This window comes from Colius striatus, chromosome 1 (assembly GCF_028858725.1).
Source record: "Colius striatus isolate bColStr4 chromosome 1, bColStr4.1.hap1, whole genome shotgun sequence".
Lineage (NCBI taxonomy): Eukaryota > Metazoa > Chordata > Aves > Coliiformes > Coliidae > Colius > Colius striatus.
Window position 1 is genome coordinate 66,847,556 of NC_084759.1, and position 122,940 is coordinate 66,970,495.

General features: G+C 38.9%; 1 protein-coding gene across 1 annotated transcript; it reads right to left on the reverse strand.

Moving 5' to 3' along the window:
* Positions 1–3,711: 3,711 nt before the first annotated feature.
* On the reverse strand, positions 3,712–100,305 carry TMEM131 (transmembrane protein 131). Its single transcript, XM_061998021.1, has 40 exons — positions 100,059–100,305; positions 81,330–81,391; positions 68,913–68,953; positions 62,073–62,141; positions 51,972–52,095; positions 50,963–51,079; positions 49,999–50,121; positions 49,232–49,312; positions 45,872–46,022; positions 45,697–45,753; positions 44,822–44,883; positions 39,219–39,327; positions 37,601–37,709; positions 36,712–36,865; positions 36,443–36,613; positions 36,011–36,121; positions 35,789–35,923; positions 35,249–35,353; positions 33,853–33,939; positions 29,943–30,095; positions 29,761–29,836; positions 29,538–29,655; positions 27,460–27,598; positions 27,241–27,350; positions 26,797–26,863; positions 25,702–25,853; positions 24,731–24,873; positions 23,448–23,634; positions 22,187–22,372; positions 18,619–18,774; positions 17,419–18,020; positions 13,393–13,522; positions 12,970–13,094; positions 12,660–12,818; positions 11,757–11,931; positions 11,320–11,441; positions 11,102–11,195; positions 9,859–9,956; positions 8,408–8,571; positions 3,712–4,780 (listed from the first exon to the last, which is right to left on the reverse strand). Exons 1-40 carry the CDS (start codon positions 100,225–100,227, stop codon positions 4,490–4,492), a joined length of 5,484 nt encoding a protein of 1,827 aa, XP_061854005.1. The 5' UTR covers positions 100,228–100,305; the 3' UTR covers positions 3,712–4,489.
* Between the last annotated feature and the right edge of the window lie 22,635 nt (positions 100,306–122,940).

Here is a 122,940-nt window from a genome sequence, read left to right on the forward strand (position 1 = left end):
TCTACTTACAGAGTGCCCATGAAATCTGTCTTGACACTTCCACTTTCTGCATTTCTCTTGGTACAATGTAATTACTCTTTAAGGTCAACCGATCCAACTGATGTTTTTTGGATCTGAGCAGCTACATGTACACAGCTCTGCTCTAAAACCCCAGTTCTTTTGTTCACAGTGACCCTTATGTTCCAGCAAATATTGCAATATTAAGGTTTTAATTGCTTCTTGAGGCTCTCAAGTTTGATTATTCCCCCAGAGTTAGGATAGTGCTTCACTATATTTCCTCTCGCTCCTGCAGATACTTGTGGTTTTGCTCTCTGGTTGGTTTGGTTTCTTTTCTTTTTGCAAAGAAGAAAGTGAAGTCATGCTCCACTTGCTGCTGATCACACAGCATCTAAACAGCAAACTAGTAGCAATGAGCGTGGTTAGCAGGTGTGTTCAGAGGGCTGCTGAAGAAAGAGTGTGCTGATCCCGTCATCCTGAAAACTGCTGTAGTGTTTCTGTGGTGGAAGCACCTGTTGAACATAAAAGTCCATCCTTCACTGGTGTTAGGTGCAAACAGGCACTAGGCAAAAGACTGGGTTTTGAAGCAGAACCTGTTTAAAATGAAGTGACCGAACACTCCTGCAGTTGCAGCATCCATCCAGCGGCAGCTGGGTTATTGCCAATCCCAGCGCGTGGCTGGCTCTGACGAACTGACTCACCATGAGCTGAAGTCATCATTGCTGCAGGAGGCCAAAACACTGAAGCTCAGAAAACTTGCTCGTAATTACAGGTTGGGAAAACAGACGAAGCTATATTTAATGTAAAACATCAAGTGAAATGGTTTCATCGAAAGAAAGACAGCTTCTTACCCCACAGAGGTGAAACACTCTTCATTTCACCTCTCACTTGGGGTGGGTGGACAGTTTATGGCCAGGTGGAATGCAATGGACAACTTCATGATGCCCCATGGTTTAGAATCTGCTCTTTACTCACATTCTGTATCCCACAGTCTCCTAGAGTTTTCCCCAGCCTGTTGCTTGCTCTGCAGGGCAGTGGCCACGCTGTGGCACACGCCACTGCTGACAGAGCCACGGCCGGGGCCGGGCCCAGACCTCTTCCTTGGTATGCTGGTTCATTCCAAGTGTCTATGTCCATGAAATAAACACTAACTGGACTTTCACTGGAATCCTATATCCTGTTTAAGAAAATCTGTACTGCCTTTTAAGAGCTTTTTGAAATAGAGCTCGTGCTAATGAAACCAATTTCACATGTTAGGGCCGTCCTTGCCTACTTCAGGCTTTCTGATTCAGTATCGGGCCAGAAAATTGTCAGGCTTTTCAAGTCTATTTGTTTGAGTTGGCAGAAGAGAAGTGCCCTTTAGGAGTACCAAAATAATTACAAAAATTAACAGTAATTGTTTCTCTTCCTTGCTGGGAACTTGGTATTCCCAGTAGCTTCCAGGTCTGGAAGAGCTGACTCATGGTAGCTTGGCCATGATACTCTTCTGAAGAGTGTTTTAAATGATCAGAAGGGCTGTGAGCTCTCCTTTTTTCTGGGAAGACTGTCTTCTGAGCACTTTAAGCTGTTTCTTCCTCAGGTCTTTTTACTCAAGATGGAACTTCCCTTGTGGGCTGAACTTGTCTTGTTCATTCTGGTTTTGAAAACACACTCCCCCTTTGCTTCCAAGCTCTTCACCTTATTTCTCCCCCTGTTCTCTTAAGTTGTCCCTCCAGCAGGTTGCAACATTTTCAACCCCATCTAGAATTTCATATTAAGACTTTACATGTGCTTTGCCAAAACCTCATTTGCCTTGTATTTACCTCACCATAAGAGAGGCCATCTCCATTTTCTGTGATGGCTGTGGATGCTTCTGGCTCATTGCACCCTTTACCCCCTCCAAGTTCTCTGCAATTCTAAAAGCGTTCTCAAAGCCTGTGGAGAGTGACCATACCATACAAGCTGGCATGTAAACACCTTGGGGAGAAGGCAGCAAAACCTGTGGTGTACATGTACTTACCATACACAGAGGCTTCCTTAGAAATACCCGACTTTTGCCCAGGTTTTATTGCACCTAAATTCTGTCAATTACAAGTAGTAGTTCTTTTTTAAGGCAGCTCTTTTGCTTTCTTTAACTAGGCAGAACAGAGTAAAGGTGCTCTCCAAAATAACCTTTGAGTAGGGGGAAGGAAGATAGGACACTCAGAAGCAGGAAGGGTTTAGGCCTAGGACATTTTCCTTGCATACCTGGAGAGAAGGACATGCTTTTTCCTCTCTTAGGAAACTGAAAACTGTGTGTCAAAGATCTTGGTAGCTGAGGTTGTTTCACCCCTGCCAATTAAGTAATATTTAATTGGTGCTCAAAAGGAAACTCTTCAAAAGCAAGAACTGAGTATTCTAAAGGCAGCAGAGGTTATTTGCATTCACACAAGGGAATGGCTCAACATTTTTTATTGGTGGGGGGGGAGGAAGTCCAAATTGATTGTGTGCTGCCTCATCTTGTTCAAAGGGAAATGTTTTTATATCTGATTTTTTTTTCCGGTCCTCACAACTGCTTAAACTACCGAGGCCTTGTAGTATCTCAGAAATCATTTCTGTATCCTCCACGGAATCAATTCTAATATAAACACCTGCTGGGAGAAAAAAAGAGGTGGCACATTACCTTAAACAGCTCCTTTCACCTTGAAGTTTCTGCTCGTTATCTTCCCAAGTTCCATTTGCAGAGAAGCAGGCCCTGGCACGTCGGTAGCTTCACTACTTGATTCTTTATTTTCCATGCAGCAAGAGACTTGTTTGCCCAGTTACTGTGAAGGAAACTGCCTGCAAACCCAAGCTGAACATTTCACGACCTTGCACTGTTCTAGAAATACCCACATTCTAAGAACAAAGGAGTTCCATCCAGCAGGTTTCTATTTCAGAGATCTGTATCTTCAAGCTTCAGCTGGTGGCAAGAAGACAACAGCAACCCAGCAGTTGCAGAGATTCTGTTTACTTTAAGCGAGCTGGAAGAGTGGTCACCACTTAAGAGCCTGAGTTCTTTAACCCTCGTCTTTTGTGTCTGAGGAGTTATTTCTTTAACCCTCACCTTTTGTTGCAGACGCCATTCCTTGCAGCATGAAGGTTTTAACTAAGATACAGAGTTCTCACTCTGTGAGGATGGATTCTGACCCAAATCTGCTGCTGTTTGATTTAAGCCACGGAGGCGTAAGTAAATTGATGTCGTTAGTGTCCGTTAATGCTTTCGTGTAATGGAAAGGGTTCATTTTAACCAGGCTTTAGCTCAGATGAATGTATGTAATCACTGGGGCTCACTTCAGTGTTAATGAAGGGAAACAGGCACCATAAAAGGGACAGATAAATCGTATCTAAAAATAGCAGAGCTCTTGTTCAGACCTGTACAGGACCAGCCTTGCAAAGGTACGGGGCTTAGCAGAAACAGCAGCAGCTGCTGCTCTGCCCCATGCTTGGAAACTTGTGTTTCCAGCAGTTTGCTCTTCAGCACATTTGAGAGTGGGTGGCACTGTGCAACCCTGAAAACAATGTCTAATTCTCTGCTTCTGCACAACCCACGCCGCTGGCTGACGAGGTTTCAGCTGCAGTGAAGTTTCTGTACCTTCCACTTCAGGCAGCAGGATTTTGGCCCGAGGGTGATCGCTGCCCTGGGGGGTGTGGGAGGGTTGATGCAGACACAAGGTTGGGAGATAGCAGGAGAAGAGAATTGACAGAGGACAGGTCTTGAAAAAAGCAGTATTTATTTTAAAGTACAACCCAAAGTTGTATCCGTTAAGAAACGCACAACGTTACCTTGTTTCTTCCACAAGTCTTGGCTGTGTGCATTTCGGTTCAACTTAAAAATGCATTCAGGTTTTACAAATGTACAAACAGCACAGAAAGTGTATTACAGTCTCATCAGAATGCTCTTACATTCAGCCATTTTGCTCTTAAGGTTTCGTTGGATTTGTTGTTGTTGTTGTTGCTTTTTTTTTCTCCTTTTTTTTACATTCTTAGAACCTGTGTTACCAAAGACAGCCTTATTTTAAAAAAATACTCTGCATTTTAGCACAAAGTGCCTTTTGATTTTAAATTAGAACTTGGAGGATAATACTGGAAAACAAAATTTAAAAACCCAAACTGGTATTCTTCTCTTTTTTTTCCCCATAAAAGTATTGCATGCCGGGGCCACCTCGGAGTTCAGATTGTTTCCTAGAGAAAGATGGCAGGTGGTAAAATAGGAAACCAGCACAATCGGTCAGATTTAGAGCCTTTATCTGTAAGTTGGGAGATTTGTGATCATACCAGGACTTTTTCAAGCTTATCTGCAATCTCACACTACCATATTGCAGGACAGACCTTAAACAAAAGGAGCAAGTGGTGAACAAAAAAGCATGAGTGGCGGGGAGGGAGGAAGGGCGGGCAAGCAATGACCAGCAAGAGCCTGAAAATGTTGGTTCAAAAGCTTGTATTCGTAATGGTGTCGTGACCCGGACAAGAGTTCTTCCCTTTACGCTTCGTTTCAGTTTTCATGAGGATAGTGTGAATTCGACCAAGGATCTGAACTTCTCCTTCCAATTGTGGGGCTCCAAATTCTCCAAGGGTTGTAGGTCTGTCCCATGTCCTCGGCGGGGTTGGCGGCGGCGGGCGGCTGGGGAGCGGCGGCGGAGGAGCTCTCGCTGCCCATGAGATCGATGCCTGGCAGCGCGTTGGCTGGAGTGGTGAAGGGAAGGCCACTGTTGAGGTTACTCGACCAAATGGAATTGCTGAATGGAGTGGTGGACCACAGGCCGCTTGGGTTGCCCAGGATTGACTGCAGGAAAAAACAAGGCTGGGTGAGTACCAGTTTGTTAACCTCTGTTTTCACCTGCTTTACAGCCCCCTCTGAAAGAAAAGCAGCAGGCGCCCTGCGGAGCACCTTCTGTCTTTGCTGCACAAGGGAGCTTTGGACAAGCTCTGCCAGAGCCCACTCTGAGGAGACATGGCGCCCAACGCATCTGGCAACTCAGTAATGTCCAATGATAGGACAAGGGAGAATGGGTACAATCTGGAACATAAGAGCTTCCAAAGAAATACAAGGACTAATTTCTTCCCTGTGAGGGTGAGGGAGCGCTGGAACAGGCTGCCCAGATGGGTTGTGGAGTCTCCTTCTCTGGCGACATTCAAAACCCACTTGGATGAGTTCCTGTGTGACCTACTCTAGGTGGTCCTGATCTGACAAAGGGTTTGGACTAGATGATCTTTCCAGGTCCCTTGCAACCCTTGAGATTCTGTGAACTGAGAGCAGGCACCTCTCAGATGTCTTCATCTGAGCCTACACGTCCCCATACCATTACTGATTTAAGCACTACTGAACACACAAGAAGCCCAAAACCTCAAGCTTAAAGCAGTTAGAATGAGGGAGATTAACATTACTGCAATCTCAAAAAACCAAGAAAACTCAAGTTATAGTGGAGGCAGCAGCAAAGTCTGCTCCTCGATCTTTTTCTGGCTGTTTGAAACCTTATCTCCCTGTACTCAGACACATCTGCTATAAATGGTACATTCTGAATGAACCTACCTGTGTTCAGCCCCACTGTGCTTCCCCAGCAAATGCTTTTTCCCTCATCCCAAATGTCTCCATACGAAGGGAGAGTGGATTGGAGGGCCAACCATTTGTCAGAGAGTTCGAGTAAGCCTGTCCTTGGCACAAGACCTCTGGAATTCTCTGACAAATGGTCATGGTGTAGATGCAGGTGTGCCGCAAGACACCTCACAAATGCATATGGGATGCATAAGACAGGTACAACAAGCCTAGAGGACGTATGCAGAAATGAACAAGGCCCAGGTTTTGTCAACTCCTGCCCACTGAAGCCCAAAGAGTAGCACGGGACAAGCAGAGGTATCTAACCCACAGTGTGGTGCAAAGGGATAACCGGAAGCAGCCAAAGATGGAGATGAGAAAGGCTGGCACAACTTTCACTCTATTATTAGCCCAGAACCTGCTACGTGTAGGCTTAACCCACTGCACGCCTCAGTGCCAACAGATTTAATGCACACAGGCTGTAAATCCGATTTGCAAATATCTGGTAAACTCCATCAATCCAAAAGGCAGCGGCTTGCTGAGCACGTGCTGCAAGGTACAAACACCCTTATGTCTGGGTTTACTGGGCAGGGATAGGACATCCCTTGCCAAGATCTCAGCCCTCTGATAAGGCACACTAAAGGTTAACAACTATTATCAGTGTACTCTGCATCTGTAGATTAAAATAGAAATCCCTTTAGAAAAACAAATGAGCTGAACTCTGAAAATGTCTTCCTTGCAGGCTTTCCTTTTCTCCTCGGGAATGAAGAAGAAAGGCTCAGTCTGATCATACTTGAAATTGGCTGGACACTAAACACGTTACACCAAAGAGTCCTCTGAGAATTTGATCCTGAGTGCTGGAGAGGAGTTTTGAGCACCTTCAGAGGTTATCCAGTCCGAAGTCATTAAGGACTCTCCAACATCACCGAGGAGTTGAGCCAAACTATGGGCACAGTTTCTTACTGTTACATAACTAGATGGTTATCATTAGGCTATACAGGTATTAGATTACTAAGTCTACAGCAGGAAACACTCATTCTGCTGCTCAGACACTAACCTTTACACACTAAAAGCCCATTCTATTTCCTCCTGTGGGCAAGAACCAGGAACTATTCCTACAGGTCCCAAAAGTGTTTGGGCGAGCCTGATAAAGGCAATTACTCTTAAAAGTGGAAGCAAGAAGGAAAGGAGGGGCAGAGTACCTTACCCTGATACTCCCTTTCAAGGCTGGCAGAGGGAGGTACAAAGTGGGTGGCAGAGTGAACTACATGCAGGGAAATGGGAGGAAAGAGGAATAGGAAATGTGGTTAGAAAGGAACCTGGGAAGAAGTACCAGCAAGGAAGCAAGGCCTGAAGGGGAGACAAGACCCAGAAGACAAATGTTATTCAGTTCTGTACTAAATGCAGTTATGCCCAAAAAAGGAAAGCAAGAAGAATAAGGACAGAGGATCAAAGTCAAATCCTCAGAAACCTTCCTGGAAAAGAGAGTAACAGAGAAGCCACTATACAAGTACCGTTTGCCAAGAATGGCTTTGTCTCTTTTCCCAGAAAGAAAAGGACAAGGCCCCGGCCTGGTACCTGCTCTCTTGTCTAACACTGAAGAGCAAGGACCAAGTTCAGTGGTAGGAATAGCCAAGTTTTTCCTGTTCTTGCTCACCATGAGCACTTGGGAAAAAAAAAGTCACTATCATTAAAAGGCTTTGAACATTTCAGTCTGTTTGCTGCTTCTGGTTTATTAAGTGATGTCCTGAACTCCAAAAATACCTTCCCCCCTGCACCAAAAGCTAAGTATTTAAGGAGACAGACTGACAGTTCTTCTATAACATTTGACTGGCTTCTGTCTTGATGCTTCCTGAAGCACGCTTCCAAATATTTTTCAGAAGTGGCCAAGAAATAGGTTAGGAGCTAGAGAGACTGTTCTGGTTGTCCTCAATCCCTCCCTCTGTCAAATGCTGAGACACCTGCCCTCCGTGTGATCAGGAAAGCAAAAACCTCTCCTTACGTAGCGTGAGGTTACAGCTGCAGCTGTAACCGCATGACAAGGGCGAGATGAGTGAGTGCATGTCTATAAGAAGCTGCGTGACCTTCTTCAGCTTCCCCTGCCTTCCCCCACTCCATCTGAACTGCTACCAGGTGAAGTAAACACTGCCTCTTACTCACTACAAAAACATCTCCACAAGACGGGACGAAGAACGATTTCAGCTGGCACCGAAAACAGCTGTTGCGGCGTAAGTTTTATTCTGACAGACAGAGAGAGGCACAGGGATGACAGATCAGTGCTACAATCTCTGTAAAAGCTGGGGTTTTCTCCTTCTTTGGCTATACTCAAGATCTCCACCAAAACTAGTCATCAGTTTCAAGGCTTGTTTAGTCCTTTAAAGGGTTTTTTTTTTCCCCCTAAGCTCAAAAGAATACATTTGAGGTCTTTTAGGTGAGGGGGCTTTGTGCCTTTTGTTAATTAGCAAGTAGGTGCACCACTGGATTCAGGAGCAGAACCAAAGTCTGAAAATTACCATGCTGGCTATTTTGCAGCTGTCCACCAAACTGGAAGTGACAGAGGCAGTGTCCAGCCATGGCACAGGAGCAGAAAGGCTCTTGAATGAATGAAATGCACTTTCCTAAGTGCTGCAAGATGCTCTTGTGAGAAACAGTTTTATGTGAAGCAATTGATGTGGCTTCATCATCCTGCCAGTCAGCAGATTAATCACCTTTCACTACAGAGAATGATGAATAAATATGTAGAACTTCCTTCGTCCTTTACTCTTCAGTTGAATTTTGTCACCCCAATTTTACAATCCTCTAAATGCAATAAAGATGGCAGATAATGGAACAGGTTTGTAACAGAAATAAAATGCTACATTTAGACTGAATACTTACTGCAGTTGTATGAGTCGGGGAACTGGAGCTTGTTGGCCAGGAGGGTACAGAATCTATAGCTGAAGGATCCCAGATGGATGATGGAACATTATTGAACTCACTCCAGTTTCTCTGAACATCCTGCCCATAAGCAGATCGAGCTAAACCAAGTTTGCTGAAAACCTCTAAAAATAAACCAAAACAGAGTACATTACTCTTCTTCTTTTTCCAAGAACCACAGCAAGCTGAAACTCTTCACAGTGATTTCCCATATTTTTCTAGCAGGTCCTGCTGCAGTGCAAGAACTGAGAGCAGAAAAGGTCACACAGCAACAGACACCTCACCTCATGTGCCCTGTGTCAGACAGCAGCTACAAAGTTGGAATCATGGTTATAGTAGGGGGAAAAAACCACAAAGAGTGACACACATTGACTGTACAATTCGGTATCAACCTATGGGGTTTGTGGTTCCTGGCATTATTTGTCTGAAAGCAGCCAGGGAACTATGTAGAAGCAGAGCAATACTGAGGGCCCTGGCAGTTCCTCATGACAAGTGGCTGGGCTGCAGGGGCCTCTGGTACCCACAGCACTCCTCCTCTGCCTGCAGCACTCCCCTCCCAGGCTACTCCTGGATGTGGCCCTGGCTCTGCTCCAGCCCACATCCCACCTGGGCTATGAGGAGAGGGCAGCACCACTGCTCCTGGGTCGCTTGGTCCTCACACACAGAACCGCTCCCAGCAAAGCCGCCGATACCAAGCATTGGCTGCAGACCCCCAGCACTTTTCAGCTGACAGCCCATTTTGCAAATGCCACGTACCAAGTTTGCTGTGCTTATCACCTTCTGCAGAAACCTTGAAAAGCACCACACCCCCTCAAACACAGGATGCAAATCTACCTGAAGTACACAGAGCATCCGTGCCCTGCAGTATAGCCTGGCCTGCATCCAGGCCATTCTCAGTAGTCACTTATGGAAAGTTTACCTAGATATTTAAATACATGAATTAATTGCTGGGTTTAGTATGCATCAGTTCATCAGGTAGCACACAAAGGAAAATAGAAGAGGAAAGCAACTTGAGGCCACCGCTTCATTTATATAGCAACAGTCTTATGCAGGCATAAAGTGTTCAGGAAACCACAGACCCGGTGGAACAGTTTTGACACCTGCAGTAAAGCTTCAGGGGCAAGGATGGAGAGGAGGAAAAATAAGAAAAAACCCAAATAACAAGAAATTTTACTTAAACTGAGAAACTTTTGAGTATTTCCAGCCCAAACAACACTCTGAAGAGTTTCCACTAACTCTCTCTGGGCTGAAACACAGAGCACACTGCTGAATTTTAACAAGTTTTCCTATGTAGTGATCCTTTTTGGGGGCAGGGATGGGAACACTATATGTACTTAGACCAGTGGAACTGAGGCACACAATTTCTTTACCTATAACTGAATACAGAAAAACATTTGAAACCCAAAACTCACCTCCAGTTAAGTTAAAAGAATGTCCAAACGCAGAGAATGAGTTGAGAGGCGTGAAGTCGGGACTGCTGGGATTGCTGATAGGGCTCCACAAACCCGAACTAAACAGTGTAGAGTCGTGGGAAAGCAACACACAGCTCATTAACACAGCACTACCCATAATATTAACTTACTGATCAATACACAAATGTATACATACAAATGTGTGTACGTGTATTTAACTATATACATATTTAATCATAAAGGTCTTTTCCAAAGGGAACAATTCTAAGATAATCAAGTCCAACCACTGACCTCACACTGCCAAGCCCACCACTAAACCATGTCACTCATCAGCTTGTTTTTGATTTAACCAAACATTTCAGTGAAATACCATTTCCCTGGGTATACACCCAACCTGGAGCAGCACACTGCTACAGACATAACACTCTTTAAACTATAGGCTGAGCTCCAACACAAACTTGAGATTAGCACATCTGATCAGTTTTTCAGAAAACTAAAAAGGGTCCAAGTCATAGCATGGGGGTTTTTGTGACAAGCAGACAAAATTTAGAACCACTCAGAAGGAATACAAACACTCACACTCCAGCTTGTGAGCAAACGTTTTGAAAATACAGATGAGTTACCTGGAACCAGTGATAAACATTGACTAAAACACACCTCCCCCATCCAACCTTGCTCAGACAAGCAATTCCTTTGCATACTGAAACTTGGATTCAGTCTCTTTCCCGTTTCAGAAAGGTTACCAGACACTCACTGCTTTTTACAACTGAGACAGGTGGGCACTGCCAAAACCTGTCAGAAAAGCCAACGTGCCTTGGGGAACATGACTGAGCACAGCTCATCTGCCCCTACTCATAATGCAGAGCCCAGTGATCATTCTGATCTCAGTGTTACAATCAGGAGTGAAAGATATTGCTGTACAGCAAGACATTCCACCTGTAAATGATTTCAAGTGACCATGGCTCACACTCCTTCATACTTAATGGGTCAAGTTGATTTCTCATTGTTTGGACGCCTGGGGGACACAAGATTGTTGAGTTACTTGGAATCCTTCTCTCTACTTTTGAGTCACTCCTATTTCTGGGTTGGGTTTTTTTTTTTGCAAAGTGAGAGACACTGTGTTCAGACTTTAAAAGAAAAAAGAACCAGAATGAACTCTGTCACTGCCTTCAAAATGCCATCAGTAGCTTACAATCTTCTTTTCTAGGGTCCTACGCATTTGCCTGGAAAATGTAAAAATTACCTGTCAGAGCCATCACTGTCAACTGTGTGGGAAACGCTGATATTGCTGGAAACATCTGTCTTGCTCGGAGAAACCTTTGGTAAGCCACTGCCACCTGCAAGATTTTATATATATATATATATGTAAAAAAAGAAAGAGTAAAATACAAAAAATAAGAAAATAACAGAATATTCAGGAACTATTAAGAAATGTTTAGAACTCCAAATTGGTTCTAGTACCTGGGCTCTTGTCATAACCTGCAGCTACAGCAGCAAAAGTGGGGTTACCATTCCTGCCTGGAAGAGAAGCTGCCTTTGCCAGCTTATGTTTGGTACCACTGGGCTGCTTGCCTTTCGTTTCACTTAAAGAAGAAAGGAAAAAAAAAGCCAGAGTTAGTGTTTTCAACTTCAGCAGTTTGATGAAAAAAGCAGCAATTTAAACTATGAAAGTGTAAGAAGAACTCAACAGTTCATGTAATTGTACATTTTTTCCAATTTACCAAGTTGTAAGAAACCCCAGAAAAATATAAAGAGCACGGTAAGATATGCAAAAAAGCAGTTTCCATGGGAAGAGGAAACGGGTCGAAGAAAAGGGAGATGGAGCGCACGAAGCACATGGCTTCCACAAGCATCCTGTGCTTGGGAAGCCAGTAGGAGGGGTGCAGATTTGGACTCACCTGCTGCAGTTGCTGTTCACGATGCTGCTGTAAGTGCCTCCTCTTGGTCCAAAAGCAAACGTTGTAGGAGGGGGAGGAGGAGACGGAGAGGCGGGTGTCGGCGAGGGCTGTCGCTGTTTCAGGAAAGCATCTGCGTTCATAGTTTGTAAAGACAGTTTGTACAAGTTGTCTGTAGCTATAAAGAGAAACACAAAATATCTTCCTGTGGTATTTACATTACAACAAAGGCTTCTCAAGCTTCTGCCTGTTCCAACTGAGGAATTATGACGAAGGCTGTCCTCAGTGATCAAAGAAGTAGCCCCTTCTCTGTATTCACCTACAATATTCACGTTCACTGCTTATTTTCAGAGAGACTGTATTGCAATAAAAGCACCAAGACAAACTGCTTTGTACAGAGAAAGAACCTTTCTAAGGGAGCATTGTGGAGAGGGATGCAATCAAGAGGAAGGTGACCAGGTTCCTGCAGGGGACTTAGAACGAAATCAAAACGCTTTTAATAGTGCCCCACACTAACCACTGCACTAAGGCATTTTCACTGTTCCCTCTCAAGGCCAAACCATTTAATTACTTTCACCTTTGGCTGCAACAGACTTGATAATGCAAAACCCCATGTGCCCTAGAAAATACATATTGTCTTTGAGTATAATTCTCATTTCCTCAACTTTCTCAGCAGCTTCTGAATCCCGTTCATAGTTGAAGAACTGTGGAATGCCTCATGTTCTGCCCACATGGTTTTAAAACCTCCCGAATTGTAGCAGGTGCTATCACAGAGGCCTACAACAGAAAACTGGAGCACAACTATACAAGGAACAAAAAGACAGGAATATCTACAAAACAGTCTAAGTCTGCATATGGATATTCCCTGCAGAGTAATAATTTTGTCATCCTCTAGCAATTACTTACAGCTGCCAGATTTGTGAAGTGGCACAGAGTCCCACTCTGGTCGAGGAGAATCCTTTTCCCCTTCTGAGCTGCTGGTGTTTCCTAGCTCCTGTCCAGAACCACTGGGGAGAAATTTTGCTAATACTGATGGCCTGCTCTCCATTAATTTACTGTTTGGACCTATTAAAAGAACAAAAGCAAGTCCACAGATAGTAAACTGAAGAGCTTTCTCTGCACATCAGACTTCAAATTAAGCACTCAAGAGGGGTTACAAAAAAAAAAACCAGGAACAAAATTCCCATGGTGTTTATAAAAAACAGCCTCACACTACCTCTTGTTTTAGGGAGGTTTCTTGATTTAGATCCATTCGTCAAAAGGTGCTGTGTGGAGATCTTGGATGGAAAGGTCTTGCGTGGCTTGTTTTCCAGTGAAGGAGTATAAGACAATTCCAAGGAACTAAATAAAAAGAGATCCATTTATTTTTAAGCTCTCTGAATGGCTGAAGATTTTATATATGTGTGTTTGTATACATATATATCTATATATCTATCTATATCTATATGTATGTGCCATTCAGTCTTAGAAAAGCCTGGTCTCCTGTAGTTTTCTTATGTCAAATTTGTGTTCATTTTCAAAGCTATTCATATGCAGAGCTTTGTATTTCTCTCCCATATGCATCTCCACCCTTCCTGGCCTCAGCTCATTTTCTACCCGCACTGCTCCACACATTCACCTCCTGGAAGGGCTCACTCACCTTCCAAGAGCAGCTTTCATGCTGGAGGAATCCTTCAGTTCATCCTCTTGTTGCTTTCCTTTCCCTCTTCTGTCCTTTTCTTCTCGCTTCTTCTGAAGCTTAGCCTTGCGCTGAAGTGTTTTCCCTTTCCCTAGGGGGACAAGGATGCTTCAGATTCTCAGCAACAGCAGTCTGAGATGGACTATTCACTTCATTTTGGAGGCTAACCCACACGATTAAGCCTCTGAAGTTCATAGTCTCTTATGATACACCAACAATTTACAGCCACTTCACACCAAATGTGAGCAATAGCATCAAACCCGAAGAACTCCATTGTCTCCATTGTCACAGTAACACTTCTGAGCCCCACCTCCATTGCCTTGCTGTAGTCAGTGGGCACTCAGCTACCTATAGTTCTTCTCTGTTCTGTTCCTGGCATTCCTCTTCGACACCTTAAAATCCAACTTGACTGTCTCACCTTATAAGACTAGATTTAAACATGAACTTTAGAAGACGGTACAAACTTTAGCATCTGAACAAATGAAATGGATAGCATGCTTGTCACTTAAAAGAAACCTAAGCAAAAAACTTGCAGTTAAGACTGGAGTGGATGAGAAAAATCAGTAACAGTATTTCTCAGGCAGAGATGTAAAAAACCCAATCCCCAAAATCTGAAAAGCTCACTCCCAAGTACACTTTCTCCCCTTGACATATTTTATTCTACTCTAAGAGGAATGACTAAGCTGACTGTAAAATAGATTGGCTTGACACATTAAAGGTGTTACTGCATCTCCAAGTAGGGAAAACAATGCGTTAAACACTCCAGGAGATGTTTAATCCATTTTCTTGAAGTAATCCACATATAAATAAATAATGCTACTTGAACAATTGTTCACGTTTTTCCTGCAACTTCTGCAGGTTAACTGAAATGTGGCATAGTATAAGTTCAATATGTAGAGATTTAAGAACCTTCAAAATCATACCAGAAGTCCTGGCTTGCAAAACAGGCAAGATTTTTACTCCCCAAGAGCCTACATAAACAATAAATACCGAGGAACCTGCACCTGTGTGGAGTCATCGCTATTTTACTATCACTGCTTGTTACTATCTTGCAGAATAACAGCATTCATAATATTCTTGTCTTTCATTAGATGGAAAAGATGCCTTCACCAATAAGATTATTCTCAGATCCTGCCCTTCAGATTAGGCACTCACATTTATAAGCCACACAGTGCCTGTATACAACTTCCAAGGCAGATTCAATAGTTCACTCGAGTAAAGACTCAATTAACCTGTGCTGAATAAGTGGCTTCGGCACCTAGTGGGATTTGTAGCAGCTCAAGTCAGAATTGAGTCTGGAAGCAGGATGACAGCTGTCATATTTCATTTGGAAAAGTGTTCCTCAGGGAAAGTTTGTATCAAAAGCTAAATTTGTCTTCAGTATCTTTGCAAATACCACACATGTATCAAAGGTGCCTTCAAACATGTTTTTTTTCAGACTTCATTTCAAGGTTTTCAGTATTCAAAACGATAACAAATATTGGAGAGAGAATATTGGGTTTGGTATAAATGCCAATAGAAGTGTAAATAAAAGCAGACTTTTGCAGGGAAGTTTTCTAGAGGTCAGCTTATTGGGGGTATTGTGGTTTAACCTCAGAAGGCCCCATTCTAAGACTTGCTTCCAATTTAGTCTACATTCGGACTTGCTGAGCAGTTTCATGTTCACCATTAAAAAATCTATTCAAAATGTTATCATGGCATTAAAATGAAATGTAAAGCTGCTGTTTAACAGAAATCTGATGTAGCTTCTGAAGCAGTCTGCTAGGACCCAAGTATTAGGAAACTGAAATGGAAGACTGTAAAGGTGGAAATCCTGCACAGAACGTTATGCCAGACAGTTTTAGTTCAGAAGCTGCTGCTTTGTGACTAGTTCTAGCAATTTAATCTACAAACAACTATCACTGTGTGTATCCAGATTCAGGCAGATAATGGAACTTCTCCTCTGGCTCTACATTTTTCAAGAGGGCAAATGGAAATGGGCAAGTTTTATTTGCTGCGCTGAGTTTTTGTGAGTCAAGTTATGGTATGAAGACAACGTTGGGTTGTTTTTCTTTTTATAAATCTTGTTCAAAAAGAAGTCTATATGCACAAATCTGACTTATTGATGATAAAATGGTCAAGATAACTGGATTGCAAGGTGTAATGTTTGTAATCTATTTTGCAATAGATTATCTGTTTAAATGTTCAGTATATCACCATGCCAGTGCACAAATGATGCAAAGCCTCTAAAACAGGAGGAAAAACGTGAATTTATCCGACTCAATGTGTAATCAAAAAGAAAGTTAAAAAACAGGAAAGTAATGCCAAAAAGATGGAACCTCTGCTGGTGATTAAGAACTAAGTATTTTATCATTGTTTAAATAGCTTTTGAAGTTGATAGATAAACCAACAGAAGCACTCATCTCAAGAAAATGCACTTAAATATAGTTGAAAAAATGTAGTGAAAGGTTTATCAACACTTAGGAGAAGCTATTTGCCATAGCAAACTCCCTGTACATACACTTCTAGAAGTTGCTATAGGTACAGAAACGTTAATATGGGCACGCCACATTATCTGGATCAGCAGTATGCTTTTGAATCCCAACTCGGTGGTTCCCACATGCTGTGTAGCAGCTGTATCACACAGCAGTACTGAAGTGCGAGAGATGGCTTCTTTTTAGATTGAACTACAAATGGCAGAGGCACTTCAAAAGCACTCCCAGCCCTTTCAGGTATTCAGTACATGGACTGGATCAGTCCACCATAAATCCATTCAGGCACACCTCATGAGGATGCTGCATTATCACTACCAGGCTTTTCGCTTTTCAGAGCTCTAATACCACTCTGTTCGCTAACAGAGATGCTGCCCACAAAGCCTAACTACAATCATGTCCTTTGCTGGAGTACCATCAACCACATCCTCTTGTCTAAACTAAACCAAAACAGCCCAGAAATAACATGGCATACTTCAGCAGGACCACAAAACTTCTCATCACTTCAGTCTCCACTGTGAAAGTCCAAATGCACCATCACATCCACTCTGAACTAATTAAGAACTTTCTGCTCATTGCTGCTCAACAAAGTCAAGATCTTTTCTTTGGTGATACATGACCACGCTGATACTTCAGGATTTATACACCTTCCCATCATTCATTTTCTACATTTTATCTCTAATAAGCAACACAGGTTGTGTATAACATTGTTGCTAGAATGAAAGTGAAGAAATAATTTAAAAATAAACCAGATTAAATTTATAACCACAAAACTCTGGGACACATTTGAAACGGCTAACACAAAACCTCTAACAAAGCACATACAAGGAAAAAAATTGACAGTTTTTTGAAGTTTGAATGTATCTAATGTATGAAGTTTGACATATTATTTTAAGCAGTAGACAACTGAAAAGTTGCAGAAACAATTCAAACTCATGCAAAGATTAATTCAACTTATAAACACAAGTACCATATATTAATTTGCTGATCACCTGTCGTCAAGGACCTTCTACAACTGCAAGCTTGGGCATGAACAATTATATTCCCAAACAATACCACAAGGGTTTATCCATCTCTCTCTTCCCATTTCAGTTTTCATAATACACTAGGAAAACTTCCTTCTCCTTTCCTCAATCCCCAGCCCCAAATACAAATGATAGAAGTGGGAGGGATTTATGCTAACCCATAAAAGGAGTTGCTAAAGGAGTAGCAACCAAAAGCATTTTTCTTCTTCAGAGGGTTGGATGTCTAAATGCTCACACCCAAATGTGTTCACCCAAATATGTTCCAAATGTTTTGCAGCAAAAACCACAACGTAGCACTGCACAGAGAACTTCACTGCCACGAAATGAATAAAGGAAGTGTTAAGACAGTCACATACAGCAGGGTAGGGAACAGCTGAGAAGCGATCACTTTTCACACTATGAAAACATGACCTTTGCAGTTGATTAAATCTTTTTCTATGGCTTACATAATGAATCATCGTGATAAAAACAGCACAGCAGAACTGTATTACCTTTGTTTTTTGCTAGTGGAGATGGGGGCTGTTCTGTAAACACATCTGGGGAAGGGGATTCTGGGTGGTCAAAGTCTTTTTCCATAGTTTCTATGAGCCCGGTGAGATCTGAATCCTCTGAGCTGTGCCTTCTGCTGCTGGCACATTCGCCATGAGGTGGGCTGAGAAGCGGTAGCTGTGGCAAAGTACTTTCAGTCTGTTGCTCTTGCTGCTGGGGCCCAGATGCTGGGGGCTGCTGGAGGGGCTGCTCTGCCAAAGCTGGGGCCTGCTGCTGCTGCTGTGGCGGTTGCTGGTTCTGCCTCGTCCCCTTGGCTCTCTTGCCCACGGCATGAGTCTGAACTGTGGCACCTGAATCCAAGGTAAAGGGGCCCGTTCTGTTCATGGACTGCACGGAAGCTGCTTGTGCTGAAGTCCTATTAGGTATGCTTGAACTGGTTTTGGATTTGATGTTGTCAACATCAGGTGCGTTTCTATTGCTGTGAAGGTGTGTTGTTGCATTGCATTGTTTGTGATTCCCTGCACTGGATCGTGAAGACGAACTGCCTGCTCCATAGATCCCTCTGGATGAACTGTGACTGGAATCTGATCCAAGCGCATTCAAGCTGGAAGAACAACAAGTGCTCAAATATACTCTACAATGTTTCCATTCTTACACATGAGAAAAGAATCACTGTGTCCAAAAGAATCCTTGAACCACGCTGTTCTTGGCATATAATCATAAAAAATGCCTTAAACTTGTATGACAAGTCAGTATTCTTTATCATTTCCTTTTCACTCACTCACTATACATATGATTAAAAAGACAGTAAATGACAGTCAATATGTATATGTTGAAGAGAACACTGAAAAGGAGATCTTCTTCTGACTTAAGACACTGAAAACAGGATCTTCTGGCCTGCAATTTTTCTGCAGTCTATACCTTTCATCTTCCAGAATATTTACAGGAAACTTGACAGCGTTCGGTTCTGGTTGGGTTCTTTTCTTCCTTTCTTTTTTTCCAAAAGATGAATATTCCTCACAATCACAAAATCCATCTTATTATCCAAGCTATCTTTTAATAAGTAACTGAGAGGATCTTTATCCATTCACCTGTTCTACAGATTGGTACTACTTTCTTACTGGCCTTAAAACTAATCAAGGTGGCGAGAGGGGGAGAAGGGAAGAGAAAATATTCCTCAAAACCCCTAAACATACACTTACTTTCCATCAGATGAAATTCCAGATATTCTGAGATCAAGTGGTCTTCCCATATCAAATGCAGGGTTTGAGGTCTCAAACAACAGGTGTCTCCTAAATGGCTCCCAAATTCCTTGAGCTTCTAGATAGGCCGTTCCAATTACCAAGAGGAAGAGTACACTGCAGAGAAGTGAGCCAGTGGTTTAAGTATTTCTGAGCATTGTAAGGTTAAGGAATCTAATACAAGACAAAAAGTCTTTATCTTGTGCTGAAAAGCTGAAAATTACATCCAAACGGCTACTTTGATAGAAACATTAAATACACTAGTCTAGCATGATATAAACACCACTAACACTGAGAATGGAAGAGGCACAAGTCTGACACACAATTACCAAGAATTTTAATCCAAAAGAAAAAGATATACAATCAAAATATTAAAATGGCATCCAAATGGTCAGCAGCTTTCACAGCTCCTTGGTACAATTCCATTTCAAAACCACAGACCCACTGCATAGAATTGTATTGCTGCTCAGACAAGTAAATTTTAAGAGCATTATTTCAAGTTTTACAACTACCTGCTTCTGCTGTGATACTGTGTTTAGAAGTCCTCTGCTTACATAATGCACTGCAGTGAACTATATATTTGAATGAAGCAGGAAAACTACTGCAGAGACCTTCACCACACTGCTATTGATTTAATCTTCTAATAGGTGGGAGTTTTGGGAGGAGGAGACACAATAACCATGACTAAAGCTTTCCTTGCCTATGACCTTAGAAATTTTATGAAAGAACTTTAAATTAGCTATTGAATTAGTTTCTGTTCTTCCCCCTGTTCCGACTGCCAGTTTTTCTAAGACAAATGTATGAAAATCAGCACCAATTCACATAAAAAGATGAGATCCCCCTTGCTTAATTTTAGCTAAATGAATCTAGTCTAGGTATCATCTTCTAATTTTCAACTCTCCTGAAAAACACAAGCAACTCTGGAGACAAGTCGGCTGTTGGTAACTGGTTATCAGTGCTTTTTTCCCTGCCTCAGGGATTAAAAAGGATTCTAGATGCATAACCAGATATTAGAAAGTAGGAAAGACAATTTTCATCCAAGATGTTAACAAGAGACAGAAAAGTTGAAGAAATGGGGTAATTTTTCAGACAAGCTTACACAAGACAGATATTCAAATGAGTAATGCTTGCCTTGGGTGCTGTGCCATCAAAAATGGAATTACCTCTGGGTTGTAATCTCTTTCACTTGTTAATTGTAACCCATTATACTGCGGGAAAGCTTCAGAGACTGATACCAACAAGAGTATCACCACATCTCTATCATCATAGCACCACAAAAACTCGGGATGGAGTAACACAGTGTTTTGATGGGCTGAGTGCATTCTTCTCCTTCAGTCCCACAGCAATCCCCTCGCAGTATCAATGCTGGGCTGCAGAGAGGATGTACAGGGGAGGCTGGAACAAAGGTCACCTTGAGGACTTCTCCTCTGCCACTCTCTGGGTCAGGCCTCTACGTAAGCCAACTTTGGTAACACCACTTTTGAAATGAAAGTCAGAACAGATTTTGTTCTGTGGTCTTTTTAACTGCATTTTCTGGTTTGGTGTGGTGGTAGTGGCAGCAGTGGTGGTTTAAGTTTTTATATTTAAACAAAAGTTGTTATTGGAAAAAAAAGAAAACTATAACTAGCCTGAAGTGTTCATGTAATTTAAATTACAAAGCCCATTCCTGTGAGGAACACCGCATAGTGAGGGAGTTACACGATCTAGACATCTTGGTACATCCCTGTTTCCCCTCACTGTTTTATCCTGGAGCACACACATGCTTATCACAAAAAGGACTGGCTCTTTTGTTGTGTTTGCACATAGTCTATCAAGTTGAACTTTGAGCCAGAAGTATGGTAACAATCTAAACCAATAGTGATTTAAGGGATTTAGAGAATAAACACTACCTTATCAAATAAAAAAGATGAACTAGACAAACTCCTAGTTGCTCATGCCTAGAAATTACAGATATAGCTTTGCAACAACATAGAGGTATTGTTTTAGTGGCAAATAGCAAACCCCTACATGACAGCATACTAAAAGTTAGAGGCTGGCTGCCTCTAACAGGATCCTTGGAATATTATGAAATGGTTACATTAGGACTCTTCTCTAGTTTGCTGCTAAGAAGGGGTCTTTGTACTTGTAAGAAAAAAAGACAGAGGGGAAAAAATTAGTGTTCTGTATTTTTTTGTAAAGCCTAATTAACAAATACAGTACATGTAAAATTACCCACACAAACTACTCTTACAAGCTGACAAGCATTATTCACTCTGTCAAAGTAAAGAGAAACTCAGCTTATAAATGTCTAGCAAATATACAGAAAAAACCCACTTAAGTACTTATTCAGCACTTTCCTAAGTAATGCAGTGATAGTCAAGAGACAAAAGTCCTTAACTGACAGAAATTTTGCTGTTACTTCGGAAAATGCCATTTTCTAAGTAATACTGCATTACTTAGGAAAGTGAAGAGTCAAAAAAGAAAATGAAATAGACTAACTTTATCTTCTGCATTTCTTTTATCAATCCCTAGAAGAAAAGACAGCCTGGACGAACATTTATGCAATGAAGCACAGCAAACTGGAAGAGCCACTATCTTAAAATGAAAAAAAAAAAAAGCAGGAATATGACATATTTGTGATAATGCTTTGGATTTGCAGCACACAGAAACACCACTTATAGAGAGACATCTATAGCAGCAATCTATCTCATGCTAAGATTAGAAGCTTAACACTAATGAAAAAGGAAAACAGCATGTGTTGTTACTGATAAATAACAGCTTATACTTGTAGGCTTCTATGCTTTGGTTTTCTCAGTGTGGGAAAGTCTCACATCCAAGAGATGAGCAGGGACACATTGTTTATGAGCTTGGATTTCAAACAAACTAAGATAGACAAAGGTTAGGCTAAGAAAACACAGTGAAAATTTCAACTCATATTTCAACTAGCTGTAGCTAACACACATCCTTTTGCTGAGAAAAAAGTGCATTAATATGCTACTACGTAACCTCTGAGTGTGCAGCATTGCAAACAATGCCCTTCAGCTTCTCAGAAATCCCATTATTAGTATCACCAGCTGTCTGTCACATACAAGCGGCAGCACAGTGAAATTCATCCATGGCATCTGCTAAGCTCATTACAGTCACTGCCTCATATCTCTCTAAAGCAAAATACTTCAGAAGGATGCTTAAATTTCTATGGGAATTCATGGTTAACAGTGCTTTAATACCTAATATGATTCAAGTTTGGCTTCATTATTTATCCAAACCTACACATTACCAGGGTTAACAGGAGTCTGTATCTCAAGGAAATAGGCCAAAGAACTATATTATTTTGTTCTCAGTTTGAAATTCAGTATCCCTCAGCCTTAAACTGTTCACACTCAATCCCTAGCAGCATTTATTAATTTGTTCCCCTTTTCCACTTCATTTTACAGCAATCACAGCATGCACTGAATACATATAATACTTCTCTCCAAGCTGTATTCAAGCGATGGCAGCTCGTGTACACACACCCCCCCCTCCCCAGTAAGAACAAATATATACACACTACCTCATTATTCCTGAGATGATTATGTACAGTGCCAGTTCCCAGTTGGGCCTGGGTAGTGCTTCTGCGCATGTTGCTAACATGTGATACGGAAGGGATGTGTTCAAGATAAATATAAATTCAGAGCCTCCTGCAGTGATGAATTTTAATTCACGTATTACTCTGGAAGCAGTGAAATCAGGTGTAAACCTGGAAGTGAAGTGCATTAGAATGTTTCACTTGAACAACACAAAAGTTTGAGGTAAATTATTCACAAATTAAAAACCCAAACCAAACTCAAAAATCCTGACAAGCAAAAAAACCAACTCCACTATTTATAACAAATAGCCTTAGTAGTCCAACTAATAATCACTCATGCAAATAGCCTAAAAATACTTGTAAGTACCTTTCAAATACCTCAAAAGATGTCTTTGACTAAGTTCATAAACACCAATGCTTAATGTATCTGATACTAGATTACCTTTTATATACTATATGAAGATATATTATAACTGAAATTAAGTTTTGATGAAATTTGAAGAAAGTTATGAACGCTGAAAAAAACCCAACCCAACAGTTGTAAGCAATACAACCAACTATTATGTGAGCTAGGAAGTTTTAAATGCTTTAAGTCATCAATATCTTTTCATAAACATTCCCACTATGTTCCCATCACAAACACTTTTTGCTGCCTGTTGCCTGTAATCTCATACATCCTCCTACAGAACAAAAGCACCTTCTGAACTTTTTAGATACTATATTCTGAACAGTTGGATGTGAAGTCAACTGTGGTAAAAGATCAGTCTTTGACGCAGAGATCTTTTATAATAAAAACTGACAGAATTAAACAATCACTAGTATTAAGGCAGCAGACAAAACATTCAGAGCAAAAATGCTGTGCATTATTACGATAATCTTTGGTCTAAAGGCTCTTTTCTATATACTGCAATGCACCAAAAACATATACAAATCTACTTCTCATGTATTTTCAGAAATAAAATGAAGGAAATGTATTTAAAAAAAAATCATTTAGAAACACTATTCCAACTCAGTAAATTATACTTACTGGATAGTAATAAATGTAATACTACAGTCAGTCATAAAAACCTGAAGTAATTTAAAAATCAAATAGTGTTTGCAAGAAGAGAGAAAAATCTTTGTATTACAAAAACCCCAAACACTCAGAGCTTAAGTAAAAACCTCAGAATTTAACCAACAAGAGCTTTCCTCTAAAACAGAATTTCTAATGTTAAGACTCCATTTAGATGTAAGAAAAGTCACTTACAATATGACAATGTCTTTAGAGGCATTGGCACTTAGTGCAAACTCATGACAGTTAACTACTTTAAATCCATATCCTTCACATGTATAGCCACTGATTTCCATAGTTTTCACATTAATCTGGAGCTGCCCTGTATTTTCCACTTTAAATGTTCTTCTCAGTGTGAAATTTGGTTCTCTGTATTTCATTTCTAGAAACAAACAGTAGAGTGGTTAGTATTATGCTTGAACAAATACCCTTCACTATGTTTATATTCTAAGGTAGAAGAGACTTCTGTCAGTATTACAGCACAAAATGAGACTAGTGAAGCCCATAGAAATCTTTATGTAACCTACAAAACCAGATCTTTGACGCCAGATCCTCACCACTGTCAAGATAGGGCACTTGTATAATTCCAGAGAATTATACAAGAGAATTCCAGAAAAACCACAACCCCCTAAACCTCTGATAGTGCTGCTGCCTCACAAAAATTCACCTAAGCTGCAAAAGCTCTTTGATGTACTGCTTACTGTTGTGGTATTCTGTGAGAACTCCCAGTGTGACGAGAGCTTGTAAGCTTGTGTCTTAAAACATAAAATCCATGGCTGAGCTATACATCTTAATAGCCAAGAAAAAGTCCCTAAACCACACCATGTTAGAGGCAATGACTAAGCTTTACTTGCAGTTTCCTTACTCATCCCTCAGAAAAGGCAAAATAAACTCAGATAATTAACATGGGACCTCACAAATATGTCTGGAAATCTGCAAAAGTACCAAAGCAGATTTTAATATCAGATACAGTTAAACCTCTTTTACAAGTTCCTTTGGTAATACAGGTACTCTTAACTCTCCTCCCAGAAGCAAGCCTGGGGCCATACAGTAGAAAACCTCTGACCCCAGAGAAGGAGCTGGGCTGGGATTTAATTTTCACCGTGGAACAGACCCTACTTCTTTTCCCCTGTTGGCTATGTGCATATAGATTCTGAAGATGTGATCAAAAAAAACCAAAACAAAACAGAAAGTTTCACTTGTGATCCAACTTGACTTACAAATCTAGGAACTAGGTATTATCCTAGTAACTGTACTAGGACCTTGTAGTGGATGAAGGGCTTCTGTTCCCTCTTTCTTAATTTTCATGTTAAAATGAAAGAGGTAAAATATTTAATTCTCTGCCTAAATCAAAAAGCAATTTTAATGTATTTAAAGGAATTAAAACTTAGAACAGAGGAAAAAAATATTTCCACACATTTCTAGTTGTAACATGTAATTTCTTTTTTGTTCAGCACAGTAGCTCACATAGTACTCACTTTCTGAACAATCTTTTAATAATGCTTCTGTGATTTTAAAGCGTAAAGAACTTCCTGGACCAGGAGGTTTGCCTGCAACCTTCAAGCTCTCGGTCGTTCCTTGTCCTTGTACCATTATGGCATCTATTACAGTCAAATTATTTCTGTGCACAAAGAAAAAGGAGAAACATTCATGTAGTCTATTGCTCTTGCAAGCTTCTCTAGAGACTATAAAGTTACATCCCAGATTTAGAGGACAGCAATATAAGGTAGTTCTAGAGATAATTCCCCACACAGTAAAGAGTGGGGTATCGGGCGTAGTGTTTGCAAGACAAAAACCTCCAATGAGGTACTCTTTATATTTTATCATAGAATCACAAAATCATAGAATGGTAGGGGTTGGAAGGGACCTTTAGAGATCATCTAGTCCAATCCCCCTGCAGAAGCAGGTTCACCTAGATCAGGTCGCATACGAACACGTCCAGGCGGGCCTTAAAGACCTCCAAGGAAGGAGACTCCACAACCCCTCTGGGCAGCCTGTGCCAGGTCTCCCTCACCTGAACAGTGAAATAGTTTTTTCTTATATTTAAGTGGAACTTTTTGTGTTCCATCATATTAATGTCTCATGTCTGATACAAAAAATGAAATCGTTATTCAAACAGAGGTCTTTACTAGAAGGACTGAATTTGCATTGCAGCTTGATGTTGCAAATGGTACCTATAACCAGAGTCCTTACCTTCAAGATAGTGTAGTATCTATTGAAGAATTCAAGTCTCCAAGTATAAGAGTGGATTATATATTTATATTAGAAAGTATGTACTGAATACAATTTAACTACTGTAAAATATATGACAATTACATTTCAATTAAATCTTCCTCCAAACACATATGATTTGACAATTCCGCTTGGAAAAGCAACAGTTTCTTCTCGGCAACTGATCAGCTTAGATAGAAATAAAAAATTTCACACATTTCAGAAATATCTATCATACCTGATAACAATTAATGATGAAATGGTTTTATTGAGAAGTGGAGTGAACTTTACTTTGACGGACTTTCTCTCACCAGGCTTTAATACTAGGCTTAAAAATGAATGACGAGCCATGCCCTTTGTAAGTCCTACAGGGCTCTGTAGTGGCTGGACCTTACGAGAGTGGGGAGAAAGTAACACTTATAAAAACAAGAAATTTTCACACGTATTTGGTAGAAATTCTACTATTTTATCTAGAAAATTGGTCTTGTCATAAAGAAGCATGCTAGTCAATAACGTAGTTTTTAAGCAGAAGGTCTAACAGCACAAGAATTCCTGTACTTATTAGTAAACCATCTGTGTTTATTAAGAAGCAGAAGAACTGAGCAAGACCAAAATGAGATAAACTATACATATGTAGATTCATAAAGCCCTAGAAGACAGAGTTCATTTTTTTTAAATGTATATTTGAAACACCAAATTAGCATTAAACCATTATGTAACATTTTCTACCCTCAAAATGTTGAATTATTAAAACATTTTAGAACACTGGTTTTCCTAAGTGAAACAAAAAAAGGGAAAAGGCAAATTTAAAATGGACAGTCTACCGAAAAACAGTGTATTTTGCAAAGTTTGCCTTTAGATATATGCAAGCATCAAATTGCTAACCTAAATCTTACTTCAAATGAAGGAGAAAAGTGCATGTACTGGATAAGAAAATAAATTATTCAGGATGTGGCATGCTGTATGTGACAAACCACACACTTAAGAGCTGTCCATGTGACTAAAATAATTTAAAATAAAGAACAAAGCACTGGAAAGCTCAATATTTTGCTAATTTTAGAACTACAATAATCCTCTATCAGTAATAGAATGAATAAATGTAGTTTGCCTGTAACATCTGCAATCCTGTTATAATGTAAGCACACAGAAAAAGTGTCATTTTAATTGTTACATTTGAAGAAATACTTTTCCTGATTCCCTGAAAATATCCAGCATAAGCATCACATTTTTTACATATACTAAAAACAAAATTCAAAGACCTGTACAACACAACTCCTATTAAAACCTTAAAATACTCAAATTTAAAAATCAAAGAACGTATTGAAAAACTTACACAATTTCTGAAGACCTGGAACTCTAGAGTCCTCAGATTGAAATTAGCTGGCTTACTCAAATTAAACCTGAAACAGATACGCATTTTTTTTACGCCCCTGGATCAATGACACACTTGCACTTAAAGGTTTTAGCACAAATCAAAAACTTAAAGTAGGACTCAAACAATATACAGCTGAAAGGATGATTCAATTCTCCGTATCTTTTCCTTCTTATACTTATGGAAGACATAGAAACATCATTTTAGCTTGGCAAAAAATACAGATGCGCATTCGGTGGCAATCAGCCCAGATTCAGTTGTCAACTGGCCTGATGATTCAAATTCTGGAAGTGACCAAAAACTGTAACTACCAGCAACCCAGCTGCCAAACGCTGTGTGCATTCTTTGTAAAATACATTTTGTTGTAGAGGGAGAATGGGGTAATTATTCTAAAGTGATCCTTACCGTTCTAACATTTTATCCATGAAGGTGGATGGGTTTGAATAGAGAGCTACAGGAAGAAACTGAACATACACAGGAACGTCAGCTGGATTTTCTAGAAAAATTTCTTCTTCCTATTCAGAAACACAATTTTTGTGGAGTTTACATTGCGGTTAACGTAATTAGAAACAGCTATGAAAAATGCAGCCGTTACAAAACGATACTATCAACAAAATAACTTACTGATGAGCTGTTTGTGTTGGTAAGAGGGAAGCTTAAATGGCGTGGTGAACTAAGGATGGAAGGCCAGGCCATTTCTGCTGTAATTTTCAACCGGACATCCTTCTGAAGATCTGTGTCTACTTCAAATACAGCACTCAGTCTGGAGAAATGGTTATAAAAGTTACTTTACAGGAGTAAAATAGGAAAGGCTTGGAAAAAGCACAGTGTTTAAAAGCACACTGAAAACAATACTAGTTTGAGGAACACAGTGGTACATTACATTTATCTGCAAATGAAAAAACCCTTGAGCACTGTGCATATATACTATACACGCTACATGAGACCAATTCAAAGATTCTGAGGATATTCTCTATTTAAATATTGTTGTGAACATATACCCATTCCAAGTTCTGTTATGGCCTATTTATGGGTAAAGGTGAGCAGAAAAATGTGGAAGGACTTAGGCAATGCATCACAAATCTTTCAGTATCTGCATTTCTCTCTCTTTCCTTAGGAAGTGCCTAGCTCTTACCGTCGCAGAAACAAATTCTGAGAACATAACTAAGAGTCAGATAGGCAAGAAAAACAACCCAAAATACATCTGATGATTTGCAAAGGTAAAAACAGTGGATAGGAATAACATGAGTCCTGCTACAGGCTGTTTCCAATAAAACGTCCAGACAGCAACAGTCCACAAAACTTATTGTGCCTGCACATGTATAATGTAAAATAAATCTGTACATGTACTCCAGTTGCAAAGGATAGGTGGAGCATGTCCCTTCACTCCTGTTTAAAAAAAATCTACAGCAAACCTGAACTAGTCATAGTTAGGGTGAGATGTGAATGAAGTTCTTCGTTATTAACCAATCCCTGTAATAGACTTGATTCCTGTTCTTCTAGAAGCCCTCCATCATAAGCTGAAACAAGTCTAACAGTATTGAGTTCTCCAGTCAGGAAAGCAAACAAAACATTAGAAAATCCAGAAAAAGTATTTATATGAAATAAAATATATGAAAAATGTATTTATTATATTTTCCTATATACTTTATATATAAACTATTTCTATTATTCAAACCTAGAAAAGTACGTTGGGGAGTCCAAATGCCCACATCAGAACCCCTCTGTAACAAGAAAGAGCAGTTTCTCCTTTGCTGAAAGTTACCTTAGATTGCTGGTTAATTTAACTCACTTTAAAAGGCATTACATGTTATTTTATATGTATAAAAATATGGAATAATATTAAATAATTATATATTACAGCTGAACTGCTATTTATTCAGCAGTAGTTTTTAATAGAATTTTCCTCTACTGTCCCTCTTGCAGTAGGCTATAGGAAATCCTTGAAAGTTACTAGTTTGGCTAAACAGAAATTAAAAAATGCTTGGCATTATAGCAAGGAAAGTAATAAAGAAGGTATGCTTCTGTTACCCTATTTTTGGTACATACAGTCGTTTTACTTCTCCACAAATACTCATGCCTTTTTTGAAATGGTAATCTGGATGCTGTCCTCACAAAAGACACATGCACTTGGTGTTGATGCTAAGGTGTCTCTTGGAGATAAAACCACTTTATGTATGAGAAGGCAGATGTTTAAAAGGTACAGAGCAGCCTACAGAATTTGACTTGTACTAAACATTAAATAGCAGTCATTAATCACCTTATTTGGCAAATCTCAATAAAAGATACCAGATAATTTGATAATTCACTGAAATGCAATAACCTCTGAATAGTTGCAATAGAAAACCTTATGAAATCTTAGAGGGATATTGAGGTTACTGCTTTAAAACAGATTAAGCAGGAAGATGCACAAACAGTATGATCTATTTTCAGAAATTTCTGCCTTACTGTTGCCATTTTTTCAAGAGCTACAGTATACTCCAGTGACTATTAACTTTCAGTGTTGTGTTTGACTTGAACAAATTATGAATATATTGTAACTTTTAAAATGTTCTTGTTAAACATTTTGCAGAGGAGGCTAACTCCTTGTCCCCCTCTTAATATTGCAGTCCTCTTTGTGAAGACTTGTATTCTATAAGAATGAACATAACAATTATATAGTGATTTAAGGCCTGAGAAAATAATGGGGACAAAATACTTACCTATGGTTTGAGCTCTCTTTTATTTCTGTCCATTCTTTGAATAAGTTCTCATGCAAATCCCAGTCAGAATCCCATGCATCTTCTTGCATTGCTACATTGTGCTGAGCTTTAGACTCCGCTTGAAGAAAAAACGTGGTTTTTAAACTCTTCATGTAAAATCTTTGCTTAAGTAGAAAACTTTTTAAAAAAAAAACTATTTTCATTACAGTCAAATGTTACTTACATTTAGATAGGAAAGGCAATCCTATATAACAATGATCTCCACATTGTAAACCAGGATCAAAATAAATATTTGCTATCTGAAAAATAGATAAGAGCAGATAATCAAGAAAGAAGAAAGAATATTTCTGATGACCACAGAAACAGGAGAACTTGTAAACATGTAGAAATAAGGCAAAACCAAACCTTTGATTTTTTTCCTGGCTCTAGATCTTCTTTATTACTTCTTAGCCTCTTGTAATAAAACCTGACATCTTCTGACAGGGAACGTATATGCTGTATTTTCACTTTCTGAGAAAAGGAGTTCATTATGTTCAGGCTCTGGTGAACTACTTTCCCCTAAAGAAAAGATGAGATGAAAAAAAGTCTGCAGGATATTCATTTTCCCTAGAACAAGTTTTTATTTATGCACATTGGCAAAGATCACAGCACAGATGAAATGCTAAACGGAGATTAAACTATGCTATCTTAAAAAATATACCACGTGTAACACTAAGTTTCTGTGAAGTTGTATTTTCTCCTCCACCTGTTTCCAAACATGGTTCATCCCTCTTTCAAAATTAAGTACACCTTAAGTATCTTGAAGAGCTAGGATGACCACTCTGCTTATTATAATCACATTAGGAAGTACCAGAGAAGGAAAGGCAAGAGAAAAACTTCAATACTTTGAGCCTCCTATAACAAAAGAGAAACAAATCCCTTCTAAGAGATCTAGTACATAGTTGCTAGTAATTAGAAACAGTACAGTGAAGTTTCAGATTACAAACACCACAGGTGACAGAGGGCATTTAGAAACATAAGTACAATCCTATTTCTCAATCACAATGAAATTAAGACACCAGGCACTCAAATTATAAAAACACTTAAAAAGAGTGAAAGTATCCTTTCCCCACACCTTTACAGCCTGCCTCCTCCTTTGAGCCACATGTTATTTTACCTTTTGAATATGGAACATGCGATTTTTTGTCTCAATCAGAATCACTGCAATGTTCCAGCTCCTTCCTCACCCCTACCTGTAAATCAATGATTGTGTGGCCATGTTTTTTACCTTATCTCAAAACCCAACCCTGACAAGTATAGAGGAAAAGATAAATAAAACCCAAACTTACCAAACAAATAAACACAACTCAGGAGCAGTGACAAGATTTCATATTTATATAAAATAATTAAAACAAGTAAATTCAAATACCCAAGACTATCTTCTAATGAATATGATTAGTGTTTTACCATGTTCCCCTTAAGTCAGTACTTTCTACTTTTTAAAGATTTCTCCAAGCTAAGGGCTGAAAATGGAAGAGATACACTTTTCCAGGCTCAAAATTTGACAGCGGCCTCAGGAAATAGTCACATACTGTAACAGTCTCAATAGCAGCAACTGCAGAGGGAAAGAAATTACAGGGAAAACAAGTCTCTAAACAGTATAGTCCTGTTAAACTGAATAGGAAGTATTCTGAGCGTCATCTATGGAACTCTGAGTAAAAATCTGCCATCAGATGGAGAAGATAGACAAATGAACACTATTTTACCAAGACCCTTATGCAGCATTTAGACATGAAACAACAGATACGGGAAAAAAACTTTACCCATCAGTAATATGAAAGTTAGAACAATATTTAGCATACAGACCCTCAAAGATGAGCTTTGATCAGAAAAGAGTTGAGAGGTGGCACTGTGAGCTCAAAATGCCATTATGAAGCACAAGTCAACATAGCTAAGATCTGTTTAAATCAAGACACTGATGTTTACAAGGCCCTTATATGCTGTTATTGTAATGCCAACAAACTTTGATAGAATACCAGGAATCTGTCTTAGGTACAAACACACAAAAGTTATCAACAGAGACAGACAGCACTGGTAACCAGGCAATTGTAAGAGAATTACATCATAGCTATGAACTAAAACGCAAGTGTTACTGAAATTGTGATGCTTAATTAATCCTGGATGTTAGAGTTGCCAAGTTTCTTTACCAAACACTGAAATAAGAAGAATTAATTCTATTTTAGGCATATTTTTGGAACTAATGGAGGCATTAGAGAACAACTAGATTCAAGAGTATCATGAATTCAGTGTTCACAAGTTTATTTTGAAAGTAATCCAAGAAAAAAGGTAAAGTAAGTCTGCTGACAATACTCTCAAGTATCAAAAGACCAAAGTGATCAACTAACAGAAGTAAATCAAGCTGACTGTTCTGAAAAGCTTGGGGCTTAAACACAGAAAACAGTCTAAAATCTTGTCCAAGTTATAATTATATCTGAATCTCTACTCCCAAACAAAAGCAAGCACCCCAAAAGGTCCCCTAAATAAATAATTATGTGAAAACATTACTAGTAGAGTGCATGAAGCCAATAAAAACCTGAGCAGTCTGAGAATGAATGATGACAGTGAGGAAGGTAGGCCTTAGGGGCTGAGAAACACAGGTGCTACAACTATCCAACAAAACCAAAACAAACCAACAAAATGTCAAGATAACTAAGACCTTGGGCATACACTAAAATACACTGAGAAGCTCTTTAGCCATTTCAGATAGAACATGATAAAGGGAGATTAAAAATTTAATTCCTTAGGACCCAAAATGAACAAAATATTTTAATGTGGCATTCAAGAGGGTCAATGACCTTGCCAGAAATTAGGATATTTAAATTTGGATAAATAATAAAGAAATTGCTTTATCTTTGGTGAAAGAAAGGGAAATAGACATTTAAGTTACTTGAGTTTATCAAAAGCTTATGGAGCAGTTCACAGATGAATGTTACAGATACAGCACCAGTGTAACAAATATCCATGAAGCCATATAGTCAAATAGGAAACACTGATCCTGAAGACAAAAAATAGTAAGTGATCTTTGCAACTGTAGGTATGACCATTTGACCTCAAGAGCAGCAAAAGACTTCATAACAATTAGTACAGTTAAGAGATCAGAAGGGAGATGGAATGGATAACGGGGGAAATGTAGCAATGATTTAATGGAGTCCTGCTGACTGACCTGTCTTCCTCTATCATGTTACTTTTTAAAACTAAAAAAAAAAAGAAAAAAAATTATCTACTAGACACAAGGTAAAGCATTTGATAAAGTGCCAATAAAAATCACTATTCAGGAGTACACAAACTGTAAGAGAAGCAGAAGATACTAAGAAGCTATTAGAAGAGGTGGTGAGAACATGCAGTGGCCTATGACAGATTGAGACTATGCTGGACAAATAAGGAAACAAAAATCATTTCTAACATGCATGGAGTTAGTTTTATCTGTTTAGATAACTGCTTTTTCTACCTCCTTTTGTTCTTTTTCTTTTTTCCTTGCAGTTTTCAATATGTCTTTCTAAGACGTTCAAGCATATTACATTCCTCACTCAAAATCCCGTAAGTTCAGACTTCAATGAAATACCAGCTGAAAAATCCATATGCCTTGACTGCCTTTGCTTTTATGGTTATGCTGAACAATAAGTGAGAAGAAAGTATTCTCTGGTTAATAGCTTGCTGCTTGAGTAGTAGTCCTGAGCAAAGAAGCTGCTTTCAGCACTCACTGAATAAGCACTACTGCAGGGGTAGGGATGGAAACAGCATATGTTTGCAGAGAGCTGTAGACCTACACATCTTTAAAGTTTTTACGTACTCCACCCTGTACCCTTGAGAAGATCTACTTTCTGTGTGGAAACAATATAATAATGCTTCCACAGAGACCAAGGACAATTTACATTAAATTGTCAGTCTATTAGCTGCCTTTGTTGTCTGTGGTATTAGACTTGAAAAATGCACTTGTGCAATTTCATCTCTCTCTTACTCTTGGTGCTAACACACATGAAACAGTAACAAACCAAGTGACCACAGCTACATGAACGAAGCTACAAAGAATGAGGTTTGGAATCATATCAGTATTCCAAGACGCCATTAAAGGGGGCAGTAGAGGAGACGTAGGGATAACTCATGTTTGGGACATGTGGGGGGAAAAAAAAAGCACTCCAAAAATAGAAACATAACAGATCATAACAGTTCAGTAGCACAGTATCTCCAGCATTTTGACATAGAACAATTCAAGACAGTCATTTACTTTGAAAAGGACAGCAAGAAAGTATTTAATGCCACAACCCAACTCTCTTACCGGAAAAGAAGGTGGAAGAAAAACATGTTTTGGGGAGCAGGTCAGTGAGCCTACAGCAATCACTGCTTTCACTGGAATAGTTAAAATCTGGGGGAAAAAAAACAAAAAAACCAAGAACAGGAGTTTAGAAAAAAAATATATTTAATGCATTTCAACTTTTAAATGTCTCTCCCCCTTCTAAATTACACAGAACAACAAAACTCTGATATTCTACAGTTAATGTAGCCTAGGTTTATATAAACATTTTAAACATGGAGACATGAATTAATCTCTCAACACATCATCATATTCAGAACAGTCATTCCATATTGTCAGGAAACATACTTCTGCTTATTCACACTTAGGACTGTTTTACACTGAACATAAAAATAGTTAAAATATTAGCTCCCCCATGGAGTATTATTTAGGTTTCTCTGGAATGGGATTTGTCCTCCAGCTTTCCAACAAAGTAATGTCTTTAAGGTAAATAAGTATGAGGGAAGAGGACACACCAAACTTCTCAAAAAACATTACACAGTAAGATCTCGAGAAAGACTTAGGAAAAGGAGTGTTGCAGGGTTGTCAGTGAGATCCTTTTTGTGTATTATTAAAGCCACCAAGAGAATAACTTGTAAGAATAACTTGTAAGAACAAACACTATTATAAAACACTTCAGATTCTAAAACTGATGGGTCAATATACATGTGTGGACACATTAAAAAAGCTTTAACTCTCAGGTAATTTGCAGAATTTAGGGATTCTGCAGCTTTAGTAGAACCACAGAATAAGCTATACGTAATTTTTTGACTTCATAAGCAACGTGTGTCTGGGTTTTCTTCTACATATATCATCCAAAGACGTTAAATACATGTTCCATTATGTACTAAAATCTCCTGTCTGCAAAATAATTTATTAACAGGAAAGGCATATGAAATTGAGAATTAACTGGTCGCTCTTCTTTCCCTTATTTATCTTAGTGTAAGAACTCTGCTTCATCAGCTCTCAGAAAACTGCAATTTCTCCAAAACAACTTTTACATGGGGTTTTGAAAAAAAAAAACCACTCCAAAATCATAGCTCAATTTCAATAACTGATAGCATATCAAAAAATACATTGTCAGCCTATGTTATGTCAAAAGATCCATGCACCAATGCTTTGAGGATGTGCTGAGCCACTGAACCCATACCTTAAATCATTAGGTCAGATTTAAACTAGTATTTCTGAAAGCCAGATGAAAATGTTAATTATAGTAATTCTTCATTCCTTGATAGAAGACACAATTTAAGTAGCATTACTGTCATTTGATACAGAGTCCCTTCCAGAATGCAAGCTGTCCACTGATATTACTCTTAAAACTTCATGCTTAAAAATTAAACATATAATTTAGGCAACACCGGTGAGTACACAATAAGTATACCTCATAATCTGTTGTGATTTGTACAGCTCCGTCGTGAATTCCTTCAAGTTCTTTTGCTATTAGTTTTACTCGAAACACAGCATAATAACCCGATGCTAGTATCACCTGTAAACATAGAGAGAGAGAGTCATCTATCATATTGCATTACATAGAAAGAAATGTCACTAAAAACATACTCAACATTCTCTTACTTCCTTGAACTGAATTAAAATCCATTTGGAACAACTGTCAGCAGTAAGATGAAAAGTTCAAATACATAAGTTACTAACACAAAAATTACTCATAACTTGAGGTGATGAATTCTACTCTTCCCAGAAAAATGACAGCACAGAGGTTACTGTTTCTGAAGTCTCCCCTTTCAAAACCTAACCCATTTTAACATAAGACTGCTTCTTAGAATAAACTTTAAAAATTCTACATGCTTTATCCTCCCTCTCCCCTGCTAAAACGAAAATTTGGTAAGTTGCAAAGATTTGTCTCTTCCCCCTCACTCTCCCCTTAAATCTAGCTTTAAGCAATGGATTCAAAAGAGTTACTTACTGAAGACTGATCGGATGCAGTAGCATTTTGTAGTTCATAGTGGTTTGCAATTATCGTTGTTCTATTTCCCTTTTCATTTGTTAGAAGTTCTATGGCCAAACCATCCCCTATAATATGCCAACTTTTTATAGCCAGCTTGAAAAAACCAAAAGGTAGTGTTTTCAGTAACAACACGAACACAAATTTTCTAAAAGGCAAAACTAAAAATAAATCCATTTTTACCTCTATGGGATTGCTGTTGATGACTGCAAATAAAATGCTGGTAGCTTCTGTTGCGCTCAATATGCCAAAATCTATAAATCGTTCCTCAGTTTTTGGAGGCAGGACAAAGTACTAGAAAGATTGATAAAGGTATTTTAGCATAACTTAAATATAAAATGTGCTTAAACACTAAGCTCATTAACAAATGCATTAAGTTTAATGAAGTACTGTGAAAATCTCAAAATTCTGTTTACATTTTCTATGTAGAACTAAAGGGAAGAAAAAATAATTTTTCAGTGTTAACTGAAGCTATTTAAGGAAAGAACTAATAAATTAGTTTTTAAATTAAAAAAATCCATCCTCCCATACAAGTAGAATAACGACTTGAGCACAGTCCTATAAATTCTGCCTCTAATTAGACTAAAGTAGCTAAAAAAGGGGGAAAATACTTACATCCAAAAATCCTGTGTATGCTCGGACAGGTAGGTGAAATTTAGAAGCATTGGTGATAAGTAAAATATTATTATCTATATGAACCGATGATGTAGAAGGCATAAAATGAAGTGTAAAAATATATCTGGATTCATTAGGCAGAATTAAAACTGGTTTACTGAAGTTCTGGACCTAGATCAGTGAACAATAAAGATCAACGTTACAACTTAAAGTGCAGCACTCTTAAATATTTACCAGTAGGTAACAACGTTCATTGAAATGGAGCTTACTTTAAACATTGGTTTCGCTTCTTCTGGTAACACAACATCATGTATAAGCACTGCAAAACTGAACGTGTTTGTTAGATAGATCAGTCTTTCCACGGAATCAGTAGCACTGTCACGGATGTGAAAGAGTGTGGCAGCATGATCAAATCCTAAATATCTATTAAAAGAAAACAGTATGAGAAATACATTTTTTTCCTACAAAAAACAGCTAGAATACATTGAATCCAGCAGCATAAAAAGTAAATATCCCAATGTATGCTGAACCTGTATTTTCAGCACTATTGAGACATTGATAACTAAATCATTCAAATAAGAAAATTTGTCAGTCAGCGTATTAAGTGGACTAAAAGGAAGTGCTGAAGTATTAAGAAATTCTGATAGGTAAGGTTTAGTTTGTTTGCCTTTAAAAATACTCTTGTCAGTTCTGTTGCACCTCATTTCAATGAGAATTTCAAAGACAATTTAGTCATACTTTGTAAATAAATAACTGACAGTTCTTCCAATATTTTGCTTAAAATCAAGTATTTTTTCTCTACCCTTACTTTATATAGTGATAGAATGCCAAATGCAAAACCATAACATTTCCAAGACTGCATTTTTCAAATGTCTCATTTGCAGCCTTCAATTGCTAAGAAAAACAACTCACTAAGGTCACTTTGAAATGAAGCCTTGAAATCAACTTATGTATTACTAAGACTATCTCATCTACGAATTTCAAAACAGAAAAATTCAAACAAGTAATTGCAGTTCAAAATGAGCTCCAGAGTCCAAAAAAATATACATATCACCTCTTTATATTCCCTCTCCCCCTAATAAAAAGGCTAAATTCCCTGCCACATCAGCTAATTTACTGGGTTTAGTACTTGAACTATGTCAATTACTGCAAGCTTACCCATCCAACACTTCTGCTTGATAAGGTATTTCAAGTTTGGAGTAGCTCTTCTCTTTTGCTTTAACAGTTATTTTCCCAGAAGACTGTGATGCTTTTTTTGCTTTTGATGCTGTACACACAAGAATATAAGAAGTTTGTTAAATCAGACAAAAAGAAAAAGATCCAGCATTTTAGCCTAGTATGAGTGGAAGGATAAAAACCCAGAGCTAGCCCAGAAGGGAAGCAATACAGAAGAGAAAAACGGATCTTAAGGAAATCTCAACACATAACTGATATGGAGTAAGTCCAGGAAGTAATAGATGTGAGTTATTCACTCCTCCCTGTAGCAGTATTGCTAGAAGATTTAAGGGATTCAAATGTGTTAGGAGAAACCAGCAGCCCCTAAAGACTCTGTGTGTATCAGGACAACTGAAATGGTAAATATTTAGGGCTGATTGATTCACTGAAAATAATTAACCAAATCAATCCCTTAAATATATTAAGCAGCTTCACTTGGCACTTTTCCCCAACTACCATTTCTTCCAAGATCTACCCAATGTTAGTCAGTAGGTCCTCATATAACGATTCCCTGCAGTTCCAAAACTGAATATATTATCTCACACAGACAGAGTTGAGCTATTTCAGACTTTATTTATAGGCTAAAACACACTTCACTCATCCTGCAAATGGTAAGCTATTAAATATCTAAAGTGCTATTCAATAAATAACAATAATAAAAACTAATCCTCTTGTCTCTACCCATACAACTTCTAAAATTATGTCTACCTGAAATGACATTTTGCATCTATAAAGTTTCACTTTTAAGCAATCCAGGCAGAAAGACTTACAGTACCAACTAGGATCTTATAGCAGTAACACTTGAGTAGGTTAACAGCATTCTTGCAGTTGATTAAAATCTCTATAAAAATGGAGGTGCCTTTCTACAAAATGTCAGCGCAGTCTTTACAGTCACACCATGTAGGAGGAAAATGACCCAACACTTCTTTCATAACGATATAAATGAAAGTCAGTATTGGCACACATATCTTTGCAGAAAAGGTACCATTAAAAGGTTTTTTCCATCTTCACCTTCCTTTTTCTTTAATAGGAATTTAAGATAGCAAAAATAAAGTAACTACTTCTACAGCAAAGTTCTCAAAACCATAACAGAGCCCTATTTCCATGGGCATTCCAATAAATGTAATTTTTTTAGAAATAAGATTTTGGATTCTTTTCTAAACTTTGGAAGGATCAGAGGGCAATCTAAAGAATATACTCTAATATACATTACTATGAGGAACACACCCTAGTTTGTTAGGATCTCTCAAAACCAAATGCCTATTTAGACAATCCATTTTAAATAATCAGTCTTAACATAAGAATACTGCTTATGTTTAATAGAAGAATTAAGAATTCCTTTCCTTCTCATAACTATTTATGAGTGCAAGTTACTTGGAGATTATGATCAGACAATCCCTAAGGAAATATCTGAAGTTAGAAGAATGGCAAGCCTTTTTCAGATAGGGAAATTCCATTTCCTTCTCCTTAACATTTTCTTAAGAGTGAGAACAATTTGTGAAGTTTCAGCAAGTTTTAAGAAGCACTTGTTAAGTTCTAAGGAGAGAGGAATAGTACTTACCATCAAAGCTAATACTTGCAACTTTGGTATATTTACTTTCAGAGGCTTTTAACGTAACTGGCTTGAAATGTACTGTGATAGCTTCGTTCTGTGGTGTAGGTCTAACACTCTGCAAACAATGAAAACATGAAGCACCTGTAATTTTTATCACTGTTAACACACTGTGCAACCTACATATGTCCTTCAAAGGGATACAATGGCAACTAGTTTTGGCTGGGTTCTTACAGGTCTGTCTCTCCTGTAACAGTCACATCATAATAGGCTTTGGCATTTTTTTTCAGGTTCTGCAAATTAGTCTATCAGTATGGAGGAAGGTGGGCAATAGCGATTTCTCCTCTATGTTGGAAGAAAACTTATGGCCAGAAAACTTGTTAATAAAAGAGAAAACAAGCTTTATTTAAATTTAGACTCACTTTTTATTCTTAATGCTGCAGGGTTACAATACCTAGGCTGTTTGTTTCTGGTGCACTAATTAACAAAGCTGTTCACTAACTTGCATAATTACTGGTGATGACACAGACATCTACCTTGTCTCTGATCCCATGCTAAGTCTGTAGAGCTGCTACAGGGAAAAAAAACCCAAAAAATCGTATAGAGAATGGTTTTGTGAACCTGAGATGACAGTCTTTCTATTCCAACATTTTACAAACATCACCTTTTGAATCTGAGAGTTTTAAATTAAATGAGAAGGTAAATTGAGCATTAACAGAATAGCAATTGTGTCAGTTATTAGGCACAGCTGATTTGTACAGACACTTATTGCTGTGCAGTGGGATTATGGATTCCATGTTGACATTTGAAGACTCTGTAGAGACTAAATTCCATGCTTAAAATTAAGATGGCTGCCATGATTCCTCCTCCCCAGCTGTCTTCTGCTGGAGGAACAGCTCAGCTGCTCATGTAGCAGCTGTTAAGATACTGCAAATTATAGGATGATGTATTAAGGAAACTGAAATGAGTGCTGCTTTACCTTATGCTGGTCTACAGAGGTTTAGCACCTGCTTCATAAGCAGCTGAGTCTTTCTCGGTCAGAGAAGAGCAAAGCAGGCAGCTAGTGGTAGAAACCAGTTACAGCTCTTCCAAGCTAAGCTGTCCTTGATTGTAAATTAAAGCCATAAAAGCATGCATACTATGCATGATAGACTGCATGATCCTTAAGACGAAACAGCACTGCTCCTGCAGCTAATGAATAATCTGCATTAACTAGAGGTTGTGTTATTTGGATTTATAGTACTGACCTTTGTCCACCATCTGCATACATGTGGTGCATATATTTGCTATTTCTCTTCATGAGTCAATTCACAATTTTCACAATTTTTTTCTAATGAAATCCACACTACAAAACTGAGATCTTGATGTGGCTTAAAAACAAACCCTCTTAAAGAAGACAAAATCAAAGCTGTACTCAAGTTTACAACTCTTGCATGGCACAAAGGATAGCCATTTCTAGCAGCTCTTTCCACAGAATGGTAGGGTTGGAAGTGACCTCTAGAGATCTAGTCCAATCACCTGGATCAGGTCACACAAAAATATGTTCAGGTATGTTTTGCAAACCTCCAGAGAAGGAGACTTCACATCCTCCCTGGACAGCCTGTGCCAGGGCTCCCTCACCCTCACAGGAAAGAAGTTTTTCCTTGTGTTTAAGTGGAACTTCCTGTGTTCCAGCAAGTACCTGTTACCTCTTGCCCTGTCATTGGGCACTACAGACAAAAAACCTTGCTCCATCCTCGACACCCACCCTTTAGGTATTTGTAAGTGTTGATAAGGTCCCCTCTCAGTCTTCCCTTCTCCAGGCCAAATAGCTCCAAATCTCCTCCTAAGAAAGATGCTTCAGTCCCTGATCATCTTGGTGGCCCACCACTGGACTCTCCAGAAGTTCCCTGTACCTCTAGAGCTGGGGAGGCCAGAACTGGACACAGTACTCCAGATGTGGCCTTACCAGGGCAGAATAGAGCAGGAGGAGAAACTCTCTGGACCTGCTGACCATGCTTTTCTGGCTGCACCCTGGAATGCCATTGGCCTGCCATTGATAAGAGCACATCACCAGCTTATGTTTAGTTTGCCATCCACCAGAACTCCCAGGGCCCTATCTGTGGAGCTGCTCTCTAGTCTTTCATGCAAAAGGGTGGTTTGAAATTATTTCATTTAGTAAATCAAATCAGAAATATTCAAAAGGACAGCCTGTAGCCAGAAACTGGCAGGTTTCAGAGGCACATCTCTTAAATCAAAAGTGTAGCAAACCTAGATGTATTTACTCAAAATTTCTACAGATAATTAATTAAGGAATTTACACTGTTTTGTTGAAAATTCCTTAACTACATCATACACACTTTTTGTTTGTTTTCTGATTATGTTCTATAAAAGGCAATACAGAATTAAGAAAATTTAAAAAAAATCAAACATCCTTAAGAATCCTTTTAACTTCACTTTCCTCAGAGTCTAACCCACCTCAAGCAGACCTCAAGCAAAACTTGTTCTGAGATATGCCTTAAGCATCATCAAATCTGGATAGGCCATGAGAATAACGCTAGACAAGTTCTATCAACAAATCTCCTACCAGCAACTTCTGTGGGGAATGCTTTAGTAACACATGGCTCTCCCATGGAGTGTCCCAGTGACAGTTTCTAACCTTGCTGTATGAAGATACACTCAATATTTAGCATAAGCAGCAGAAAAGCAGAAAATGAGGCCATTAAATGTACCGCTCTAAAGGCTGAGCAAGCTGTAGGCTTTTGATTACAGATAAAGACATAGATACCCTGCTGCAAGAAGAAAAAGCCTCTGGCTATAGGCAGACTAAGATTGGTTCTGTTAGCGTTCAGAATTAACTCTGTACTGGTTTATTCACTTTTACAGAAGTAATTATTTTGTCAGTAGTAACTTGGCCTTCAGTTGAAAGAGATGCACCTAACTAGCTAAAGTTCATCTTCACCATAAAGCACCCCACCCAGAACAGTAACTGAATAAACTACTACTAGATTTTAATATTTAAAGTAACTTTCCCTTGGTAACTTTGAGATGTGTACACTCAAATGTGCAGATTGAACACAAAACACAAGTAAACTACTTCTCACAGGCTGATAAGAGAAAAAAACTCGACCCTAAAGTTTGTGAATGGTGATAGAAGTAAATAATGCTCTATACAAGCACTTCTATTTTCAAACTGGCAGAACTCAGCTTCAACATATGGCTGACCTGAAGCTCCTGGTTCATTTTGCACGAAACATGATCAGAAGCTCAAATTTTTGAAGTGTGACTTTGCTTTTAGCAATCAAACAGGTTTAAACTGCCTTAAGGAAACAAAACTTTCATTTTAGAGAAGAAATAAAAGTGTTCAACAATCTGCATTTACCAGATTTTTTGACAGTATGGTTTAATTATTGCAGCACAACAACAGTTCACCCAGTCATGAAACAAACATGCTTCTCCCTAATCATGGAGGAAACCCTAGAAAATGTAATCAAGGAAGTTTTTATAAAGAGTTTTAGAACTCAAAAAAGAAGTGACTTGCCATTATTCTCCTCCACCAATTCATTGGGTCACAGCATGACTAAGTACTTGAAGACAGAACAGCTACCACTCTGGCAACAGTATTAGTGGTCTCTCATACATAGATGACCTGAAGATATTTAGTTCCTCCAGCATCCAGTCTAAATATGTGCTAAATATAGCCTTGGCCTTTTCTTCTGACATTAAGATGAAATTTGTCACACAGCTCTACCTCACTGCTTTTAAACTCTAGCTCTAAAGGGTCGGAAGTCCATTTCTCAGACTTTCCTAAAAGTAAGTTATTCAACAGATTTCTTCAAAATTCCTTAATTCCTGCTCACCCCTTTGAAAGTCCTTGATTGGAATAACAGCAGAAATTCACATAGTGGTTCAAATGCTATAGAGGTTTTAACCCTTGCAACAAAGCTGTGCCCTTACAAGCAGAACAATTGACTTGATGTGCCATATGTGACACACTGAAAAATACATATCTGGACTTACGTGTTAACTTTATCATTGCAAGAGTGATTCCTAGAGGTTTTAAGATTGTCAAATTTACTGCTTTAATACACTGTAAAAGAGTAATTAATCTAGAAAAGTTCTGCTATGACATATGTAATGGTTATCAAATAATAGCCTTCTAAAAACCATAGCTTTAAGGAAAAAAAAAGGTTAGTGTTTGGTTTTTTTAAGAGGCATATGAATTTGGCATTATATTACCAGATATTAGAAGTGATACTGATGGTTTGAATATATGGTTATTTTAGTTATCCCAAGGATTATATTACACACTTTAAATAAAAAAGAAAAAAAAGCACAAACATCGACCAAAAAACCCACAAGCCCTGTCCCTATGCCAAAAACTTGGGAAGATGGATGTGATGTAAGACAGTAGACACAGTTGGAAAAATCCTTTAAATAAAATGACCAACTTTCTGATTGTAAAAATCATATACAGGTCTTTTTTTTAAAAAAACACACCCTCCATGGAAGCTACTCCATATCTTACAAGGTCACAAGAGATTTTATAGGAGTACCTGACCTCATTAATGCAACAAGCATTAGGACTTCTGTGAATTAAGTTCTGCCTGCACTATATTATGAGTTTCTATTGACTTCAAAGTAATTAGTGGACAACAACTTAGCAAGCATTGCAATGGACTAAAGTTATCCTCATTACTAAAAATGTGTCCCATTTCCAATTTAAATTTCTCTATCCTCAGTTTACAGTATCTTATTCTAAGTTTTTGTTAGGCCTCTTCTGTTGAAAAACTATTCCCTAGAGTTACAGCTATAAGCTTTCTAAACACAGAAATGCTTTCCAAGAGCTCTTTAAGAAGCCTTTGCCAATCCTTCTTCTGGTTCCTCTGGTTTCTTTTCAAAATTTCAACACTTCCTGAAGTGCATTGGCAAAAGGTATAGCTAGCTATACAATCAAATCTGGAAAACAAGGAAGACAGTAAGGGAAGGAGGAAGAAGTAAAAAAAACAGTGCAGAGTGAAAAAATTACAGGGGAAAAAAAGGTATGAATTAGAGACAGAGTACTAGATTAGAGCCAAAAATACTGTAATAAAAATAGAAAGTAGAAAATCCGAAACCTAGAATTCTGAAGCTGGCTGCACTTCATGTGCAGCTGCAGTGATCTCACTGGAAAGGGCTCTGAAGTGTTTGCAGGCTCTTTTCTCATTTCAAGCTACAAAGCAGATAAGCTCAAGAAAACAAGGGTAATTTTACAGCCTGTTCTTGAAAGCTACTCTTTGCTCATCTTAAAAGATTATGTTGGGCAACTACTTTATACACTCTCATTGAGTATGTGATGAGACTCTGCATTAATCTCTTGTTCATCAAACTGGAGTTACTGTTTTCAAGTATAAAAGCTTCCAGAGGCTCAGATACTGCAGGCACAGCCTATAAATACTGAAACAGCCATTCAAAAAAGGCTATGAAACACATCAGTTTTACCATGCACATGGATTATTTGTCTTACTTTTTCAGTCACACATCACCTAGCTTCTAATTCTGAACACTACATGGTGAATCTGTGAAAGAAACATTTTTATGAGAGAAAGTAAATCTGAACACAAAGTTTCAAAACAAAAGGAAATAAAACTTACTGTAATTGGCACATCTTTTGTTCCTGAATTTAATAAATGCAGATTTAAAATTTTTGGCAGATCTGTTAAAGAACAAAAATCACATCTGACTATTAGGCTATTTTAACATAAGTTATGCCGACATGACAGTTACAGCCAGTCAAAAGAGCTAGTCCGAAGAATGTGACCCACTTAAAAAATTGCATTTTTTTGTATTAGTAGATATTATATGCTTCTGCTCATATTTCTCACATATTAAGTAATGAACAGGCTAAAAATACTACAGTGAAGGGTTTTGCCAGATGCCCCAATATTCAGCAGAAACAAATCTCTTTATATGTTAAGTAACTTGCAAGGAAAATTACTTTAGAGGCTACCTTTTTAAGTTGCATGAAGATATGTACTGTTTTGCTTGAGTAATGAGTCCCTTTTGCATTTTCAAAGGATATCTTCATTTTTATTACTGACATATTTTTTAATTATTATTTCACTAACTATTAAAGTGTAAAATATTAGGCACAAATGCCTAAGCAGCACTATTCCCTGTGTCTGAAAAGTATTAACACTTATACAAACATAAACAAATCTTTCAAAACAAGTTCACAATTAAGTAAACTGACAATGCTTTCAGACTAGGCCACCCACTGCTGTAAGGCTAATGTTCTTACTAGTCTTACAACTATATGTGCTAACTACTGTTTGCTTGTACACATCTTGAGTATACTTGCAGGTGAATACACTGGTGCACTGCTGCAACACATTGCTATCCTGCTTCTGTAACTGGCATTTTAAAAGCATCAATTGCACAAGCAACCCTGAATAGTACAAAAATAACTGGTCTTTCTCCTCCCCACCCAGCTCCTTATAAATACTATGAGATCTGAAGGACAGTTTACCTTGTGTTCGCAGAGTACCAAAATCTAGCATTTCTGTTGATGAATAGATTCCTGGTGCTTTAAGAAAAAAAAAAAAAAAATCATTTTCTTATTAAACTACAAGTTAATTAAGTTGAGTAACTTAAAACCAACAACCCACTCCCCCTCCCCCAAACCCCACCACTTTTCTCCAAACCTGTTGTAACTTCTACTTCAACAGGCAGAATGATAAATTCTGTGTTGTCTGAGGCATTTGTTTTTATTCTAATGAAGGCTGTGTGATTATCTGCTTCTCTTGAAGAAAAGCTGGCTCTCATCACTCCTTTTGTTTCATAGGGAGGTATTTCCTGATAAATAATCAGAGAACATCTATGAGAATGCAGCGATTGCAAAAAAAAGCTGCCACACAAAAAAAGAGCAATAGAAGCACCAAATATAATTGTATTAAGAGAAAAAGCTTCAATAGTAGTAAGAAATAGGCTGCCTGATATTAATATTACCATTATATTTAGTAATCATCTAATATGACACTGATTAAAAATAGATTTATTCAAGAGAACTTTCACGTCCTATTTGAATAAGTTTTATGTATTAAAATTGTAAAAACACAGTAGACTAGATTTACAGAATCTACCAATAAACAGAAACTATTTATCTAAATGTTATTGAAAGCAGTAACATTAAATATTTGGTTTGCATATTCTAATTGGTTTTTTTCTCCAGAGCAAATACAAAGCATACAGTTTCTGTGCTAAACACAACGTGAAACAGTGTAGAAAGTTGAAGTAGCCAGAAACTTGCAGAGCTGCAGGTTTATTAGTCACCAATCAATTTACACCAAAAAGTCAAAACACACTGTTTTTGTACCAAGCCTATTCCATCAGTTCCAACCTGCATTCAGGGTCTGAAAGGCAACTCTTTTTGTAACTGCTGATCACAGCTTCAGCACAAGACCAGAACCATAGTTGACATACTAACATTTCATATTCTTCCCCAACACATTACAGAAGGGCCAAGGAATTGGATTTTTCTTTTTTTTTTTTAAAGAGAAGATGAAAACCTTGACTTGAAATTGGAGCTTCTTCCAATTTAAATGCAAATAAATATGTCAGAAAGTAGGAATTTTTGATAAGTAGTTCTTGCATTGATTGATGTTTCAGTTGACAACTTTTCTTTTGTGTTTTTGATGAAAGAAACTGGTTAGGATGTAATCCATACAGGTGGTGACCACCTTATACATCTCTGCTTTCTGTAGTACAAGCTTGTATCAATCTATTTTGGAGGTTAAGATGTAGTTTCTATAGCGTAATGACTGTAGACATACTCTTTGAAAACTGTTGAAATTTAAAGTAACTAGTTTCAAATGCTACCACTTGCTGAGTTCCTAAAGTAAGAAGCTTTCAAGTTCTGTTTTCACACTTATTCAGACCTAATATAGTGCAAACATTCATTAATGTTTCAAAGGATGGGATTTGACTCTTCCATAGCTGTAACCAGGGAGCCACGGTTTGTCAGGTCCTTAAAGTAACAGTGGTTACAAAAATACTCCTGCATATGCAGACTACTTCATCCAATCATCCAAAAATTTAGCATAAAACAATTTTAGACAATGACATACATCCATATGTCAAAGTATTACCAATGTATTTCAAATGTATTCTACTTTGCAGCTTTTTCTAACTGCAGTACAGCTCTTGACATAGCCAATACAATGATATATCTGGGTGTTTCCTCCTAGTAATTTAATTTCTTCTAGTTGCCCTATTGTTTTGAAATATCAGTAGCCAATATGAAAAAAATGAGGATTAGTGCTGACCAGCAGTAACCTACACTGGAAGCTTTCACATGCATGTCACGATTGCTTCAGCTGCCCACCTGGCCTACGGAAGCTGAAAATCTACATGCTCAAGAAACCATTAGAAATGAAGCAGACATTTAAAAAACTTCTTTTGTTTGTGGCTCTAACACATTTTCTACTAATGGCTAGAGTTCAACATTCCCCTTGAGCCTTTTGACAAGGAAGAGACAATACCACTTGACTAAAATGGTGCCAAAACACCAGGACCTTCATTTTTACAAATGCATTTCAATGTTTACATCTAACCCTCAGCATCTATTTACTCTTTCCACTGCATTCTTTTAAAGCTGCTTGTGATCTGTATTCATACTCACTTGTTTGAAACTGTTTTATCTAAAACTAACACACTAACATTCTCATGGACTTTCTCCAGAAACGCCAGAAATTAAGTTTTGTGATTGTCCTTAGCTCAGTTGGAAAACTCCTGGCTTTAGTCATTACAACAGATGTAACTGTCAGTGACTGGAATTATAGAATTTAGCAAGAAACAAGTTTTGGAGCCCAATGACTTTGAACTCTCTCCCAGCTAAATAACAGTAATCAAAAAAAGAAATAAATCTAATTAGAGGAAAATAGACTTTGCATCTGGTTGGACATTACCAATAGCATAACACATAGCACAGAGCTAATACTTTACTTTCAGGATGCTTTCACTTAAAGATATCAGTATGTGTTACTTCAAAACCACGGTAAATGAAGAACATAGCAACAGATTTAATAGGCCAGACTGTGAGTCCATCCAACTCACTACCCCATCTTCAGCAGCAGACATCAGGAATAAAGAGTAACTTCAGGGCATGCATGTAGGAATATTTTCCAGAACAATTTCCAGCCGTTCTTGACTCATGATCTAAGGATTTACTGCAGCTAGACACACTGCTGTTTTACTTAGTAGTCCTTAATAGAGTCTTCTTCCCTAAGTTTGCTCAGCTGCTCTTTCAACCCATGTATGCATTCACAGTGACTTGCAGGAAGGATTTTCTCAGATTAAAAAAAAAAATTAAAACTCTGTATATTTTTCCTGTTGGCTGGATATAGCTCACAGGCCATCAGGACTACATTGACCTGAATGCTTGGGTAGGTGTAATTTATTTGACTTATTCCTCTCATTTCTAAAAGCACAACTCAATACAGCTGGCTTCTTTTAATTAAACTTTTCCTTCAATTCCTAATACCATGCAATTATCCGTTCATTTTTTATGGGATATTTCTAATGATTACATGAGAAGAAGTTGGTAAAATATACATAAAGCCTACAATAATATCAAAAGAAATTCTTCCCAAAAAGTACAATGTGCTGTATCATCACTGAATGAGTGGTAGGGGTTGGAAGGGACCTTTAGAGATCATCTAGCCCAACCACCTGCCAAAGCAGGTCCAGCTAGATCAGGTTGCACAGGAACGTGTACAGGCGGGTCTTGAAGACCTTCAAGGAAGGAGACTCTACACCCTCCCTGGGCAGGCTGTGCCAGGGCTCTCTCATTCTCACAGTAAAATAATTTTTTCTTATGTTTAAATTGAACTTTTTGTGTTCCAGCTTCATCCCATTACTCCTTGTCCTGTTGCTAGATACCATCGAAAAAAGGGATGCCCCGACCTCCTGACACTTGCCATTTATATACTTATAAATACTAATGACATGCTGCTTCAGTCTCTTATAGACTATATAGCCCCAGTTCCTGCAGCATGACTACTCACCCATAGCTTCCTTGTACCTCCTTGCTGACCTGTTGGAAGCTCTAGATGGAGATCACCTCCACTGGAATACATTTCTACCACCTGAAATGGATAACAGGAAAACGTTACCACTCAGCTTCAAAGGGATTCTGTTCTGACCATCAGATGTTATAATGTGCAATACAAGGGGTAAGCAACTATCTGACCATTGGAATATCTTAGAAATTCAGTTTTAACAATGATATAGCCGTTTGCTATTGCTACACTTGATATGCTTTCTGTAGCATTTCACAGTTTGTGGATCACTTAACAGAATCAGACAGCGTTTATTATTTGGTTAGGTACAGACATCAACTCTGTCTTAACGTAAGAATGCTCGTCAACGTTACATACTAGGGGTAACATCATAAAGACACTTTATGCTGTGTGAAGCAACCAGAAGGGAGCTAAGAGGCATGCCTGGATTAAAAATACAAGACCTATTTCACACTGTTTGCTTCAGTATTTTGCTTAACTACCAGTGAAGTGAAATTATTTCTTTTGCAGCAATTATGACCATTTTAAAACAGACATTTCACAAAAAACCCCAAATTCAGCAAATTAAGAGATCTGTAAGCATAATCCATAATTTCTAAAACAACTGATCTGCATTTAAACAGAAAAAAATTACATAATATGAAATACTTGTCTCAAACAGCTTTAAAGTTCAAATAAAAGTTTAAGAAGTACTAAACCAATAAAATTTTCAGTTTAATATCAAAAACAAGCAATTAATGGTTTTCTCTCACCTGCAAAGGTTCACTGTGAGGATTATGTATGTTTATTATAGGAGAGAAACTGCTATTTACAGGAACTCGTGCCCCAATAAATGGGCGCAGTCGATAGGGGTTCGGTACTCCAATGCCAAATACCTAGTTAAAGAAAAAAACAAGCTTAAAGTAGCTGCATGTAATTGTTGCAGAGCCTAACATATGTGTGCCAAGAGTACTACTACCAACTACTCTTTTTTATTATTTTCATAGCTTACTTGTAACGAAACACTTAAAACTAGCATCATGCTAAAGCACTGAAATAGAGAAACTGGTTTCATTTGCAACTAAATGATATTTCTCATAGTCCCTACTTACTCAACGCTGACATATTCAGAACACAGGAAGGCATAATACCGTCTTTTTTTTCCTGATACTCTGAAAACACTAGATATCAGCTAAAGGTTAAGAAGATGTGAAATATGCTTTAATCACAGCACTATGGGACAGACTATCCATATGGGAAGTGTTTTTGTTGTTGTTTTCAAAACACTGTCACAGTAAGAGTAATATTTTTTCAACAAGAGGATTTATTTCACTTTTCAGACTCTTTCATCTGTCTGGTTTATCTTTCTGAATCTCAAGCGAGTCATTTTTTGCCAGCTTAATGAATAACATTGCCTTGTCACTGGACCAGATAAATACATAGGTAAAGAATGAGCAAGAAGCCACTAAAAGAACATAACACAAAAAAGTTGGTGGGAGGATTTTAATGCCACACAATTTCATCAATCTGGCTTACAGTACTGCCCTACAGATATTTACAGTGGTATACCTCTGTGTGACAACAAGCAGCACCTATGGAAACTTCTTGAACTGAGCTGATAAAAAAATCCCTCAAATACTGTGCAAATATCTTTGGATGGTTAATCATGCCATAAAAGATACAGCCCTAGTTGATTCCCACTTCATAACTTTTTCAGAAAGAGAGTAATTCTCTTACCTGATAAGTAAATACCCCATGATTAGAAGTATTAATAAATAAAGTGTTCTCTACGTTTCCCACTACTCTTGCAAGGAAAACTACATCAAATGATGTATTCCCTCCTGGAAGAATTTTCTGGAGAAAAAAAAAATAGTAGCAATCAAACAGAGGAATAAGCAAGTTGTTTATGGAAGACATTCCACCCTGCAGATAAACAATAGTTTTTGTGTGTCCTTTATGTGAAAATAAAAGCTAGAAAGTCTACTGCCTATTTGGGGAAAAGGAAAAAAAAGCAGAAGTTTTAGATAAATAAAAATGTGTAACAAAATACTAAAAATATCTATTTTACAACTGTTATCTAGTGAAGGATCATATTTAATTGAGCTTTTAGGCTGAATTCTTAGTTTAGAGTTCAGCATATCACAGAAGTACTTTGGACTGACATTTTACAGAACATTGGAGAAAAGCAATTACTCTAAGACTTCCATAAGTGAGAACAATTGCTTACAAGCAGGGTTTTTTTTTTTCAAGTTTCTAATGTTTACAAGGCCCCTGCTAAGCCACAAGCACTGCAGACAAAACTGAAACTAGAGGACTATATCCGACACCAATGTAGTTAAGAGTTAATCTCACTGACACCATGCTTTTTAACTTGCAAGTAACATGATTACAGTAGCTCAAGTGACTCCCTCATAACTCCACTGGACTTAAAATTGTCAGAGAAATTATAAGAACATCTTGTTCCTTTATGTGCTGTAAGGCAATGTACACTTAGTTATTTCAGCAACAAAGGAGATCTGCTGTTAACCATTGCTTATAGTATACACTTACATCATAGTCCTAGCTCTTCTAGCAGGGCTTGTGTGAGGTTTTTGTGCTTGTTCAAATTTGCTTGGTAACTGACATGAAATCATGAACCGTACTATCTTAATACTTTTAGGTATGCAATTACTACAGTAAGTAGTTCACTCAAATAAAGGAGGGAAACCAAGATCCCATGTGGGCTTGAATGAGGGAAGACACTTACCCTATTTTGAAAAAATGATGCATGAAAATGTGAGGTTGTAGCAGATATTGATACTAACGTAATTGTTTCTTCTGAGCTAGGGTTATGTAGGTAAACTTTTTCCATTTTTGGCATTCCAACTGGCCTGTTGAAACAGACAGAAAATATTTTTACAGTGTTAAAGTTCTGGCAAATAGAGCTTTGGGCTTTGTCCCATTAAAGCAGATAGGAATGATAAACACTGACAATAGAACTTTGCTTAAAGAGATTTTTCAAGTACAATATGAAAATTCTACCTTGAAGAATTATATAGTTAACACATCTTCTATTATTTTATTGATTACTTTTCCTGAAGGCTTACCTAAAATTCATCATCCTCTAAAATGACACCTATCCAAACTTAAATTCTGTTTTTCATTTTTTTTTACTTCATAGTCAGAAATTGTCTATTCCTATGTAAGTCACCTCTAAATAATTATTTTAAGAAAGGTTTCACACAGCAACTTAAAACAGAATACACCCTAGATGAAACTCTAAGCACTTTTTTCCCCCAATAGATTGTAAGTAGTCTTATCCAGAACCCAGAATTTTTCAAGTAATATATTTTATACTATGGTCTACAGAATTACAGACATGCACAGCAACTATTTTATTTGTATACTGCATTTGAATTCATATCTTAGGAAAATAAAAGAAATGCTTGAGAGAAAATCCAGAAATTAAGAAGTCTAAAATACAGAAGTCCAACAGTTACACAACAGTACACTTTTTCATTAACAAGATATAAACAACAGCTGACATAACAATAAATGCTTCATCTTAATCAATTTCTTTTCAGACATTGGTACCTCTTTAGACTTGTTTCCTGCCTTTTAGCACATGTGTTAAGCATCAGCACCAAAGCACTAATAAAGTACATAGATTACAATTTGCTCCGAATTAAATTTTGTAATTCAAAATAATTAACTCTTAACTTGCAGGCTACACGTATTCCATGCAGCACTCCATCCCATGTCACTTGCTTCAAACATTGCAAGGATCACAAAAAAATTGGTAAGAATCACTATCTGTAGTACCTGAAGTGACAACACCAGTAATAGGCAGTTTTTTTGCCATCTTCAGTTAACCTTAACAGGCCAAATTAATAAATGCTATTGCAGTTGCTAAGTTTTTCAACTTGGAGGCAGAAAGGGCGTCTCAATAGAATGCAACAAAAGTTTGCTGTAAATTAGAGGTGGCACTGAATGGAGGATTTAGTGACAGTAATCAAACTATGCCACAATTTACAAAGTGATTGCAGTAACAGAGTCTCCTACTGTCTTTACAGGCTAAAGAGAGACATGCTAAGGACCATGGTACTAACTTAAAGACACATTTATTAAACTTCAATAAACTGCACAATCACTAACAGTAGAATATTCCTACAGTCTACTGCTGTAAATCTCTCTGCTTTGCTTGCTGAGTCCTCCGAATTTCATGTCTCCATCAGTGAATATTTGATCTTGATCCTACTTTCACTGTCAAAATCTCATTTTGACTTCTCTGCCTTAACTAGTATTGAAGTCAACAATTTCTCTTCTTGCTTAAAACCGATACAAAACCAACATTGATGCTAAGCCATAACATATTCATATGTATTCCTATCTGTTGCCAGTATACATGGGCATCATAGAATCATAGAATAGTAGGGGTTGGAAGGGACCTTTAGAGATCATCTAGTCCAATCCACCTGCAGAAGCAGGTTCACCTAGATCAGGTTGCATAGGAACATGTCCAGGCGGGTCTGGAAGACCTCCAAGGAAGGAGACTCCACAACCCCTCTGGGCAGCCTGTGCCAGGGCTCCCTCACCCTCACAGTAAAATAGTTTTTTCTTATGTTTAAGTGGAATTTTTTGTGTTCCAGCTTCATCCCATTACCCCTTGTCCTGTTACTAGCTACTATAGAAAAAAGGGATGTCCCAACCTCCTGACACCCACCCTTTAGATATCTGTAAATGTTAATAAGATCTTCCCTCAGTCTCCTCTTCTCTAGACTAAACAGCCCCAGTTCCCGCAGCCTTTCCTCATAAGAAAGATGTTCCAGTCCCCTGATCATCTTGGTGGCCCTGTGCTGGACTCTCCAGAAGTTCCCTGTCCCTCTTGAGCTGAGGAGCCCAGAACTGGACACAGGACTCCAGATGAGGCCTCACCAGGGCAGAGTAGAGAGGGAGCAGAACGTCACTCGACCTGCTGGCCACACTCTTCTTGATGCATCCCAGGATGCCATTGGCCTTCTTGGCCACGAGGGCACATTGCTGGCTCATGGTTAGTTCATTATCAATCAGGACTCCCAGGTCTCTCTCTGCAGGGCTGCTCTTCAGCAGTTTGACTGACAGCCTGTACTGGTGCAGGGGGCTGTTCCTCTCCAGATCCAGGACTCTGCACGTATCCTTGTTGAACCTCATGAGTTTCCTCTCTGCCCAACTCTCAAGCCGGTCGAGATCCTGCTGAATGGCAGCACAGCCTTCTGGGGAATCAGCCAATCCTCCCAGTTTGGTGTCATCAGCCAACTTGCTGAGGGTACACTCTGTTCCCTCATCCAGGTCATTGATGAAGATGTTGAACAAGACTGGCCCCAGAATCCATCCCTGTGGAACTCCACTGGCCACAGGCCTCCAACTCGACTCTTTGCCATTGATCACCACCCTCTGGGCTCTGTCATTGAGCCAGCTCTCGATCCACCTCACTGTCCACTCATCCAACCCACACTGCTTGAGCTTTCTGATGACGTAGTTATGGGAAACAATGTCAAAAGCCTTGCTGAAGTCAAGGAAGATGACATCTGCTGCTCTCCCCTCATTTAGCCAGCCAGTTATGTGCTCATAGAAGCCTATCCATGTTGACTCCCCCTGATAACCATCTTTTCCTTCATATGTTTAGTGATAACATTCAGGATGAGTTGTTCCATCACCTTTCCAGGGATGGAGGTTAGAATGACCAGCCTGTAGTTTCCTGGGTTGTCCTTCATGCCCTTTTTGAAGACTGGAGTGAAACTGTTTTTTCTCCAGTCCTCAGGCACCTTGGTTATCCTCCATGATTGTTCATAAATGACAGAAAGAGGTTTAGCAACCACATCAGCCAGCTTGCTCAGCATTCTAGGATGCATCCCATCAGGACCCATTGACTTATGAGCCTTAAGCTTGCCCAACAAGTCTTCAACCTCTTCCATTTCCACCCAGGGCGAATATGAAAGGGAGATGGTTTACCAGCTGTAATGTTTTGCACTAACTGCTATAACTGCTGCACTGTAATCAATTGAATCAAACAGTAAATCTATACCTGTTTGCTAGGAAAAAATCTTAGCAGACTAGAGGAATCGAAATGAGACAGCCCTCCAAAGTTCCCCATCTACATCTGCCCTCCCCCCAACAAAAAACCCCACCAAAACAACAACAAGAAAACCCAACAACCAACCACAAAAGCAAAACTGAACAAGTGTCTGCTGACAAGAAAATACCCAGTAACCTTTGAATTCTGAACCCACTGCTTCAAACACTCCTTCACTGACATCTATACAGACGGGCTTGAGTATTTTATCTGCTTGGTGACTGTGAAAGGCATAAGGAAGCTTTTATAACAGCAATTTTGCAGTGAATTCGTTGTTCAGAGAAAATAGTCATTTTTTAAACAAATACTCCCTAATCTACCAACACAAAAAAGTCCAATCCCTCCAACACTGAAAGAAGCTATTTCAGTCTCTCCCAAGAATCTGCTGCTGGTTCCCTAGTTCTCTCTGCAATTTCTCATTCTCCCCAGTGGAGGACATGCTCTTAGCACCTTGTTGCAACTCTTTTGCTTGCCCAGAGCATGTTCAGTAGCTCCCCAAGAAGACTAAATCCTCATTCTTCTCCATTATAATGTACTCCAACCAGTCTTCATAAGAGGAGCTCAAGAGCCGAAAACAAGAATCAAGCAGAATGGTTCTCACCAACCGCAACAGCAGGAAGCAAAAGAAGATGAGGTAGATTTAAGTACTGTATTGCTCTGAGCGGTTCACTATTACATGTGAAAAAACAACATAACCAGTGTTATTGATTCTATCCTCTACAGAGAATCAGCTGTGTACTGAAAATCTAAGATCAGAGTTTACTTAAGTGGCACTTTTTGTGATGCATAATGTGTGAAACACCACAAAGCCAAGAAAACTATGTTGAATGAACAGGTAATACTGAAGGGGCAGTCTGTTCTTGTCAAAAAAGTAGTTTGGAAGTAAAGCTCATTATCTCAGGGAATGTTTCAAACGTTAACAATCTTTTAAGGCCTTCACACTTTTAGAGTTCTGAAAAGAGAGGACTATAAAACAGTATATTTGAGAGGCTAAAGTCTATAAAAGAATTATTAAAGTAGCAGCTGTGACAGACATCGTAGTTCACTAACTTCAGATTCCAGACCAATCTACCACAGAATAATTTTAGGTGATAAAGGCAGAAGTCACTAAAAAACAAATTCTATTGCTAGGATTATGTTTTATTGGTTTATTTTACTATTTGTTGATAATTCTGATTTTGAAACAATGAGTCCAGTATTATGGTTTGCTCAGATACAGCTTTCCTTATACTGTTGAAGCTTTATGTTTGCCAAACCTCACTTGTTTTTTCTGCTATCAGATATGGTAGCATTCAAGTAAAGCAGTGTGCACCAGACACCTTTAAAGAACCTACATCCCAAGCAATAATCACCTAAGGGATGCTCTCCAGGCTGCGGATTATCAAGCCACAATGTTCTACGCAAGCAGAGTGTTACTTGGCGCCAAATCTTTACAGCAGAATTTCCTGGAGCACTTTCCATTGCAAGAAGCTGGTACAGACATATACCTTCAGGCAAATGTGAACTGTCAAAGCATGCAAGATTTTGCTCCTTATCTTTTCTCCCTGCTAATGCTAGGTCCACCTACACTGATAAAAAACAGATATCACAATTTAGATGAGAAGATGGTAACTGACAAGGTTGAGTTGCCTGTTCAAATGACTAAAGAAGCCTGTGTTCATGTTCTTCACTGTTGCAACTCAACTCTTTCTAAAGCTTTAGTATTTCCAGTGTATCGTAAGCACATCTTTGTAATGGAATTCATTGCTGCTCTAGGGATCAAGAGGTAGATTCTTTTAACAAAGGCAATCAGCTCCTGCAAAAAGTTAGGGATGTGAGTCAAGTTATTGGTTCAGACCTAACTTGCAAAAACATCATAGGTACTCACTGTTAAGCAAATATGGATTGGGAACATTCTGTGAAAATGCCCTTTCAAAAGAGCAATTACATTTTTTTATTGCATATAGTTTAGACTCTTCTGTAAAATGCTCACTTGATTTATAAAAACTGATAGAAATCTATTACTGAAAAGCAAAGGATATAAATTCAGCAGATATATTCTTCTTGTTCCATCTTTCTAGTGAAACTGGAGAGAGAACTGAAGTTAACTAAAAGCTTCAGATTTTGGAAGTTAGGTATATAGTCAAGATTCAACTCAAATGAATTGCTCATTAATTTAAAAGTTGAACAAATATGTTTTCTTCTAAGTATGTTTTTTGGTAGCATCTTTGGAAACTCCTTAAACTATTGTAAGCCTAGCTGTCATATGGCATATCGAAATTTTTTCACGTGGGTTATATCAGTATCTGTGTCAGCCAGAAGTGAATAGCAGATGTTTAGAGAGCAAAAGTGTAATAATGTGGAAAGCTTAAAACTTCAGGTGCAAAGATAACTCTCCTAGCCTCTAATTATAGGCAACTTTGGAACATCCTGAACCAATGCAGAGAGTTCTCCAGTTAGGAGATCAGAGAGCACAAGCTTGGGTGTTGTCTTGTAATATATCCAGCTACTTTTAATGAAACAAGCTCATCTTACAAGATTCTCTCTAGCAACTGAAAAGGAATGCATTTTGTACCTCATTCTGAAAAAAATGCTAGTTGTTCACATGAGGGAAGCCTACATGATGTACAAGACTAGAGAATCAGTTACTAGAGTATTTCTCCATTTCACATGAAACTGTATGCATCTCTGGTGGAGTGAAACAGCTTCTTTAACTGAAGTTGGAGTAACTGAAGCACACAAGTTTGAGAATGCAAATGTGTCTAATTCAGAAAAGCTAAAGAACCCAAGAATCACAGAATGGGTTTGTGGGTTTTTTTATACGCACTAGTCTACAGACCAATTGTTTCTCAGCTTCCATATTTCCCTGGCTTTTAACAAACAGATAAAGTTCTTCTGTAGTAAATGTGACTAAAAGTTAAGTGTCCATGTAACATACTAAATGGAACAAACACCCTATTTTGTTAGGAATCTAACTTAGATCCCACACAGCATATCATACCCGTTCCAGTTAGCAAAACCCCATATACAAAATATTAGTAGAAGAGTTTTATCCAATCATGCCACCAACTGTGATTTGAACATTGAACTGTTATTTGCTTTGTCAACATTCTGCAGTCTAGCCTATGTCAAATTATTGTCAACAGTTTCCTTTATTTAACAAACTCTAAGGGAAATGAAAAATTAATTTTGCAACATTTTAAAAGAATTCCAACAATCTCAAATGCTCACACATGAAAAGAGTATCAAATACACTGTATAAACATTTTTCTGCACATGATAGGTACCTCTCGGCATTTGTAAATACACTTGTTTAAAATGTAAAAAATCCCAGTGATTTGGATAAACTCTCTACTTGCTAAAACTCTTCACTATATACTGTTTGGAGATTAGAATTGTTGAAGAAAATAAACCAATTCACTAAACTTACAGTAACCTCATGTTTAAATAAGTTCTCAAGACTTGCAAGAACATCTCAAAGCAACTGCTTTCAAGGCCAGCTCAAGCTTTTATAGAGCATCCTGACAAATATTAGAGTTCACAAGTAACATGAAAATGTTACAAAAATCCCCTAAAGAAAACATTTCAAATGAAATGCAAAGCAATATTGTTTATCAACAGAAAACCAAAACCACAGATTTTCAGAATACTGTCCAACCAATGAAGAAACTTTGTCTAGAGAATGGGACCTTGTTCAAACTGAGGAGAAGAAGAACCCCTGTTCACCAAAGAAGCCATATGTTGATCAAATATTAAAATTTTACTTCTCTAAAAGTATAATTTCATACATTGCCAATCATTTCCATGAAGCCAGGATAAGACATCAATTTCACCTTTTAAATAATTCCACATTTAAAAATGTTGATGTCAAGCAGTTCCAGCTCACATTGTGTTAGTATCCTAAAATACTCAACACCCAAGTGCTCCATTACCAGAAATTTTATTGTCAAGAACTTACAAACTTTACTTTTAAAATAGTGAGAGTTGAATCAACATCGATGAAGGCTATGTATCAAGATCTGCGAAGATTCCGTTTCCCACAAAGCAGGTGCAAGAACTGAATACAAACCGTCCTGCAACAGTATTGTTCAGTCTTTACCCAAATGGGCCACCAGCAAGAGCTTGTCTCAGACACAGAAAGCCTTATAGGTAATTACTGCTCTGCCAAAATAACCTCTGAGCAATCAACTCCTAAAGCTATGGCAGACACATAATGGTTACTGTTTGTATGTTAGAACACCTCAATTATTCCATTCCCATTTAACAACAGGGGAGAGTAACAGATTAAAAGAGAGATTACAAGGAACAGAATGTCGCTAATAATAAAGGCAGCTAGCTGTGGAATGGCTTTTGGGTGGAGGGTTGGTTTCTTTTTTGCTTGTTTGTTTTCTTTTTAAAGAATCTCTGATATCTGACACATCGTAGAATTTGTTCCAGAGAAAGAATGGTGCCTCTTCAGAAACGCAACCAGAAGACTTTCACATAAAATAACCAAATGAGTATTCCACTTAGTCCAAGCAGTTCCCTGGAGCGGTGCTACGGGAGAACCTGCTTCAGTTCCACCCCATTCCCAGAGGCTTAATGTATACAGATAACATTTGGGATTTCTTCAAGTGAGCTGAAGATTTGCATATCCTACATGTAGCATACATTTCCTTTGATAAATGTGAGATCACCTGGACTGCCTTCAAAGTGGCAGAATTATGGTAGAGTTTATTTTATATTAAAACAGCATTAACAAAACCCCCACTGTTACAAAACAGAAGTATAAGGTCACTGTAATCTCATCTCCAGTAAGTATGTCTACAGCACTTATTTATCAACTTAATACTGATTCTGATTTTTCATGAGAACTCAACATAACTTTTAATAAATATTGCTGCTCAAGTTGGCATGTTTTTGAAACATCTGATTAAACCCACACACTTTCAGCAGACCAAAAATGTCACAGGATGAGTGGGTTAGCTTACAACTGACATTAAATATTGCAACTTTCTTTAGACTAGCAAAGACACATGTCAATATCCCAGCATAAACATGAACTTTGAACAAACCTACCCTACTAATTGTTACATGCAAGCTATTAAGAGAACACCTTTTAGGTATGATCCTTATTCAAAAACTAAATATTCATTGTACGTCTTTCCTAAAATCTGTTACACACAAAGAAAGAAAAGCCAGAATTTGAATGTGAAAATGCTGTTTTAAAAGGTAAAAAATCCAAAGGCTTAAATCTACACCTGCTTGGCACCTGCAGTTGGTTCCCACCATAAGGTTGAGTTACTTGGCATTTCTCAGAGTCGACTCACTTTTACTTAAACTACTAAGTAGAGACTTTAAGCTGAATTTTGGGTCTTCGTATTTAAATCTTTCTAAAGCTGTTCTTTATATATTACCGAAGTTTTAATTAATCAGATGATTTCTGACCAAGACTGTAACCTACTATACTGTAAACTACAACAGGTAAATTATCATATACTGTTAGAAAAAAAATAGCACACAGAGCGAACAAAGATCTAACATACAGGTCCTCTGTTTTAACTGAGAGAATGCAGCAATGCAGTACTGCAGTGCAGTTCTGCATTTATTGTACAATGTCCTTCCTAAGTAAAAGACTTGCACTACTTTAATACAGTACTAGACCTACACTATTTCTTCAATGTTTTCAGCTCCGCCAAGAACAACTTACCAAAAAATCAAAATATAATAAAGAACAGTTTGAAGTATTTTTTATTTTAAAGGTCTTTTCCAACCAAAACAATTCAATGATTCTATGACACTGTCTGGGATCTATTTTTAGCAAGAAAAAAAACCACAAACCACCCATAACAACAAAACCAGAAAATAAAGCATCCTTGAAAATCTACAAAGCAAAGAGTATATGTAGCTTTCTTCAGATAAGCATGCAAACTATGGATGACCTTCAAAAGCAAGCTATTTCAGAGCACATCAACAAAATGCTTTATTCATATTGGAAAAAAGGTGTATAAAACACATTTCAAATGTTCAATTCTCTAATTAGTAAGAACTGAAAATGTTTGTAATTTTAAGAGCAAAAAATAAATCACTTAAAGCCAAACCAATAAGTTTACAGTCATTCTAACAAAAAGCAAACTGCTCTACAAGTTGAGTTTGTACTGCACTCACCAGCACAACTTGTTAATTATTACCTAATTTTCTTATAGCAGAGATACAGCAGAGCAGGTCTTATCACTAAGTATTTTACTATTAAATTTAGAATCTCAATATCCTCTTACTTAGGTCCACTTACTGACATTACACAACAAAAACACACAACATCAAATGCTAGAGATTCTGAAATTTTGACGAAACAAGGAACAGGGATCAGAGTGATCTATTACATCTTTCTTTAGAAGTGAAAGTTACAGGTTTTTTTAGAGAGAACACAAATAAATTATGTAAAATGAGGCATTTTCATGTAGCTTTGCTATTTAGTAGCACTACTTTTGTAGGTTTTTTTCAAATAAAGATTATTTCTAGAAACCTACTATGTGCAAAAAATATGCAGTTACAGTTTCTCTTGTTTCATAAACACCGAAATATACACCATGTCAAAAAACAGGAGTTTCCTTGCACATCTCTGTAGTTACCACATTGTGCAATGTTCTTTCCTGCAGATCACCAGCTCTCTAAAACAAGTAAGTCAACTACACTTTAGGACAATCTGTCAAAATTGACAGTTTCAAATGATCTTAAGGGTTTTTTTTCCCCCCCTATTTCTCTGACTAAATACATCAACAGACTTTTTCAACTTACTGTTCGTGGAAATCCAGCATTGGTGGCTCAAACCGGAGAGGTCGGCAATTTCCCCGATATAGGGATACACTGCAAGAAAAATTAAAATGCTGTAAAAGACATAGTTAAATGATCCATTTTTGCTCCTTTTCAATCTCAAATTGTCCTTTCTTGGCAAATTGTTCATTAATGCCAACAACAGAGTAACTAATTCAAAAGAAGAAACAGCCTGACAAACTCAACCATTCTGTAATTACAATACTGTAATTTTACCAGCCCCTTAACATGATTATGTTGTGTCTCCAAAAAGACTATAAGTACATATCTTGGAAATGGACAAAACTGAAGTGTTACTCTTCCTCTATATAGTGCTGGCTAAGTGAAACAGTAAGCTAAATCGATTTATATCATCTTTCGTAGCAATATCCAAACACCTGCCTAAAGATGTGAACAGTAACTTGCGTACACATTATGAGTTTCTCTAGTCACATTTATAATAGTACACAACAATCTCGCACCCATTCGATAGTACTGAGGCCACATGGGAGAAAACAGCCCATATCTATACAGTTAAAAACTTGCTCTCCAAAAGACAGACATTGTGCTCTAGAAATGTTTCTTAGCTTTGCCTGTACTAACCTCCCACTGGGAGCTCTTTAAGAGACTGCTACGAAATTAAGACCAAAACTTAAATACCATTCAAACGATCCAGCAATTAAGACAACAAAGTACCTGGAAAGATTCTCTACTATTGTTTATTTCACTAGGACAGTTATATAAAGCACAATCAATAACCCACAATGTAAGTTACAAGAAAAAATACAAAGCAGTTTCATTGACTGAAATGTTCTTATTCAGAATGATGTGATTGTGACCATACAAGTAACTCCAATTCAGTAACACTTCATTTTGGCCTAAGTCAGATTTATACAATAAAGCATAAAACAAGGAGACAGTAACAGAAAAGAAATAAACAGAAATAAATAATGGTTCAAGATCAATGGTTCCTGAATGGCTGAAAACTTTTTTTCTTAAATGCTTCTGCTTCTGATATTAAAATAGCAGTTCTGGTTTAGACCCTTGTTTTCTGACTTTGTATCAATCCAAGATGTCCAAAGACAGAGCTGCAGCCATGTGTCCTGGGTAAGTAAATCTGCTCCACAAACTCAGCCAGGGCAGAACAACCACCCTGTTCTGCCTAAACTCAGGGAGAAGTCAAGAGAGGGAAAATGCCCTTGGACAGGCATATGAAACACTTGATGAAAGCTGAGGCCTTGAACTCAATCAATCTGATTCCATCCAGCTTACTTCCAGGAAAATTCATTATTGACCAAATTCACATGTGTTTCCATACTCCAGAATCACTTCAACAAGGAAGCTACTTACAGGAGTAAAAATTTAAGAATATGGTATGAAATCTTAAATGCATTCTCTAATAGCACAGATCTGGGGAATGACAACAGTGTAATAAATCAAGCTTTTAAAATAAAAATACAACGTGTCAATGACTGGCCCTAGGACCCCACAACTGTATCATCAGAGTTCAAGAATAATACACATGTACTAGGGAGATTATTCATGCTGATCATTTTACAGGTCTCACAGTTTGGATGTCAAAGCATCTCCAATACCACTTAGAATTTAGTAATTAAAAATAACTTTATCCACATAATAATCAGCTTTAGTGTATGTGTGGGTGCACAGTGGTATTTTGAAAGGATAAAACAAGTGCATAGTACATCTTCAGAGTGATTGTCTAACCTTTCAAAGATTATGGTCAGATTTTAGAAAACATTTAGAGTGTATTTTTAAACTGAAAAAGACAAAAAGCTCATGTACCTTTGTTGTCAAGATAACACTAGACAAAAACTATATTTCTTCAACAATAGTTTTTAAAGTAGTTCCATCAATGTCTTCCCAATTCAAAAACCTCAGAACAGTCAATCAGCACCTCTTCCTTTATTGGTAATTATTGGTAAAAGGACATATCAATTCCTTTTATGGAAAAGTTATCAGAAATATTTACAGTATTTACAAAAGTGATAATGAAGATCTTCATTTCAAACGCATTGAAAATACAGTCAAGAGTATCTTGACCTAACCTGAACAATCAGGACATACACAATTCTTCACATACATGAAAAGCTTAAGCACACAAAATTTTTAAATAGCTAAACTTTGGCAAAAGGAGTCACACTGGTAATAAATGCTGAATATTATAATAAAAGTAACAACTGTAATAAGATTCAAATGGTATCAAGAAATATTGGAATTCTTAAACTTTGCCTACTGAAAGGCCTAACATGAGTCAACTTGCAACAGACTCATAAAATCATGATGTCTGCTCCGCTGGGCACTTGCTCACTGAGGGCTGGATACACCCATGGGTAGGGCAACTTTATAGCATAATGACATTTAAGTTAATTACTACTACATGCATATAGAGTTATGTCTCCTGGTCTCATATCAGAATTTAAAACGTTTTTCTTTCTTTACCCTTCCAAGTTTTCTAATTTTCAAAGTCAAGAAGAACATGAAAAAGAAACAATGCATCTGAGTGACAGAGAACTACTGACATCTGCCAACAAGCTCCAAGAATTGGCCAGGAGTCACCTGAATTTATGAAGTTTCAGAATGACTAGTCCCTGGCAATGATTTAAGATTGTCCCAACACTTTTCCCCTTCTCTCTTTTCCCTTGATTTTAAAAATGAGAGTTGAGAATGAACTACACACAGTCCATGACATGATCATTACCCCTGGCATACCATCCATTCTGACATCAAAATGAGCACTATTTACCTGAACTACTAACTACTGTACTGCTACTATTCAGAAGTGACCAACTACCAGATGCAATTCATTGAAGTGCAACTTCATGTTTCAATAAGGTTAGTAAGAGCTGCAGTTATAAAGCTGGCCAAAATATTAATGGTTGGAAAGATTGTAGGTTTGTAGCTCATATGGATGTCCACCTGTGCTGAGACACAATTTTCTTCTGTCTAAGGACATTCTGCAGCACATCTATAATGTTTTCCTGTTTATCACAGAATACTAGGCACTTGTAATTTTAAATAATCTGTGCAGATCTCTGCATTTAGAGATGAAGAAAATGCTTGTCAAATACAGTACTTAAAGACTTCTGCAAAGTTGGGCAGTAATTGTTTCTCTGTTACCTGACATTACCTTTCTAGTTTTTCTGGGTTTTCTGGAGGAGGTATGTGCTCTGTGGAAACTTATCTGTACCATCTTTAATTGCTACTGTGGAAAATTCAAATCTAAGCATTGGTCTAAATGTATTTTTCCCACATTACTTCATCAGTCATTTAAAGGGTTTTACTTCCTCTTCTGTGCCATAAATCATCCAGAAATAAAGAATGGCATTAAATGGTCAAATAGAAAGGATTTCTTGATTTCATATAGCAATATGAACTCTTAAGAGGGCTACTACTTCATTATTTCTATTAGATAAAAGTGTGTGCCCCAAAAACACATGATTGTTTTAAAATGAAAAACAAGCAAATACCTCACAGTGGGTACTTTTTGTGTAAGAATGTTCTTGAAAAAGCCACCTCAAAGATTATATATTTTTGGCTAAAAAAAGTAGCCAACCAACCACATTTCCCTGAGTGCATCCTTGACTTGTTAACATTTAAAAGTAAGGCTGAGACGCATATATCGGAAAATGTATTTAAATTGTTTGTAGTTAAAACTACTTTAGAAATATGGGTAATAAACACAGCCTTAGCGAGAAGTGAACTTCTGGAAGATGTTTGACCACTCTCATACGTGGCATTAGTCACTGATTTACGTGCAGATGAATAAAAACGCCAGCAACAAAAGGTTTGCATGAACTACAACCCAGTGGTTGGTTCAGTCATGCCAAAATTAACCCAGTATCAGGAAAACATACTCATGATATCAGACATTGAACTTCAAAGCTAATACTTCCTGAGGAGGTTGTCTAGGGAAAGGGTGGGGAAAGAACAGGGAGAAGCTTGAATAGGCACACAGCAACCTAACCATGGGCAAGAACAAAACAAATTAAATGGCTAGTTTATTTCCCTCCTTCCAATTAGTATTAAAAAGCAGATCAAAGAACTGAGTAAACCCTCTAGATAGGGAAGAAATATCTGCAAGCTATATCAAGGAAATAAGGACAATGAAAGTCATTTAGAGGAGTTAAGCATGTGGACCAGAAAACTAGAGTTTTTAGCAAAAGAACTAAAAAAAAAAAAAAAGAAGAAAATAAATCACTCCAAAAAAACCCTTGAAATGATCAAAACCAATTATGACAGAGAGAGAGAAAAATGGACAGAAAGCAAACTGATTATTTACTTTGTAATATATCACTGAAGACTTTGTGATACAAATCTTTATCACGTGGTGATTGAATCCCAAATAGGCAAGCACCCTTTGTGCAATGGACTTTTTTTCTCCCATCAAATCTGCAAGATTTTTCAAATCTATAAACCTGTGTTTTACTAGAACATACTCGTGTTTGAAATTTCAAACACAGAAAGCAATGTTCTTAAATGAGAAATTAAAATAAAAAATGCTGGAAAGATGTCTAATCCATGGCCTCAGTCTCATTCTCAAGGACTGCCAAATTTGTTTGTTCTCTGGGAGACAAAAAAATTGTACATAATTCCTAGATCCCAATAAAGGCACCCTCTTTCTGCCATTGAGATTCAATGATTTAAACAAGATACTATTCCATTTTAACTATCTCTGTGAATTCTGACTCTACCCAGTTCAATTATTATTCCTTTATTCATGTTTTCATACTTGCAATCTGCAGCATATAGCTACAGCTGTTTGATACACAGCTGTGTTCCCTATCATTCTGCAATCCCTTAACAGCTCGTGGAAGAATGCAACAAATATCCAAAGCACAACAGCTCCAGTTCACAATCCATGTACAAAGCCATCATTGCTGGCAGGGTAAAATAAGTCACTGGACCATGAACTGTAGCAGCTGAGCCACAGGCACACATACTCACTTTCTCTGTCACAGGAGAGAGAATCCTTGGCAGGAAAGACAGGTAAACAACAACTGGGGTACTAGCACTTCAGACCACTCATATTGTTTGTGAGTGATAAATGACCAGAAGTCCAACTGATTTAATACTACAAACCATGACAAGGAAGAACACAATGATCACTTAATTATGGAAACAGAAGTTTTAGAAGTCAGTTGTACTAATCTGTAACCTATTTGCTTTGTGTTCTTCCAGAAGCATTAAGGATCATCTTATATAGCTTTCAACAAACAAGAGGGTTCAATAAAGAAATTTAAAATATTCTTTTGTTACATACATGGAGGTGTGGCTTACAAAGAAACCAGTATGGAATATAGCTTTGGAATTGATTACTTATGGAAGCTGTTCAGTGAAATACATATTCTGCTTGCTTAATCCAATGTTGACAGGCAAGTAAGAAAACAAATAGTTTAATAAAAGCATGAGGTGGATTAATTTGAGGGACTACATAGATTAGAAATAAATGGGCAGAAGCCCTGTAAGGCAGAAAGGAGCCTTCATTGGTGGGAAGAAGGAAAGAAGGCAGATTTAGGGAAGGTACAGAACCACAAAATCTCAAGCTTCATGCAGACTGAATATGTCAAATTTTTTCAATTAAGAAGGAAATGAGAAGTTCGCATAACACAAGTTTGACAAAATTCACATTAGTGTAATACACAAATTGTCTCAAGCTTTAGATCAAAACATGAAGTAATGGTCTTATCTCAATATATGATATTCACTCCTCTCTTACATTAAAGATTACAATTATATACATTACATGCAATAAAGATGTGAACTTATGTTTTAATTTCACCTAAAGTGAAAGACCTGCCACAATCTCATAAGATTCTTCAGCAACTTCATGTTCACTCTTTCCCCCCGAAACCCTGAATTTCAAGTATACTTACAAACCTAGTACTAAGTAAGCCAAAGTCTACAGTGCTTTCACAAATACTGTAAGGAATAACTATAAATTCAAGAGGCTGGCAGTATTTTCATAAATTCAGAAGGTCTGTACCTAATGAGATTGCAGCAAAGACTGGTGACAAGTGTTACAAATAGCACCAAGGCTTTTAAGCACAAAACAAAAGAGACTGCTTTTTTCCAGATAATTTACAAAACTTGTTGTAAACAGAATTCTCTTAAGCTCACTTTCAAGCAACTATGCACACTGTAAAATAAGAATCTTTCATATATTCATCTGAAATGAAAAAAAGAATAGTCCTTTCAATAGATTTCCTGGGAAGGAAATTGAAATAGTCTGTGGAAAAAAACCCTGTAGTCGTATTTACTGAAAATAAGCTATGCTTTATATGACCATTTGTTGAATGCCATTGTACATGAAACAAACTTCATTATTACAGCCTAATGTACTTATTAAATACACAGAAACATTTGAGGAGTCTCTAAAGAACAGTTAGGAACCAGTAAAGAAAGAAGCCATTTATTTTCCTTCTCAGATACTACACATGTAAAGTTTTTCCACAATGACTTTGAGTGGAGGCAGGGTGAGGGGGGTCAGTGCAGGCACATGGAAACAGACAGTGAAGAATCTAATGAAAGTAACATCATAAAATATTTCTTAAAAAAGATCCCAAGAACTTCTGATGCACGTAAACATTCCTTTCTCAATAAAACTTCAGTGAAATGATAAAACAGATCTACTAGTATAGTCTAAGTTTGCCTCCTCTTTATTTACACAGATTTATTCTGTGGTAAACATTACAAAGTGAATTAAAGATTTCTTCCATATGTGAAGTGATTTAGCTGCCCACTATTATATCAATAACAATCACAAATCTCACAATAGGGTGGCCATATTAAGAAAATCACGCTTACCTTTTCTGTTGATATGAACTGAGGCCTATAGTTGTCTCAGTCTGTAAAAAAGAATATTTAAATTTAAGACACCAAAAGTATTGTACTACTTCTCGGAAAAAAACCCACCACATCTGTAACAAGATAATAGATCAAATCTTATTGAACTTCACACCTGGAGCACAAAAAAACCAAATTGTCTTTTTCTAATTATTTAAAGAAACGAAGCCTCTACTGAAAGACTGTTTGGTCCTGGACAAGAACTGCAGTTGGTTTCAGTTGGTAGAAACTCTGACAAACAGTAAGACAAGCAGAAACATAACTTAAAAATTGAGAGAAGGTAAAAAGTCCAGGAGATTATAACATAAGGAACAAAAGAAAAACCTAGCATAGATGTAAGAAACAAATTACAAAAAAAAAAAAAGTGTATAAAATAACAGCCAAGTAATTATGTCACTGGTGTAATTTCACAAACCAAAAGACAAAGAACACTATAATCTTCATTCGATTAAGAGACTTCACCTCCCTCTTTAATATCTTCCAGCCTCTATTATCCATACTTTTACTACTACTCCACTGGACATTACAGTTAATTACCTGAAAACAAGGAGGTTAGGTTGTCTAAGAAAATCCCAACTAGTTTATCCTTGTCTAAGAAATCTCTGCTGGTTTAGAAAGCTGTATATGGGACAGCATCGTGATACAGCTGTTAAAGCATATGCAACTGCTGTCCTTCCACAGGATTTGTAGATAAACTGAGGATTTCAGTCCTTCTCTTAAAAGTATTTAATGACCAGGACGATTATTTATCTCTGTGAGCACGTTTAAAGCTTACAGGTTTGGTAAAGTCTAAGGAGCACCTTGGCTCATCTGACACAGTTCACTTCTAGTGTAAAGATGTTGTTCATTTGCAAGAAGAATAGAAATTTTTCATGTCTCACTACAGAATGACAACCAGCTCTCTGGGTTGGACACTTGACTGATTTCTATTTCAAGTACAAATTACATTTTCTTTTGTTGTTTTTCTTAAGATTTTTTTTTTAAATATCCATACTTTAAAATTCACCTAATACAAGAATCTGTATTTTCTTTTGCTTTTTAGAGGCACTTCAAAATTTTATAATTACTACTATTAAATCACTTAGTCCACAAACATTAATGTCTGATTCATGTCAAATCAGTTCTGATTCATGTGAGATCAACCGACCCTCCAATTTCTATCAAGTAAAAGAAAGTCAGAAGTGTACTATCTACCATCATAAAACAAAGCTAATCTGCTTTTAACTTGAGGATTTATTTTCAATTTTAAATATCTAGGCAGAACAAAAACTAGCTTTTTTGTTTTAAAACCTCTGAAATAGAGAGGCACACTGCCTTGCTAAAGAGATGTTGCAGGAGGAAGGGATCCACATGAAATAACACTTTGTAGTACAGCATGATCAGTGCAGACTTTCCTCCCTGAAGAGAAGGTAAGTTGTTTTATATTGCAAATTGTATTATAATCTAAAAATCATCAAGTTTTAAGTTTAAATGAAAGCTTGCTGAGCTTAAATTATGTATTACATTCAAGCCGAATAGAAAAACAGAGCATTTCTTATTTTTCATTACAGTACACTGGCTTGCAAAAGTTTCCCTAGCTAAGGTATGGAGAGAGACAACCAAAAATTGCTGAAACAGTGTTCCTGTGAAACACTGTTACATAACTGCACTGGTTTTGGCTGGGATAGAGTTCATTTTCTCTGTAGCAGCTAATATGAATCTATGTTTTGGATTTGTGCTGAAAACATTATTAATAACAGAGGAATGTTTTGGTTATTGCTGACCAGCTTTTGCACAGCATCAAGGCCTTTTCTGCCTCTCACCCTGCCCTGCCAGAGAGTGGGCTAGGGGGGAAAACGAAGGGGAGAGTTGGGCACAGCCATGACAGCTGACCCCAACCAACCAACCAAAGGGATATTCCAGACCATATCACATAATGCTTAGCACATAAAGCTGGAGAAGATGGAAGGGGAGAGGCATTTAGAGCAATAGCATTTTTCTTAAGTAATCCTTACGTGTGATGGATCCCACTTTTGTGGAGCTGGCTGAACACCTGCCTGCCCACGGGAAGTGGTGAATGAGTTCCTTGTTTTGCTTTGCTTGCATATGCAGCTTTTGCTTTACCCATGCAAACTGGTTTTGGTATCAACTCACATGTTATCACTCTTATCCTAATTCTCCCCTCCATCCCATGGGGGAAGAGAGAGCAAGTGGCTATGTGGAGCCAAGCTGCCAGCTGTGGTTAAACCACAGCAACCACCAAACACTCCATGAAGTTAACAGATGCATAAACAATCTGTATTCCTTACTAATGCCCTTGAAAGTGCATTATTCACTACAGTTAAATACAACCTTCCTTCCAGGAATTGATTTTTCTTTAGAAACATAACTAAAGTACATAAATAAATTACCATCCGTTACCTTACAATCAGATGTTGGAGCAAACAGGTTCAGATCCTATGTCTGGACAACTGAAATAGTCATTACCAACATTGTCCCATCCATCTAAATTATTTGGTAGAGAAAGTTGTGATCTGTACTCTTAGGCACTGTAACTAATAGTCACTACCCTTAATACTAGTCTTAGCCCGAGACCTCACTGAGACCAACTTTTATTGAGACAGCATTGGAGAAAAATACAGAAACAAACTGAAATACATTATCATCGACCATAGCTGAACTACTACAGAGTCATAGCTGCAGTTAACTGTTGGGAGTTAAATTCTCTGACTGATCATACACTCAAGTATGTTCTGAAGTTACAGATTTGCTATGAAAATATTAGTCTAATATCTGTACATAAAGTTTAAAGTCATAAATCATTTTGGTAGGACTTCATAAATCAGAAGAGCAAAAATCCAAAGATTCACACTTATAAGGAAAAGCCTCGGTTTTGTTTTCAGATGTCTGTTAAATACAAGCAAAATGACAAATTAATCTCAGTGATCCTTTCTGTGTTTTGAGCAGAGGGTTGTTTGGTGTTTTAGTTTGCTTGCATTTTTTGTGGGTATTTTGTTGTGTGGGTTTTGGTTTGGGTTTTTTTAATTTTTTTGTTTGTTTTTGTTTCGTTGGTTTGTGCGGGTTTGCTTTTTAAAATCAGGGTCAATCAAGAGCAAAGAAATAGCACACCAACTTCAGCAGCTTGGCAACCATAGCATCATGGAACTAAACCAAAAATAAATCCCATGTGGCAGTTTCTATAATTACCACACATTTTTATTACCTGTCAATCTTTAGAGTTGTGCAGTAAACAAAAACATATAAGTGTGTTAAGCTACGTGTTCCAAACACTTTCTTAAAATCTGATCTTCAAGTAAAATTGTGGACCTACTGTGTGATCTATTTCTCTGTGTGATCACACAAAACTGTCAAACATAAATGTACCAAGATCTAAAACCATACACCACAGACAGTTATGTTGAATACTGAGAGTTCATCAGGTAAAGAGAAATAAAATTATGCTCTTTAATAGTTTCTTTTTTTTTCCTTTAAAGGATACATCTGTAATAAAGTGGCATTAGCAGGATTTGTTTTATAGGAAAGATTTATTAAACCTCATCTGTATGGGAAAATTATTACAAGTTACAAAATGCTACATTGCAATGTAAAGATTAGGAAGAAGGCCGCATGTGCACATTATTAATATTTCTAGAGACATAATAACCTAAGTTAAAGGGTAAAAAATTTCAATTGGATTAATTTCCTGATTCGTCTGACTGCCTGACAACAAAACCTATGCTCAGCACAGAAGAAACAGTAGAAATATACAACTGAGTGGGAAAAAGAAACTGGAGAGGGAAAAATCGTCCCTTTTACCAGTCCTGGGGGTTTATAGTCCTTCCACTCGAAGGGCTGTGTTCAAGTCTTGGAGATAGGGGTTTTTTTCCCTTCATTTAAAGATAGCATACCCATTTAGGCTGTTGCTTCTAACAGTTACATGCCTTAATTTCTCTCTTATATAACCCTAGAAGGATTAAACCATAAACAAAAGGGATTTCACTGTAAAGATCTTGAGACAATTTGCACACATTGAGTTAGAAAATTTTAAGGCAGTCAACCAGCACCAGTTTCAAGACTTACAACAATCTCCCTCCAGATACCCCTATCATCAAGAAAGGTTTCACAGAGAATCTCTACCTGAAAGCACACCTTACAGATTTACTAGTGTTGTGGAACAATACCAGACAACAAACTTGTGCACATGGAGAATCAACAACCACTCTTTATAATCTTCAGACTGTAAAGATATATCCATGGTTGTTAACTTTAGCCAGAAAACCAGAACAAAAAAAAATACCTCCCAAGAAACCCAACCAATAACAACAGAAAAGGTTCATTTTAATGTCTCATCAGTTTGTTATAATAGCTATTCTCCACTTCTCGGTAAGAGGTCATATTACCTAGCACTACATTCAGTCATCTAAACATAGGCATCTGCCGCCACTTGAGATTAACGTCCTATGGCAATCTGCCTGGTCTCAGATTGACATCCAGAAGGGCACACAGTTTCCTCTGTGCCCCATGCCATATCTGCTAGGTCCATGTAGATGTCTGGGACAGCCCAGGGTATCTCAAGTAACACTGGTTACCTATGTTTAGGCAACCAAAGTAAAGTCATAAAGTCTTAGGTAAGGATGGTGCTGGGGGTGGGGTGCAAAGCAGGGAGGCTCGATACCTGAGGTTTTTGGACATCAAGTAAACGCCTTTAATGTTAACAAAATTCTCAATAATAAAAGTTTTCTGCATTCCTATACAAGAGTATGTACACCAATTTAAAATACTCTTTCAGTCTGAAAGATTCTTTCAGAACATTCCACATATTGTTTTTTACAGTACGGCTGGTTTCCTCTCACGGGAAAAGCTCCATGCTGTTTGAAACTAAATGCTGAGACAGCTACAAAATCAATACCTGGATGGCAGCTTAAATCTTCATTGCTGCATTCATGAGCTCTATGCTAATAAGTAGGATGATCAAAAGAAATGTAATTAATGATGAATATCTTGCTTAAGGTAATGAAAAAAATGAATGCTGTAATCTGAAAGGGAGCTCAAAGTTGACTGAAATGAGTCATTCTGGCTATACTTTCACATGTACAAACTCTTTATAAGGAAAGAAAATTATCAGCTGACTTTAGCTGATACAACACATACTATTGACATTGGCTTGCAATATTTATTTGTTTAGCATCAACTACTTCTTTTTAAACTAAATCATGGGGACAGCAATTCTTCCTGTATAAGAATAAACAGGAGGGCTTGGGTTTTTCTCCTGAGCAGCAGAAAGACTTCAGCTGCTCACAAGCAATGGCTGAGATGGTCTTACACACATAGGAAGGAAGCCTCTGTTCATGACCCTTGCTCAGGGAAGGTCTAGAAAGTGCAGGTCACTCAGAGCTTTGGGCCATAAAATTCTGGCTATGTCCAGAATACTGATGATAATTTTAGAAATTCATTAAGTAACCTGCTCCCGTGTTTGATAATTCTTAAATTTAAAAATGGGGCTTTTTTTTTCTTACACAAGATTGGAATGGCCCATCCTGAAAATTCCATGCAAAGCTTCACATCCTCCCACTCTGCACAATGAAGTTAGCTCTTGCCAGCTCTTACACTGCCCACAGCAATTAGGTTTTCCTCTTGGTCTTCTCTTAGAATCATAGAATGGTAGGGGTTGGAAGGGACCTTTAGAGGTCATCTAGTCCAAACCCCCTGCAGAAGCAGGTTCACCTAGATCAGGTCACACAAGAACACGTCCAGGCGGGTCTGGAAGACCTCCAAGGAAGGAGACTCCACAACCCCTCTGGGCAGCCTGTGCCAGGGCTCCCTCATCCTCACAGTTAAATAGTTTTTTCTTATGTTTAAGTGGAACTTTTTGTGTTCCAGCTTCATCCCATTACTCCTTGTCCTGTTGCTAGCTACAACAGAAAAAAGGGATGTCCCAACCTCCTGATACCTACCCTTTAGATATTTATAAATGTTAATAAGATCTCCCCTCAGTCTTCTCTTCTCCAGACTAAACAGCCCCAGTTCCCACAGCCTCTCCTCGTATGAAAGATGTTCCAGTCCCCTGATCATCTTGGTGGCCCTGTGCTGGACTCTCTCCAGAAGTTCCCTGTCCCTCTTGAGCTGAGGAGCCCAGAACTGGACACAGGACTCCAGATGAGGCCTCACCAGGGCAGAGTAGAGGGGGAGCAGAACGTCCCTTGACCTGCTGGCCACACTCTTCTTGATGCATCCCAGGATGCCATTGGCCTTCTTGGCCACAAGGGCACATTGCTGGCTCATGGTTAGTTTATTATCAATCAGGACTCCCAGGTCTCTCTCTGCAGAGCTGCTCTTCAGCAGTTCAACCTCCAGCCTGTACTGGTGTATGGGGTTGTTCCTTCCCAGATACAGGTCTCTGCACTTGTCCTTGTTGAATCTCATGAGGTTCCTCGCTGCCCAACTCTCAAGCCGGTCAAGATCCCGCTGAATCAGCTTTCTGGGGAATCAGCCAGTCCTCCTAGTTTGGTGTCATCAGTGAACTTGCTGAGGGTACTCGCTGTCCCCTCATCCATGTCGTTGATGAAGATGTTGAACAAGACCGGCCCCAGAACTGATCCCTGTGGAACTCCACTGGCCACAGGCCTCCAACTCGACTCTGTGCCATTGATCACCACCCTCTGGGCTCTGTCATTCAGCCAGCTCTCGATCCACCTCACTGTTCACTCATCCAAGCCACACTGCTTGATCTTTCTGATGAGGTTGTTATGGGAGACAGTGTCAAAAGCCTTGCTGAAGTCAAGACAGACGACATCTTCTAAACACCTAAGAACCATATCCTAACATGAGAACCACTCCAGCTTCCTGGTTATTCTGGTATTCCTCTGCTGTGCTTGGTAGTTTGTCAGCACCCTCCTTGTACCGAGTAGTCCAGACTGGATACATTACTCCAGCTGCAGCCCCAAAAGTGCTTATGGTGGGGGGGGGGGGGAAGAAATAAATCGCACCTCTTGTGTTCTAGCTCCACAGTTGTTCATACTGTTCAGTAATCTGGCAGCCTCGTTTGATACAAAGGCACATGGCTAATTTATGCTTAATTTGCTGTCTACAAGGATGCCTCAAGTCTTTTTTACAGTGTTGCTGTCTAGTCAGTCACTGCCCAACCTGTCCTGTTACACATGGTTATTGTCTCCCAGGGGCAGAACTTGCATTTGACTTAGCTGAATGTCATCAATTTCCTGTTTGCCTGTCAAAGTCCCCCTGAATAGCAGCCTTGCCTTCCAGTCTATTAACTACTTCGCCCAATTTTGTAGCATGTGCAAGCTTATGGAGAGTACTCTCTATATTGTCATCCAGACCGATAATGAAGACCTTAAGCAATACTGTCCTCCCCATCAAGCTACATCATGGCTAACTGACTCCAGGTGAGCTTTGTACTGTAGGGTACACGAACCAAGGTCAGTGGTATTTATTGCCTGCTTACATGGTCTGTATCTTAGCAGTCTGGTTATATCAATATCAGTGAGCATCATAGCCAAAACTTTTTAAAGGTGAAAATTTGAGGTAATTAAAAAAATGCATTTAAACTTTACACTCTGAAAAATGCTATCACTGATACGCCAGAACTGAATGGCTGCCACTTCTGTTAAGATACTTCTTTACCATGCCACAGATCCTGCAGAAAATCATGTAGAATGATTTCCTACTAAAATCAGCATTACTGATTCCACACATGTAACTCAGTCCCATAGCTTCCTTGTTGCAAATCCAGCACAAGTCATGTTAAGGTTCTGTCTGCTTGACATTTAAGACCATTGCAGCTCTCATTACTGAAGGTAGCAAGTAGGTATTAATTGTAACTACATAAGTTTTCTCACGAGAAATAGAATCATCTGGGAAGCAGTCCTTTATAAACTATAAAAGCAAACAAAAACTTTGTTCTGAAAAATAAATTTTGTTTCATAGTTCACTTTTCAAAATAAGGTCCTCAAAAAGTGAGACAGTACGTTGGCTTAACATGAAAGGATAAACTATTAAAAGTAACAGTTGTAGTTTACTTCAGCACTCCTAGTATTTGCAGGTGACATCACTATCAGGGTCTTGAAGCATTTGTCACGTTTGGAAAACGCTTCAAATAATTAGGACACAGAGGAGATGGTCTGACACTGATAAGCCCAAGTTCAGATGAAGGAAAGCTCAAATGTAAAACTAGGAGTAACTAAGTAGTAGCACTAAAGATAATGTGTCTGGAGTGCATACTGAAATATACATTATATGAGCAAACTAAATACTGGCAAAAACTTACAACTTATTTTGGAATTATTACAGCAAGTATTATTACACAGGGAAACAATTACTCCAACTTTTCTCAAAATCTCAGAGTACTAATGGCCCAATGAAATGTTACATTTCAAGTAGTGTGTACACAAATAAAAATCCAGTAAAGAAAGTTACAGGTTTGTCGGGCTTTTGTTTTTTTAAAATTTCATTGAAGAAACTATACTTGACTCCTAATACAAAATTATCATTATGAAGAGGGAAAAAAAAAATCAACTGAATATATACTGGAGAAAAGAAAAAGCTGTAAAACCAGCTTAAGTATGAAACAAGTATTAAGGAAACTTGTGAAAGTTACTTCTCTGGCGGTTTTAAGAACTGCAGTGTAAAACAGAAGAGAGGGGTGTCCACGAAATGAACAATGGACAAATAGCACTAAGTAAACTCTTACCCTACTTGCAGGATCTAAATAAATTATTTGAAAAGTTCAAAAGCTGTTGAGTAGTCCTTAAGGGGATTGATTCACATAAAAAAAGAGACAGAATTGGGAAATTCTCTCATTACTGTAATTTAATCCATGGGCAGAAGTAGCATAAATTTACTCAGATATAGACCTTTCATCTAAACATGTATGCTAAAGTATAAAATTCTCGCTTTTGCTCTGTTAAGGCAAAGGACAAAGCTACGGGATGTCGTACTTTTTAACCCATACACTGTACACCCCCACACAAAAACTATAATCTCTACTCCACTGCTGCTACCCATTAGCATGAAGTAATGAAATTTTCATTGCCAGTTTATTTTTAGTGAATGCTACAGTTTTCGTAATTAAAATATGTAAGGATTTACGCTCTTTCAACAAAAACTTTTAAGTCACCACTGTCAAATCCAGTTTTCCAACATATTGTGTTTCTTTTTTACAACTTTTACTGAAGTTTTAAAATGCAATTGAAGCACATCAGAAGTGTTTCACATACCAATAGTATGTAGTCCAAACAAGCACGCAAACCTGTATCAGTAGGTTAAGAGTGTAAGTGGAGGGAAAGGGCAAGAGCTCCTAATGATTAAATTACATAAGACTGTGTCCTCGTTTTCGCTGGGGTACGTTTTATCCCCATTTTGGACTTAGTGTGAGAATAATGTTGATAACACACTGATATTTCAGTATTGCTAATTAGCACTTATCTTAAATGAAGGTTTTTTTCAGTTTTCCAGACTGACGGGAAGCAGATGCAGAAGAAGCTGAAAGCAAGTATGGCCAGGACAGCTGACCCAAACTAGCCAAAGGGCTACTCCGTATTATAGGATGTTATGCCCAGTGGATAAACTGGGGGGAATTGGGGAAGGGCAGATCGCTGCTTGGGCAATCAGTTTGTGGATGGTGAGCAATTGCATTGTGCATCACTTGTCTTTTCTTGGTTGCATTTCTCTCTTCTTCTGTTACATTCATTTTCATTATAATTACTACTATTCTATTTTATTGTTATTATGTTTTATTTTAGGTATTACACTGTTCTTAACTCATGAGTTTTATTTTTTGGTCTGGGTTTTTTTTAATTCTACTCCCCATCTCATTGGGAGGAGGAAGAAGTGAGCGACTGCATGGTGCTCAGTCACTGTCTGGATTTTTTTTTTTTAATTAAAAAAACAAACAAACACCTGATGGTGAAATAACATTAGACAATACTGATTTATCACTATATCATCATATTTGTGCTGTAATGATGAATTAGCTACAATCAACACTTCTGAAAACTTCAGAGAGCCTGTAAGAGAAACATTCAGTGAGATTACAAGAGGTTTAAAACTTCAGTAACTGCTGTTTACAAGATGTAAATCCATTTTGACAATAATGTATTTGCTTTGGTTTTAGTTTTAATTGCAATAAGTAGTCACAAGAGGTCACCGTATTAATATCTACAGGAAAAAAAACCAAAAACAAAGTTGTAAGCTAGAGAAAACATGATGTATCATTCTGATTAAAAGGAACTGGTTTCACTTATGTCGATATTTTTGGCCCAAGAGCCACAAGCATAACATAAAACATATAAACCATTCATTAGAAATTTTGTCTCCCTTGCTTTGTTTTACATCAAATATTCATTAGTGTATTTGGATTGCATTTGGCTGCCACTTATACTAAGTGTTGCAAACAGTGCAACATCCAGAAGTGCTTGACTTTGTCCCACCATATTTAAACTAATTTCCCTGGCTCTCTTGAAATTTGCAAAAAGTTGGAATTATTAACATTCTGGTTTACTTTTCTATCTCTGTATGAATTACTGAGCTGGTTCACAGTACTTCCACTACTTTCCAGTCTTGAGAACTAGAGTGATTAATAGAGTGCTAAAATAAATAACATAAATTGGATCTTATAAATCTGAAATTAATTAGCTTTTTCTTAGAAACAAAACAAAACAAAAATACGGGGATAAATAACACCCAATGTGTTGTAACACAATCAAACAACACTCAAGATGTAGGTAAGCAAACTCAACTACGTCTATTTTATCCTAAAAATTGGGCCCATATCCATCTATCATTTTTATTAAAAACCTCTTGTCAAACAAAACATTCTAATAGAGCATGTAAAAGAAAAAAATTCTAAGCCTACTGATTTTCTTTTCTTTTGAAAGTTAAAGAAATAGTCAAAAGCTGCAATAATTGAGAGGGAAACCACTTTATGGAAAACTTCCATCATTCTACTCCACATGTTCAAAAACAAGCCTACATAAAGATCTGTTATGAGAATGTGTTTAGCAGATGACATCTAAACAACTGTTTAAGGAAGACTCCAGGGCTTTTTTGTTTGCTGTTTGTTTGGTGGGGAGGAGTTGTTGGGTTGGTTTGCTTTTAAATACAGCCTTTTTTGTCCCCAGTTTAGATCACAGAATCACAGAATCCTAAGGGTTGGAAGGGAACTCAAAAGATCATCTAGTCCAATCCCCCCTGCCAGAGCAGGACCACCTAGAGTAGGTCACACAGGAATGTGTCCAGGTGGGTTTTGAACATCTCCAGAGAAGGAGACTCAAGAATCCATCTGGGCAGCCAGTTCCAGTGCTCCATCACTCTCACTGGGGAGAAATTTTTCCTTGTGTTTCTTTGGAACCTCTTATGTTCCAGATTGTACCTGTTGCCCCTTGTCCTATCTTTAGATCTTATCCTTGTAAATTATAATCTTTAAATCTATAGTAAATAATTATTGATTTACATTAATGCCCAAGCAGTAGAAGGAGGGGAAAAAAAACCAACTCAACCCAACAAAAATTACAAACAGCTTGGGTAGGTGTGTGGAAAAGAAAACACACCTTCATAAATTTGAAATAAATATTATCACAAGCCTAGAACTATACAGGTTTACATTTGTTGACTTTTCTAAACCAGATAGGAGGTAGGAATTGTAAGTCAAACACTACACTGGTAACTAATCAAGTCAAATACAGTCACATGTTATATGTTCTAATCATTTAAGCAATGAATTGCTTACTTCTTTCTCCTATCCTCTCTGTCAACTGCCAGGAATCACCAGGGAATTTTAACAAAAAAAAAAAATTCTCAACATAAATACAATACACCAGATGCATGCATATGAAATTCTAGCCAATAGAACTTCATAACTACCCAAGCCATGTTGATATGCATTTCATCCAACCACACAATCATCATGCCAAAATACCAGCATATGCTCTTTAATTTTTCATCAGTTTTGACTCACACCAAAAACAAGCTGACAAGAATGGACACATTATACCTGAAAAATCCTTACTTGCAACAGCAATTACCTCACTGCAATAATATGAACTTTCTCTAAACCTAGTGGCAACTTGGTCCCAAGGACTGCCTTTAGATTTGAGAATCCTGCAATGCTTCCTAGTTCCTCTGTTTGTGCTGTCCATCCACAAGATGAGTCTTAAAGACACTAAGCATCCCCCACTTTCTCTGAGGGAGAAAAACCCTGGACAAATAGGGCAGACTGAATCCATGGTAAACTCCATCAGTTTCCCACCACAAAAAATCAGGGACTTTCTAAAGTTTGATGCTTGCTTATTTTAAAAAAACATCCACTCACCCATGAGTTTCAAAAAGTTATCAAAAAAAAAATCAAACAGTGCTAGTTCAGATGATTTACTGAACATTACATACCTGCAATAGGTCTCCTTCATCAAAACGTAGCATTTCTATTATGCCATCCGACTGGATGAAAGCTGCAAAGAAAAACAACAAAGTTACTTAAAAAACTCTCATTTTATCATGAAATTAAAAAGAGCAACTTAAACAGCTAAAATCTGTTGTGCCTCATTTTGTAGACAGAGCTATGACAAATGCAGAGTCAAACAAAATATCAAACACAAACTTCTGATGCTGATTTTCCCCTGAGAGCTCCAATTCCAAGATGTTCGTATTAACAAGTACCACACTTGGCAAATCAGCCTTTTGGCACTAAGACGTTTAACTTCAAAGAAAACTACTTCTAGGCTCCCTAAAAAAGACTGGCTATACCAAGCTAACTTGCTACTTCAACCAATACAACTGATTGGATAGCTAAACAAATGAGCTTAATACATCTAAGCTGACAAAGAATTCCAACATATACAAATGGAACTTCAGCTTCATTTGTATGTTGCACATCTGGAAAGCCTTGTACACACTGTTCCCTAATCCTCAGCATGGCAACAATGCTTTCCATCTTGACAGTAACAATAAAATACAAAACAGTTCAGAAGTGTTTGTACCATATGACTAAACTTGATGAAAGGTTCATGCCTCAGTCACATACAGCATCCTCAAACCAAGCATTCCTCCTCCACTCATTTCCTCTAAATGTTTGGTCAGGCGATTGTTCCTCAATTCTTCTCAAAATGTAGGGAATGCTACTTTCTTTTAAAGACAAAGAAATAAGGCCATTGCCCTTCCTGTAAAATATATTAATCTCTACAAAAATTAACATGAGTTAAAAAGGAAAGAAAAGTTCAAAGAGGTCTAAATTTTACTCCCCAAAAGACCATTCACACACACACAAAAAGCAGGTCTTCAGGATAAAATACAGTAACAACCTCAAACCAGAAAATTATATTTAAAAGAAAAAATCCTATAACTAATTTCTCCCCTACCCTAAAACCATATCTATATATTATATACACAAGGTACCTCAGAATTCTAAGTTAGCAATACAGGCTGAGAAAGTACCCCAGCTCATATGGAAGTGTGAAAATGGGGGGGGAGGTTGTGTTGGAGAAGAGAGAAGCTCAAATTACTAAAACCATGCATGCCCTGCAATTTTACCAATGGCATGCATAGCACCCACAGTCAAACCCACAATATCTTAGAATTTTTTTTCCCTTGTGTATTTAATATTGCCTTAATAACTTCTAAATCAATCAAAAGTCATGCAATCAAAGAACCAGGGCTTTGGTCCATCATTTGCATGGAAGAACTATACAAAACATAGGTCAAGAGATTAAAAAAGACAAAATTACAACAGCCTTTACACAGCTGTTACAGGATCAAGTCCTACAGCTTATGAGGATTTTGACTTCTAAAACTTAAATTACTGGAGTAATTACAAATCAACTGATATGGAAGGGAAAATCAGAACTTTTAACTTAGAATTAAATTACATCTTCTCATGTATTTTACTGTAAGTTCAACAAACATAATTTAATAAAAGAACTTATCAATGCAAGCACACCTTTCTAATAGTCAAAAGGAATTGCACCTCAGAGGCTGGGCAATACAAAGCACCTGACTGTGACATCAACTACAAACAAAAAATTTGTTAGAAGCCAGATTTTTATATCCAGAATCTAAGAACCAGTAAGAGTGCATTTCAGCAAATCACAAATTCTTAGTATTTTTCCTCAGGCCTTCTTCCCTGTTTTTAAATGACACACTGTAGGTACAAAGAGTAGAAAGCAGCAACAATTCTTCCACAAGGATAACACAGAGAGAAGCTCACAGAAACTAGCCAATGCTTTCCACCCAAGCAGCAGACCTTCTGTAAACTCCAAACACTCTCAGTCACTCTTCAGTTATTTCATCTTTGTTGTAACTTATAAACAAAGCAACAGATGTTACAGAACATTTTGAGCAGATGACACTGTTAAATAGAAATGCCATTCATCATTATATCATCTAAGAAACGTTTTCAAGAGAGCAGATGACAGTTAGTGCCAGGTGAAGTCAGATGCACTGCAAAGCTTGGCTGCTGGCCATTTCACAGCAGTCACATCTCAACAGACTGTGATAAAGATTCTGTGGTTACACCTTTGTTTTAGACTAACTTTCAAGCCTTTGTTTCTACTTTATCAGTTATTTCATCAAAGCAAGGAAAGCACAAGTAAGTAACTACACCTTCATGAGATGGAAGTTTGTTTTTGCAACTGACTTCTCAGACTTTCAATCCAAGATGAAGCAACCTGTCACCTCATTCAAATGAGGCAAAGCCAATTACATTTGAAAAAAGCTCCACTGACAAATGACAAAGAATCATCCAAACCCTTGTAAAAGCAGCTCTTGAACTGTCCAATATGGATCCCAGGGTGGACAAACACTTCTGCAAAATGAAATGTAGACTGTGCCCAAAAAGCAGAATGCTTCCTTCTGGGTATTTGCCCATTTCAGAACTAGAAGCAGTTGCTCACCATTTGCATTTATTTCTACTACCTGAGCTAAGTATGTTCAAACTTCTGCACATCCAAAAATAACATTTTCTGTCATTTTACAAACAGCAAGTTCATCACCAACAGATAATAGGTTATTACCAATACCAAAGGTCTCTGCAAGCAATTAAGCATGAGATCACTTGAGCACGCTTCATTAGGTGAACCATTCCCCATGTTACAAAGGAAGATGATTGTTTCTGCAGTCTCCAATGATTTCTCCTGAAAAACTTCTTCCCAAAGTCCACATTGAGAGCATCATGCTCCATTATCAGTCTAATACTGTAGCCAACATTTTAATATTATGGAACAGCAAACTGCAGCAAATTAAGAACTGCTGACTATGCGATTTTGGCTACCTCTGACACATGGCAGGCAACTTCTATGAGAGGGGCACAACATAACATTTGGGTTAGGAAGCATTTCAGCTGTTATGGCATGATCTGCCACGGAACAAATCAGCTGTAAAGAAGCCAAATTATACATTAGGAAAAGAGTTTCTTCCTGACCCTACAGGCAACAGAAGCCCTGAAGGCTGATTATAATAGTTATTACTCAAACTTTAAATGTTATTAGTATGTTCATAGCCCAATGAAGTAAAAAGAATAAAGATTCATATTCAGATATTTCAAGGCCAGAAGAATCAGTCTCCCCTCCTACTCATGTTTTCTCCTTAGAGATCTCACTCAAGTGAAAACCTTTACCCTTTCAAGCAATCCGCAAAAAGAAAACTTATCAGATTTATTATCAGAATCCGTGACAATTTCAGTCACTCTCACTACTAGGATATTAAGTGATTTCAAGGTCAACTTTTTCCAATTCTAGCTCGCATATCCTGGTTTCCTCTTTTCAGACAGTAGGTCACTATTAACAGAAGTTACATAAGCTGATAGCTAACACTAAAATTACTTTGTTTCCTGATTGTTTTCAATTTACAGCCTTTAAAATGCAACTTCTTTGCTTAAATCAGCTTTTCTATGAGAAACCCGTAAAATGTATCAGAAAAAGACTATGAATACAGGTCTTTCCACTTGCTCCAAAACACCTTTCTCTACAGAGAGTGTTTAGAAAATGGTAACACAAAAACCACCACCACAACCATAACCCCTGCCCCTATACCACAGCTTTCTGGAACAGTAAAAACACTATGTAGTCATTATTACCAGTACATTTCTAAATGCTTTCCCCTGCCCTTTCCAATAACATCACAGTGCTTGATGGTAAACACCTAAAGTAATAAAATCAGAAACACTGGCCTATAAAGACATTCATTTAAAACTCCTCAAAGCTTAAACAGCATCTTCTCATAAGTCAAAATCAATCGCAACCAAATTTTGCTCAAATACATTGCTATTTTAATGTCACCGAACCAAGCCTTTTATATTTCAGCTTAAAATATTAGAAGTACAGACCTGTAAAGCATCAAGTAACAATAAGAAAATTTTTAAAACCTAAACTTCTCCAAAGTAAACTAGAACTTAATATAAAAATCCCTTTATCTCACACCAGTCTTTAGATGTTCTTGAATTACACATAAGAGAATAAATTTGCATGCAATGCAAGACCAATCAGTATCTCCATGGTTCACAACAAGTTAAAGAGGCCTACCCTGACTGAGTGGCTTTGCAATTTTCTTCTTTCATTTAGACACTGTCAATTTCTTCAATTTCAACAGGAATGTATATCCTTGTAATCATTAATGTTAATTGTAATTATTACTATTCTGAAATATTACTTAGTTCTGGAACAACTACTCCATAACACAGTGCCTTCAATTATTTTAAATCATCATTATCTATCCTCTCACACGCTTCTAAGAACTGTTTTCTCCCTTAACTCTTGTCTAGACCATTTTTCTAACTTTCTTATAAGCTGTATTTACATAATTCAATGTCATCTAGCTATGAATTTTCTCCAAATTCTGAAAATAGGGCCTCAACTTACTACAATAGGGCCAGACCAATTATTTAAATCTCTCCTAACTTACACTACTTTCCCCCCCCCAAGTCCAGTTTCTAACTCTTTGTCTTAATAACTAAGCTCACCTCATGGTAACTGTAACCACATGAGCCAACTACCATGTACAAGATGTCATTCACTTCTGTCTATGTAAGTGTAACTACAGCATTTGTATCACTACTGGTTAAAGAAACACAACTAAAACTGGACAAGTCGGTTACATTAAAATATTAATTAAAAACTAAACATTTTTCCAACAGGCCTGAGGAACAGCCATCAGAGACGAGACCATAAGTATACCTAAAGTAATAAAGACCATATGCAAAAACAACTCACTTTGAAGTCTTTTTATACAGAAGTGGTTTTTTACTACTTATTAAAACTCCTTATTACCATTCTTCAAAGAGTCATCTTTGCCAGATTCTTATTTTCTATGTACATATTGAGGAGATGAAATAGAAACATTCCTAGATAATGCACTTCAATCATCACATGAAATAAAAAAGCAATATATTAAGCTAAATAACAAAAACATAGGAATTTCATTAAAAACTTCATTTCGTATTACAAAAAAACCTGTTTTTATGGCTTTACAGAGCACATACTCAAATTAAGTTCATATGCACTATCATATGCACAAATTAATATAAGCTAAACAGACACCAGATCACTTGTACCACAACACTTGAGCACATAACCTCAATTCCACGTCGAGGGGGGAAAAACAAAAAAGGTCAAATAACTTTCATTTGACAACACACTTTTTAGTGTATAGACTGTTACCTACCTCAATCTGCATATAAATTTTCACTAACTTACTCATGTCATTTCTGAATTTAGAGACAAGAGAAGCTTCTTTACACCCCAAGTCCCTTTCCTAGAAAGTGAGCTGTCTCATTCATCCATTCATTTCTCCCCACAGTTAAGGCTGATGCAGACTTTTAGGGATTCAGTGATCAATTCTGTTTCTAAAGCCAGCCGCAAATCAGAAGGTGATAGCACAATTCTGATTGAGAGCACAGGCCCCAGATAGGCAATGAAGCTACTGCTTAGGCTGAGAAAGAAAGAAAACTGTGTCTCTGTCCTGAAGACATGGTTCACCTATCTGACTCACAACATTTGTTTTACACTTCAGGAGATGGTGAAACTGCTTGAAGGCTCCTTTTATGGAGTTTGCACTGAATGTATACATTGTTTAATAGATATATGCTTGCAATAAAACTATGGAAACATATCTAGAAACAAAAAAGCTCACTGAAAGTAACACGTGCTACACAGCAGTCTGTTTTTGTTATTTTTCAAATAAAACTACTTTAGATAATTTATTTTAGATAATTACTTTTTTACCCATCTGGACATGTTCCTATGCGACCTGATCTAGGTGGACCTGCTTCTGCAGGGCGGGGGTTGGACTAGATGATCTCTAAAGGTCCCTTCCAACCCCTACCATTCTATGATTCTAGATGATTTTACACAGATAGAAACAAAGAATCACACATACCTTCATTCTCAGATGCTTATTCTATACTTTGCTTGTATTTCCACCATACAGAAATTTGCATTTTCACTCACTTCAGCTAGAGCAGATTTTTTTTTAACCTGACTTTCTTGCAGTAAGAGTTTAGAAGTTATCTACCATTGATAGTCTATTTAAAATGGTGGCAATAAATATCAAAAAACTTCACTTAAAAAAAATTAAATACATTTCAAGAAAATCAAGTACTACTTTTAAAATTGCCAGATGCTTTAAAATACTTATTAAAACATTTACTTTAAGTTGGTGCTTTCTTTTAAACATTTCAATAATTTCATTTATTCCTCCAAAGACATTTAATTGCTGGCTCTGAAGTGCTTCTCAGGAAATAATATCCCTTTATGATTTTCATGAAGATTTTATAAGGGGGTATGAATGAGAGCACTTATTTTTTAATAAACTTTTGGGGAAAAAAAAGGAAATAATTCTCTCATCTACAGAAAGACTTTAGCACAGGGAAAAAAATAGAAGAAAGTTAAGGAAAAACATAATATCTGCAAGTAGCATCTTTCATCTGGCTTTGGGACACACAGATTATCATAGAATCATAGAATGGTAGGGGTTGGAAGGGATCTTTAGAGATCATCTAGTCCAACCCCCCTGCAGAAGCAGGTTCACCTAGATCAGATCGCATAGGAACATGTCCAGGCAGGGCTTGAAGATCTCCAAGGAAGGAGAGTCCACAACTCCTCTGGGCAGCTTGTTCCACTGCTCTGTCATCCTCACAGTAAAAGAGTTTTTTCTTATATTTAAATGGAACTTCTTTCTAATGATGAAGATATTAAATATTTTTAAACTTCAATATGCTATATTAGGCTCTCTCTCTAGAAATTTGTCATTGTTGAGTTTATATAGACATAAAATCAATTGGAATTAGCTTAAAAAACAAGATAGTCTACCGTGCAACGAGAAAAAGAGAAAGCAGCCACCTTTCTAAACTATTCTTGGATCTTCACCTTGCTTCTGGTCTCAAATTTTGGATCAGAAACTTTCAATTATGATATTAAGTTTTACTGCTTGTGTAGCACTGCAAATTGAAGTATGCACAGATAATATGCACTTATTGGAATTCTATCCTTTTCAGCACATAGAAACATGTGTAGGTTACAAGGAATGACAATCTGTTCATAGATTCTGCAGCCTCAGGATAACAGTACACTAACTGACAATAGTTGTAACTATTACTATTAATGTCACCCTTCCAAACTTACACTCTTATGAAATTAGCTACTGAACAGACCCACAAAACAGCTTCACTCAGATAAATGGATTGTGCCAACACAGTGCAAATAATCTCTACACATAGAGCAAGAACTGTTCTCCACGCTACAGGAAAGAGGAAGGAGGATGGGATTTTCAGAGTTTCCAAATAAATCCACAAAACAGGAAGACAACAGCACCATCTCAATGTCTTCATGGCAATCAAATAAAAGCTACAGCTTATGCTTTGTGGTGGACATTCCCACTCCTACCTTGCTACCTGCCACAGAGGATGCTTTGTATCACTCAACCAATTTTATGACACAGAAACAGTGGCCTACCAAGTGACAGAGTGCTGCTCTCTTCCATGCCTCAGCCATCCTCCACTCCACTCACCCTTTTTTTTTTTCTTTCTTTAGTCCCTTATGGTGCTGGAACTGCAGGACAGAACACCAAGGGAACCTGGACAACACATTGATTTAGATTTTGCTGTATAACCCTTGCCACTTGGTTAAAACTAAACTACAAATGGAGGGAAGAATCACTGGGAGGGATGTGACTCTTACTCAAGTGTCCATTGGAAACAGCTATTAAACCTGGAAGACAAGTGAAAGAGCAGCAAGATAATGGTTAATCAGTTACTCTACAAAGTCTATAAATATAATGACAGAAGGTCAAGAAAAGGTAGGAAAAGTCTAATGTTAAAGCCCTAGTACTAAGGATGTGGCAGTAATGCTACTTATTGTTCAGCAAAGCAGACTGTTGATCTGCCATGTGGGAACATAGATCAGAAGGAAAAAGCTGTCTGCAACGTCTGATAAAGCCAGAAAATAAATGGGTGGAGAAGAACAACTGCAGAAAGTTTTAAAAGAAGATAAAACATAGGGCAAGAAAAATGAAGCAAAAACAAGGGAACTCCAGTTTTGGGGGAAAAGTCCAAAAACATTTTTAAGAAATTAAAGGTGCAAGTAGATATATGGAAATGAAATGCTTAAGTATATTTAACTAAAGAAATTCAATTCAGCTACCCAAAATACTTTGGAAGCAGTTACCCCTCAGAGGTAAATAAACAATCTCTTCTGATCAGACTCCTTCAGAAACTCTGAAATGACCTATGACCTAGGGTGACAGCCTCCACAACACAGATCAGAACTTCATCCAATAATTCCAAACCCTTAAGCTTAGTTACAGAATATATTTTGGAGAGACATCTAATTCCACTTTAAAGACTGCAACCACCCCACATGACCAAGCTGCCTCTTAACTAAGACAACAGTCAACTACCTTCACTCAAAAATACCTCTCCTTTCTACTTTTGACATGCTGAACACTGAGTCGCAACCAAAATATGCTCTCCTTTGATGGATTAAAAGCCCTTCAGCATTAGACTTTCTTCCTCTCAATACAAGCACTTTTAAATCACAATTAAATAGTGCTAAGTAATTTTTCTTTTAATTCAATTTCTGAGTTCCTTACTCTAATGTCTTTCTCCTTAGAGAAATTAAATTTAACCGAAGGAAGAATTTGTAGGGCCCATCAAGTACTGTAACTCTGATCAAATTTTCTCAAATAAACTGGAAGTTTGTTTCAGTTTTATCGCCATCAGATAAAGTACTGTAACCGAGCAACTTCACCTCTGAAGATTCAGTCTCTGACAATGCAAATTATCTCTTCTTCAGTATCACATATTATCAGGTTACTCCCAAGCCAAGGAATTTCTTCATCTTTCCATTATTTTGGAAGACACAGTTTAGCCAAAGCTAAATAGGCAGATTATGACCTGGTTAAGCTATATGAAAGGCAACTGACAAGCTATATGTTAATATAAAAATAGCTATATCATAACATAAAAGTTCCCCACACGCCTTCCTTATCATCTTATATTTATGAGAAACAATTTAGAGGGCAAGAAGTGCTTTCTATCATCCAATTAAGTAGCAGGACGCCTGAAGGCAAGGGTCTCGCTAGATAATAGTAATTCATGCCTATTGATGGCTCCACAGATTGAAGTTACATACAGATCCAGAATGCCAAAGTAAATATATTGAGAGGGAAATGGTTTCCAGTAAGGACGAAGTACTCTGTGTCCTCTGATACGAAAAAGGAACAGCCAAACTTGGTGACACTCAATATCCATATCTCTTAGTATTTTCTCAGATATACAACTTGCACAGATTTTTAAGTATTACTTTAATACATCTTGTATATTAACATGTCAACCGCAACCCAACTTATTGTCATACTACCAGCAGCTAGCAAAGATGGAAACTAACAGCTATGTTATATTTTGCATGAAATGTGGCACACAAATATTCCTGTTGAAACAAATTTTTGAAAAGAAAGAATGAAAACCATGGAACAAATAAAGCCTATATGATGCATGACTATAGAAACAAGAAACGGCTGATAGGGTCTTTTTTTTATTCTATGATCACATTTTTTTAGTGATGCAGCAACACATGAAACTCACTTCTACCTAAATTATACCTAAATCACTACTACTATAGCCCTGATTTCACCATGGAGTTACATGAAAACACAGAATTCTCCTGTCTTATAGGTACTGCCATCAGTTGTGACAAAGTTATCACAACTGCCGAACAAGTTTTTAAGATCACGGACACCCAAAACACAGAGAAATTCAGAATGGAATATGGACCTTAATATGTATCTAACTCAAACTTCTGCTACAGCACTGTGAATGCTGAATTTGAACAATGTTGTGTAGACTTTTGTTTAGTTGGTCCTTGAAAACCTCCAAGCTCTGAGATTCCACAACCTCTCTAGGAAGTCTATTTCAATGCGTGAGTGTTCTCACGGTAAAATATGTTCTCATTTCATCAAGACAGAACATTGTGGTGATCCTGACTGGAAGATCATAATATATCAAGGAGTCAGTGATCCATACAAGAGCTAACCTTAGCAGGCCCATGCCCGTGCTGTGCTGCATGTACGGGCTGGCTTTCAGGCCTGTGCTGTGCTGCACAAAACCGCTGGCTGCAGGATGAGCTCAGCCTGCTCACTCTAACAGAGGAGCCTGCAGGCAGTTCTCACTTGGTATCAGCAATTATGCCACCTGGATGTCCTTGCACTTTATCTAAAAGTGCAGCTAGAAGTTCTCCTGTGAACATCCTTTCTGCTTGATAGTAGAAATAATGAATAGAGTTGTTTTGTTGTAAGCAAATCAAACAATAGCTCGAAGGATCAACATGGGGTAACCTTTTCTGTGAGCAGGGTCTGCAAAATATATTGCATGTGAACTGAAGACCTGTTTGATGCTGCCCAACTCAAGAGTTCCCAGCATCAAAACAGATGTAAGATTATCTATACCACTGTCTCTTTATAGTGTTAGCTCTAACGAATAGCATTTTCAATAATATTTTACAATGTCTGAGTGCCTCTCTTACTCGGATCATCACAGAACAGCACTTGTTTCATTTTATCACCATTACCTCTCAGGCTCCTGCCATGCATCTCTATAAGGAGTCTGGCTCCATTTTCTTCATAACCTCTACTTTGACATTGGGAGGCTGCCACGAGGTCCTTCCAAAGTCTCATCTCCATGCAGCTTTGGGTCCCTCAGCCTTTCTTCACAGGTCACAGGCTTACTTACCGTCTTTGTGGCCTTTCAGTGGGACCATAGAGAGCAAAACTGGAGGCAGTGGTTTAGGAGTAGTCTATTAAGTACAAATGATTATTGCTGTTTACTCTGGTTTGGTCTAGTGGCTACACTCCTGTATGCTGACAGAGTACATTGCTGACTCAGGTACAGCATTTCCAGTTTGTATCCCCTGCAAGTGGTTATCCTGTCCCACATGAAGGACTTTTTTTTTTAATGAAAATCCTGTCAGCCTTTGCTCTGCCCTGTTTAGATCTCTACAAAATGCAGTCCTGCTCTTGAGCATACTGACTGCTCCCCAGATTTGGTACATTCCAACTCCAGATCAGTGACAAAGATATTAAGCAGGACCAGTCCCAGAATAGAGTCAGGAGGAATTCTCTGTAACCAGCCTCTAAGGTAGAACATGAACCATTGCTGTGAATGAACCAAAATCAAACATCTTGCAGTTCATCTAGTTGCCTGGATAGCTTTTATCATTATCTACAAATTCCACCTGCAAATATTTGTGCAGGATTATAGTGTAAATCATTGATTCTTTACGTTTTTTTCTGCATTGCCAAATTATTTCATATTTATTTACAGCTAAATTCCCTTAACATACTGTATCAACATCTCAAACAGGGGACCCAAAAAATCCCCCAGTGGATGCAGATGTCATGAAAAACAGACGATTTATTTACTCTCTCTCAGTATAATTATTTTCTATCATCTTCCATCTGAGCCAGACATTTGCAGCCTGCAGCTTACCTATTACAAAAATAAAGAAATTTCATAAGCCAGTCACACCAAACTATGCCGCAGCTATCCAATTTCACACTAAGGAAAGTGCCTTGAAATGTTTCCAACAAAGTATGGTTGTAGGGAAATCAGAAAGCTTTCCATTTCCAAAAGCTAAAATTCCCTCTTTAAAACTCTCCTCTCCGAGGACTTCTGTCAGCCACTTTTACTCTTTGCTACCATCCTCCTCCAAAAGGAACCCATTCTACTTCAGATCTATGGATCTAAGAAGGGAAGCTGATGAACAATGGGTATACAACAGGTTTAGTGGAAACAAGAGTTTCAAATTATTTCAATCAGTACCATGCTTGTCTACAACTTTGTCTCCTATTTACCATCACTCCCTCAAATGGTGATTTGATCTGTTTAACACCACTATTAGCTGTACTTCCTGACTTAAATAACTTCTACAAACCCTATAAGCAAGGCTTGTTTGACATGTAAGCTTAAGTAACTTTTAAAAGTCTGTGCACGTTCTATTACACCAAATTTGTACGGTCCAACATAGATCTAGATATTTAACTGAAAAAAAGAAATGAGATAAGACTTTAAGACATCATTAAGACAGATTGCTTTATGAAGAGTAGTTAATGTATACATCGATCAACTTTAAAAATCTAAGTATGTTGTACTACAGTCAGCTACACAGTTCTATTAAATAACACTTCATAACCTCATAAGGTACATAGTGAAAAGGAGCTGTTAGGTCCAGAGTCTCCTTTCCTGTACACTTCCTTCCATGAAATTTCATTCAGGTATCCTTAACACCAGTTCAATAAAGACACTAAGACTTCAGTTGTTCTTGGATCATGCCAAGCAGTAGAGAAGAGGTACTAAAAATGCCTCTCTGGTAGCCTTATTGAGAAGATAGATCTGGTAAGTGCAGCAGCAAAGTCTCAAACTAGAGGAAAGCTCCTCGATTTCTTTCTCTTTTTCTAAGAGCGGAATTACGTTACATTTAATTACATTACATTCCTTCAGCTCTCTGCTATTTCCCCATTACATCTGGCGTCTTTAAAAATGAGAAAGCACAAATGTGTGCAATCCTGCTTTAGTCCCTTAATACTCCAGAGCACAAGTTATCCAAGCCTGCTTATCAGAAAGTGTTAAAAAGAGGGTTTTTTTTAAAGGATTAAATGCAGATGCTGCATCACATCTTTGCTACAGTCATTAAATCACTATTCCATGTAAACAGTTCAGAAAATTGAAATACCCAACATTCCTGCATTACATGTTAAAATTTTACCAGTTGCCTGTAACAAACTCATATCTGATACAGGACTACTCTTTGCCTATGTTAACAACTTCAAGTCTCATGGTCATTGGTTCCTTCGGTTTCATATACCAGGCAACTATTTTCAGTTCACAAACTCCAGGAAATGGGAAAAGTGAAGTTGGTGGCAAGAATTATTGCCTTCATTATCTGGACTGTTTGTTAACAAACAGAAAAGTGGGTGACAGCAAACTAAGTTGAACTATGTTCCCATTTCCAAATTAACAAGCTAGTTAGTGAATGCCAAACAAGTCAATCACAAGGAAAGGCCATTCAAGCAATGCTCTGATACATTCCCTACGCAAGAAGAAATTCTGCATCCTCTACCTTGATATTTAACAATGCTGAAATATTAACACCTTTTTTTTTTTTTTAGAAAAAGGAAGTATTTTAAAAATAACTGTAGTTTAAATTCAAATTTGGTGACTACCACAGGGGAATGGACCGAATCACTTGCTTCCATAATAAGCACCTGGTACACTCACCTTTTTGAACTACAGGAGGCTGGAAGTAACCCCAGAGGCCTCTGTCTGGGCAGAGTGAGTCCAGTTACAGCATGCTGCTCGAGGCATCACCCCATCCAGTTCTAATACCCCCACTTACTTCAAATTTACTTCAAATGTTGTCAAACAAAAAAGACACCTTCTCACAGCTCCTGCTACACCCAGGTAAGTTCATGCTGCAGACTGACCAAGTCAGAAGCACCATACTGCATAGAGCAAGAGAAATAAAATGGATCTTTATTTACTTTATTCTTCCTTAACCCACAAACAAAGGAACAAACCAAACTGGTTCCAGCCTATGCTTAGGTCACACAACTTTTACTGTTGGTTATGCATGAATCACAACATCCACCATCCACTGTCAAAAATTCCCTTGTAATTTACAGAGTTTACAGTTTGAAAGATTCTTTCACCATGGAATCCTTACGAGTAGCAAAACTGGGTAGGTTTTGAAATAAAGTGACATACAGCAAATGTCACAAGCTTTACTGAAAATCAGCTGAAATTTTAACATGCACAAATGTATTCAAATGACTCAAAGTAAATCCATATTGCAATACTCGCAATAAATCACAAAAATCACAACTGGAAGCTTTAAATAAAAGTAATGCCTATAGACTTCTGCTGACTTTGGAGGAGCTTTATCACGTTAGGCAGTATACAAATGCAGAGTAAGTTCCTTCAAGAGTTTACAATACAAGGCCCTCAACTGCAGCACACTATCCTTCAATTGACCTTTACGGGTGAGGGTACCTTGCTCTGCCTCACACATGCAATATAACTGGACACTGGAGAGGGAGAAAGAGATGCATAGGAGAGAGGAGAAACCATTTTCAGATGATGCAGGTCATGAAGAACATGAGGTCTCAAGTTCCTGTCCATTGCACTACAGTTTTTCATGATTTTACTATGTTTCCCTCATACTGCTCATGATTTTGATGTGCTACATCAGCTGCTAGAGTGTTTTCAGTTTGATTCAATTTGATTCTTTCTAGATTATATTTTGATTTAATTCAGGGTCAAAACATTAGCATTACAATAAATGGTAGCATGAAATATATTAGTTCTGACAGAGGAATATGATAAACAAGCAGTAAACATGAAGAAGCCTTTTATTATGTTTTTAACATATAAGCTTTCTCCCACATCGCCTTCTAGCATTAATCTAGTTTCGATATTCATATGAAGTACCCTAGATTACCATTTCAGATACCAGTAAATAGCAAAAAGGAAAAGCTAGTTGCCTGAGATTAGATGGCATTACAAAAACGGAACCAGAACTCCAGTATCTCAGTGCATTGTTCTAACGACAACTCCTCCCTTCAATTCATCTGTGAATATTTTACCTATTATTTACAGTCAGTAAGTCTCTTCGCTTCTAGGATGTTAGCAAGTTTAGAGAAAAAAAAAAATAAATCACAGCACTTCACATTTTCACTGGCCTATCACCTGGTATCAGTTCTTAAATGTTTAAATAAAAATTTTTCCTAGACCCAGCACTAAGGTATAACTTCCAAAGTTACAGTAAAGGATTGAACCTAACCTAAATATTAACCCTGATTTAACTGCAACAATCTTGCGAGTAGGTAAGAGAACTATCAAAACAGTCTCAACAGGCTTTCAGTCAGCTGGCCAAATAAAAAAAATTATATTTTTAAAAAAATAATGATCCCTGTTGTACAAAATAAAGGTTGTTTTTTGATATAAATAAATACAAATTAATATAAAGAAACAAACATAAAACACTTCTCAGGTAATAAAGCATGCAGATGTACAACATCTTCAAAACATTTTACTGACTGAGTTTATGGCACTACTGTTCCTTCCTTCAACCTGAAACCCAGAAGGCTGTTGCATGTGTGTACTCCAGAGAAATAACTAAAAAATAACAAAAACAAACCCCAAAACAAAGGAAAAAAACCCCAAAACAGAAACCATACATAGTCAGATAAAAACTGAAAGTTGTCCTCAACCCATGTGGCAATACAGAATGTGGTAATTCTACTAGGAAACGTCGAGCCTACAAAAAGCCTGAAAATCACATGCATTTACAAAAGAAACTCCAGTTAATTTTGCCCCTCATAAATGGTAAGAGATTCTTTGAAACTAAATGCAGAGGCTTTTTCCTCACTATCTCATTCTTTTGCTACGAGTTCACAGATTTCCTAAGTGAAAAAAATCTTACAGCCTTCTCAGTCTTACTCATTTCTCAGCAATACAGGGGGGCACTGAGGACCCAGCTAGACACACATATACACAAAAAAAAAGTCACACATCAGTGTTTAGTCTGAAAGTGCTGTTTACACTTTTTTGGCTGGTCCACATGCAATTTTCTCTGCACTCATATTTTTTTCAGATACCAGACACTTTCCACAAGTTCTGTTTCTCTAGTATAGAGTCTAAAGCCACATGACTGTTCCTCAAAAGTTTGATTTATAGCTTGTATACACAAAGGATTTAAGTTTTCTTTTTAGATAAATGGTAAAGCTGTTTACATTACATTTCACCTTCAAACTCTAACTAAGATTGCGAACTTGAAGCAGTCATGTCAACCTGGAACACTCCAGCATCAGTCTTCTGACTCGAGACAGCTCCATAAAAAACTGCTTGCTGCTCCTTCTCTATAGAAGCATGAAGTCAACATTACTCTCCTGTCTATCAGCTCCATCTTTCCCCTGACTTCTCATGGTCATGGAAGGTAAGAAGAAATTGTGCCCTCCACTTTCATTTTTCACTTTATTTTGTGATATTCTGATCTATTTTTCTCTAACTCTCACCATTCCTCAGAGCACCTGCTTCTATCTTTTTTTTTTTTCCCCCCTGTAGTAGCTTCTCTGGAATATACACTGTACTGTGACTTACTACAGTAACCTTCGACTCAGCAGTGCAAAAATAGTACAGGAGCAAGAATGCACAACCTCAGTTCTGATCCCTCTCCACAGCTTCCTTCCTGCAGCTGTAATGAAAGATGTATGTCCACATTTGGGAGATGGAAAGGATATTCCTAGCTACTTCCTTACTTCCAGATTATTCTTTTTCAACTGTGTCTTCCTATGCTTGACATGGTTTGGTAGAAGTTAAGGCGCTGAACAAGAGTCTGAAATACCCTCTCCCCCGTTTTTCTGAACTACTGCTCCTATCTTGGTCTAAAGACCCCCTGTCCATGTTGGCCCTTCCTCTCCTATGCTCAGTTTCTGCCCCTTGCAGACTGGCACTTATAGTTTAGTATGAGTGGGACTGGATCTCCCAAATCACGTTCCACTTTGTCTTGCTTTAAAACTCCACTGTTCTTTTATCCAGGGTATAAAAAGGCACTGTGCTCAGCAAAAGGAAGACTCCAAGACAAGAGTTTTTAACATGTGATCCACAAACGCAGATTTTTAAGGACTTCTCCATAAAATATGAATTTAAAAAGAAAAAACAAAACCAACAAACCAAAACTACAAAGTGAGCTTAAATGTATCACTCAAACTACACTCAAGCAGTAGAAAACTTGAGAAGAAAAGTGTCAGAAATAAAGGCAAGAAAAAAAATCCATGTTCTGTATGAGAACCAAGCACACTTTTTGAAAATGACATGTTACTGGAATACGTTTTAAGTAACGTATTGTATCAATAGAAGGAAAAGGTATCAGTGTAAACTATTCAATTTTAATGAAGGACTTCAATCATATCCATTCAAACTCTGTGAATCTAAATCTGCCTTTGTCTATCTAGATATGCCAAGGAAATCTATGGACAAAAAACAGTAACTCCCTCACAAATGCACAAAGCCAGACCATGGCCTCCACTATCACAACTTTTAAGGCGTAAATCAATTCCATTATAGTAGTATATGACAGCACTGATAAAGCTTATAAACTCATATGAGCTATTACCTGTAAAAGAATGCAATCAAAATCAGAGTTAAAAGTGGGTATTTTCCTGAAGCATTTTAACTTTTCTAGTACCTCAAGATGCCAGAGGCTGAACTGACAGACTTACAAATTCTCACCACTCTAAGGATACTAGATCTTCCTCACACTGTTTTCTAAATGTTAAATGCTTTAAAGACTAAGTCAAACAAATAAAAGTGGTTGTGATGCAAAATTTACTGGGTTTTTTAATCTAATACCAACATTACATTTGTAAAAAAAAATAATTACTAGGAAATTATTTACAGTGAGCCCTTCATTGAAAAATGAAAGGCATATCTACATTTATTTAGATACATGCATTATTAGGATGCATTTCTTCCCTCGAGCCTGGCAGTTCTAGAGACTACAGCCTCCTCGCTAAATAAACGCCTATTCCACACCCCCCTCATTCTTTTTTTATTCTTACTGTTTCATTCAACTCAGACTTTCTCTGGCCTGATACGTTTCAATGTCCTTTCAATACATCCTCTCCAGCACAGTAACTTGCCTGAAAAGTAAATTTCCCCGTCAGACAAAGTTAAATCCATTTCGCCTACTTCTGTAATACCTTACATTTTATCTGCAGCTTTTTAACGCTCCCACACAGACACACTTTTAAGTAGACCATGAGTCTGCACCTTGGAGGTGCTTGAAAGCCGTTCTCAGCAACGCTACAGAATACGCTTAGGTGTTTCGCTCGGGGCTTTTTTCCTTGATAAACCACAATGAAAAGACAATGTGCCAAAAGCAAAGACACTAGAAGTTAAAAAGTCCCTGGCCGACTTTCACTAAAGTTTGGAGAAAATACTATAGGCCTGGCCAGGGTATCAGACACATGTCAAAAGTTCGGGGCAGCGAAGGGGGTCTCGCTGTCATTTCCCAGCGTGCATTTTTGCCCTTTCTCGGGCAGGTTTGTCCGTCTGTTTGGCTTGGCTCTGTCTCCAGCTGGAAGCCTGCCGCAGGGAAACCAACCCGACGCGAGAAAGCCTTTCTTTTTCTTTCTCCTCTTTCCTTTTTAAAGAGCAGCTCCAGCACCATCCCCTCTCACCGAGGAAAAACCCCACCAAGTTCGCTCCATCGCCGGCGATTCCCTCCTCGGCCACAACATAAACACACACACACCCCCCACCACCACCACCGCGGAGACCAGCCAGCGCACCCCGGCCGCCGCGGCGGGGCTGAAGCGCCTGAGGACAGTGGCAACGGCTCCCCGCGAAGCAGATGCACGGCGGGCAACGGGACCCAGAGGCCCCGCCAGGGAGGAAGGGGTGGCGAGGCCAGGAGCCTCCCGGCCGCCCCCTACACTACTACCCCCACCGCCACCACCAACACCGCTGCCGCCGCCGGGAAGCGCGCGGGACGTGGCCTCCAAGAGCCCTGCAACCACCGCCAGGAGAAGCAGGAGGAAGAGGGAGGAAGAAGAAGAAAGGAAGGGAAATCTGGGTCTCACCTTCCTTCTCGGCCCGGGCCGTGTGGAGGAGCACCACCAGGACGAAACCCAGCGCCGCGCCCCGACAGGCAGTCGTATGGATGCTGGCGTGAAGGAAGGGGTAGCCGCGGCCGTCGGGGTAGCCGCGGCAGTCAGGGGAACCGGCCGCCACCTCCCGCTGCGTCGTCATCGCGCTGCCGCAGCCGGTGCGGGTCCGCCGCGTCTCCAGCCGGGCCGCGGCGAGCGCGCTGAGTAGCGAGGGGCGGGGCGGGGCGAGGGGCGGGCAACCCGGCAAAGCGCTGCGGCTCCTGACGCGTGTGTCACAGACGGGCTGGGCCGGGCGGGGCGGGGCGGATGGGAGCGGGGCGGGGCGGGGCGGCTCCGCGGGCGCGCGCACGGCGGCGCATACCTGCTGCCGCGTCGCGTCGCGCCGCCCCTGCCTGCGGGGGCGGGGCCACGAGGCGAGGGCGGAAGCGAGGTGCCATTTTAAGTGCGGGCAAGCCGCCTCTTTTCTTGTTCGGGGACTGGGTTGTGTTCGTTTGTTTTCAGTTTATTTTATTTATTTCTTTTTAGACTCCGGGTTTTCTGTGGGTGCTGAGTGCTCGCGGTGGGGGCGTTCTGCCTCTTTAGCCCTCTCTTTTCTTCGTCTCTTGAAGGGTGGCGTGTCGTTGTTATTGTTTCCCTCGGGAGAGCACCGGCGCTTTTCCTGCCCATATTCAAGATGGCGGCGGGAGGGCGACGAGGCGGCCGGTTCCTGCGCGCTGCTCGGCCGCGGCGGCGGGAGGGCAGTTCCCGGTGATGCGTGGCGCGGGCTCTACCCGGCGGTCTATGGCCTCGCTGGCGTGGTGGGGCAAAGGACGGCCTGGCGTTGGGGGCGTTTCTCTCCGGTACTTGTGCCTTAGCTTCCTGCCCCGCGGCCGCGCTGATGGAGGTCCGGGATGCCTGTAGCCTTCCCCATAAGGGACTCTCCCGCCGGCCCCCGCCCCCGGCGTTGCTCGGTCTGGGCGGGCCGGTCCTGTCCGCGTAGCACCCTCGCCCGCAATGAACCAGAAGACGAGGAGGTATTGCACGCCTGAGGCGTAGTTTGAGGAGGCTCTGTGCAAGGGCGAGGGCGTGACACCGCGCGTCTGCCGGTGTTGAGGAAAGACATTCACCTGTCACCATCCGTTTGAGCGACGCGGGTGGCCATAGGGCATTTGTGGAATGCGCGATGCAAATTCGCATTGGGGCGGACGAGACCTTGTTCCAAGTGTGAAGCTGATAGCTGTGAAGCGGGCACAACGTTGCTCTGGGAAATGGGTGCATTGTAGCAAAGTAGGAAGGTGTTAGGAGGCCAAGAGTGTGGTGTGACAAGGTTGCTGGTGATAAGAGATGTGAAGCGCAGCCACAGTTTGGGTACCAGCTGCCCCAAGATCAGTTCTGAGTGACAAACTCACCTTGGATAAAGCAGCAGAGAGAAAAGTCTGTAGTAGAAGTAGTCTCTGTTCACTAGTAAGCCAGCTTACCTTTCTAGAGTAAAAAGCTGTATGCACCCATGCTCCATACCTGAATAATCTGTTCCCCTATGTGATCAACATGTTACGTGGGATTTGAGGTGTTTGAACACATGGATGAATTTCAGCTGTCCCAACAGCATAATAGATGTGGATAGTGTAACAGATCCAGAGTCTCTACGGGACTGACCAATGCACAACCTAACCATAGTAACATTTGTTATTAAACACGTATTGCACAATCGTGACATACATTGTTTTTTGCTTTCAGAACACTCAAAGACACCTTGAAATTATGGACGTGTTTTATTGAACTGTGACTGCAGCATCAACTAGGTTTATTTTCAAGGGAGAAGTGGAAGGTTAGAAATATTGGATCAAAGTCTTCCACAGCAGCAGTGATTGTTTCCAGAAGATGTGTGAAGAATCAAGTTAAACTTCTTTGTAATTGCTAATATTTCAAACTGGCATGAACTTTTGGCCACAGCATTGAAAAAGGACATGCATGCACCAGTGACTTAGGAGCATGAGTCTCTCTGTTCACAGTTCTCAGAACTACCCAAACCACAGCAAACACAAAGCCAGATCACTGCTGTGAGCAGAAGCCCACATGTTGACTTTTGTGGGGGCTAGGTATGTACATCAAAGTACATTGCTGCTGCTTTATTGCCGTGAACCCTGTATGATCTTGATTTTTACCTTCTTAGCTAAGCTTTGGCTGTATGTGCTTTACTTTTCTGGAAAAAGAAGTTGGTTATTTTCTGTTTCTCATATTTCAAACCCAGTGTTGCACAACTGAGCAGCCAGACTTTCTCTAATTGATGCTGTAGAGCATCCTACCCACTAAAATGAATGAGAATTCTAATGAAACTAAGATGTAAGGATATCAAAATCTTCCTTGGAGTAAAAATGGAAATGCCAACTGTGCTATTAAAAAAGAAAGGCCATGATATAAATGAGAGAACAACTGTGAGTCCTACCATTATGGTAGATATGACTCTTAAACCTTACATCATTAAAATGTGGGCACTTTTTAATTGTTCTATATACAGAATGTCATTTTCAAAAATATTATTAGATGTGTAGAAAACAAATAGCTTGCAGTGCATATTCTCCTTTTCATCTTTGTCCAGAACTCCCACTGTTTTCTGCACAGGAAAAAAAACAATGCAATATGGTTCAATGTCTGTAAATGATAAAGCAAAAAGCATTCTCTTGATTTATTTCTGAGTTTATCTGAGTTATATTGTTTCATACATGTTTGAGGCTTTTTGAGTTGCTTGACTAAGGCATGCAGCGCATGTAAATATTAATATTTGGACACTGCAGTGTGGCTTGAGCCTATTGAACATTTTTTTTAAAAAATCAATTCCTATACTGGAAAAACCCACCTTCTTATGATGAGGTGATGAGACGGAATATAGTTCTCATTAAGATGTGTTTGTGTTGATAAGCAAAAATTGCATGAATACTTAGAAGATAAACAGCTGACTTGTCAGGCGAAGAAATACCCTGTTCTACTGAAGAATGCATCATTTGAAATGGGAAGCCATACTCCGAATTGTGTAGCTGTTGCCATCTTTGTTAGCATGATTGCTAAACCAGTACATTTAACACCAGAAGAGGTATGGTCGGTCTACCTTCAGTCTTGCCTGTCTTCAGAGGAAAGATGTGTACTTAAAGGCTGCAACGTTTACTGAGCTATGATAGTTGAAAGTATTCCTCTTAAGCACACCCAAATGTCAGCATCTAATTGTCATGTAAGTTACCTTTGTTGATAATTTATACCATTTGGATTTTTTGTGTTGTTTTTTTGTTGTTTTCCTGGGAAAGGAACCAGAACTGCTAAAATACAGATGTGTGGTTTCAGTCCTGCCACCTTTGCTATGGAGGCAGAAACTTCTGGGAGAGTGAAAAAGTGGTTAGTTAGAAGCCATCATCTCTTCACCTTCTGGTACTCATTAGGGGGAATCTGCCTGACAGACTCTGAAAGTTACAATCAAATGTTTGAACCTCCTGTCTGTCCTGCAGGGGATTACCTCTCCACTGGAACATGGATCAGATCCAAGTGATGTTGCTCATGAATAAATGAGAAACATCATGGGGTCACTTTCACAAGTTCTGCTGGGAGAACAGGAACTCACAATGGGAAATACGATCTCTTACATTGGCTTTGAGATTTCTGTCATGAATGTGCCTCAGATTACCTTCTCTTTGCTTTTACCAAGTGTTATACATGGTCAATTGGTTGAAAATAAACCAAGCAGAGAAAGAAATGGTGAGAGAAGGACTGTTGGATCATCCAATCAACTTTCCTGCTACCACAGACTTACTTCTGGTAGCTTGCTTATTAGTGTTTTTTAAATTCTTTTTTAAAATAACTAAAAGAATTCCCACCACTTCCTCTGGAAAGTTTGTACAAGCTCTGCTCTTCACTGCCAACAGGATTTTTTGATATTCAGTCTTTCCCTACTCCTACATGTTCCCATATATATAAGCCCAAGTATTTCCTCTCTGTCCCTAAGGTTTGCATTACTTAAGCATTTGCTGGCTGGAGACATGCCTCCATCTACCTCTACTTTAACAAAACAGTTAAACTCTTTTAACCTTTCTCTATAAAACCACTCTTCCAGATAATTCTTGCTGCTCTTTCTTAAGTTACCTCATTTGCCTCAACGTTATGATGGATTGCACAGAAACGATGCGTGTAGTGGCATTGAGTCTGCTAGAGAAAAGTTGTCCTTTCAGAAACGTTTCAATGAGCTTGAGCTGCCAAAATGAGTTTGCATCACTTCAGTACTTTGCATTGCACTTGGCTACAGTTTCAGAGCACCCTAAAACTGGGTTTACCACCCTGTGGATCTGTGGTATATCTTTTACTTGTAGATATTTTGCAGCTCTGGTACGCAGCTGGACCCGTGTGCCAAAGGCAACCCTGCAGTGAGGACAAGTGTCTCTGAGCTCCCTCTCTGCTTCATTGTCTGTGCCAGCTTTATGTCACTGGAGGGCTTTGTTTCCAACGTTTTGTTTGGGGTGTTGTGAAACCTGTGCATGAGGAAAACAGAGTAGATATGATATATTGGAGTTTTTATATTCAAGATTATCCACAAGATTTATTTTTGGTCAACCTGTGATACTTTTATTTAACAGTTGTTTTGTAGATAAACAGTGGTAAATTTGTCTTTTTCATTTGTTTTACTTCTCTATTTTCTGCTCATTTAATCAGTCGTATGATCATACACTTAAATTAAAATCCAGGATATGTCATATAATTTCTGTAACCCATTGAAAAAAAACCATCCTTCACTTCTCTAAGAGTTTTATGTTTTATGAACTAAATGTAGTGACCCAGAAGTTATTTTTTCAGAGAAAGAGATGATCTGCCCTGGTGAAGCCTCATCTGGAGTCCTGTGTCCAGTTCTGGGCTCCCTAGCTCAAGGGGACAGGGAACTTCTGGAAAGAGCACAGCATAAGGCTACCAAGATGATCAGGGAACTGGAGCATCTTCCTTGTGAAGAAAAGCTGCGGGAACTGGAGCTGTTTAGCCTGGAGAAGAGGAGACTGCAGGAGAACTTCATTAATATTTACAAGTATCTAAATGGTGGGTGTCAGGAGGTTGGGGCATCACTTTTTTTTCTATTGTATCCAGTGACAGGACAAGGGGTAATGTGATGAAGCTGGAACATGAAAAGTTCCATTTAAACATAAGGAAAAACTATTTTACTGTTAGAGTAAAGAAGCCCTGGCACAGGCTGCCCAGGGAGGGTGTGGAGTCTCCTTCTCTGGAGGTCTTCAAAACCCACCTGGACATGTTCCTGTGTGACCTGGTCTAGGTGGACCTGCTTTGGCAAGGTGGTTTGGCCTAAAAGTCTCCTCCAACCCCTACCATTCTGTGATTCTGTTATCACCTTCTGATCAGGCTCATCACTTAACAATACACGTGTGCCTAATGAGAGCTTGCTTTCAGCTTTGCCATGACAAAACCCGTGACATGACATGTGATTTTGATTTACCATTTTCCTCTAATAAAAGATGCCATAGTTTGTTGGCAATAGTGCTAACGGTAGTATCACTGTTGGGAACTACAGTAGCAACTGTTGCTGTGGATACATACCTGGAAAGTTGTGTGCACTAAGCATTAGCCTCATTTCATTTGAGCACCACTTCTTGTTTCCCTACTGCTACATCAGTGTCTTGCAATGATCATAGCATAGCCTCTCTCTCCTACTGTGATCCTGCTAGCAGACCGAGTGGGCTGCTGTCATATGGGATGACCTAAGGAGCTGTATCTGGCATATAGGTTTGATACATAAAAGGCACCCAGAGAAGGTTGGCTAGAAATGGGTGTTGTGTGGCTGCAGCATAGCAACGTGAGTTCTCTGTGCTGAGCAACAGACCACTATTACTTGACCTAACCCATTATTAGAGTCCTTGTGCCCTATCCCATACAGTGCTATGCACTGGGACGTGGAGAATCAATCCCACTGCAAAGTCCCATCTGACAAAAGAACTTCAACATCAGGTTAGCTCTGTGCATAGGAATCTTGTTAGTGAAGAGAACCATTTCTGTTCAACCATGTGTTTGTTCAGTGTCTTCCCGGTATGCTCCAGACTTTCCAGATTCATTCCCCAAGAATCCCTTTTGTTGCTAGCACAGTGCCTCCTCAATTTATGTCAGCTTGGCACGATCTCTGATGTAGTTGATAAGTATTTAGGTGTGACAACAAGGTGTGTGGTATTTTTTCCCCCCATACTGCACACCAATTCAGCAATGCTGGAAGTTTGTAACAAAGGACTCCTCTCCATGATAGTCTGGTAGAAAACCAAGACTGCCGACATGGTATTGTAGTGTGGTACTCGGGGAATCATGCTAGATAGCTGCTAATTGCACTGTAAAATCTGTATGTAGATGTTTCTGCTTGAAGAGGAGGTATCTAGTGCAAAGCCTCGTGACTGCAGAAGCAATCCATTGATACTTTAGAACAACAGAGAAAAGAGAAGAGAAAGAAACTGAAAATGAATGGGCCTGACCAGAGTGCCTACCAACCAAACACCCTGTTAAGCACAAAGACACAGAAGCTGTATTCTTAAGTTCTTAAAGCTTTTCTGAGCGTTGAAACTTATTGTAAACATATTCTTTCAGTTAAATGGGATTCTATCAAAATTATGATATATTCAGCTATGTCTGTCTTTTCTGATGAGCACATCTAACAACATTGCAATGATGTGCCAGTGCCTTAGGGTATCTGTGCCAGGGTGAAAAGGTGTTAGTTAACACCCAAGTGATTTTCTTACCAATTTGAAGAAGATCAGCATGCTTGATCATTTATCCATTTGTGTCTATGCAGATTCAGAAGCCCAGCTGCAGACACCTCCATCTGACATTCTTGGCCAGAGTTTATTCAGTCCCAGACTACCCAGTAATGCATGTGGAACCCAGATATTCCTATGGCACGGGAGGGCTTTTTTTGTGAGGTGCTGTTGATTTCAGTTTCCAAGTTGAACAGAGCAATAGATGAAGCACACCAAGAGGGAACACATCAGAGGCTTTGTATTCCGGTTGCTGCTTGGGCCCTGATCCTCAAAGGACACTGAAGTCAGAGACACCTGCACACGGATATCAACTTGTGAGATAAGGCAGGATCAAATTCTGATGGTAGAATTTAACTAAATGCCTCAAAATTTGAAAGCAGTTCCATCCATTTTCTTCTTGCTTTATGTTGTTGTGGTATGTCTTTTCCAACTTTTAAAAATCTCTCTTCTGGAGGATCTTGAATATTTTGATAATTAATTCCTTCTCTTTGCCCTTCAGACAGCTCTAGGTATTTTTTCCATCTTGACTGAGTCATACACTGCATGATATGAAGACTGAGTAGGTGGATGTCTGGATTTTCCTGTCCTTTCAGGTAGCCTATGTTATCATTAGTACTGGCATTCTGGCTACAGGCTCTCGGGTGTTCACTTCTTCTTTTTCAATCTGCTGTGTCTTTCATTTCTGTTTCTGGGTTGGGTTGTATAAATAATGGCTCTTCACTGTTGTTCTACTTCCCTTTTGCTGCTGTGTGGAACTATCTCTTTCAGTTCTACATATTGAAATAGAAAAAAAAAAAAAGATGAGACCAAAAGCTAGGGTAGACTCTCATGGTGCAGCTTTGTAGCTTTGAAAAGACCTTTACAGACATTTTATTGCTATGGACTGAATTACATCACTTTAACATGTCTCCAAGTGCTTGTTATCTCACATTGGCAAATAAAGGCTGCCAAGAAGCAATACAGAGATATTTAAAGGTAAGGGTTAGCTCCAAGGTCTATTGACTGTGCTGGTATGATCATTCAAGGCTCTGTTCACTCAACTTCCATGTTCTTTTGTGACCTCTCCACCTTCTTTTAAAATGTGTCATGCTGTCCTTTTTGTGCTAAAGGATCTTGGGAAAAGAGTTGGGTATGCAGAGCTAAGGTATAGAGTGTTGTCTCCTCCCTTTCACCCATCAGAGGAGATACCATATCTGTCAGGACAGAACAGATAAGTTGCACCAGCTGTGCAGGGCAGGACTAAACAGCTCCTGTAAGAGGCTTCAGTAACCACATGGGGCTGAGCAGTCCTGTAAATGAGGTATAGATAGTGCTTCAGGAACTGGCCACATTTCCCAATGCTGGTTCATCCTGACTGAGCTAGCATGCCTTACTGTTCTGAAAAATTGTTTCTAGTGTCTATCAGATCCCAGTCTGCATAAGCAAAGATATGGCTGAGAGTGTGACATCCCAGTCTATTGTTACACACTGGAGTAGAAAAATATTCAAAACATAAAGCGCTGCCATGGATGAGGAGCTGCAGTAGGTTGGAGGGCCAAGGAAGCCTGAGCTGAATAAGTAGTCAATTTTCTTGAAGAAGTTTGTTCTTAATGAGAACCAGCAGCTCTTCTTCCAAGTGCTGTTGCCCATCATCAATGCAAGAACTGTTAGCCTTGCCTGTCTAAACTGAAAAAGTCTGGGCACGCATCAGGTCAGAGGTGGAATTTCATCTAACAGAAAGATCGGGCAGGAGAATTGAGGACTTGGGGAAGAACAGAGCATTTGGGAACTGATGCCTTCTATGGAATATTAAAAGACTCTATGCATACCTCAGGAGTTACATCCACATGAATGACTGTAGAGAGTTGCTTGCTTATTCTTACACTTTGAGCTACCAAGATTCATACCAGATCTGATATAAAAACTGAAAACACAGCAGTGTTTCTTTGCAGGACTTAACAAGGCAGCTCTGAGCTTTTGGTTAATGCAGCTACCTGACATCCAAACCACTCTGGCTTACATCCAGCTAGCTCAGACCACAAGCAACTGCATGCACCACTCTCTGTGGATGCTTTTGGGTAGTTGCAGTAGTCAGCTCTCACAATGGCTTCTGCAGCAGTCCTACACAGATGTAGAGCAATTGCCAGTCATTGCATAGTGGAAGCAAACTGTTATTGTGACAACACTATTAGTCTATCATTTCATATTTTGTAGTATATAATACATTTGGATTGTTCAAGTAAAAATGACAATATATTGAAACAACAACAACAAAAAAGAACCCCAGCAATAAACAGTGCAGCTCTAACCAGGCATATTTTAAATTACTTAGAAATTAAATTAAGCTTTTGAAAGACAAATGAGATTCTTGTGGTTCCAAAATAAACAGTAAGCAACAAAATCCAGACTTTCTTGTGCAGAAATGATTTAGGTGGTGAATGGGGAGGAGAAGGTGACAGAGGACTGAGCTGAAGGAAGTACATTTGCAAGTTCTTGAAAAACCCCTGTAGGAGGGAGTCCTGAAAAAAAATCTGTAAACTATGAGTCAACTTGATCTAGATGAGGTTTTCATGGGGGGACGAAAGACAAAACCTCTCATCTTGGTTTTTGTGATAGAAAACTGAGTAATAAACAATGGTTCTATTAATGTCTTAATCAGAGCTTATACAGAATTTTCTCTTTCTTCTCATTGTAGTTTGACACAGCGTGATTGTGTGAGTGTCTCAAGTGCACTCAATAGCTCTTCCAGGAGGAGGCCTGACTCCTTGTAGGCCACCAAAGCTGGATGTGTCAGAAGAAAGGGACTAGATGAAAAGCAGCCAAAGGGACTTCCTGGATGGGGATTATGCAGCCAGCCATCAGTCTGCTTTTATGGAATCACTAGTAACAGAAACATCCCCAGAGAACAGTTTGGGCAAACAACAATGGATCTGGTGAGTCCAGCTTCTCCCTTAAGCAACATCTGCCGGTGTTGGAAGTATCCAGAAAGCCACACCAGCAATCATGCCAGATAGAGAGCAAAGATCAGTCAGTATCATAAGAGTCTGAGCCCAGTGTGGGCTGGTCACGTACAGAACTTGCAGGTAATAAACTCTTGATCCTTCTTGAAATGCAGTTATTTGCTATATCTTCTGGTTCAACTGTACATCCCTCCTAAAATATGGGGAAGGCAAATAACTTTAAAATATTGGTATGTGAAGCTTTGTTACGATTCTTATGTGGTTCATAAGTCTTGTGATCTATATAAAGTCAGAAAACTGAGATACAAAATGAGTACACTGAAGGGCAGGAAGAGAGAACACCAAGGCTTTGAACAGAAAAAAACGTACATTTGAAAGAGATGAGAAAGCATATTTCTGAGGCTACTTTCCTGAATTAAAAAAAAACCCCAACAAACCAAGCCTAGTGTTACAGTGACATTCTGTGTAATTATCAAACTTGCTACTACATTTGGTCACTGATATGTAAGTTGGTACCCTAGTGGCTACCTATGTGGAAACCTATGCAAATTTCTGGAGCACAAGTGAAAACTGAGCTATTTATAGTTTAACATTTTGTTTCTTTTTGAGCTTCATTTCTTTGAAACCAGTGTCATTTTTAGCTCTTCAAAATACAAGGGCACCAGTTTCATTTTTGCAAACCTACATATTTGAAGGAGGGTGTTTAAACAGTGCTGGCAACTTTGTATTTCTAAATGTTAGCATTCTGGTTTTCATCTAAATAAAGCAAGCAGGATTTGCAGTTGAACATTAAGTTTGTAGGCTCAAAAACCATAGTTAGGAAAAATATGTGGAAAAACAAAGCTGCCAATTAAAAATATCTGTGTTAAAACTGAACCGTAACTCCTGCTGCAATGTCACTTTTAACTGATGCAGTTGCTGTAGAAAGCAGAGTACTGGGAACAAGTACAGAGGCACAGGAATTGACTTTTAGCTATTCCAGCAGGGCAGGGCCCTGTGAATCACACTAGGAAGCACAGATCAAATCCTCTTACGTAAACATCATACAGGGCTGGCACTAATCCTCTGTGCACCCTAGGAGGACTGCTGATGTGGCATTCCCCAAACATGCATTTGCTTTGCTTAATTGTGGGCAGTCATTCTCAGGCCCAGGAGGCCTAAGTGTAGGTCTTCATGTTATCTGCTTAGGGCCAGCAAAAATAGATGGGGAAAAGGAAATTCTGAATGTGGCCGTGGGCTCTCAGGACCACCCCATAAACCTCTTGTGGTCACCACCTCCCCCAGAGACAGGATAGCCTCTGCCCAGCACACCAGTGTCCCATGCCTGGGTCCAAGCCCATGCAGACTCGGGTGGCCCATCCAGGTCCCAGGTCCCTTTGGGTCTCCAGAGCCATGTCACTGATGTCCCCTCAGGTTTCTCAGCAGTTTTTCTGCCTCAGTGCAGAGTGCTAAGGACCCATCTCCTTCTTCATACCAATGTTTGACTTGCTGAATCAGGACTCCGTGAACTGATTCAGACCATGTTTCTGGTGACTAATGCCAGGCACTCCCTTCCTCCTAGGCAGCAGTAGCTCCTCAGTGCTGTTAAGCCCTGTTCAACCAGGCAGCTATAGGACAGGAGACAAGATGTTCTGCTTTCCCCCACTGAACAACTGGTGTTAGATAAGGCCTTGTTTCATGTGGCTGGTTTTAATTTATGCCAATTTCTAGTCTGATTTTTTAAATTTCTTTATTTATTTTAAATCAGTGTAGTTATGTGATCATAAAAGATAATCCCTGCACAAACAAATCCTACAGTTTACAGGACTGATCTTCCCAGAGGGAGTCTTTATGGGGTGCTGTGAAACTCCTGCAATTGCCTTTCTCAGTCATCTGGGATCAGAGGTAAAATAAAGCAAATATCTTAGGAATACTTTTAGCATTGAAGATTTTATGTTAGGCATAGTTTTAGCTACGTAAAGCCTACTTCTACCAAGTTGTTTTATCATTCACATGTAGAAGAGGAGCACTCTGAGTAAAAGCTCTGGCCCAACTCCCATGTTCTTCATTCTAAATTATCATTGAGATAAAAATACCAGAGTTGACATCCCCAGCAAGTTAAACTTTCTTACCTAATCTTCTAAAAAAGCTTCGGAGATCTTTTGGCCTGGGCTGAATCTGCCTCCTGTGGGTTTTCTTGTGTATCTTCAGTTTTCATATCTTGAGTTGGGTAGTTTCTCATCTTCTGAAATATCTCTGGCATATGCATGAATATGAAAGGTAGTCTGCAGAACTTGTGGTGGCTTTGTGCTCTCTTAATTTGTCAGTGTCAATGTAATTGGATGACCCAGACTCCCAGGCAAAACCAGCAAGACATCCTGCTCTTGACTACAGGAGAGTGTGACACTATTTTGAGTTGCATTTCTCATAGTTATTGCAAAGTTTTTACTTAGTTGTTGAGGGTTGAGTGGTTTTTTGTTTTGTTTTTAATTGTTGCAGTATAGGAAGTTCAAGGTGATGTAGATGCAGTCAGGTCATTTTCCACTACCCAATGTAACCCCTCACAGTTATCCACTGTGACAAGATAAAAAAAGGTGAGAGAGTACATTATGATATGTCACCTGATATTACAACCAGTTGGATTGCTCAAATTCGTGCAAATTTAAGGAAAGTAGCTTGTATCAGAGCATTAGCTTCTAATCTTTGTCTTCTGAGAATACTTCCCTGATTTCTAGACAAAGCAGGATGTTTCACACTTCTTTGCTATAACATGCTGTGAAATGTTTGGCTATTGTCTTTGGGGTCTGGCAACATCAATCACATTTTTTGTTCTTTCTCAGAGCTCCACTTCTGATGCTTTGTGAGACAGTGTCCCAGACAAGGAGAAAACCTGATGGCACAGCTGTAGTTTCAAATACTCTAACATGTTCACTTAGGCATACTATTGCACAATGACCTAGTTTAGAGCTATCATGAGGAGCAATTAATCTTTGTCACCTCATACTCATTCTAAAAGCACCTGAAGCCCAGAGAACTCCCTGGAGCCACATCTCTTCCTGACAGCTTTCTGTGGAAGGGTTCAGCTCTGCTCCAGAGCACATTTACTCGCTTCAGTAGCCCAGAACCCTTCCAGTGTCCCTACATGAAAGCAGCTCTCAGTACAATAGCAATAGAAATACCAATCACACAACACAATCCACTCAGTTTTCACACACAACAAATTTTATGGGGGATGAATTTCTTTTGATGTCTTCATCAGCTGGTCATTAGTAGCTCTCAGTATTACTCTGGCAGTATGTTTTCTTCCTCTTCAGCTCTTAAGTATTTTTTGTAGATGATATTTTCACCAAATCATAACTTTTCAGCTCTTGCTTTCTGCAGAGAGCAGGAGGTGCCTGAGTAGCTCTTTATATGTGTTGCTCTGGTCATTGTGTGCCAACATCTCCACAGCTCCTGCTTTCCTGGATGAGACTTCCCTCCATTTGGGCAACTCCACCTTCTTTGGCCTTTGTCTCTACATCATCTGCAAATGCCCTCTGGCTCAGAGTCCCCTTAAAAAACAGCTTCTTTCATCTGACCCATGGGATGCCTACAAATGCATTGCACTTGGGTCTCCTCCAACTCTTTAGTCACTTCATTCAGAAATTATTCCTTGAAATGCTGCATTCGGTCTAAATGACTCACCCTCAGGCTGGGAATTCACAGCAGATACCTTTGAAAAACACTCTGAATTTCAGTGTTCATAGCTTGGTCAGTAGCCTGTCCATGCTATTATCAGTGTTACCTTCCTCAGCTAACAAACTATGAATTGCCTTTGTGCAAACTCCTTTCAAAGTAAATGTTAATACAAGAGTTTCTGACAGCCTCATGTCGTGGTTTAGGCCCATCAGGGAACAAAGGCCACGATTAGCCTCGAGTACCGAAGAGGCTGAGGATTGCTCGAGGGCAGGGAGGGCTTAATTGCCGCTTAAGGTTCAGGACAAAACAGACCAGGCTACTCGGTTTTGGGGAAGAAAACAGAAAATAATTTAATGCAAAATCAACCAAAACATAACCAAAATGAAACAACCCAGAGTAATACATCAATGGAGAGTCCAACCAGCCTTTTTAAGAACACCTTCTTGCCACCCCTCCCCTCTTCCCGGGTTCAGAGCCCTGATCCCGGTGTTTTTACCTTGCCCCCCCCTGAACGGTTCGGGGGGGCAGGCAGTGGGGGGTTCAGTCAGTCGGTTTCCGAGAGCTTCTGCCGTTTGTCCCTCCTCAGGACGGGTGAACTCCACACCAGTCCTCCCTGCAAGTCCGTGGGGTAACTCACAAGCATGGCAGACTTGCACGGGCTGCTCCGATGCCCACTTATTCCAAAGGCTGCAGCTCCTCTCTGCCTCTCGTGTGGGGCTGCTCTGCGGCGCGCAGGCTCTCCAGCACGGCCTGGGCCATGGCCATCTCCCCACACAGTCCCCCGCCCGTCCGGGCTCACCCACACGGAGCTGTTGGTGGCTCTCAGTCTTGCCACGAATCTCCATAGGTTTCAGGGGCACAGCTTGTATTCTCGCCACGGCTTGCAGAGGGGTCTCCGGTCTACTGCTTCTCGTTCCTTCCTCCCTCTCTGGCTGAAGGGTCCGCGTGGTGGCCTCCATCTTGTATCACTCTCCACCTCCCGACTCGCATTTCAAATTCCCGTCCCCTAAATAGTGACCGCAGAGGCGCCAGATTGGCCCAGCCGGGCCGGAGGTGGGTCTGAACCTAGGAGCCGGGGGAGGGTCTTCACTGCAACCCGCTCCCCCTGTTACCAAGCCAAAAGCTGCTCCTGGCTAAACCAGGACATTCCACCCCTCGCCTCTGCGAATCACTTATTCAAGAAAACATAAGGGAATCTGAACCACCTGCACAAATCAACACACAGTAACTAAGATCAAACAGAATCAAACACTTCCCCGTGAAAATAAATGATATACACATAACACAATAAATACACATAAATAAAAATCCACCCCTAGACACGAGGTAGCCTCACCCAGTCGCCTGTTTTGTCCTTTACCACTCCCAATTCACCATCCTTATCACAAATCCCAATCTCCAGCAGCTCGAGGCCCCACGTTGGGCGCCAATTGTCGTGGTTTAGGCCCATCAGGGAACAAAGGCCACGATTAGCCTCGAGTACCGAAGAGGCTGAGGATTGCTCGAGGGCAGGGAGGGCTTAATTGCCGCTTAAGGTTCAGGACAAAACAGACCAGGCTACTCGGTTTTGGGGAAGAAAACAGAAAATAATTTAATGCAAAATCAACCAAAACATAACCAAAATGAAACAACCCAGAGTAATACATCAATGGAGAGTCCAACCAGCCTTTTTAAGAACACCTTCTTGCCACCCCTCCCCTCTTCCCGGGTTCAGAGCCCTGATCCCGGTGTTTTTACCTTGCCCCCCCCGAACGGTTCGGGGGGGCAGGCAGTGGGGGGTTCAGTCAGTCGGTTTCCGAGAGCTTCTGCCGTTTGTCCCTCCTCAGGACGGGTGAACTCCACACCAGTCCTCCCTGCAAGTCCGTGGGGTAACTCACAAGCATGGCAGACTTGCACGGGCTGCTCCGATGCCCACTTATTCCAAAGGCTGCAGCTCCTCTCTGCCTCTCGTGTGGGGCTGCTCTGCGGCGCGCAGGCTCTCCAGCACGGCCTGGGCCATGGCCATCTCCCCACACAGTCCCCCGCCCGTCCGGGCTCACCCACACGGAGCTGTTGGTGGCTCTCAGTCTTGCCACGAATCTCCATAGGTTTCAGGGGCACAGCTTGTATTCTCGCCACGGCTTGCAGAGGGGTCTCCGGTCTACTGCTTCTCGTTCCTTCCTCCCTCTCTGGCTGAAGGGTCCGCGTGGTGGCCTCCATCTTGTATCACTCTCCACCTCCCGACTCGCATTTCAAATTCCCGTCCCCTAAATAGTGACCGCAGAGGCGCCAGATTGGCCCAGCCGGGCCGGAGGTGGGTCTGAACCTAGGAGCCGGGGGAGGGTCTTCACTGCAACCCGCTCCCCCTGTTACCAAGCCAAAAGCTGCTCCTGGCTAAACCAGGACACCTCACCATGCACCCACAGCCTCACTGCATTACTCATTCCGAATTAAATACACAAAGTTCTTCTTCACTTAAACTATATTTTGACTAGAAGTAGAGGGAAACCCCCATCAAAAGCTTCCTCCATGCAAATAACCACCTCTGTGGAGGTTGCCCTATTGCTGCTGTTTGGTTTGCTGACCATTTGGCATTTCCAAGGAGCCACATTTCTGCTTCTTTATTTTCTGCACGTCAAGAAAAGTTTTCAAGATTTTACTCTGCAAGATGCACAGCCTACATATTAAAAATTGTAGCCAAAGGCTTTGGCCTTGCCATCAAGAAGCACTGTCAAGATGCTGTCCTGCTTTGCCTTTACCCTCAGAATGTATTAGTTCAGTGACTGGAAATCCCTCCTACTCAAGGTCAACAAATTTCTTCTTAGAAGAAATGCTTTTTCTGTTTTGAGCCCACTGCTGCAGGTGCAAAGTATGCAAAGGCTATGAGGGAAAGGCAGTAACATCCCCAGCGTGGAGAGCAGCATTGCCTTTCTTTACTGCTCCTTGCTCAGAGGCAGCAATTACAGTATAATGCAGTATAGCATGTTATTAAGAAAATACAGCACTATCTTTGGGAGGTGGTGCATGTCTGGCCTAATCCTTTTAAACTTATTCCCTCACCTGTCTAGGAGAGAGCAGGGATTGGGGGCTGCAACCTAGAGGCAAATGAGCTGCCAGAAAGGTAGTGAATGAGCTAAAGCCGTACACAGTTTTTCTGTAAAGGAAGGCTTAAGCCAAGTCAAATTGATGACAAGAGACTCACAAGACTCTTCTGAGGCTGGAACTGGGAGCTAGACCTGCAGAGTCCTGCTTTTAGGTGACCATGGTTGCTGCTAATACACTTCTCAGTAAACAAACAGTAACCGAGGCAGTTTGCCAAACTGTCTTGTCCTCGGTATTCGAGTGAAAGAATATTGACTCATACCTCTGCCAGTTTGGTTTATGATTGCCATGTGGCCACAGACTAGGGGAGGGGGAAAGGGTGTGATCTAAGGTACCAGTCTAGGTGGGTTACCAATGCCTTTGCCTAAAAACATTTGTTTAAGACTTTGTCTCAAGTAAACAAGATGTTCTTAATTTATTAGAATGGTTATTATTTAATTAGCATTGATGAAGATTAACATTAGATTCATATGTAATGGTTTTTCATTTCTCTTTTTTTACTTCTTCCCAGAAAATAAAAGCCTAGAATAAATTCAGACTATGGCAGTACAAGTAACTTTGTAAGTTCTGTAATGTAGAATGACTTTCATATACCACAATAGCTGACGTGTAAAGAAAAACAGCATTATTTTGATATTTCTGCAACTCATCTGACATTAGTACATATTTATTCAGACTTTGAGAAGCATACTGATGGGCAGGGAAATTTGTTTTATTTACCAAGCAAATTAATATTTTAGTTCATTTTGTTTATAGTATATGCCACTGTAATAAAATTTAGACATTTGGGGTAAAAGTCCTTTGTGAGGCCCATAACTTGTCGTCTCAGATTTGTAGGCAGCTGGCAGCGTTTTTATCATGTCTGTGAGGGAACTAGAGTTAGTAATGCTGGTAAAACAGCTGCTGAATGTTATTTCCATATGATCCAGCAATTATAGCACGTGCCATCACGTGATAACTTTGTTCTTCTCTCATACAGTCCTCACTCTGATGGTTTCAGAGATTTGAATTCTTTCTCCTTCTCCCAGGGTATCAGATGGCTCTAAACCATGAGTGTGCTCTACTAGGCTTTATGGAGAAGGCTTTGCCCTCTTTCTTTCCTTGAAGGAGAAACTGCTTAGTAAGCAAGGCCTTCTGGGCTCATGAACAGAAATACTGGACATGTGTCCAAGATCCCTCTATCTGTGCCTGTCTCATTGTTGCTGAAGGAGGGACAGATTTCTTTGAGTTTTTTCCCATCATTCTGAGTGTGAGAGTTATTGGTCCCCTGTTGCCAAAGCTATCTGAGATCTGCCCAGCCATCTGCCGTTCCTCTGGGACTGAGATGCTGTGCATCCTGTCCCTGTGGCATCACTTCACAGAATCACAGAATCACAGAATCACAGAATGTTAGAGGTTGGAAGAGACCTATAAAGATCATCTAGCCCAGAGAATGTTGTAGACGTGTCAAGTTTTCAGTAATCTCAGAAGGAGAAAGGGAATATACTAATGTAAATACCAAGTAGTGTATGGGGAAAAAAAATCAAATAATCATCATGTGCTGAAAATTCCCTGAATTATCATTGCATCTCAGAATGATGCTACCTCTGACAAGCCACTCCTAATGCCCAATGGAGATGAGAGAATTAGCGTGGAGCAGGAAGTGTGCTGGTTTTAATGGGTGGGCTTATTCTTAGACCGATCAGGTGCTTGGTTCCATGTGAAGTCAAGAAAATGTCAGCAAATGAAAGTTGTACCTCTTTAAAACTTGAAGGGTATTTCCAGGAGACTTTCTGGAGAGAAGTGTGCAGAAATGGCAGTCAAGACTTCTTCATTAAAGAGCATGTGGGTTTGTGCCTATGATACATGGATAATGACATGAATGCTACCTATAGCCAATTATATAGTTTATGGGATTCTACAACATAACCCATGCATTGGTGGAAACAATTATATCAGTAATTAAAGGTGTACCTTATGTCTAGATCCTAGGATCAACAACTGTGGGAAACCACAGCAAGTTCAGTATTGGGTTTAGTAACCAGACTGTAAAAGAAGGAACCATGAGCTACAGATATTTCTTGCTAGCAGCAGTGCCTTCAGCTGGCATTTCTGGATGCTATAACAAGCAGTATTACCCTTAGAGATCCTTTTGAAACACTTGATGAAGTCACAAAAATAAATAACTTTTGTCTAATATTATCCAGAGAATAAGGCACCTGGGGACAATGATGCCTTTCTTATATGCAGACAGCCAGATCCCATGCAAAAGAACTGCCTTCTGTTTCTGAGTGCTGCTTTGCTCTCTGTGCAACTTGTGATTGCAATGGTGAGATTGAATTTGTGGCATAACAGCTCAAATGGCAAAAATTGCACATTAATTCTAAAGGTTGTCTAAAAGTCCTAAACATGATATATCCATCCCAAACTCGACACAGACTTAGCACTTCAGCACCAGAATCTCTTGAAAAAATTACATTTATTTATTTTAGTCGATTTATGATTTAGGCTACAATTTGTTTGGGAATCAAATTAATTGCAGTAAAAGTCTAAATGCCCAAGTTTCTAAGAAGTCTTCTCCCTGTCACCTTCCTTCGCACCTACTTACAAAATCTGGAAGAAAAGCCCCCCAAATCATTAAAAGTTTGTAACTTTCCTTAGCTAGAAACAATTACACTGTATGTAATAACAGGCGTGAACAGATAATTTTGCAATTATTTTGACAGATCCAAACTTCCTGGAAAACTGCTGAAGACATCCTTCAGATGTATAGTCCTCATATGCTCATAATCATGTGATTGCCTGGATTTAGCTTTAGTATTCAGACTTTCAGTTTACAAGAAGTTTGTGGGGGTGTTTCCCAAACATTTCGGTTCACTCAGACAAGCAAGGCATAGGCTATCCTCTAAAAACAGGGAAGCCGATATGAAATGATTTTGTTTGGGCCCATACCTCAATGTTGTGCATCGTTAAAGTGCTCAGAGCCACATGAGAACACAGCTTTGTTTGAACAGCAGGAGAAAAGTCATGGCTCAAGGATGTATTATACATACATGAGGACTACACAGATGACTTGACAGCTTACAGATGCTGGGGAGGAATACATTTCAGGAAGGCCAGGGCCACAGATCATTGCCTGGCACCTCTTCAGCTCTGTAAGCTGTTCTCTCCAGGATCAGGTTTCAGAAAAGAATGCTGTCATGGGAGATTTTACACCATGACTAAAACTGCTGGCTTTCCAGCAGGATACTTAACCTCCCATTCCACACTCTGCATTTGCTTTATTTACTAATGCACCCCGTAGTTACAGGGTGGAAGACTGGAGGTAATCCCTCTGCCTTGGAAGCCTGTGTGTGAGCAGAGAAAGTCCTACTTATCTCCCCAGAATTGTAGTATCTGCTCCACAACAGTTGAAAGAGCCCTTATCTGCAATCAGAGGGATATTATCTCTGGGGACATTCAAAACTCACCTGGACGAGTTCCTGTGTTACCTACTCTAGGTGGTCCTGCTCTGGCAGGGGGTTTGGACTAGATGATCTTTTGAGGTCCCTTCCAACCCTTAAGATTCTCTGATTCTGTGATTACAAGGAAAGAGCTTGAAAAGGAATTAGAGTTATCTGCCAGCTTTGATCCCAGCAGAAAAATAATCTATAGAATAGACAGACCATCTTAGGCTGCAATATATCTTCTGTTACATTCTCTGTGCTGAGAGGGAGGATCTGGACAGGGTTCATTGCAAAGGCAACAGCTGCAGAAAGGTTTTGACTATGTGGTTCTACTAGAGATGTGGCTTTCTGATGTCAGGAGATTGACTTGGGACAACTACAAAAAAAGCCTTTTGCTGTATGGCAACAAACCACAAACCAGGGGTCACACCTTTACCTCCAACTGCACCAAAGTATTCTTTTTGCTGAAATAGTGGGTAGTCAGTTATTACTCTGAAAGATCAGTAATACCACAATAATGACAGTTTCTTAATGCCACAGAAATACCACGTTTCTTATTAGCTGCTCTTCTGTAGGAGCAAAAATACACCTCAAAATACAAGAGTTCAAAATGTTCCCGCATACAATGGTAACTTGTGCTGTGGGCTTGGTTCAGTCACCGCCAATGTTTACAGGTTATTTATGAGTGACGAGGTTTTATCTTGAATCACAGCTTCCCGAGATGTGGGATTTTATGTGATCCCCCCTCTTGTCCTTCCCCTCCATGTCAAAAGATGATGTTGGCAGACATCCTGGAAGTATTTGGAACTGCAGGTCTCCTGAAGCCTGAAAAAAGAGAAAGCAAACAAACCCACCTTTGATGTGTGTATACATACACATACATACACACATACATATGTATATGTATATATGGTATGGATGGGTGTAGTCATGTATATCTGTATGGAGGGAGGGAAGGAGATAGAGACGTAAATGTCTCTTGACCTTTGTGAAGGCAAGGATTTCAGTTTTTGGAAAGCAGCGGTTAGCCATGTCAACCCTCTAAAAAAAATCCCAACAAATTTTGGAGGGGTACAGCTGGTTTGGAGAAGACTCATCACACTGCCAAACTAAGCCCTTTAGAAGACAGCACACGTATGGCTGGGTCTTTCTTACAAGCACTCCACCTGAGCAGCTTTTGATGTGGGTGGAGGTGGTGGTCATGGGACAGCAGGAGCTGCCCACAAAGGAGCACAAGAACTCCATCTCTTCCAGCAAGAGATGCCAGAACCCTGATACTGCACTTTGTCTTCTCACTCGTGGTAGTGAGATGTTTGCATCGTATTTTGTGAGGTCAGAAGCTAAGGATCCACAAATTACATTCTTCCTCATGAGTAAGCTTTAGTATGATCTGGAGTGACTCATCAGGTTTAAGGGTTATAAGGCCAAGCTATTTGTGAAAATACACTTTTAAATATTGGTGGGGTTTTCTGAGAAGGAAATTTAGTATAAAAAGCATGGAGAATTGCATCCAGTAGGTGCTAAATATTTAGTTAGGGGTTTTTTTTGGTCAAGACTTGTAATTTTGTATGCTGTAGACTTACTTCTTTGCCATGTGTATATATATTTTAAATTTCTATATGCCAAAATAAATTTTAAAACAAACAAAAAAACCCCTAAACGCCAGCACATATTCTTACCATCCAGTCTTTTCACTTATTTAATTAACTTGTCAGGCTTGGTTTTTATCAAGCTCTTTCTGTGGCTATGACAAATTATATCTTCTAGATCCGATTATTCATTAAATGTCTACTGTGAATTTCAGGCTTCCTCATGCTTAAAATATAGTGCATGTTTAATGGGATTAAGAATTAAAATCTGTTTCTTAATTTTATTTAATTTATTACTTAGAATGATAGAATTTAAATTCTAAGGATGCTACAGAACACATCAATTAACTGTACTGAGCTAATTAACTTTTCGAATAATTTTTTTGATGGCAACACATATATTTTCAGACCTGAAAGAAATGACTAGACTGATTATTACTCAGATTAGCTTAAAAGCTTTGTTTTTATTTCAAAGGTGGGCACGTTTTAATCCACTTTTTGAGTAAATAATGAATGATTGAATCGTGTTTATCAGAAAGATTCAATGATGAAATCAAACATTATTTTAGAGCATTGTTTCCCTTTTTCTTGAGTGACATAATAAGCTCTTGGGAAGCTTTTGTGGGACTTTGGAGACATGAACATCTCACTGCTGTGCTATAGTAAACTACAGAAATGTTGCTCTCCTGCGGTAGGGGAACAGGATTAGGGTTGAGGTTCTTGGTAGCTGCTGCTCAGAAAGCCACGAGCCTGGTCCAGTGCACACTAGTGGCTACAGAGGGGTTCCCACAAACGCCTATAGGTTCTGGCTTAGACGAATTAGAGCTGTGTTGCACAAACTGCAGCTGGTACATTATTTTTATACGCCTGGTTTACTGAAGGATATTATTTTATCCTTTTAGTCATGAAGATGATTTTTTTTTTTTTCAGTGTACCACTGTCCCCATATGGCTGACTTTATTTTCTCCATCCAGGGCTAACAGAGAACCTTAAGCACAACCCTGGGTAAAATTTGCATGAGGCATTATTTGTAGCACGCAGCCAGCCACTACTTCATTGTACTTACAGGAAACCCCCTCCCCTCTCAACAAAGCAAAGATGTAAAAATAGGACTTTGTATGCAGAGCCTGATGTTATCGCTGCTTTCTTCAGCTGCAGTCCTGTCATTTATGACAGTTGCGTAGTTCACACAGCACAGGTCTTTACAGGCTAGGAATATGCTGAGAGAACTGCAATGTTTATGAAAATGCCATTAGAGTAATAAGCAAGAAGGAGGATGCAGTGTGAAAAACAAGTTTAAAGGATTTCACAAGCTTCCCAGAGTCATCCAATAGATCTTTTAAACTATCTCAACTGTGAAGGAAAATAACCCATAGATAATTTAGCAAAGATGGCTTCTTCTCACA

Excerpts from the sequence above, each read along its gene's own strand:
- TMEM131 (XM_061998021.1), bottom strand. The coding sequence starts at position 100,227 with ATGACGACGCAGCGGGAGGTGGCGGCCGGTTCCCCTGACTGCCGCGGC. Across the intron at positions 51,080-51,971 it reads CATCATTTTTTCAAAATAGG|AAAATTCTTCCAGGAGGGAA; the intron begins GTAAGTGTCTTC and ends TTTTTTCTCCAG. Across the intron at positions 9,957-11,101 it reads GACAGTGATGGCTCTGACAG|TTCGGGTTTGTGGAGCCCTA; the intron begins GTAATTTTTACA and ends TACACTGTTTAG.